Source organism: Elephas maximus, chromosome 22 (assembly GCF_024166365.1).
Source record: "Elephas maximus indicus isolate mEleMax1 chromosome 22, mEleMax1 primary haplotype, whole genome shotgun sequence".
NCBI lineage: Eukaryota > Metazoa > Chordata > Mammalia > Proboscidea > Elephantidae > Elephas > Elephas maximus.
Window position 1 is genome coordinate 19414526 of NC_064840.1, and position 121896 is coordinate 19536421.

At 44.1% G+C, this 121896-nt stretch overlaps 2 protein-coding genes across 2 annotated transcripts in view; one reads left to right on the plus strand and one right to left on the minus strand.

Moving 5' to 3' along the window:
* DAO (D-amino acid oxidase) overlaps nt 1–17819 on the plus strand; it is a 25349-nt gene extending 7530 nt beyond the window's left edge. The window contains exons 3-10 of the mRNA XM_049866999.1: nt 9897–9973; nt 10932–10997; nt 12419–12473; nt 13132–13236; nt 14279–14361; nt 15344–15461; nt 16145–16243; nt 17688–17819. Coding sequence (XP_049722956.1) covers nt 9897–9973; nt 10932–10997; nt 12419–12473; nt 13132–13236; nt 14279–14361; nt 15344–15461; nt 16145–16243; nt 17688–17819 — 735 coding nt within the window. The remainder of the gene's footprint in view (nt 1–9896; nt 9974–10931; nt 10998–12418; nt 12474–13131; nt 13237–14278; nt 14362–15343; nt 15462–16144; nt 16244–17687) is intronic.
* An 8230-nt stretch (nt 17820–26049) lies between these two features.
* SVOP (SV2 related protein) lies at nt 26050–107086 on the minus strand. Its single transcript, XM_049865908.1, has 16 exons — nt 106953–107086; nt 88387–88547; nt 85155–85240; nt 83942–84040; nt 83306–83377; nt 67922–68046; nt 54809–54872; nt 48997–49122; nt 46811–46939; nt 43381–43454; nt 42503–42579; nt 39086–39193; nt 33169–33280; nt 32105–32186; nt 30792–30881; nt 26050–27361 (listed from the first exon to the last, which is right to left on the minus strand). The coding sequence occupies exons 1-16, from the start codon at nt 106985–106987 to the stop codon at nt 27155–27157; spliced, it is 1647 nt and encodes a 548-aa protein (XP_049721865.1). The 5' UTR covers nt 106988–107086; the 3' UTR covers nt 26050–27154.
* Between the last annotated feature and the right edge of the window lie 14810 nt (nt 107087–121896).

Consider the following 121896-nt stretch of genomic DNA (forward strand, 5'->3'; position numbering starts at 1 on the left):
GAGTGGCTGTTCATTGGGGAAAAGGAAATAATCAGTCTTTTCAGGGGTTACTGGATACTGACTCTGAGCTGACACTAATTCCAGGAGATCCAAAACATCACAGTGGCCCACCGGTCAGAGTGGAGACCTATGGAGGTCATGTTATTAATGGAATCTTAGCTCATGTCTGTCTCACAGTAGGTCCAGTGGGTCCCTGAACCTATCCTTTTGTGATTTTCCCAGTTCCAGAAGGCATAATTGTAATAGATATACTCAGCATCTGGCAGATCCCCCACATTTAGATTCCTGACAAGTGCAGTAAGGGCTGTTATGGTAGGAAAATCCAAGTGGAAGCCATTTGGACTGCCCCTACCTAGGAAAATAGTAAACCAAAAGCAATGCCGCATTCCTGGAGGGATTGCAGAGATTCATGCCCCCCATCAAGGACTTGAAGGATGCAGGGATGATGATTCCCACCACGTTCCCATTCAACTCGACGGTTTGGCCTGTGCAAAAAGCAGATGGATCTTGGAGAACGACAGTGGATTATCAAAAACCTAATCAGGTGGTAACTCCAATTGCAGCTTCTGTTCCAGATGTAGTTTCATTGCTTGAGCAAATTAATACATCTCCTGGCACCTGGTATGCAGCTATTGATCTGGCTAATGTCTTTTTCTCCATACCTGTTTTGAAGGCCCACCAGAAGCAGTTTGCCTTCAGCTGGCAAGGCCAGCAATACACCTTCAGTGTCCTACCTCACAGTATATCGACTCTCCAGCTCTATGTCATAATGTAGTCCACAGGGAACTTGATTGCCTTTCCCTTCCACAAGACATCACACTGTTCCATTACATTGGTGACATTATACTGATTGGATCTAGTGAGGAAGAAGTGTCAATGACGCTGGACTTATCGGTAAAACATTTGTATGCTAAAAAATGCTAGAGGGTGGGAAATTAATCTGACAAAAATTCAGGCACCTTCTACCTCAGTGAAATTTCTAGGGGTCCAGTGGTGTGGGGCATCTGGCCCCTTCAACAACTAAAAAGGAGTCACATTGCCTAGTGGGCCTCTTTAGGGATTTTGGAGGCAACATATTCCTCATATGGGTGTGCTACTCCAAATGTATTTGGGTGTTCAACTCCCATGCATCATTTTGTTGTACTGTGGGAGCTTGTGTGTTGCTGTGATGCTGGAAGCTGTTCCACTAGTATTAACATATCAGCAGGGTCACCCATGATGGACAGGTTTCAGCTGAGTTTCCAGACTCAGACAGACTAGAAAGAAGGACCTGGTGGTCTACTTCTGAAAATAATTAGACAGTGAAAGCCTTATGAATAGCATCAGAACTTTGTCTGACATAGTGCCAGAAGATGAGCCCCTCAGCTTGGAAGGCACTGAAAATATGACTGGGGAAGAGCTGTCTCCTCAAAGTAGATTTGACCTTAATGATGTGAATGGAGTTAAGCTTTCAGGACCTTCATTTGGTGATGTGGCACGACTCAAAATGAGAAGAAACAGCTGCAAACATCCATTACTAATCGAAACAAAGAATGTATGAAGTATGAATCTAGGAAAACTAGAAATTGTCAAAAAATGAAATGGAATGCAAAAACATCAATAGCCTAGGCATTAGTGAGCTGAAATGGACTGGGTATTGGCCATTTTGAATCAGACGATCATATGGCCTACTACATCAGTAATTACAACTTGAAGAGAAATAGTGTTGCATTCATCGTCAAAAAAAAGATCATTTCAAGATATGTGCTGAAATATAACACTGTCAGTGACAGTATAATATCCATATGCCTGCAAGGAAGATCAGTTAATATGACTATTATTCAAATTTTCACATCAACCACTAAGGCCAAAGATGAAGAAATTGAAGATTTTTACCAACTTCTGCAGTCTGAAATTGATCGAACATGCAATCAGGTTGCATTGATAATTACTGGTGATTGGAATGAGAAAATTGGAGACGAAGGGTTGGTAGTTGGAAAACATGGCCTTGGTGATAGAAACAATGCCAGAGATCACATGATAGAATTTTGCAAGACCAACGACTTCTTCATGGCAAATACCTTTTCTCACCAACATAAATGGCGACTATACATGTGGACCTCACCAGATGGAATACACAGGAATCAGAACAACTACATCTGTGGAAGGAGGCAATGGAAAAGCTCAATATCATTAGTCAGAATTAGGCCAGGGGCCGACTGTGGAACAGATCGTCAATTGTTCATATGCAAGTTCAAGTTGAAACTGAAGAAAATTAAATCAAGTCCACGAGAGCCGAAGTATGACCTTGAGCATATCCCACCTGAATTTAGAGACCATCTCAAGAATAGATTTGACCCTTTGAATACTAATGACTGAAGACGAGATGAGTTGTGGGATGACATCAAGGACATCATACATCAAGAAAGCAAGAGGTTATTAAAAAGACAGGAAAGAAAGAAAAGACCAAAATGGATGTCAGAAGCAGCTCTGAAATTTGCTCTTGAACATTGAGTAGCTAAAGCGAAAGGAAGAAATGAGGAAGTAAAAGAGCTGAACAGAAGATTTCAAAGGGCAGCTAGAGAAGACAAAGTAAAGTATTATGATGACATGTGCAAAGACCTGGAGATAGAAAACCAAAAGGGAAGGACACACTCGACATTTCTCAAGCCGAAAGAACTGAAGAAAAAATTCAAGCCTCGAGTTGCAATAGTGAAGGATTCTACAGGGAAAATACTGAATGACGAAGGAAGGATCAAAACAAGATGGAAAGATACACAGAGTTACTATACCAAAAAGAATTGGTCAACGTTCAACCATTTCAGGAGGTAGCACAAGAACAGGAACCAATGATACTGAAGCAAGAGGTCCAAGCTGCACTGAAAGGATTGGGAAAAAACAAGACTCCAGGAATTGATGGGATACCAACTGAGATGTTTCAACAAATGGATGCAGCACTGGAAGTGCTCACTCATCTATGCCAAGAAATTTGAAAGACAGCTACCTGGCCAACTGACTGGAAGAGATCTATATTTACGCCTCTTCCCAAGAAAGGTGATCCAACTGAATTGGAAATTATCGTACAATATCATTAATATCACATGCAAGTAAAATTTTTCTGATGATCATTAAAAAATGGCTGCCGCAGTATATCCACAGGGAACCGTGAGAAATTCAAGCCAGATTCAGAAGAGGATATGGAACGAGGGATATCATTGCTGATGTCAGATGGGTCCTGGCTGAGAGCAGAGAAGACCAGAAGCACGTTTACCTGTGTTTTATTGACTATGCAAAGGCATTCGATTGTGTGGATCATAATAAATTATGGATAACACTGCGAAGAATGGGAATTCCAGAACACTTAATTGTGCTCATGAGGAACCTGTAAATAGATCAAGAGACAGTCATTCAAACAGAACAAGTGAATACTGTGTGGTTTAAAGTCAGGAAAGGTGTGAGTCAGGGTTGTATTGTTTCACCATACCTATTCCATCTGCATGCTGAGCAAATAATGTGAGAAGCTGGACTACATGAAGAACGGGGCATCAGGATTGGAGGAAGACTCATTAACGTCCTGCGTTATGCAGATGACACAACCTTGCTTGCTGAAAATGAAGAGGACTTGAAGCACTTACCAAGACCACATTCTTCAGTATGGATTACACCTCAACATAAAGAAAACAAAAATCCTCACAATAGGACTAATAAGCAAACATTATGATAAATGGAGAAAAGATTGAAATTCTCAAGGATTTCATTCACTTCAACCCACAATCAACACCTGTGGAAGCAGCAGTAAAGAAATCCAAAGATGCATTGCATTGGGTACATCTGATGCAAAAGACCTCTTTAAAGTGTTGAAAAGCAAGGATGTCACCTTGAAGACTGAGGTGCACCTGACCCAAGCCAAGGTGTTTTCAATTGCCTCATATACAGTTGAAAGCTGGACAATGAATAAGGAAGACTGAAGAAAAATTGATGCCTTTGAATTGTGGTGTTGGTGAAGAATATTGAATATACCATGGACTGCCAAAAGAACAAACAAATCCATCATGGAAGAAGTACAATTAGAATGCTCCTTAGAAGCAAGGATAGCGAGCTTTCATCTCTCATGCTTTGGATATGTTTTCAAAAGGGATCAGTCCCTGGAGAAGGACATCATGCTTGATAAAGTAGAGAGTCAGCGAAAAAAGAGGAAGACCCTCAATGAGATGGATTGACACAGTGGTTACAACAATGGGCTCAAGCATAAGAATGATTGTAAGGATGGCACAGGACCTGGCAGTGTTTTGTTCTGTTGTACATAGGGTCACTATAGGTTGGAACTGACTCGATAGCACCTAACAACAACACTCCAGACTATTTATCAAGTGACTTAAAAAGCTGCTAGTTTTGAGTGGGGCCCAGAAGAAGAGAAGGCTCTGTAAAACATTCATGCTGCCATGCAAGCTGCTCTGCCACTTGGGCCACATGATCCAGCTGATCCAATGGCGCTTGAAGTGTCAGTGCAGATAGAGATGCTGTTTGGAGTCTTTGGAAGGCCCTTCTTGGTGAATCACAGTGCAGACCCTTAGGATTTTGAAGCAAAGCCCTGCCATACTCTGCAGATAACTACTCTCCTTTTGAGAAAGAGCTTTTGGCTTGTTACTGGGCCTTATTAGAGACTGTATGCATAACCATGGGACACCAAGTCACCATGCAGCCTGAGCTGCCCATCATGATCTGAGTATTCTCTGACCCACAGAGCCATAAAGTTGGACACGCGTAGCAGCACTCCATTATTAAATGGAAGTGGTATATACAAGATTGGGCCCAAGCAGGACCCGAAGGAACCAGTAAGTTACATGAGGAAGTGGCCCAAATGCCCGTGTCATGTTACCTTCCATCTCTGGATATGGATTTGCCGTCCCTGCATGCAGTGCTTCTGCCAAAACCACCATTTGTGGACTTATCCACCTTTGTGGTATCCTATACAACAAAGTCTTGGATCAAGGGACTCACTTCACAGCAGATGAAGTACAGCAATGGGCCCATGATCATGGAATTCATTGATCTTACCATGTCCCCCATCATCCTGATGCAGCTGACTTGATAGAACAATGCAATGGCCTTCTAAAGACACAAATACGGAGCCAGCTAGGGGGCAATACCTTGCAGGGTTGGGCAATGTTCTCCAGGAAGGTGTATATGCTCTAAATCAGCGTCCAATATACGGTGCTATTTCTCCCATAGCCAGGATCCACGGGTCCAGGAATCAAGGTGTGGAAATGAGAGTGCCACCACTCATTGTTACCCCTAGTGATCTACTCCCAAAATTTTTGCTTCCTCTCCCCATGACCTTATTTTCTGCACATCTCAGTTCCAAAGGGAGAAATGCTCCCACCTGGAGACACATCACTGATTCCATTGAACTGGAAGTTAAGAATGCTCCCTGGCTACTTTGGGCTCTTTATGCCTTGGGATCAACAGGCAAAGAAGGGATTTACCACATTGGCTGGTGTGATCGATCCTGATTATTAAGAGGAAATCAGATTGATATTACATAATGGAGGTAAAGATGAGTATGTCTGGAATGCAGGAGAGTCCTTGGATACCTCTTAGTACTACCATGTCCTGTCATTAAAGCTAATGGAAAACCACAGTAGCCCAATTCCAACATGACCACTAATGACCCAGACCATTTACGAATGAGGGTTTGGGTCACCCCACCAGGCGAAGAACCATAACCAGCTGAGGTGCTTGCTGAGGGCAAAGGAAATACAGAATGGGTGGTAGGAGAAAGTAGTTCTAAATACCAGTTATGACCAAACCACATGCAGAAATAAGGGCTGCAATTGTTATGAGTACTTCTGCCTTATATGTGTGGATCAGATATTTTTGTCTTCTTCACTTATAAAATGTAAGATGTAAACAGGGCTAGTGCGTATTCAGTTGTATGTGTGCTGTATCATTTTAGGCACAAGTATGACTTTATAATTGTCTTTATTCAGAGATTATGTATGGTTTAAGGAATTTGTCAGCCCCTGCAGCTATGTAAGCCAGGAGAAGCCTCCAGCCTGATGCCTGATGCCTGATCTGCAAACGTGGGACTTGCCAGCCTCTACAACCACTTGAACCATTTCCTTGATATCTCTCTCTCTCTCTCTATATATATACGCACATCACTGGTTTTGCTTCTCTGGAGAACTGAACCTAAAAAAACCTAAGGCAGACGTAAAAGACTTACACAAAGAAAAGAACAAAATGCTACTGCAAGAAACCAAAAGAGACCTACATAAATGGAAGAACATACCATGCTCATGAACAGAAAGAATTAACATTGTAAAAATACCAATACTACCCAAAGCAATCTACAGATATAATGCAACCCCAATCCAGATCCCATCAACATTCGCTAAAGAGATGGAAAAACTAATAACCAACTTTATACGGAAAGGAAAGAGACCCCAGATAAGCAAAGAACTACTTCCCAATCTCAGGACCCACTATGCAGCCACGGTAGTCAAAACAGCCTGATACTGGTACAATGACAGACACATAGACCAATGCAACAGAATTGAGAACCCAGAAGTAAATTCATCTAACTATGGACAGCTAATCTTCAACAAAGGGCTGAAGCCCATTAAATGGGGAAGAGAGTCTTTTTAACAAATGGTGCTGGCAAAACGGGGTATCCATTTGCAGGAAAATGAAACAGGATCCACACCTCATACCATATACAAAAACTAACTCAAGATGGATCAAAGACCTAAATATAAAACCTGGAACTATAAAGATCATGAAAGAAAAAATAGGGTCAAACCTTTGGGCCCTAATTTATGGCATAGACTATCAAACATAACTAAAAATGCATAAACAGCATAAGATAAACTAGATGACTGGAACCTCCTAAAAACTAAACACTTAAGTTCATCAAAAGACTTCTTGAAAAGAGTAAAAAAGAGAACCTACAGACTGAGAAAAAATTTTGGCTACAACGTATGCAACAAGGGTCTAATCTCTAGAATCTACAGGATAGTTCAATACCTCAACAACAAAAAGACAAACAATCCAATTAAAAAATGTGCAAAGGACATGAACAGACACTTCACCAAAGAAGACATTCAGGTGGCCAACAAACATGTGAAGAGATGCTCATGATCATTAACCACTAGAGAGATGCAAATCAAAACTATAATGAGGTATCACTTCAAGCCAGCAATAATGGCAACGACCAAAAAAAAAAAAAAAGAAGAAACGATAAATGCTGACGAGGGTGTGGGGAAATTGGAACTCTCATGCACTGCTGGAATGATTGTAAAATGGTACAGCCACTCTGGAAATAGTATGGCACTTCCTTAAAAAGTTAGAAATAGGGATATCATATGATCCAGCAATCTCACTACTAGATGTATATCTGAGAGAAATAAGAGCCATGACACACCTAGATATATGTGCACCCATGCTTACCTTAGCATTATTCAGGATAGCAAAAAGATGGAAACAACCTAAATGCCCATCAGTGGGTGAATGGATAAACACACTATGGTACATATACACGATGGAATACTATGCAACGTTAAAGAATAACGATGAACCTGTGAAACATATTACAACATGGATGAGCCTGGAGGACTTAAAAAGAAAAAAAAAAAAAAAACAGAAACCTGTAATGCTATCGAGTCAATTCTGACTCATAGAGACCCTATAGGACAGAGTAGAACTACCCATGCTTAGTGAAATAAGTCAATCACAAAATGACAATATTGCATGAGACCACTATTACAAAAAGTCAAAAAATGGTTTACACACAGAAAGAAATATTCTTCGATGGTTACCAGGGATGGGAGGGGGAAGGAGGGAAAATCACTAACTAGATGGTGGACACATATTAACTTGGGTGAAGGGAAAGGCAATGAACAATAAGGGAGACGTGAGCACAACATGACCAAGGCAAAGGAAGGCACTAGGAGGTAGGCAAGATTAAAAGGTAACAACAGTAAAAACTATGACATACATAATCCTGCAATAACCGTAATAGCAAATGATAATTTATGAGTGGATACATATGTAAGCTGAACAGGTGTGGGATGGCGTATGGGAGTACATCCACGAACATACTGAGGTTTGGCAGATATGTCTACATATATATGTATTTGTATGCGTTACAAGATTTTCACATGTGTAGTAGAGCACACAGGGGGCAAATTATGAAAACTTTTTAGCCATAATCAAACACCTTGAGGGACTGAGTTACTGGGCTTGAGGGCTTAGGACCATAGTCTTGGAAGACATCTAGGTCAATCGGCATAAAATAGTCTATAAAGACAATGTTCTACATCCTACTTTGGTGAGTAGCGATTGGGGTCTTTAAAGCTTGCAAGCAGCCACCTAAGATACAATTATTGGTCTCTTCCCATCTTTTATTTTTTTCCGATCTGGAGCAAAGAAGAGTGAAGAAAATCAAAGACTTAAGGGAACAATCAGTCCAAAATACTAATGGACCACACTAACCACAGCCTCCGCTAGCCTGAGACCAGAACTAGATGGTGCCCGGCTGCCTCTACTGACTGCCCTGATTGGGATCACAGTAAAAGGTCCTAGACAGAGTGAGAGAAAAATTAGAACAAAATTCAAACTCATAAAAAAGACCAGACTTGCTAGTCTGATAGAGACTGGTGGAAACTCCGAGACTATGGCCCTTAGACGCCCTTCAAACCTGGAACTGAACCTACTCCCAGAGATAACCTTTAAGCCAAACAGTAGACAGGCCTACAAAGTGAACAATAACACCCGTGAGGGACGGGATCCTCAGAACAATCAATCATATGAGACCAAAAGGGCAGCATTTCCCCAAAAAGTTCAGAAGGCAGGAAGGGACAGGAAAAATGGGTGAATGGCAACGAGGAGCCCAGGGAGGAAGTGGGCAGAGTGCTGTCACATTGAGGGGATTGCAACTAATGTCACGAAACGTCATGTGTATAAATTGTTGAATGAGAAATTAATTTGCTTTGTAAACTTTCACCCAAACCGCGATAAAGTGTTCAGAAAAAAAAGAACACCGTTCTGCTCGGACACATACAGGATTGCCATGAGTCGAATCAACTCTGTGGCAACTGTTTGTGTGTGTTTAAGTGTTAACATTATCCTTATTTTACAGATGAGAAAACTGAAGTTCAGTGAAATTAAGTAACTTGTTCAAGGTCACAAAGCCAGTAAGTGACAGAGCTGAGGTGTGAACACAGGCAGTCGGTGACCACATGGTGCCCAATATGTTAAGAAGAACGTCGTAGGCTTGAAGAAATGTACTCATGCCACTTGGTGAGGGTGGTCCGCCTTGCTGCCCAGACCCTCTCCACCAACTCTCCATGTTTTATTCAATGTTTAGCAGGTACCGCGTACAAAGCTAAGGGCTTTGCCCTCATTATCTCAGTTATTTCACAGCACCAACTCCATGACACAGACAAGAAAAATGACTCTCAGAGACTTCAGTGAATCTGTCCAAGATAGTAAGTGGTGAAGCTGATATTTCCACTCAGGTTGTCTGACCCTACACTCTTTCATCTCCTACTCTCACCCCTTGGTGACCTTCGCTGTTGTCTCTTTCTTCTCCCCCATTTCCGACTTCCACCCTATCACCCATCCTCCCTCTTACTCTTATCCTTATTATAGTGTAGAAGTTAAGACATGGACTCTGGAGCCAAAGCGTGTGGGTTCAAATCTCAGCTCCACCACTGATTAGCTGTGTGACCTTAAACAAGTTACTTAACCTCACTCAGATTCAATTTGTCCATCTGTAAAATGGAACTTAAGAATAGTATCTGCCTCAATGGGTTGATATAAGTAAATGCTTATAACAGTGCCTGACCACAGTACCCTCTATATGAGTTGTTGTTATTGATTTCCATCCATCCCTGTACACTTTCCTTCCTCTGCAGGACCCTTCCTGGAAGGATATAGTTCTGGGATTTCGAAAGTTGACTCCTAGGGAGTTGGACATGTTTCCTGATTACAGGTAAGGTTATTATCATGGGCAAAGGGGCTGAGGCCCCGCAATCCAGATAGACCTGTCCAGATGGTAGCAGCGGATGGAGACACAGACTTTCCTATCCCATCCCAAGCCATCTGGTACCTCTAGTCTCCTGGTGCTCTATCCAACTCCTTCAGAGAGGATGCCCACTCAGACTGGGGAGGGAGTGGGGTTGTTGTTGTTGTTAGGTGCCATCAAGTCTATTTCAAGTCATAGCAACTCCATGTGACAGTGTAGAACTGCCCAGAGGGCTTTCTAGGCTGTAATCTTTATGGAGCCACTGAGTGAGTTCAAACCACCAACCTTTCAGTTAGCAGCTGAGCACTTAACCATTGTGCCATCAGGGCTCTGAGGGGGTGGGGAGAGGATATGAAATTGCAGAATCTCATTTCCTGAAGAGGTCTAAAAGTCACCCAATGATAATTATAACAATAAAAAAGTAATTATAACAATAGTTGCCATTTATTCATTCTCTTCTGTGGGCAACCACTTTGTTTCTGATTCCCAAGCCCAGCAAGGTCCATGCCTCTATCCTATTTTGTAAATGAGGAAACCAAGCTTCAGAGAGATTAAGTGACTTCCAAGTGCCCAAGCTGAGATTCTAACCCAGTCTGTATGACCCCAACCCTCTCTTTTCTTTTCTCTACAGGCTGATGCCTCTCTGGCTCTCTCCTCACTTCATACTTCACCTGAATCCCCTCTACAAGTGCATGTCTGATTTCCACTGCATATCACAGTGTCAGGGATGGCTTTGTCTGAAACAAATTTTTCTTTGCATTGAGCTGAAAACCTTCCTCTTCATCCCCTTGAACTTCACCAAGTAGTCCTGGTTGTACCCCTTGGAGCCCACAGAACAAGACTGCTCCCACCTCCATTTAGCAAACTTCAAATATAGTTCTGATTCTGACACTTTATTTTCACCTTTTGCTTGCTGTGACTCTAGCTATGGCTGGTTCAACACAAGCCTGATTTTGGAGGGGAAGAGCTATCTGCAGTGGCTGACTGAAAGGTGAGCTTTTGAGCTTCAGCTTGAGGAAAGTATCTCCCAGGGACCAAGGTTGTAGCAAAAGATTAGTTTATTGGGATAATTCTCTGTATTGACCAACCCCAAAAATCCTGATGAAAACCCTTAGGTTAGGTGGAGCTATCCTTGGTTCTGAACACCAGTGTGCACTAAGATGATGGTTGGCCCACCTGGCTGGGTATCAGAATCACCTGGGCAGCTTTTCACATGTGATATTGATTAACAAGCTCACAAAAATCCTTTCATGTTTGTCTAATAGCTTTAAATGGATTCCTAAGTTTTTTCAGATACAATTACATTATCTGTAAAATATAAGTTGCATTTTATTTTTAGACCTGTTTTTTTTTTTTCTTGTCTAATTGCTTTGGCCAGTAGCTCCAGACCAATGTTAATTAATACAGGTGATAGTGAAGGTCCCTGTCTTGTTCCTGAATTTAGTAGGAATCTTGTAGTTTTCCACATTAAGCAAACACTAGCTTTAGAAATACATTTATATTCATATTAAGGAAGATTCTATATATTTCTTATTAAACTTTTAGAAAATCTGGACTGGTGGCTTTTATCTAAAATACATATCTCAGACCCTACTTTATGTCTACCAAATCAGAAACTCTGGGGTGGGGCTCAGTTTCTTATAATTTGTATTATAAGAAACTCCCTGGGTTATTCTAATTAATAGCTAGGTTTGGAAGCTGTTGTACTAAGGCATGGTTATTTCTCCTAACCTTGGGATACTTATGACTTCTATCTAGCCTCTTCCAGGGAAGAATTCTCTCAGTTTTTCTTGTCTAGAAGAAATTCTGTACATGAAATGGTCCTGAGATTATGCTTCAGGGTTTATAAGATTTACTCACTGTTCTTTTGATGTTTCCACTATATTTCAAATAGTGACAGGTACTTTTCCTCTGGGGTATTTCGAGGGAGGGGAGGATATCCATAGCCCACCTCCCTCCTCATGCCCTGCTTCTGACAAAGGACAGTCAGCATTAGTCCAACCCTGCCCCTCCTCTTTTCCACATCTCATCTTCTTTGATGTTACAAGGCAATATGGTGGCAGTAGGAACTGTTATGAGCTAAGAGACCTGGGTTCAAGTCCCAATCCCATCACTGACTTGCTATATAACCTTGAGCAAGTTCCTTCTCCCTTGAGCCTCTCCCCCATTCCCATCTTTCTGGTGAAGGTCTTGGACTATCTGGGGTTTCCCAAGGGACGTTTTACGGGTCACTCTTCCAGCAAGATGCTTGTGAACTGATTTGACCACGCAGCCGTTTTCTCAAGGGGTGTCCTGTGGGAATAGTGTCCGCAGAAGGTTCTTTGGGAAATGCTTCCTATGCCATTCCCTTGGAGGGAGAAAGTCAGGCAGGGAACTGAATACCAGACTTTTTGATGTGTCTGATTGTTCCAGGTTAACTGAGAGGGGAGTGAAATTTTTCCTGCGGAAGGTGGAATCTTTTGAGGAGGTGAGCTTCAGGGATGAAAGGGGATGGATGTGGGAGAGAGAAGACAAGGGGAGGTCTCTACTTCTTTAAAGGCCCCTTTAGGCCTGTTACAAACTCTGGACCTTTTCTCAGTCTTAGGAGGATTCAGGAGGCTTCTGCTTTGGTGTTGGTGATGGGAGTGAAGTGACAGTGGGATCATGATGGCCATTTGGGGTTAATTTATATCTGAGCTTGGGTGAGTTTTAAGGCTAGAGAACTGGCTTCCTTTTCCCACTGGCAGCTGCACACCTACCCTCGTGTTCCAGACACTTGCTTACTGCTGACATCTGAGTTGAAGCTTCTGCACACATTGTGGACAGGTTTCAGCAGAGCTTCCAGACTAAACAGACTAGAAAGAAACGCCCAGTGATCTACTTCTGAAAATTAGCCAGTGAAAACTTTATGAACAGGCATTACCTGCCCATTTGAGAGCTGAGACAGCTGAGGCTCAGGGAATTGAAGGGATTTTCTGAGGTCTCATAGCAGGTAAACAGTGAAGCGTACATTTGGAGTCAGGCCCAAATGATTCCTCATTGAGGGAACAGAGAGCCACAGGGTGGGAGAGGGGTTGAGGGAGGGGGACCCCTCCACCAGGGTCTTCACCCCTTCTACTCCTGCCTGGTTTGTTGATTGCTGCTAGGTGGCAAAAGGAGGTGCGGACGTGATTATCAACTGCACTGGGGTGTGGGCTGGGGCGCTGCAGCCAGACCCCCTCCTGCAGCCAGGCCGGGGGCAGATCATTAAGGTGAGTCTGAGGATGGGAAATGAGACCACCAGGCTTTGTTGATAGGAACATCGTTGCTGCGTGCTTATGTCATCTCCAAAGATGGCAACTGAGTTAGGAACATCCATTAGAGGACTCCCCGAGCCTTTTGGGAGTTGACATGTTAATGAAACAGAAGTACCAACACAACAGCCCCAAACTTCCTCTCCCAGGGTTCTTCTTAATTGCAAAGCATGAGTGTCTATGTTTGTATATATGCGGGAGCTGCACATGGTGGTATTATAATAAAAGTAGCAAACATTTATGTACTTTATTGTGTTAATTAATATAATCCCTTCTCCAATCCTTTGAGATGGGTGCTTTCATTATCACCACTGCCATCTCACAGATGAGGAAGCTGGGGCACAGAAGAGTTAAGTAACTTGCACAAGTTCACACAGTAGTAAGTGGTATAATTGGGATTAGAGCTCAGGCAATCTGGCTTAAGAGCCTGTGTGTGTACCCATCGTTACACGGAGCTTCTCATTGCTTGCGTGCACGTGTGTGTGAGTGTATGCTTGTTTGTGAGCATGTGTGTGTGTCCGCACATATGGGAGTGTGTGTATGTGCATTCATGGGTGTGCATGTATGTGCACATGTGTATAGGAGTGTACATGTGTGCATTTATAGGTGTGCGTGTGTATATGTGAGGGTACATATGTACATTCACGGGTGTGCATGCATGTTCATGTGCGTACGTGAGTGTATGTGCATTCTAGGTGTGTGTGTGTGTGTGTGCGTGTGTGCGTGTGTGTCGGTGGGCAACTTTGTTCTTGACGTGGGCAAAAGTGTGTATGTACGTATGCGTGCTGCTTCAGGAAGCAGCGGTGTTTCTCAATCGGGGTGGCCCTTTCTTCAAGAGGCGAGCAATCAAGTGCAGACTTGGGGCAGAGGGGCCCTGGGAGGACTAAAGAATCTGGCCTTGCCACTCTTCTCAGAACATCTAGGTCACTGAAGGAAGCAAGGGCAGGAGGAGCCCACTGATCCAACTCCTCTGATGAGACTTCTCTGCCTGAATCAACAGGTCGATGCGCCTTGGATGAAGCACTTCATTATCACCCATGACCCAGACAGTGGCATCTACAAGTCCCCGTACATCATCCCAGGGTAAAAGGCTGTTGTAGAGCAGAAGAGGAGACATCTTCATGCTCTCTTTATGATCGTACTGCGCTCCCCAGAACCCTTGCCCAGTCCCTTCAGTTTTTTTCCTCCAATGTTTTTGAGTGAGTTTGAGCCATTAAATCCCAAGGAAGGCAGAAATGAGCCTTGATCAGGCTCAACCTTAAACATGATTTTGGACACCAGTAGTGGCAATGTTGTGATGTGATGGCAATGACACTGGAAGTCAGGTGCATATCAACAACGGGAGTGGTGGTGGGAATGGTGATTGCGGTTGACAGTGATGATATTAATAATGGAGGTGGTGATGTTACTTAAGATGTTGGTGATGTTGATGGGATTACAATATTATTGATAGTGGAATGGTAGCAGTAGAGATAGAATTGTTATTGATAAAGAAGACAGCGTTGATGAAGGGATGATGATTGGGGTAAGGATAGTAGAGGGGTGATGTTAGTGGTGGTGGTGAGTTGGTACAGTTGTTGATAAGGAGATCAATGTTGATGATGGCGATGATTGGCAGTGGGGATGGTAGTTGGTGTTGATGGAGATGACGCTATCAATTGTGATGTTAATAGCATAGCAGATATGACAGTCTTGAAAGCAATGTTAAGAATGTGGCAGAGATGACACTACTGACGGCAATGTTAATGGTGGTGGTGGAAATGGTGACTGGGGTTGACGAAGATGACATGCTAATGATGGTAGTGAAGACAGTGGTGAAGATGATGTTGTTAATGGAGATGACAATATTGATAGTGATGTTAATAGTGGTGGTAGAGATGGTGGTTGTTGATGGTGATGACAATGGCAATTGCAGTGGCACTGATGGTGCTGTTGCAGAGATGACAACGTTGATGGTAGTGGTGTTTTGGGTAGAGATGGTAGTAAAGATGAACGTGGTGATGGCCCTTATTTATTTCAAAGGCTTTGTTTTCCTTCATCATCAACCCTCCTCACTTTTACCTAGGTCCCAGGCAGTGACTCTCGGAGGTGTCTTCCAGTTGGGGAACTGGAGTGAGATAAGCAATATGCAGGACCACAAAAACATTTGGGAAGGCTGCTGCAGACTGGAGCCTACTCTGAAGGTACAATGGGGAGGGGTATCAGTGCCCTAGACCAGGGGCCCAGCAGGTTGGTTATGGGGACACCCGAGAATGGGGAGATGCCACTCTGGGATAATTCAGCAAATTAATTCCAGCAAGGGACTGGAAAATACCAGAATTTGACAATGTACAAGGAAGCCCCCTGCTGTGGGCTAAGGAAACCTACATGCCCATAGCTAAGAGTGCTCTTTCCCGAGATGACATCCCAGAAGCACCTTTAGGGTGTCTTCACAAGGAGAAGATGTATTTGTTGCAGAAACCACAGTTTTCACATTAGCCTGTTAGTAGTGATGACAATAGTGATAGTGACGAGGGTGGGGGTGGAAGTGGTGATTTATGTTGATGGTGATGAAAATGTTTGAGGGTGGAGATGATGATGGCAATGGGGTGGTGATATTACGGGTGGTGGCTGATGGTGGTGGTGGTTGATGAAGATGGGACATTGATAGAATTGGTGGAGGTGGTAATAATGATGGTAATGATGCTAATGATTGATAAAAGTGCTGAGGACAGTAGTAGTAATCAGTAAAGACGACTGTGATGGTGTTGGTGTTGATGATGATGGTAAAGGGGTTCCAAAACTAATTCCCTATTGTATACAACTGGCAGCAGCAGCAAAAACAAAAGACTCCAGAGATGGATTGCTAACACTTATTTTTCCCCAGAATGCAAAAATTGTTGGTGAGTGTACTGGCTTTCGGCCAGTACGCCCCCAGATTCGGCTAGAAAGAGAACAGCTTCGCTTTGGACCTTCAAACACAGAGGTATGTTCTACTGGCAAGGAAGACAATGCCCCCCACCCGCAACAAGACAGTTCTGAGATTTCCAGGGAACAGTCACACCTGACCTGAGGCTTCACACAGCCTCCCTGGCAGTCTGGGAAGTGATGGCTAGTAACCCCTCCTCAATAAGTGGGGAAAATGAGGCTCAACGATGGTAAAAGACATGCTGAGGGTCACATAGGGGGCAATGCTTTGGTTTGTTAAAGCCTGTGGTTGAGTAGAAGGAAAATGAGTACTTATTGAGTGTTTACTTTGTGCCAGATGTTCTGGCAAGCAAGCCAAGGTCATGAATGACAATACTGAATCTCCCCTACAGCTCTTTGGGGTAGGAGCTATTCTCCCCATGCTTCCGATGAGAAAGCTGGGCCTCCAAGGGATGAAGTCACTAGCCTAAGTCAGACCACCAGTGAAGGGCAGGGCTGGGATATGATTTGAACCTTGCTCTAGCTGACTCCAGAGCCATTTCCTGGATGTCTGTATTGAGTCTGCCCATCATCTCTCTGGGGTTCCCTCTCAAGTTCCCCTCATGGGATAGGAACTGGGCTCATTGAAACCATGGGTGTTACACTAGGCTGAAGGAACTAACCTAAGTAGGTGGTGGCTGAGTTTCTACCAGGAAAGCAATCCTGCCTACCTAGGTCACCCTCCCTCCCTGATCCCAGGCGTATGGCGTGTGTGTGTGTGCGTGTGCGTGAGTGCATGTGTGCATGTGTGTGTAGAGGGGATCTCATGTGTGTGTATGTGTGTGGATGGAGGGATTGTGTGTGTGTGCGTGTGTGTAGAAGGATTTTGTGTATGTGTAATATATGTATAGAGGGGTCTCCTGTATGTATATAAAGTGGTTGTGTGTGTGTATGTGTAGAGGGTTGAGTAATGGAAAGTCACATATGGACTTGAACTCCCTGCTAATGATTTTAGCTTTGAACAAGGCCCCAGGGATCTTGCCTCTGCCCCTAGAAAGAATTAACACATAAACCAGAGTCCACACATATGGTCCCCCTGCTTCTCCTTCCTCCCAAGTAGGTAAAAGAGTCTATTAATATGGAAGGTTCATTAGTCCAGAGCAGGATGGGAGCAAGGAAGGTGATTTTGGGAGGCTTACAACAATGCAAAGGGGGGAATCTCTGACCTCAAGTTCTAGATGTGATTCTACTCTTCCTGGGCTACATGTACTCAAACAGGTCTCTCTCCTAAGCAAAAGGGAAGAGTCTAGGGTGTTGTCTTCCAGCTCCCCAAACAATCCCCCTTCCTCCTGTTTCAGGGGCTCCCACTATCTCACCAGGCTACTGAGAAAAGCTCAGGGTGGTATCTGGCTTTGCCCAGAACCCTTCAGGAAGCTCCTGAGTCTCCCAGAGCAGAAAAGCTTCCTCTACTCCTTTCCACTATCCCTCAGTCACCCAGCCACCTTCTCTCTTGCCTCTTCCAGGTCATCCACAACTATGGCCATGGAGGCTATGGGCTCACCATCCACTGGGGCTGTGCCCTGGAGGTGGCCAAGCTCTTTGGGAAAATCCTGGAAGAAAGAAATTTGTCCAGGAGGCCACCATCCCACCTATGAAGACTTCAGTGACCGCCACTTCCACAGAAGGATTCCTGGCTCCCCTCAAGACTAATCAAGTGCTCCTCTATAATCTGTCACTTACCTCCCACCCCACCCTTGACTTCTTTAAACAAGAAATATGAGATGAGAGGAAACCACGAGATCAATTCACAGAGAGTCCAGCCTGACCTGGGGACTCCTCTGGTCTCTGCAGCATCTCCACTCTCTCTAGAATATTCCACACCCCACCCCAGCCCTGATATGATGAAGAACATCTGGGGTTGTTATTCCATGAGACTTTAGAAGGAAGGAGAGCTCAGAAAATCAAAGAGGCAAGCTGCCCAGAGCCACGGAACATTGAGAATAGTTGAGGTTAAGTCACTTGATTCCAAGTCACGCTAATACATTAAAGGTTCTGGGAAGTTCTGCAGCAAAGACACCTATCCAATATTGTTTAACCCAGTGGTTCTTAAACCAATCTTGCCACCAAGACCTTTTTCCAAGAGCCTTAATGAATGCCACAGAACACACTTTAGGAAAGGCCGTAGCAGATTATGTTGTAGGAAGCTACACATAGAACTGGAATGTGGAGGAGGCTGAAGAGGCTGTGAACTAGCAACATATGATGCCTATTCCATGTCCAGGATTCCAGCTGTCTTCAGCTGTTCACTGAATGGCCCCATTGACAACACATAACCCTTGAGGAGGGGCCATTGGAGGGATAATCCCACAAGGAACTCCTTCATAAAGAATGAATTTCACCAAGCATACTCCCCTTTGTGGGGCCAGATTAATGTCTCTCTTATCTTCCAGCTGTCACTCTCTGAAAGGACAGACTCCCAGGTGGTTTTGAAGGCCTTAATGAGCCTAGAAGACACATTCCCATTTCTATCTCTCATCACCTGCCTCAGCCTCTGAAGCTAAATTTTCATCTGCCAGGATTTTTGTGACAGGAGTCCTGCTGGCACAGTGGTTAAATACTTGAATGCTAACCAAAAGTCCGGTGATTTGAACCCAACAGCCGCTCTGAGGGAGAAAGATGTGGCAGTCTGGTTCTGTAAAGATTACAGCCTTGGAAACCCTATGGGGCAGTTCTACTTTGTCCCATAGGTTCTCTATGAATCAGAATCAACTCGGTGGCAACGGGTTTGGTTTTTTTTTTTGGAGGGGCGGCTAGAAGTTTCCATGCATCTTTAGCCAGTGGCATCCTATGAGCTGTGAAGGGTTCTCAATTGGTTTTGTCCATTCCATTACTATCTCTTCTTTCCCATATATTTCAGCATGAAGATGAGTTCTGCCACAATTCTGGTTGGCCCTAAGCTAAGTAGAGTGAGAGAGCCAAGATCTAGTTAGAGTGCCTGTCCTAATAATAATACACCCACTCCTCACTTATCAACATGGTTAGGTCCCAAAGACCAGGTTGCTATGTGAAAATCGAGGATAACCACATCAGATCACAAAATGGAGGATGACTACATCATTACATAACTGCCAGGTACATCATTATGTAACTGCCAAGCCACTGAGAATCATGGCCCAGCCAGGTTGACACATAACCTTAACCATCACAACCAGCATTACTCTGGCCTCACACCTCAGTGTTCTTTACTGCCAGACATACATCTTAATGTGCAAAATAGTCAGATAGTAGGTTTTTTACTATTGTCATAGATGCAAAATGTCAGATAATGAGATAGTCAATAAGTAAGTGTAATAACAACAACATTTATTGCATTCTTACTGGGTACCAAGCTCTGTACTCAGCTCTTGCAGACATGACTCATTTAATCCTCACAAAAGCTCTATGTGGTAGCTAGTATCCCCATTTTACAAGTGAGGAGACTGAGAAACAGCCCGAGGTCAATAGCTAGGGAGGGGTAGAATGGAGATGCACAGCCAGGAAATATATGATCTCAGCGCCTCACTTTCATCCACTGCACCACACTGAGTCCCAAGTTGGGGGACAAATATACAGTTATAAGAATCCATTGGACCTCTTTCTTAACTTCCCTGCAGACACTTTGAGAAGGAATTCATTCTCCCCTCCTCATAGTCACGTGGGGCCAAGACTAGGAGACTTTTAAAAGGTTCCCAGAGAGGGGAACATCCTGCTGCTTGGAGTGAAGCACAGCATTTACTTTTTGACCAAAATATTTCTTTACACACCCTAAACTTCTCCAGGGAGAGTGACCCCTACTGGTTCAGGCAAGTTGTCCATGGGAACCCTTTAGCCCTCACTACACAGCGAACTCACAAAAATGTATGGGGTTGAAGAAGTCCTCATTCAAACCCAAGGTAACCTTCCTGTTCTTTTTGTAAACAGTAAGGACCTCTTTGAAATGTAGCTTCCTCTTGATTCTGTCCTAAAATTCAGAATTGAAGGGATGTGGAGAAATTCTGCCACCCATATGGCTCTGTAGAAGATTTTGCAACGGTTGATTCCTTCACTTTCCCTTCGCCTAACATTCCTGCTTTTTCCCTGAAGGTGGTCTGCGATCATAGTTTCAATGAATTCTTGGCAGCTTGTTGAATTTAGAAAACACTATCCTTTCCCCCACTGAATTGTCTTGGTCCCTTTGTCAAAAATCAATTAACCATATTTCATAGGACATCCCAGTTAATTGGCTGAATAATATATTTAGTGCTTTCGTTTTACCTCCTAGTTTCTTTCATAGTGCCTGAGGTCTTAAAAGCTTATGAGCATCCAACCAAAGTACAACAATTGGTCTCTATTTGCCAGGAGCAATAAAGGCAAAAGGAGAGTCTGGAATAGAAGGAGGATATGGAATGTGTCTCCATGAACAACTGCCCCCTTTGCCATGAGACCAGAAGAACTACCATTACTGAACATTTTGATGAGAGATTCTATAGAAGAATCCTGATCAAAGGTGGGAAATGTAGAAGAATTTCAAAATCTCATGGACTCCTGACTTCCTGGGGCCATGAAAGTTGGATGAACCCTTGAAAATATTGCCCTGAAATAATCTTTAAACCTTAAAACAAAAATATCCTCTGAAGTCTTCTTAAAACCAAATACTAGTTTAGCTTAACAAGTAAAAAATGTCTGCCTTGAGCATTATGCTCTTTTAAGAACTATGTATATGGGATCAAACTGACAACAGCAACTCGAAAGATAAGAACCTTAGGGGGCAGTTAATTTATGCTAATGGAGGAGGAATAACTCAGAAAAAGAGGGTGAGAATGTCACTAAATAGTTCATGTAGAAACTGTTGAATTGGTGTATGTTCTGCTGCATATATTCTCAACAACAAAATAAATAAAATTAAAAAAAAATCAATTGACCATAAATGTATGGGTTTATCTCTAGACTCTCAATTCTGATCCATTGATCTCTGTGTTTACCCTTATGCCAGTACTACACTGTCTTGATTACTAGAGCTTTGTAGTAAGTTTTAAAATTGGGAGGTGTAAGTCTTCCAACTTTGTTCTTCTTTTGCAAGATTGTTTTGGTTATTCTGGGTTCTTTGCAATCCCATATGAGTTTTAGGATCTACTTGCCAATTTCTGCAAAAAAGTCAGCTTGGATTTTGATGGGGATTATGTTAAATCTATAGACCAATTTGAGGAATATTAAAAGCTTAACAATTTTAAGTCTTCTGATCCATAAACAGGAAACCCTAGTGGCGTAGTGGTTAAGTGCTACGACTGCTAATCAAAAGGTCAGCAGTTTGAATCCTCCAGGTGCTCCTTAGAAACCCTGTGGGGCAGTTCTACTGTGTCCTATACAATCGCTATGAGTCGGAATTGACTCTGCGGCAATGGATTTGGTTTTTGGGCTTGATCCATAAACATGGAGTGTCTCTCCATTTATTTAGACCTTTTAAGATTTCTCTCAGCAATGTTTCGTTGTTTTCAGTGCGTAAGTCTTGCACTTCTTTTAAGTTTGTTCCTACCTATGTGTTTTATTCAGTTTGATGCTATTGCGAATGGAATTGGTTTCTTATTGATGAGCTTAGAATGTGTTCTGTTCTCTGGCATGCTGGGGGGAGAGGTATTTGAAATGGTTCATCAAACAGTCTTGGCTAATTGAGAATGATCCTATGTGATATATATGAATGCTCAAATGTCAAAGTACAGTAAAGTACCACCAATGCCCAAAGCCTTACCAAAACCATTGAGTCTTCAAGGAGTCAGAAGGTGCTGCAGAATGTCCCAGAGAGTCAGAGTTGCCACGCTTAGCATCTCCACACTACTGTCTGCATGCCTCCGTCAACAGTCATGTCACATTGCAGCACAGTGATCTGCCTATGCCTATCCCTTCCTGCCCTGTGAGTGCATGAGTATAAGGACCACGACTTACTATTTTTGCATCCTCAGTGTGGAATATCATGCCCAACACATGGTGGACAGTCCATACAAGGTTACCACATGCCATGACATGTTATGACAAACAGACTTGAGACTTATGACAAACAGACTCAACAGTTTACATGGCCGTTACTGTGGGCTCCACATACCAGTAATTGTCTGTGCCACCTGCTGGAAGGGCAGGTTTAAATTGCCTTGTTTGTTCTTATTGACCTCAACCCTCCCTGACCCAACTTAATTGGACCAGGACTGGAACCAGCACTAAACAGGGCTATCAGAGTCCTCTTGTGAGACTCTGGAAGTGGGACACTGAAAGGCTGAGTCAGGTCTGTTTGCAGAGCTAAGTTACAAGGCTATGGAGCCATGGAGAGCCAAAGCCATCTGCATGATTGTGAGACAGCAGCAGCCACGAGGAGGCAGACGAAAGCCAGTCTGCAGAGAGGAGCAGGAATGAGGGTCATAGAGTAGAGAGGCAGCTGCCTCATGCCCTGCTGGCTCTGTAGTTTCCTGTTCCACTGTGAGAGGCCAGGCTAGACTTTATTTCCAAGAGGGCTCTAATCTTTCAGAGGCTGCCCACTGCTGGCAGTCCACCCACCAAACCTGGCCTGCAGATGTATTTTAATTGGCTCACACACCATTTAAATACGTTTGATCCAACACACTAAAAATTGGAGATTTCACATGCAAATCCAGATTTCTTCCTTGAAAATGGGAAGGTCTGGGCATGCTGGACCCACAATGCAATAAAATCACTTGGAACTGAGTAGTGGTCGCCCCTTTTGGACAGGGCCGGTGTGCCCCTTCACCACAGTCCTCATCTCTTCCTGTTGCTTCTTACTTCTCCACTGCACTCATATACATCCCCTGGCTGTCCTCTGTAGGAAATTAACTGCTGATCCCAATTTTATAATGAGCCCCTTCTTAATTTGAGTTAGCCTGAGTAAAATTTCTGTTCCTTGCAACTAAAATAGCTTTGACTAGAACTCTGTGGCCTACACATCCATGGCAATACAGAATTTTATTTCTGGACTCTCAATTCTATTCCATAGGCCTATATGTTTCATAGATCATAGATCTCAACCACTGCCCATCCAACAGCCAACACCTTCTTTCTTTTGTGCCAACAGGGTCCCAATTTATGTCAAGAGGCTGGTGGATATCTCTTGGTCCTATGGCAGGTAGGCCCTTCCCCAGCCCTAGGGGAAGTCCCGTGTTTGGTCTAAACCAGTCTGGTGATACCTTACCTTCTGCCAATGATTGGTCCAAAGTGGGCATGTGATCCAGGTATGACCAATGAGAAGCAATGATGAATTTACTGGAAGACTTCCCTTTCCAACCAAAAACAACAGAACCTTGTGAAAGAAAACCTTTCGTGACTGCTCCTTTTCTATTTACTTCATTTGTAAATGAATATGGTGCCTGGCACTTCAGCAGCCATCTTGTGACCATGAGGTTCCAAGTATAGGGTCAAATGACTAACATGCAGAGGATAGAGAAGGAAGACGAAAAGATGCTTGGTCCTTGATTATAACACTGAGCTCCTGAACCTTCCTGGAACTTCATGATTCTGGGCTTGTTGTTAACAATAATTATTCTAATGGTATAAGCCACTGTTGATTGGGTTTATTGCTATTTGCAGTTGAAGGTATCTTAGTCCTTTGATATTTGTTAATATAACCAGGGGGGTCTCTTGCTCTCATCATTCAAGACTTTCTGTTGTTTAACATTATTAAAAATTAATGATTAACCACATTCATTTTAAAGTCAATTCCTAAGATTCTCTTTCATCTCTTTGCTAGTACCACCAGGGGCATGTATGTATTCTTGAGAGAATACTTGAAGTAAGGAAAACAAAGAAACCATATAACCCTGGTTACATTGAACATCTCACCAGTTTTTAAAATCTTTCCCAACACTGAGAGAGATAGATGACGTTTCCTTTAATGAAAATAGGAGCTTTTGGATAGTTCAAAATTAGCTACAAAGCATCTTCAGCTAAAGGCCCCACTATTTCAGAGGCTTGGACAACTTTTGTAGCAGCTCTTGTATCATTCAGTAACGTGGATTTTTTTTTTTTTTTTTTTAAAGGGCAGGCTATTTAGAAGGTAAAGAGTTTTCAACTTTCATTTTCTCAAGAAGAGCACCACACTACCATTAAACCAAATCCATTGCTGTCGAGTTGATTCCAACTCATAGCGACCCCATAGGACACAGTAGAACCGCCCCATAGAGTTTCCAAGGAGCGCCTGGTGGATTCGAACTAGCTGCCCTTTTGATTAGCAGCCATAGCTCTTAATCACTACACTACCAGGGTTTCCACACTACCATTACTGTTCGTTTTAATCTAAGATTCTATAGAAGAATCCTGCTCAAAAGGGGGAAAATGCAAAAGACAATTTCAAATTCTCATGGACTCCAGACTTGCAAGAGCCATTGAGCTGGATGAACCCCTGAAACTACTGCCCTGAGATAATCTTTAAACCTTAAACCAAAAATATCTCCTGAAGTCTTCATCAAACCAAACAATACTCATTACTGTAGAGTTGTTTCTGACTCATAGCGACCCTACAGGATATAGTAGAATTGCCCCACAGGGTTTCCAAGGAGCAGCTGGCAGATTCAAACTTCTGATCTTTCAGTTAGCAGCCGAGCTCTTAACCACTGTGCCACCAGTGCTCCAAACCAAATGATAGGTTAGCTTAACTAGTAACAAATGTCTGCACTGAGAATCTTGCTTTTTTAAAGAACTATCTATATGGGGTCAAACTGACAACAGCAACTTAAAAGATCAGATAGGAAACTTAGAGGACGGTGAGTTTATGTTAATGGGGGAGGAAAAATTTGGAAAAGGAAAATGAGAATGGTTATACAACTCGAGGAATGTAATCAATATCACTGAATTGTACATATACAAATGATCGAAGTGGTGTATGTTCTGCTGTGTATATTTTCAACAACAATAACAAAAAATAAAAAAAAAAGAACGCCACAGCCCTCAATTGCAAGTCCCTGTACCCCCACCCCTGGAAAACATTCCTACCCCCAAACAAAACCTCTCATCCCCTGCCTCCGGCTCCACTGGGTTATTTGAGGGCAAAGGGAGCTGACATGAACATCCTGCAAAGTCTGGCCAGCTGGAAGGCCAAAAAAGACAAGGAAAGGCTTTGTGTTACCCAAGAGAGCTCAGCAGCCCAGAAATAATGAGCCACAGACACTCATGGTACAAGGACATGTGGGTGTCAGAGAGAGGTAATTCTGCTAAGCTGCATCCTCTCTGACACCATGGGTTGAGGGTGCTGCATCTGTGGTCCCGTAGTTCAGGGACATGGGATTGTTTGCAGTCGACCTAGGACTTGAGCCTGAAGAAGTCGACCCATTAGAAGACAGCGTCATCTCCAACAGACGCAAAGTCATAATGTTGGCACTCAAACGTGTAATTTTCTCCACTTATTGGAACAGAGATGACTATATTAAAGCCAAGTGACCAAGAACAAGATGACCTCGGATGGACAAAGCTTCCAAGACCATTATGCCAAACAAACTGTCACTAGAATATTATGACAACTAACAAACTTGGACCCTTGACATGTCCATCACCAACATGTTTTAATAAGAGATGAACGTACACATTTGGCTTCCTTGCAATGTTTACTTCAAGCAGATATCTCCAAGCCGAGGGTCAGTCTTCTCTGGATTCTGATGGGATCTGGCAGCCTTCTCCCTCCTTCTCTAGGTCCCCCACCTTCATGATGGGGGAAAGGTTTATGTAAACCGAACCCCGGAGGTGGACGCTAAGACAGAGCTCCAGTCTTTCCTTCTAAACCAAAAACCAATTGACTTCCCTCTCTTCCTTTGAAAATGTACAAATGTCACACATCTAGGCACTCCCTCCCCTCCCCGCCCCATGGCATCCCTGCCATGAGGTCTATCACTGGAACCCCAAGAGCTGCCTCTATATGATGGCCAAGCCTGGGCAGCCTAGCAACAAGGGAGGAAAGAAGAGCTTTCCTTCAGGAATCTGGGTTTCCTGACCCTACGGGAGTGTGTGGTTGGTGTAGCATCCTTTCTGCTTCTCCGCCCTTTCAGCCATCCACCCATGCTCATAATCCACAGCGCTGGTGCTTCACAGAGAGAAAGAGGAAACCTGAGTAAACTGTTTTCTTCCCCCAAGAGTCGCCATCAGTCTGGCCAAGGAGGGAACCAGAAAAGATGCCCGAAACGGCCTCTACTGCTTCCAAAGGGGAGGCCCCTGCTTTGCCTTTGGACTTGAGTCTCACCTCTCTTCGGCCTCAGACACCCAGCTCCTGGGGTAACAACTTTCTGAGGTTGTCATCTGGTATAAGCCCAGCCGTTCCCATGGACATATCTGGATCCCCTGAAGCCAGAGACAGCAACTCCAGAGGAGGGTGGGGGGCACATGGCTCAAGTTCAAATGCATGTCCATCTGCCAGAGTCATCGCTAGTCAGGCCCTGGGGAGGCAGACAGAAGGGCCACTTTTGGACATTTCTCAGACCCTAGGAAATGTTGCTCAGGCCACACCCAGTTACCTGCAATTTCAAAGAAGAAAGCCTTGGGACCAGGGATATAGGAGAACTGACTGAACAAGTTGGGTTGGGAAATGGCAGGTGTCAACTCACCTGGATGGGCAGGTGTCACATGGGTCTGGGCCTGGTCTCTGTCTACAGAGATCAGATCATTTGTTGTTGTTCACTCAAGATGTGACCAGCTGATTCTGGATGGCGTCACCGAACACTTCCAAGGTGGCACTTTCCCCATGCGGAGCCACAAGTTAGTAATGTACCTCCCCTGACACATACAGAGAACCCCCCAGAGCCAACATCTTTCCATCCCTGGGTGGATCTTGATGAATATGAGCAAATGGAGTCAAGACACAAAGCCCTGTTGGTCCAGGTCATACTGTCAGGTTCTTGGTGGTGGCAGTGACAGTCAGGTCCCCCAGCTGGGCTCCACCAGCTCTCTGCAAGCTATAGCCTCAGAGATCAGCTCAGCCCCCCAGCAGTCACTACTCTTGTGAGCCAGAGTTCGACCTGGGGACACCAGTGCCATGCGTCCCGCATCCGACCATCTCCTGGCCCCACTCCCGGTGGCTGGATTCCTGTAGTCCACGGCCTTTGGTCTCGATGGGCAGAAAGCAAGAGGCCAGGGCGGCCAGGAGGCAGCAGCCGCTGTAAACCACCAGTGTCAGGTACACAGAGGATTCCAGCATCACCTGGGAAAGGAGATGTACACAGGTGAGAATATCCCTTCTGAACCGGAGGCACCATCAACTGTCAGTAATCTTAGCAGGCCAGGCTCTGTTGGAGTGCTCCATGCGATGGTCTTATTTAGTCCTCTGAGAGCTGGGTAAGGTAGGGACTTTATCCCCATTATTCCCATTTTATACAGGAGGAAACTGACGCTCAATAAGGGTAAGTAGCATACCTGTGATGATTCATTTTATGTGTCAACTTAGCTAGGCTATGATCCTCAGTGGTTTGGCCAGACACTGGACTGATCACTGTTCCACGATATGATGTGACGTGACGTGACGTGACGTGACGTGACGTCACGTAATGTAACGAACTTCCATGATGTGATCTGATGTAATTAACCAATGAGTTGAAAGGGGAGTTGCCCTGGGGGTGTGGTCTGGCTCTAGAATGTAAATGGATATTATGGCAGAGGTCACTCTTGCAAACTTGCCTTCTCCGTGTCTCTCCCTCTCTCTCTTGATTTTGCACTTTCCTTGTCACCTGACCTAAAGGATTTTAGGATCTTAGGATGTAAGCCTGCAGAAGTTTCCAATCTGCCACCTAACCTGCAGATTTGGGACTCACCAGCCCCTACAGCTGCATGAGCCATTTTCTTGAAGTGAGTCTCTCTCTCTCATTACACACACACACACACATACACACACACACACACAAAATGAAATAAACCAAACCCATTGCTGTCAAGTTGATTCCAACTCATAGCAACTCTATAGGACAGAGTAGAACTACCCCATAAGGTTTCTAAGGCTGTAATATTTATGGAAACAGATTGCCACATCTTTCTCCCTTGGAGCAGCTGATGGGTTCGAACTGTCAACTTTTTATTAGCAGCTGAGTGCTTAACCACTGTGCCACCAGGGCTCCATACATATATTTGTGTGTGTGTGTGCGTGTGTGTGTATATATATATATATACATAGACTGTATTTTTACACAAATAACACATGTCTTCTATGTCTGTTTGCCAACCATGCCCTCCCATTGCAAGATATTTTTGTAAGAAAAGTGCTATGCTAATATTTTTACAACGTGTAAAAAAAGTTTGGCATAGCAGTACTATATATATATATATATATCGACTCGACGGCAATGGGTTGTTGGTTTATATATATATACACATACATATATATACAAACACATCTCACTAGTTCTGTTTCTCCAGAGAACCCTGACTTAGACAATATCCAAGTTCATAGAGATGATAAGGATGGGACTGAGATCTGAACCCAGGCCCGCCAGGTTTAAGAGTGTGTACTTTCCCAGGGCGGTGTCTCTGCCAAATACCCCAAATCACACAGCAGAGCTGAGTCGCATTTCCTCATCTGCCAAATGGGCACAAGGGCAGTAACTAATTGCCATCAAGTTGACTCTGTCTCATGGTGACCCCACGTGTATCAGAGTAGAACTGTTCTCTACAGGGTTTTCAGTGGCTGATTTTTTAAGATATAGATTACTGGGCCTTTCTTCTGAGGCACCTCTGAACTGCCAGCTTTTCCATTAGCAGCTGAGTGTGTTAACCATTTGCTCCTCCCAGGGACTCCAGGAGGCTGGTAGCCACCTCCTGATGAGAGGATACCTGGGCAGCACCTGACACCATGCAGACACACGGGAAGTTCTCAATCGTTATTAGTCAGTAATGACACACAATGGCCCAAAACAACAAAGCAGAATAGAAATACTTGGCTACAAACAAACTGGATATAAAAAGCAAAATGATTTTAAAATAACATCTCTAAAAACGGACAGAGACCCATCAACAGAGGGATGGAGAAAGAAAATGTGGCATGTACGTACAATGGGAGATTATTTAACCATAAGGAGAAATGAAGTCCTGATACAGTAAAACCTGTGAAAGCTGGAACCTGTATAAGGCAAAAACCTGCCAGAGAAGGAAAGCTCAAATAGTGTCCATGAAAACAAGCGATAGAAAAGTGGTAAGACTGTACCCTGTCAAAGGCGGAAAACTCGCGAGACCTGGAAAAACAAGGCAGTCCTGCTGAGTTCTGGTTCTCACAGGTTTCACCATATGTGCTGTGATATAGATTAGCCTCAAAAACATTATGTTGGGTGGAATAAGTCAGATACAAATGGACAAATATTGCATGATCCCAGTTGTATGAAGTAATCCAGAACAGGCAAGTGCATACAGACAATAGGTTATTAATGATTACCAGGGGCTGAAAGAGGGGAGAATGAGAAGTTACTGCTGAAGGGGTACCGAGTGCCTGTTTAGGGTGATGACAAACGTTCGGAAATAGACGGTGGTGATGGTAGAACAACATGGTGAGTGTAATTAATGTCACTGAACTCTGCACTCAAAAATGGGTGAAATGCGATGACTGCCCTGACAGGGAACTCAACAGAGAATCCCCGATGGTCTGACTGAGACTAGAAGGACCCCGAAGGTCATGGTCCCTGGACCTTCTGTTAGCCCAAGACAGGAACCATTCCCAAAGCCAAGTCTTCAGACAGGGATTGGACTGGATTATAGGATAGAAAATAATACTGGTGAGGAGTGAGCTTCTTGGATCAAGTAGACACATGAGACTGTGTGGGCAGCTCCTGTCTGGAAGGGAAATGGGAAGGCCAAGGGGGACAGAAGCTGGCTGAATGGACGTGGAAATAGAGGGTGGAGAGAAGGAGAGTGGTGTCTCATTAGGGGGAGAGCAACTAGGAGTACACAGCAAGGTGTATATAAATGTTTGTATGAGAGACTGACTTGATTTGTAAACTTTCACTTAAAGCACAATAAAAAAATAAAAATAAATCTCTGTTCATAGACAGATACTACTATATAAAATAGAAGTACCTCTTCTAATTGTTTATAATGTAGGTGTGGGAAGTATATTTAATAAAACTTTTATGACAAAAAAAATTTTTATTTTTTTTTATGATTAAAAAATGGTTTAAATGGCAAATTTTTTGTTATATAAATTTCACCACAAAAAATGTTTTTAAAAAGGATAGAAATGCTTCAAGGCACACACACATAGAGGTGTAAAATCTGCAATAACACCTAACTGTCCAACACTCAGAAGCAGGGACTGGGGCATTTGTTTTCCACTAAATCATGTTGGCTTTCGCCCACATTGTTTTTGGCCAAGTCATCTGGAGCTCCCAGGGCTTTCTGCATAGGAAAGTCCTGGCTTTGATTCCCAGCTTCCTCCTACTTCCCATGTGTGTGGTCATGGGCAAGTTCAAGTGCCTTTCTTCTTCTGAGCCTATTTGCTCATCTGCAAGCAATACTTCTTCTCCGTAGGGTAGGCTGTTAGGATACAACAAGGGGATGCACCCAGAGAGTTCTGTAGAAGGTTCAGCACATAGTGGCTGCTGGTAACACACTGGCTTTGTGACTGCCCCCCTCCCCGTATTTGGGGTGACACCTACCTGAGCAATGAACGGAGTGATGAGAGCACCCACTCTTGCCATGCCACTGCAGGAGCCCAGGCCCAGTGCCCTCGTTGCAGTGGGGTAGACCTGAAACACAGCAGCCAGGTAGGGACTTCTGAAAATGCAGGTCCCTCCCTCCTCCCCAGCTGAGGCCTGACAGGAGAGTCCCCCGCGGGCAGGCCTCAAGTTAGGGTGACCCCACTAAGGGATGGGAGACTGGAAAGGAGGTAAGAATTCAACTGAAAAAGAGGGCAAAGGGCTGAGCTGTGGGAGGGAACCCAGTATGGGGGTCCTCCTTGCCCTCGGTGGTGGGTGGTCCCCATAGACCCCTCCCTCCAGGAACTGCACAATCAGGATCCAGGTCCTGCTCCACCTGCCACTTTTCATTAGTGGCATCACCTTGAAGCACTACCCTGGACTTTTAAGTACTTTCATAGATACAGTGATTTAAACGCCCACACAGTTTCCCTCAAAATTTGCACTCGATTGTAGAAACATGACTAATCTCCCCCGTTGCAAAGTAAGAAGGGACTGGGTATCCTCCAACCACAACTGGTTGCCATTGAGTCAGCTCCAACTCATGGCGACCCATGTGTGTCAGAGTAGAACTGTGCTCTGGCCTTCTGGGTTACAGTTGGGTTCAGCCAATGGGAAGCACCACTGGAGGATGGGAAGGGGGGAGGAGAGAAGGGCTGGGGTATTTATTCCTCTGCTCCCTCCCTCCCAGGTTGCCTCAGGCCTGCTGTGTCACTCAACTAGATGTCAGCTTCTCTCAAAGCCACCCTCTCCACACAACTCTCTCTTGGGACCCAGAAGGAGCTCCCTTCCCTCACCTCATTAACCTAGGGTGGTTACAGCTGCCCCAGCCACCCCCGCCCCACTGCTTTATCACTTGTTGGTTTCCCTCAGCCCTGCCCCCACGCCACTGTAACTAGCCCCTTTATTAAACTCCTCTTAACTACCTAGTTACCCAGTTTGACTGATGCATGCTGTGACATATATTGGAATCGGCAGGGAAAAATTTGGAAGAATATACACTGAACTATTCAAGAAAGTTGTCTCTTGGACAAAGGGGATGTGGGGAACTTCCATTTTTGGTTCTTGATAGTTGTGTAACATTTGGATTTTTACACTGAGAATACATTTTTCTAAGCAGGAGAAAAAGACTGAAAAATGAGTTAAAATAGTGAAAAGCTCCACAGTCCCCACGCAGAGCCAAGAGCAAATTTTCTTTCCGAGGAACCCAGGCGGAGTATTTCTGGAGAGCTCCCACCCTTCCAGCCCCAGCTGCTCCCAGACACCTCTCCTACCTCAGGTGTGTAAACATAGGCTGCTTGGAAGCCTCCAGAAATAAACGCTCTTGCAATGAAGAGTAACATGGTGAGCACATTTCTAGGGAGGAGGGAGAAAAAAGCAGATGAGCAGCTATTATTTCTGTGAGCTTGTTTCAGCAAAGTCCTATCTGCCCAGGCAGAATGGGCACCCCAGTAATTGACAAAGGCCACCCCCCCAACACACACTCATGCAGGCACGCAAGCTCGTGTGTGTGCACACATGCCCACTACATACATTCCAGTGGCCATCTCCATAGGCCTGTTTTTATAAGTGTATCATTCTCTAAAGCACCAGGCTGAGAAACAGAAATATTTGAGGTACCCAGGTTGAAGGTAAGGTTGGAGAGAAGTGATAGAACCAAGTGAAAGCTCAGACAGGAAATTCTGGGGCAGGAATTGAGCCAGGAGCCAGCTGAGCTAGGGAAAGCAAACATCTATCCAGTACTTTTAGGATAGTCCTCAGCCCCAAACCTCCGTTCAACTGTTCCGATAGGTGTCCCAGAACGCCAACATTTTCAGGTCTAGGTTACGTCTCCCAACCTTCCTCAGGCCAGGATGTGGCCCCCTGGTTCCTGATCAGGTTTGGTCTGGAGCCCCTCAGAGTTCAAGAGAAGGACAGGCCACTTGCATATTTTGAGGATGGAAAAATGGAGAAACCCCAAAACAGAATTAGAAAACAGGGTCTATTTTAAATATTTCCATTTGGCAGATTAATGCTTTAACACACATATAAATCAAACAGCTATATGCCTGGTCTTATTAGGAAATGGTGTCAAAAGTCTAAATTTGATGTAGTTGGGGTGAGACCTTGGTCAAAATGCCCTCTTGTCCACACCCCCGTCAGAACCCTCGACCCTGAACCTGATCTTTTGGTCAGTTGTGAGGCTGTCACGAACCCCAGTTCTAGCAAGTGGCTAGTAGGGAACAGGCGAGACCCCTCAGATAACCCCAAGGAGGTGTAATCCGCAGCCTGCAGGCCCAAAGAACCACTGACCACAGATATAAACCTCGGGGCCAAAGAGAGCTGGTCTACCACCCACCTTCCAACACAGATAAATAGCAGGAGGCTGCAGAGGAAGAAGATGGCGAAGCACAGGGCCATGGTCTTCTTGCGGCCCAGGCGGTCGATAATCCACAGAGTCACAAGGACACCTGGAAGGGGAGCAGGGGCTCTGTGAAAGGCAGCTTCTGACGTGGCCACCAATTACTCCACTTCCTGGTCTTCACACCCCGTGCAATTCCCTCTCTTCGAGTGGGGGCTGGACCCAGCAGCTCACTTCTAATGGCTAGAATATGGCCAAAAGGATGGGATGCCATTTCTGAGATGAAGTTATAAAAGATCTGACTTTGTCTTGCTGGTGGCCTCTCTCTCTGGCTCTCCTCATGGGTTTGCTCTGACGGAGGGGGCCACCTGGCAAGGAACTAAGGGTGGCCTCTAGCCAACAACTCTATGGGGCAGTTCTACTGTGTCCTATAGGGCCACTGTGATTTGGAATCGACTCGACAGCAACACGTTTGGTTTTCTGGTTTCTGGCAAATAGCCAATGAGGAGCTGAAGCCCTCTGCCCCACAACCTTCAAGGAATGTGAGTGACTGTGGAAGTGGGTCTCACCCTAGTCGAGCCTTCACATGAGATCACAGACCCTGGGCCAGTACCTCAAAAGTAGCCTCATGACAGATACTGAAGCAAAGGACCCAGGTAAGCAACTACCAGATTCCTGACCCACAGAAACTGCGAGATAATAAACATGTATTGCTTTAAGCAGCTAAATTTTGGGTTAATTTGTTATGCAGTAATGGATAACCTAACAGGTACCCAAGGAGTCTGAATAACGGCATTCACTGAATCCAGGTGAGATGCGTAAGTTGGAAGTCAGAAACAACTGGGTTCTAAGGTTTTGCCTGGCTTCTAACTTGCTGTGTGGTCTTAGGCTAGTTCCTTGCCTTCTCTGAGCCTCAGTTTCTTCATATGTAAAATGGGAATAAATAACTCTCTACCTCAGTAGAGGCAGTATAGCAAACATAGCGCTTAGTAGTAATCATAATTAAAATTTAGGCTAAGCACTTTTACATCTAGTATCTTGTGTAATCTTCAGAAATACCCTCCAAGTTCCAGACAGAGCAATTAGGCAAGAAAAAGAAATAAAGGGCATCCAAATTGGTAAGGGAGAAGTAAAAGTATCCCTATCTGCAAATGATATGATCTTATACACAGAACACCCCAAAGAATCCACAAAGGAACTACTGGAACTAATAGAAGATTTCAGCAAAGTATCAGGATACAAGAGAAACATACAAAAATCAGTTGAATTCCTCTACACCAACAAAGAGAACTTCAAAGAGGAAATTACCAAATCAATACCATTTACAACAACCCCCAAGAAGATAAAATACTTAGGAATAAATCCAACCAGAGATGTAAAAGATCTATACAAAGAAAACTACAAGACACTACTGCAAGAAACCAAAAAAGACCTACATAACTGAAAAACATACCTTGCTCATGGAAAGGAAGACTCAATATTGTGAAAATGTCACTTCTACCCAAAGCGATCTATAGATACAATGCAATCCCAATCCAAATTCCAATAACATTTTTTAATGAGGTAGAAAAACAAATCACCACTTCGTATGGAAAGGGAAGAGGCCCCGGATAAGTAAACATTACTGAAAAAGAAGAACAAAGTGGGAGGCCTCACTCTACCTGATTTTAGAACCTATTATACCGCCACAGTAGTCAAAACAGCCCGGTACAGGTACAAAAACAGATACACAGACCAATGGAACAGAACTGAGAACCCAGACATAAATTCATCCACCAATGAGCAGCTGATATTTGACAAAGGTACTAAGTCAATTAAATAGGGGAAAAAACAGTCTCTTTAACAAATGGTGCTAGCATAACTGGATATTCATCTGCAAAAAAATGAAACAAGACCCATACCTCACACCATGAACAAAAAACTAACTGAAAATGGATCAAAGACCTAAATAAAAAATCTAAGACAATAAAGATCATGGAAGAAAAAATAAGAAGCCCTAATACACAGCATAAACAGAACACAAAACATAACTAACAATGTACTAACACCAGAAGAGAAACTAGATAACTGGGAGCTCCTAAAAATCAAACACTTATGCTCATCAAAAGATTTCACCAAAAGAGTAAAAAGATGACCTACAGACAGGGAAAAAAATTTGGGGCTGCAACATAACCGATCAGGCTCTAATCCATAAAATCTACAAGATATTGCAAAACCTCAACAACAAAAAGACAAATAACCCAGTTAAAAACTGGGCAAAAGATATGAACAGGCACTTCACCAAAGAAGACATTCAGTCGGCTAACAGATACAAGAGGAAATGCTCACGATCACTAACCATTAGAGAAATGCAAATCAAAACTACAGTGAGATACCATCTCACACTGACAAAAAGGCTAGCATTAATCCAAAAACACGAAGTAATAAATGTTGGAGAGGTTGTGGAAAGACTGGAACACTTATACACAGCTGGTGGGAATGTAAAATGGTACAACGACTTTGGAAATCCATTCAGTACTTCCTGTAAAAGCTAGAAATAGAAGTCCATACAATCCAGCAATCCCACTCCTTGGAATATATCCTAGAGAAATGAGAGCCCTCACACGAATAGATATATGCACACCTGTGTTCACTGCAGCACTGTTTACAATAGCAAATAGATGGAAACAACCTAGGTGCCCATTAACAGATGAATAGATAAACAAATTATGGTGTATTCACACAATGGAATACTATGGAATGATAAAGAACAATGATGAACTCAATAGGGGGAGAGCAAGTGGGAGAAGGGAGTAAGATGTATGTAAACCTACATGTGACAGACTGATTGGAATGGTAAATGTTCACTTGAAGCTTAATAAAAAAAAAAAAAAAAGACCAATGATGAATCCGTGAAACATCTCACAACATGGATGAATCTGGAAGGTATTATGCTGAGTGAAGTTAGTCAGTCAAAAAAGGACAAATATTTTATAAGACCACTATCAGAAGAACTCAAGAAAAGGTTTAAACAGAGAAGAAATCATTATTTGATGGTTACGAGGGTGGGGCGGGAGGGAGAGGGGAATTCTCTAGATAGCAGACAAGAAGTATCTTAGGTGAAGGGAAGGACAACACATAATACAGGGGAAGTCAGCACGACTGGACCAAAGCAAAAGCTAAGAAGTTTCCTGAACACAACCAAACACTTCGAGGGACAGAGCAGCAGGGGCGGAGGTCTGGGGACCATGGTTTCTGGGGACATCTAGGTCAAGTGGCATAACAAAGTTTATTAAGAAAATGTTCTGCATCCCACTTTGGTGAGTAGAGTCTGGGGTTTAAAGCTAGTGAGCAGCCACCTAAGATGCATCAATTGACCCCAACCTACCCGGAGCAAAGAAGAATGAAGAACACAAACTACACAAGGAAAGTATTAGCCTAAGAGACAAAAAGGGCCACATAAACCAGAGACTCCATTAGCCTGAGACCAGAAGAACTAGATGGTGCCTGGCTACCACCAATGACTGCTCTGACAGGGAACACAACAGAGAGTCCCTGATGGAGCAGGAGAAAAGTGGGGTGCAGGATTCAAATTCTAATAAAAAGACCGGGCTTAACAGTCTGACTGAGACTAGAGGAACCCCAGGAGCCATGGCCCCCAGACTCTCTGTTAACCCAGGACTAAAACCATTCCCAATGCCAACTCTTCAGACAAAGATTAGACTGGCCTATAAAACATAAAATGATACCGTGAAGAGTGTGCTAAATAGTTCAAGTAGATACACAAGACTAAATGGGCAGCTCCTGTCCAGGGGCAAGATGAGAAGGCAGAAAGGGATAGGAGCTGGCTGAGTGGACACAGAAAATCTGGGGTGGAAAAGGGGAGTATGCTGTCATGTTATAGGAATAGCGACTAGGGTCACATAACAATATGCATATAAATTTTTGTATGAAAAACTAACTTGAGCTGTAAACTTTCACCTAAAGCACAATAAAAAATTTTTTAAAAAAGTAACAAGGAAAAAAAAATACCCTCCAAGATAAATGCTACTAATAGTCGCATTTTAAATACAGGTAGTCCCTGAATTATGAATGAGTTCCATTCCTAAATCTGTCTTTAAATCAAATTTGTACCTAAGTCAGAAAACAGTTAGGTACAATTTGTATCTAATATCAGTTAGTCAAATGCTTGTCTTCATATATAGTATATACTGTACCTTTCTATGCATAAAAACATTAAAGAAACACTTCCAGATACATTAAAAACATTTTTAACATAATACAGTAATAATAATAATAACGTTTTGATATGCATCACACCGTTTGTTATTAAAAACTATTGTATATACCTCAAATTTTTAATATAATAATAGGCTTTATGGGATCATTTCGTAACTATGAGTTGCATGTGTAAGTTGGATGTTCGTAACCTGGGACTGCCTGTACTTATTCAATCAATAAATTAAGTGCCTACTATATGCCCGAGCCCTGGTGGCACAGTGGTTAAGAGCTCGGATGCTAACCAAAAGATCAGCAGCTCAAATCTACCAGCCTTGGAAACCCTACGGGGCAGTTGTACTCTGTCCTATAGCATCGCAATGAGTTGAAATCGATTTGCTGGTAACAGATTTGGTTTGGTTTTTGGGTACTACGTGCCAGGAATTCTTCTAGAAGCATGGATGTGTCAGTGAACAAAGAAAAACAGCAAAACAATAACCATAATAAATAAGAAAAGAAGAGCCTGAATTTCCGAGAAGTAAAGGGAATTGGTGAGTGGCAATGCTGAGTTTAAGTCTTAAGACTTTCATCTTACCCACTAAGCTACAGGAAAGGGCTTTAGAAGAAAGATAGACAGTGTAATACAGGATTGAAGACTCTGGGGTGGGACCAGAGCTTTTGTTTCAGCTCTCCTGGCTGTTGAACCTTCAGTCTTAGTTAAGTTTCCCAAGAAGCAGACTCTGGGCAAGGAGGCAAGTGAAAGGTATCTACTTGGGAGGTACAGTTCCTGTTCTGCTGGACAAGTTATTTGACCTTTCTGAGCCTCAGTTTCTTCAGTTGTAAAATGGGAATAATTATACTACCTCACAAGATTAAATGAAAAGCAATTAGCACAGTGCCTGGTATAGAGTAAAAAAAAAAAAAATTTTTTTTTTTACTCAATCAATACTAGATGTTATTACTGTTATAATTATTATCACTCCTTTCAAAGGAAAAGATAGCTCACCTTCGCATTATGTGTAGGCTTGGATTTTCTACAGCTCACTGACCTTTCCCAGTGTGACTGGTTTGTGAAGCAATTCTTCATGGGTCTCTCGTATTTCTGCACATGTCGTGAGCCAAGGCACTAGCTGCCCTTTCATTCAGACTCTCATTTCAAGGATGTTTGTATAACAAGCAGCCTTGAAGGATAGAATTAGTGTCTTCCTCTGGAGCAAAGGGCAGATTTGTTTACTGTCCAGTAATAATGGTGTCTCGCTGTGGGGCAAAATTTGGACAAGTTTCTGGCAGTCCATTACAAAATGTTTGAATTCTCTAAGCTTGGGGTTCCTCAGCTGTATTGCAAATCCATTTCATGGGTAGCATCTACCTGGGCTCTTTGCTTCACAATATACTACTCATGCTGATATCCTATTCATGCTGCTTGCTGTGCCATGAGTAATAATGTCTTTAGTCTCTGACCCAGGAGTCTCATATCTTCTACCAGCATGCATGTAACTGGGTTGGTAAATTTGTTAATAGTATTCAAGTGGGGTAAAATCTCAGCCCCTTCACAGTTCTGGAAAACTTATAACTAAAGTTTAAGGAAGAAAAAAAAATCCCCTGCTCACCTAGAAATGGGATTTGCTTCTAAGTAGCACCAGATTGTGCCACCAGCCCAGCAGCTCCACGTTCTCAGGCTTCCCTGGCCCAGACCCACCTCATGCAGGTGTTTTACCTGGGAACTCAGAGAGGGTAGTCCACAGCAGGTCCATGTAATCATCTTCATTCAGGTACTCACAGGCCAGGCTGCATTTGGCCTCTACCGTCTTCTTCTGGCTGGAGACTGGGGGGCAGAAGGGAGGCAGAGAGAGAGAAAGAGCTGTATACCAGGCCTTGAATCACGTCTTCTTGCTCCCCACACCTCCTTCTCTGGATATGAGATAGCTGGGGTTTCCATCTCTAAGTATGGAAAGAGCCCAGGTTCAGAGTCAGACAGACTTCACCGTGAATCTCAAGCAGCAGTGCTACAGTTTCATCTTTCTGAACCTCAGTTTCCTCGTAAAACTGGGCCTAATGAAACCACTGTGCAAGGTAGTCGAGAGAATGAAAATAGGTTGTGTATGTGAACATGCTTAGCCCAGAACTGGCACATAGCAGGTGCTTTTGTGGAGCTCTGCTGACGCAGTGGTTAAGAGCTCGGCTGCTAATCAAAAGGCCAGCGTTCAAATCCACCAGCCATTCCTTGGAAACCCTATGGGGTGATTTTACTCTGTCCTATAGGGTCGCTATGAGTTGGAATTGACTTGACAGTAATGGGTTTAGGTGCTTTTGTGGCAGACGGACTCTAGGGGGAGGCCTCCATGATCCCTGCCGTTATGGGTTGAATTGTATCCCCCAAAGAGACATGTTAAAGTCCTAACCCTGGTATCTGTGAATGTGACCCTGTTTGGAAGTAAGGTTTTTCTTTTGTTATGTTAATGAGGTCAAACCAGAGTGGAGTACAATGGGTCCTAAACCTAATTACATCTGAGTGGTGTTTTACAAGGGGAGTACAGAAACAGACATACTGATACACACAGGGAACATATCATGTGAGGTTCATCTATAAGTCAAGGATCATCAAGAAATGCCTGGGGCTACAGGAGCTGAAAGAGACAAGGATTTTCCCAGACGGCTGTCAAAAAGTGAGGGACAGCCTAGCCCTGCCAACACCCTGAATTTGGACATTCAGCCTCCAAGACTGTGAAACAATAAATTCCTGTTCTTGAAAGCCACCCACTTGCGGTATTTTTGTTACAGCAGCACTAGGAAACTAAAACATCTGCCTCCTGGTGTTCACATCTTTCTGGGATTGTGGGTGGGAACTGTGACTGGGACTTGCTTCTAACCAATGAGATACAGCAAAGGTGACAGTGAGCACATGATCATGTGTATGTGATCCTGTTACATAAGATTGTAATGCCTGTCTTGCTAGGACCTTGTCCCGCTGTCTCCCTTGATGACCATGAGAAGGCAAATGGCCATGCTGGTAGCGCCCGTGGCAAGGAACCAAGGGCTTTTAGTCCTACGACCACAAGGAACTTCATACTGCCAGAAACCACAGGAGCAGGGCATTGGATTCTTCCCCAGCTGAGTCTCTAAATGAGAGCCCAGTCTTGGTTGACCCCTTGATCGAAGCCTAGCAGAGGACTCATCTAAGCTGTGCTCAGACTCCTGACCCACAGAAACCGTGAGACAATAAATGTGTGTTGTTTTAAGCTACTACATTTTGAGGAAGAGTTTTTTAATTCTCATGGAATCCAGATTTCTGGGCTTCGTGGAAGTTGAGGTGACCTACCCATGTCGTTGCCCTGAGATGATCTTTGAACCTTAACTTGGGTAAAGTGGTTTCTGAAAAGTCACCTTTAAGTAATTATCTATTACAGCCGGTTTCAACAAACAGCAATTCCAAAGGTCAGACTAGAAGCTATGATTTAAGGTCGATCAGTAATTATTTTAATTGTTATTCAAGAAAATGCTGCATGAAATCCTGCAGGACCACAAATTGTTTTATCATCTCTATTCTGGCCCTGTTTCCATGGCAATGTGTAATTACCAGCAATAAATGGGACCATAAGAATCTGTAAAAGAATTTCTTCTCTGGAACATTTTTGACTCTCTAGTTGGAAATGTTGCCCTGACTTGAAAATCATGACTTCCATTGATTTCTATTATTGGCTTAATATTATTTTTGTTTTAACAGTTTGTAGTAATATTGTTATTCAGCAATAGGTAACTAATGCATGCTCATTTCTGCTCATCTCCATCACCCTTCACCCTTTATTGAAAGTAAATCAGAGTGGAACCTGGTGGCCAAATACATGATGGCAATAAGACTCTCACTCTTGGTCCAGGATGAATTAATTGTGAAGGGTGAACTCTACATTGCTGTATTCCAGCCCTTCCTTTACCCGCAAAACACTGGACTGGTCTCCTAAAGATAAAGGGGTAACACCTATCTGAGTCAGTCATTTAATAAGTGAAACTCAAAGAAGGTGAGTGTCCCCCAAACATCAAAAGTGCTTCCCACAGCTTCCCCGTCTCAGATGGTGGCATCTCCACGCTTCTAGTTGCTCAGGTAAAAAGCCCTGAAGGTATCCTTGACTCAGCTCTTTGTTATATTCCATAGTCAATCCATCAGTAAATCCTGTTGGCTCAACCTTCAAAATCTATTAGAACAGGATCAGCTGCTTTTCAGCACTTTCACTGCAGCCATATTGGTCTGAGCCATCCTCATCTCTCACCTGAATCACTGCAATAGACTCCCAGCTAGCCTACCTGCTTCTATACTTGCACCCCCCTCCTGCCTTTAGTCTATTGCTAACACTGCAGCCAGAGAGGTCCTCTTAAAACCTAAGTCAGATACATATTTAAAGTGCTGAAAGAAAACAACTGTTCACCAAGAATTCTATACCTGGAAAAACTTTTCAGAATGAGGGCAAAATTAAGTCACCCCCGGAAAAACAAAAGCTGAAGGAGTCTGTGATGACTAGACCTGCCCTACAAAAATGCTAATGGAATTCTTCAGCTAGAACTGAGAGAATAAAACATGTCCTGCCTACTGCACCCTTGAAGAAGACCTGGTGGTGCAATGGTTAAGCACTCAGTGGCTAACCTAAAGGTCTGCGATTTGAATCCACCCAGCGGCTTCATAGGAGAAAGATCTAGTGATCTGCTTCCCTAAAGATTACAGCCAAGAAAACCCTATGGGACACTTCTGTCAACACAGTGTATCCTTACGGGTTGTCTCCGTCTGTCATTGTCTTTCAGCTATTTTGTTGTTGTTAGGTGCTGTCCGTGGATTGATTTTCAACTCATGGCGACTCCATGTGACAGAGTAGAACTGTCCCATAAGGCTTTCTAGGCTGTAATCTTTACAGGAGCAGATCACTAGGTCTTTCTCCTGAAGAGTTGCTGGGTAGGTTCAAACCACCAACCTTTCGGTTAGCAGCCAAGGGCTTAACCGTTGCACCACCAGGGCTCCTTTGAGCTATTTTACAATTCTGCAAATCAAAGAATTCTGACAGTAATGCAAATTATCCCTGTCCATAGAAATGCAAAAAGCATCTGGGGGTGGGGTGGTTCGCTGATAAAGACAGGTTGCAATACTCACTGCTGCAAATGTCTCCTGCTTGAAAAATTTCTGTGGTGAGCAACACTAATCCATAATAAGAAAACGCATTGGAAAACCTGCCAGGAAGTAAGCAAGAAAGGTAAGGAAATGAATGAACATAGAAACGCAAATCTCCTTTTCCCCTTCCCCTTGGGAGGCACTTCTGTGTGCCAGTCTTTGGCCCTGGGCCACACTGGGCCTATGGGAGCCTTACTGGGGTTCTCGAAGCAAGTAGGCAGACTGCAAGTATGAAGCATGTCGTTGTTGCTGTCGTGTGCCATCGAGTCAATTCCGACTCATAGACACCCTACGGGACAGAATAGAACTGTCCCCATAGGGTTTCCAAGGCTGTAAATCTTTACAGAAGCGGACTGCCACATCTTCCTCCCGAGGAGCCTCTGGTGGCTTTGAACCACCAACCTTCTGGTTACCAAGTGAGCGCTTTAACCGCTTCTACTAGGGCTCTTTCCCGTAAAGATTACAGCCTCCGAAACCCTATGGGGCAGTTCTTCTCTGTCCTATAGGGCTGCTATGAGTTGGGACTGACTCCATGGCACACAACGACAACATCTTTAAGAGCCTCTTTGTAACCTGCAATTTAGGTTTTTCCTTTAAAATACAGATATAAAGTTTCCTTTAAAACTATATTTATCTGCGTAAAATGTGAGTCAAATTAAAGAAAGAGATTTTTAAAATAGTAGTACAGGGATACCTGGATAAGGCAGAAATCAGGACAGTGAAGCCCAAACTAATGCATTTTTTTTTTGCAAACGCACACAAATAAAAGAGCCAAGGGTTCTCTGTGTTTCACATTAAAACAAAACCCCAAACAGCGGTACCATGGAAGTGGGTAAAAGTGATCAACAAGTAGCTCTTACCATATAAACCACAGCAACAAAGTTGTCCATCTAAACTGGGGTGTGAAAAGGTCCCTTATTTTGCCTCGGTCTTCCTGTTTCAAGACAAAGACAGGTTTACTCTGCTCACCTGTAGGAGCCAGGGACAGCCAGCTGGTGGCCTGAGATTGGCAGCAGCCGCTGCTGAGAGGGAGGTTTCTTGTGGGTGGGACATGTGGGGCTCTGGAACCCAGGACTCAAATCCACAGCAGTGCAGCTGAGGAGCCTGACTCCCAAAGGATGGACCCAATGTCCCCCTCTGCTCTGGACCTGGAGCTGGGAAGCAGACTCCTCAGGCCTGAATCCCTCTGGCTTCAGACTCAGGGGCCAGTCCAGCGGTGTCCAACCATTTCACACACACACACACACACACACAATTAATTATTTACACACACAATTAATTATTAACAATTAATGTGCTGAAAATCGATTCACCAATTTGCCAAAAGGTTGATTAACTAAGTAACTAATGTATTTTTTCACAAAAGGAGCCCTGTTAGTGCAACAGTGAAGTGCTTGGCTGCTAACTGAAAAGTTAGTAGTTCAAACCCACCCAGTGGGAGAAAGGCCTGGAAATCTGTTTCTGTAAAGATTACACCCTAGAAAACCCTATAGGGCAGTTCAGTTCTGTCTCATGGGTTGGAATTGATTTGATGGCACCTAACGACAACTTATTTACCATATCTTTTGCTTTACAATGTCTTTTAAAAAATATGCTTAGTAAATATGAGTATCTTCTTAGATATATTTAAGGAACATATCTCTTAGCAGCATTTTGAGGAAGGCTCATTTATTTAAAAATGAAGGGAGCCTAGTTGTGCAGTGGTTAAGTGTTCAGCCGCTAACCAAAAGGTCAGCGATTTGAACCCGCCAGCTATTCCACTGGAGAAAGATGTGGCGGTCTGCTTCCTTAAAGATGTTGTGTGCCTCGGAGTTGATCCCAACTCATAGCGACCCTACAGGACAGAGAAGAACTGCCCCAAAAGGTTTCTGAGGCTGTAATCTTTACAGGAAAGAGCACTAGTAGAAGCGGTTAAAGCTCTCACTTGCTAATTGAAAGGTCGGTGGTTCAAAGCCACCAGAGGCTCCTCGGGAGAAAGATGCGGTAGTCCGGTTCTGTAAAGATTTACAGCCTTGGAAACCCTACGAGACAGTTCTGCTCTGTCCTATAAGGTCACTACGAGTCAGAATCGACTCCACAGCAATGGGTTTGGCTTTTGGTTTTACAGGTGAAAAAAAATTACTGGTCATAAGGTGGTTTAGTCTACCTGTGAGTATGAATAGGTAGACTATGAAGGCTATGAATGGTCTGCGTGAATTCAAGTGTTTTTGTAATATATTATTGAAAAGAAGACAATATTCATTAAATATGCTTATGGAATATATTTGAGAATGTCTTATTTAGTATATTTATGAATAGATTCGTTAATATATAAATAGGAAGAGATTCATTACTATATTTATAGAAAGAATGTATCAGTGATTAGATGTATTAATAAATATAAATCAATGGCCTTCCAGTTGACTCCGATTCATGGCGACCACATGTGTGTCAGAGTAGAACTGTGGTCCATAGGGTTTTCAGCGGCTGATTTTTCAGAAGTAGATAGCCAGGCCTTTCTTCCGAGGTGCTTCTGGGTAGACCTGAACCTCCTGCATTTTGCTTAGCAGCTGAGTGTGTTAACCATTTGCACCACTCCAGGACTTCAGTATATACATAGAAAGAATATGTTCATATTTTCTAAATATATTTAAAAAGAATATTTTTTAAAACACATTTTTGGTAAATTGTTCCATTTGGCACATTAAGTCAGGGAAATTGGCTTTTGGAGAATTGGTCTGCTTCTGGAAAGCTCTTCTCTCCTCTTTTGCTTGTCTCAGGATTCACCACCTGCTTGGCACCTTCCTGGACCATCCTAAGAGAAGTGAGCTCTCTGCGTTTGTGAGTCTCGGTGCCCCGGGTGCCCTCGCTGGTTTTCCCTGCTGCCACGGAGCAATCATGACCCACCATCGAGTAAATTGAACCCCATTGCCAGTTACCCTGGAACACCCAGAGATGGCCCAGGGCAGCAGCTCCACCCAAAGTGACGCCTACAACCAGAGCGTTCACTCTGGCAACTTTGGGACACGCTTTTGAAACTGCTGTGTGCTTTCTCCACCTAGTACATCTTCAGAAACAGATCTCTCCTGCACCCCCAAATGTTTGCGATGGTCCACTGTACTGCGCCAGCCATTTCCAAGTGTATTCAGGGTATGTTTTGTGGCCTGTACATTTGTCAGACCATGCCAAACAACTTCTCCTAGCCTGATGAAAATCCATCCAGTTCTTTTTGCATAAAATGGAAACGACCAGATATACAGTTTTATTTTTAAAACATAAGTTCCTTGTAAAGTCTGTTGTCTGCTTAAGGGTATTTGTCATGTTTCTCTTATCTGCTTGGATAATCTCTGAGGACAGGGACTGAAGCCTAAATCTGTACGCCTTCTCCCAACACACATACACACATATTCACTTATGCACGCGCACACACACGTACACTCATGTGCACGCACACACATATTTTCACAATAGTGGATCCCCTGATTGCGCTGCAAGGAGAGCAGTGCCCCATCCATTAATGAGACACAGCGTGCAGTCGGCCCCCTGGATCGGAAGCTCTCATGATGTTTTTAATGTAGTTTTATCGCACCGCCGTTGCCAATCAGTCACAGAAGCCATTCAGACGGCACTGGAGCTGAAAGGTGAAGCCAAAACAGCCCATGCTCGCGAGAGTGGTTCCAGGATTGATTAGCGGACTTGACATTTCTCCATTCAGGGGCTTTTAGGACTTGGCAGTGAGCACACACAGATTGGGGTGTCCAAATTCCTCACGCAGGTCCTGACCAACTGGTCCCCACCCATCCCATGTACACACACACCTATGCCACAGACACACACATCCCACCCCATGTGCACATGCTCACCCACGTGTGTGCTCACAGATGTACACACCCCATCTCACGCACATATGTTCAGCTACACATGTGCTCACAGATGCATATCCTCCACCCTGTGTGCACACGCTCACCATGTGTATGCTCACAGACCTGTACATCCTACTCCATGTAAACATGCTCACCTATGCACACATGGACACACAACCCACCCTGTGTACACATGTCACCCACATGTGTGTTCACACGCATGCGCACACTCCATCCTGTGTATACACACTCACCACGTGTGTGCTCACAGACACACATGCCCCATCCCATGTGCACATGCTTACTCATGTGTGTGCTCACAAACATGCATACTCTACCCCGTGTGCATGTGCTCACCTGACACACATCGACACACATGCCCGATGCTGCGTGCACACACTCACCCACACACACGGACACGCATGCCCAAATCAGCCCTGGCACTGACCTGTCTGGAGATGATGAGCTTTCCCAGTGGCATGGGGGCTCCGTTTTCTGTCGCTATCCTCTTCAAGGTCGTGATGGCCTTTTCCTGGTTCCCGGACAGCACGTCATACCTTGCACTCTCAGGCAGCCACTGTGGGGACAGGAGACCCAGGAGTGCCCAGTGAGGGTGGAACAGAACACGGGTTCCAGCCACAAACTCTCGTCTGTATGTGTTGACAAGACTGGGGGCTCTGGAGCCAGGGGCCTGACTTCGAATCCCAGCTCTACCATCTATTGTATCAGGTGTGTGACCTAATGGTGGCTCAGTGGTTAAGAGCTCAGCTGCTAACCAAAAGGTTGGCAGTTTGAATCTACCAGCCGCTCCTTGGAAACCCTACGGGACAGTCCTACTCTGTCCTATAGGGTCGGTACGAGTTGGAGTCGACTCGATGGCAACGGGTTTTTTTTTTTTTTTTGGGGGGGGGGTGTGACCTTGAGTAATTACTTGACCTCTCTGTGCCTCCATTTCCCCAACCATAAAATGGGGATAATAATAGATTCTACTTCTAAGGTTGCTGAGAGGATTAAATGAGACAATCCAGGCAAGGTGTTTAGCACAGTATCTGGCACGGGTTAGATGGTAGCTCATAACAATAACACTTTGTCACTGCTATTTTTTTTTTATTATTACTACTGCTTGGAGCCACTTTCAGAGTCCCAGGAAGGGAGGAATTAAATTAAGACTGCCACTCCCACCATCATCAGAAACCTCACCCTCATCTTTCAGGAAACTATCCCCCACCTGTGTGTCTTGCATCATCTTGCAAACTCAGCCCAAGAAAACAGGCCTAATGGAGCCCCAACCCTAAGTGAGCAGAAAAATACATTTCTGTAAAAACGAAGCACCAGCTATCTGTGAAACTGTAGGCTTAGTGGAGTAGTAGAAAGAACATCTGATTCAAATTATAGTTCTGGCTCTAATTTGCTGTGTGCCCTTGGGCAAATCAATCCATCTCTCTGGGCCTCTGTTTTCTCATCAGTAAAACAAGGAGGTAGCACAGATTGTGAACGTCCACTAAAATTCTTGCTTCCCCTTTCATAGTTTAGAGTTGTCCTGGGAAATGGCTGCCCAAGGAAGGACTACATTTCCCGGTCTTCCTTGCAGAAGATGAGGCCACGCGATTTGTTCTCACCAACGGCATATGAGCAGAACATTCCTGGCTAAGGTATTTAAGAGACGAGTATGCCGTTACCACCTGCCCTTCCTCAGTCTGATGTTTGCATGCAGAAGACTCCAAAGACCTAGAGAATGGCAGAGTCACAAGCTGGAAGGAACCTGGGCCAAGAATCACACCTGCCAGCCAGCAGCACCCATCTGGACTATTATGTGTGTGAGAAATAAACTCCTACTGTGTTAAGTTACTGGATTTGTAGGCTTTATTTGTTATAGCTGGTGTCATCCTAATACTATTTTAAGCATCCTAGGGTTAATCACAGTCCTACCTCATATGGTGATTAGGAATATATATGAGAATGCATGTAAAGAGCCTAGCACAGAGCCTGCTACGTAGCTAGGGTCAGGAATTATTATATTACTGTCATTACCAGGGATTATTGTAGTATTTACCACAGAGGAGACCCAATCACTTAAGGCTTATTTTGGAGCCCCAGTGGCTATAAAACGTTTCGGATGTGGTGTATGCATGAAATGATAACTGTGTGAGGTGATATTGTTAGGGGGTGTGTTTTGCATAGAGCTGAGATGGGGGGATCATTTGAGCTCCTGGAACCAGCCCTACCTGAAGCCAGTTTTTTGACTTTCTCTAATAGGCCTATTCCTCTCTTTTGCTCAAGCCAGTTTGAATTAGGTTTCTGTCACAACATAAGAGTCCCAACTAATCAAATACAGTCACCTTAAGTGTAGATCACGTAGAGGTAGGAGCCCAGGCATCCTCCACTCCCAGCTATCTCAGAGAACATCCAGCAGTATCAGTTAGGAGGAAACACAACACCCAACACTGAGCTTACCCCAGGTCCTGTTCCCTTGTCTCACCTGACATAAAAAAAGAATCTTCAAAGGTGGCTTTGGTACCCTCCTTCACCCCTTCGATACTATGAAAGGGGAAGCAAGAATGTTAGTGGTACCAAGAGATAGTGGAGACCAAGGGGCCAGGGAGCAAAGGCTGAGATCTCTTAAAGGATACCTACAAAACACAGGATGGCAAAGAGGAAGAGTGGAACAGCCGAGAGGATGAGCAGCCAACGCCAGCCCAGGGTGGGCATCACGAATATAGCCAGGATCACCTCGAACACTGTCCCAATGGCCCAGAAGACCTGGCATGGGAGAATCAGGGTCAGTGGCAGGGAAGCACGGTCAACACATGTGAACACAGTTACACACTTAGAGGATAACTGAAAACAAGGGCATCTGAATGCTTAGCTCTTGGGTCATTAGGATCAGGGAGGTTAGAATGGCTACCACTTTTCCTGTGGTCCACGTGGTTAGACTAAGGCCGCCATATTGTCCATCTTCTGAGGGTACTATTCATACTGTATAATATTTGTATGGTGCCCCTGGAGTTGTGCAATGTGGCAGCTCTGGTTAAGAAGATTAACATGATCAATACCGTATGAGGCCCATATGGTAGTGAACACATGGGTTTTTGTCTGTTGACATCCATCTCCTTCACCCAACAGTGCCCAGTATTCTTTATCAGAATTGCCTCTTCCCTGTGGAGATGAAAATCTCTGTTTGCCTCTCTGGAGTCACTAGCCACCCTTTTTCACCTTGCTGTCTGTGTGGATGGCATCGACAGGCTGCCTTGCCCTCTGGCTTCCCCCTGGGTCTAGGCAATGGGGAGATCTACAGGAGATGGGAGGGAGGGAAGAAGGAGAGAGAGGTTGGGGTATTTATTCCCTTGGCTTCCTCCCAGTGGGGTAGTCATGGGCTGGCTGCAGTCTTCAGCCAAAGGTCATAGCTCCTGTCAGGTGGGCTTCACCATACAACTCTCTCTTGGGCTGCTAATTACTCCCTTTTTTGCCCCTTTGGAGTCCCTGGCTGGTGCAAACAGTTAATGTGCTTAGCTAATAACTGAAAGGTTGGCTGTTTGAGTCCACCCAGAGGTGCCTTGGAAGAAAACCCCAGCAATCTACTTCTGAAGAATCACCCAATGAAAACCCTATGGAGCACAGTTCTATCCTGACACACATGGAATCACCACGAGTTAGAATCGACTCAACAACAATGGGTGGGTTTTTTTTTTGTGTGTGTGTGTGTGTGGCTTCTTCAGGCCTACCATGGTGACACCCCTGAGGGGACTTTATTAATAGTTCTTTTATTAAATCTTCCTCCTCAGTTCTGGAAGATCCCAAATCCTCTTTTGATTAAATCAACCTCCCTAAATCCCCTTTTGATTAAATTAACCACAGTCTGGTTCTGTTGCTGACAACCAGGGGCGATAGTCAAAATGTCTACCAACTGGTACAGCAAGGGCACTGACCCGTGAGAATGATGGAGGCCAGCCACAGTGTGCAAGTCTTGGAGCTGCCCCCGCTCTACCCTCATGGTGCCAAGAGTGAACTCTTTTGTTGGTGGATTATGGGGAGTTCTAGGGGATCCTAAGAGCGACAGGGTGTCAGGCAACAAGGGCAGTTAAGGTTTATGATCCGCTGGCATCGACACATTTCAATATTTAAAACAACTGATTCGTCCATCCTAGTGTGGACCAGCTGACTTTGAGCCCTAATTGGCTCAGGAGTGGATAAAGTCAGGACAGTTAACTTGGCGTGTGGGGTTAATGTGGCCAGTATTTTCAGCGTGGTCACAGTGATTGTCACTGTGGATATCAGTGTCTGTTGTTGTTAGATACTGTTCTGACTCATAGTAACACCATGTATAACAGAACAAAACATTGCCCAGACCTGTGCCATCCTTACAATCATGGCTGTGTTTGAGCCCATTGTTACAGCCACTGTGTCAATCCACCTTGCTGAGGGTCTTACTTTTTTTGAGTGACCCTCTGCTTTACCAAGCAGTGTCTAGCAAGAGTAAGTAGCTATTCTGCCACTGCCTGGTGGAGGGGGCCGTTGGGCAGCCCCCAAGATCATTCAGATCATGCTTGGAAAATGGGTCGCATGATCCTGGCAGAATGGGGGCTTGAGAGGGACTGGTTAGACCAAAAGTGTTTTAAGGCAGGACTACAGACCACTATATTGAACGATGTCAGAAGTATCAAAACAAGATGGAAGGAATACACAGAGTTGCTGTACCAAATAGAATTGGTCGATGTTCAACCATTTCAGGAGGTAGCATATGATCAGGAACTGATGGTACTGAAGGAAGAAGCCCAAGCTGCGCTGAAGGCACTGGCGAAAGACAAGGCTCCAAGAATTGACAGAACACCAACTGAGATGTTTCAACAAACGGATACAGCACGAGAAGCGCTCACTCGTCTCTGCCAAGAAATTTGGAAGCCAGCTACCTGGCCCACAGACTGGAAGAGATCCCCATTTGGGCCCATTTCAAAGAAAGGTGATCCAACAGAATATGGAAATTATTGAACAATATCATTAATATCACATGCAAGGAAAATTTTGCTGACGATAACTCAAAAGCAGTTGTACAGCCTCCGTGTACAACTATACAGAGCAGACCATGTCCCATCTGCCTCAAGCCCAGAACACAGCTGTGCCCAGTCACCTCAACGTCACTTCTGTTGATCCCTATGGCAGACACCTATTGCTGAACTCGGGCTCTGCTGTCACCTGAGCTGCTATGGCTTCTTCTACAGCTGCCACTTCCGCTGCTGTGGAAGGGTCAGGAGCCCCCTGTGCTGCGCTGCAGCTTGGCTCCCACAGTTGAAGAGGGCTACAGTTAGGGGCCAGAGAGTGAGCTGTCTCACCAGCAGCTGCACAGAACTCTCTATGCGTGACATGGCCTAGTATGAGCAGGAAGGGGAGCGGTATGTGTGGTACTCAGCCTTTTAAAGACTGGAGATGATAGCGGGGTGGGTGTGGTTAAGATTCTATTTCCTTCTCTGGAAAGAGACCCATGCTTCACAGAGGAGGCTAGAGCCATCTGTTGGTTGTCCAGACAGTCTCCAAAAGGCGTAGTTATAGTCTTAAATATTTCTTCAGCTTAAGCCAGCAGTTCATTTGACCTGTTGAGTTCTTTGTGTGTGACTCCAACCAACTTGTTCCTTCTGGGAGAATAATAACATACTTAGTTTGTTAGTGAGAATATCGTTCTTTAATGGGGTGTGAGCAGATCTGGGTTTCAGACCAGTAGATAAGGGAGCTGACATTTGTTGAGTGCCCTCTGTACAGGAAACCTTGGTGGTGTGGTGCTTAAAATCTACAGCTGCTGCCCAAAAGGTCGGCAGTTCGAATCTACCAGGCAGTCCTTGGAAACCCTATGGGGCAGCTCTACTCTGTGCTATAACCAAAGTAACCACTGCTGTTGAGTCGATTCTGACTCATAGCGACCCTATAGGACAGAGTGGAAACCCTGGTGGCATAGTGCTTAAGCACTACGGTTGCTAACCAAGAGGTCAGCAGTTCAAATCTGCCAGGCATTGCTTGGAAACTCTATGGGGCAGTTCTACTCTGTCCCACAGGGTCACTATAAGTCGGAATTGACTCAACGGCAATGCGTTTGGTTTTCTCAGTGTACATTGTATCATTTAATCAACACAATAAGCCTCAAAGTGTCTTATTCCTCTCTTACAGGTGAGAGAAGTAAGGCTCCTAGATGTAAAGTATCTTGCCCAAAGTCTTCGGTAATCAAGAAGTAGAGTCAAGATTCAAACTCAGGTCTGGCTGATTCCAGAACCCGTTCTCTTCCCACTGGAAAAATCATTGTGGTTCAGGAGTCAGTACGGAAGGGAGAATTTTAACTTTAGACTTCCAGTTTGCTAATAAAATTGCTTCTTGGGTCATTAGCCTTTGTCAAAGGAAGCTATTCTTATATCATATGTCTACAAGCCAAAGAAAGTCCAATAAAATTTAGGTTGTTTAGTTCTAAGACGCTTGTTTGAAAGCTGCCTTTAGACGCCTCTGTCCCGTGGGAGTCCTTTCTTTATTGGTAATCCAGACTCCCTTGTTCCACATGTGCCTTGCTTTGTGGCCTATGATGATACCACTTAGAGCCTGGAGTTTTCCATTTCTTCCAGCAAGTTTTGTTTTGTTTTTTGTTTAAGAGAGGAGTATGTAAGGAATTACATAAACTGGTAATCTTCTGATGTGTATAAAATCCCACTTGTGGTGACCCTGAAAATTTCATTTTTCCTACTTCAGGAAATGCATACCAAAGATGTTGGAAGGTCAAGGATAATGAGGAGTATTAACCCACCCAAAAAGATTGATAAATAAATCTCTTCATCTGAGTGAAGAAAAAAAAAAATCTGTTGCAGCAGTACATTGATAAGGAACTGTTAGAAAGTCAAGCCAGATTCAGAAGAGGACCTGGAACCAGGGATATCATTGTTGATGTCAGATGGATCCTGGCTGAAAGCAGAGAATACCAGAAAGATGTTTACCTGTGTTTTATTGAGTATGCAAAGGCATTTGACTGGGTGAATTATAACAAATTATGGATAACGTTGCAAAGAATGGGAATTCCAGAACACTTAATTGTGCTCATGAGGAACCTGTACTTAGACCAAGAGGCTGTTGTTCAAACAGAACAAAGAGATACTGCGTGGTTTAAAATCAGGGAAGATGTGCATCTGGGTTGCATCCCTTCACCATACTTATTCAATCCGTATGCTGAGCAAATAATCTGAGAAGCTGGACTATATGAAGAAGAACGTCGCATCAGGATTAAAGGAAGACTCATTAACAGCTTGCAATATACAGGTGACACAACCTTCCTTGCTGAAAGTGAGGAAGACTTGAAGCACTTACTGATGATCAAAGACCACAGCCTTCAGTATGGATTGCATCTCAACATACGGATAACAAAAATCCTCACAACTGGAACAATAAGCAACGTCATGATAAAAAGAGAAAAGATTGAAGTTATCAAGGATTTCATTTTACTTGGATCCACAATCAACACCCATGGAAGCAGCAGTCAAGAAATCAAATGATGTATTGCATTGAGCAAATCTGCTGCAAAAGACCTTTTTAAAGTATTAAAAAGCAAAGATATTACTTTGACGACTAAAGGTGTGCCTGACCCAAGCCATGATATTTTCAATCACCTCATATGTATGTGAAAGCTGGACAGTGAATAAAGAAGACTGAAGAAGAATTGATGCCTTTGAATTATGGTGTTGGCAAAGAATATTGAATATACCATGGACTGCCAGAAGAATGAACAAGTCTGTCTTAGAAGTACAGCCAGAATGCTCCTTAGAATGTCTCATGTACTTTGGACATGTTATCAGGAGGAACCAGTCCCTAGAGAAGGACATCATTCTTGGTAGAAGTCGAGGCTCAGCGAAAAAAGAGGAAGACCCTCAATGAGATGATTGACACAGTAGTTGCAGCAATGGGCTCAATGCATAGCAACGATCCCGGGGATGGGGCAGGACAGGTCAGTGTTTCATTCTGTTGTACATAGGGTCACTATGAGTCGGAACTGACTCAATGGCAGCTAACTACAACACAGGCCACAGAGGTGGCCAAGAGTGGAACTCTCACACAGACAGAGACCAGTCTGGGTAGAAACGGGTGAAGAGCAATGATGTGGGCACAGACAGGGGCTTGGTACACTCAGCTACACTGGTCAGCACCAAGTCTCAGATAAAAGCCATTTCCAGTTCAAGAGGAACGTACCACCCACCTACCATTATTTTTTAAAAGGGAGATGGTAGATTGAATTTCTTTGTCAACTGAGGAATTTTTTCATATTGCAAAATAGCCATGTCAGAGTAGATACATCTGATCCACTGAAGTCTTTGCACACTGTTATATTTTCCTTAACTCCTTTTTCCTTCTCCCTAAGAACCTCCTTACTGTTGAGACTCTCCCATCAGAGACTCAGTATTCTCTAGAGATTCAGGCCCATCCTTCTTACCTCAATCAGCAAAATGCATTTCGCTCTGGCTTTCATGGGAAGGAACTCAGCATACAGCGTCACCCTGAGGAAGCAAAGAGAAAGAGCATTAAGGGCAGGACTGGATAGGAAGTTTGCTCCCATTTCCTGAATTTCTAGACCAACATTCCTCCAAGTGTGGTCTGTGGACCACTTACATCAGAATTTCCTGGGACAATGGCAGATCCCTAAGCCCCAGACAGACTCTCAGAGGTGGGGCCCTGAAATCTGCATTTTTAACTAACTCCCCAAATGATTCTCATATTTGATACCTGCTGCCATCAAGCCCTATCCACAACCCAGTAAATCCAGGGGAAAATATAGTGATTGAATCATGGGCAGCTTCCACCCAGAAAGTTCCCCAGGTTTCCCTCTCTCTCATGTCGCTAGTAATCTTAAAAGGCCATTCATTCTGTAGGATACCCCTCACCCTGAGTCCATCTGATGTTTCCTTGTCTCTAGACTCAGGTCGTGTTTTCTTGGCAGGAATATCACAGAAATGATCCCCAGTTCTTTGGTGGCACGGGATGCCACCCCTCCCATCGCCAGCAATAAGTGACTTTCATCCCCTGATCAAGTTGATGTCTGACAGATTTTTCCCCCTGAGATTATTGTATTTTCCATTTTTGATTAATGAGTATTTTACGGAGAAATATTCAGAGCTTATGCCAATATCCTGTTCTCCATAGAACGTCTGTCACCAGCTTTAGCACTCATTAACTATTTCTGCCTGAATCAACCACCAGTCCGGTGGTAATCAAATGATATTTTTTATTTCCATCATTCCTTCTACATTTATTAGCTAACATTCTACTGTAAGGAAGAACATTCCATTCTCCTATTTATTTATTCAGTATGGACTTACAGATTTTTATTTTATTTAATAGGTTGTGACTCATTACAACCAGTATTAATTGATGCTCAGACTGTACAAGATCTGGCCAGGGGGAGCCCCTTTGAGCTAATCCTTGTATCTTTTTGACATGTCCCCACCATTCTTCCAGCTCTTCCTTACCTTCTGGCACAACAAGATGTCCAGACTCATTCCTTTCTCCAAACCTGGAGCCACCCATTTTTCTAAGGAGCCCTGGTTCCTTTTGGTGGAGGATGGTATTTAGAAACCAAGATCTGGATGCTAGGTGTGCTCATTGCTACTGGGGCATCTTTGCTTCTAGGCTCTTTCAGTGGACAGACCTAAGATCTCTCTCTTTCTCTCTCTCTGTTTGAACCCCTAGCTGAGATCATACTCAATACAAAATTTTGAATCCTATTTTTCATTTCATTTATAAATAAGCATATTTCTTTTATTCTGTAGGATACCCCTCACCCTGAGTCCATCTGATGCTTCCTTGTCCCCAGACTTGGGTCATGTTTTCTTGGCAGGAATATCACGGAAATGACGTTTCTATCATATATATTCCATCGTATACATGAACCATGATTTCCTTAATGATATCCACATTTTACTGAGCATCTACTATGTGCCAAACACTGCTCTAGATATTTTACATGGATTATTTCATACATCCAAGAGAATAGCAGTTGCAAAAGATTATACTGGTTATCTTGGATAACTTCTTTGCAATTTTACCCAATTTTCCAAATGGTATGTTTATATTACTTAAAAAAAAAAACAATAATAATAACAAAATAAGAAGCGTGTTTACCTTTACCCCACTAAACTAAGGTCAAATAACTAACTGTGCAACATGCAGACTAGTATATTCTAAGGGCAAAGTTACTCTTGTTCTTAGCTGTCAAGGATTTGTTTTTTAAATAAACCTAGAGCAAGCAGAGGGAGGCTCTGTGCACAGTAGTTAAGCACTTGGCTGCTAACCAAAAAGTTGGAGGTTCAAACCCACTAGCCACTCCACGGGAGAAAGATGTGGCAATCTGCTTCCAGAAAGATTACAGTCTTGGAAACTCAGTGGGGGCAGTTCTACTCCATCCTATAGGGTCACTGGGAGCCAGAATTGACTCAACAGCAACAGGTTTGGTGTTGTGTGCATGTTTTTTTTTTAATAGCATGCGGTCTTTTTATTTTTTTCTGTCTTAGTCATTTAGTGCTGCTATAACAGAAATACCACAAGTGGGTGACTTTAACAAAGAGAAATTTATTCTCTTACAGTCTAGGAGGCTAGAAGTCGTTAGTTCAGGACGCCACCTCCAGGGGAAGGCTTTCTCTCTCTGTCGGCTCTAGGGGAAGGTCTTTGTCATCAATCTTCCCCTGGTCTAGGAGCTTCTCGGTGTAGGGACCTCAGGTCCAAAGGACAGGCTATTTTTCTGGCTCTTATTTCTTGGTGCCATGAGGTCCCCATGTCTCTCTGTTCACTTCTCTCTTTTATTCCTCAAAAGAGATTGACTTAATACGCAACTTAGTCTTGTAGGTTGAGTCCTGCCTCGTTAACATAACTGCCTCTAATCTTGCCTCATTAACATCCTAGAAGTAGGATTTATAACACATAGGATAATCACATCAGATGACAAAATGATAGACAATCATACTGGGAATTATGGCCTACGCAAGATGACAGATATTTTGGAGGGGGGCACAATTCAATCCATCGCAATTCACCCTTTGGCCCCCCAAAATTCATGTCCTCACCACATGTAAAACATTCACCCCATCATATCAGAGCAAAAGTCTTAAATCCACTCCAAGTCCAAAATCCAAAAATTCCTCTTCATCTGTGAAATCTAAAATACAAGTTACCTGCTTCTAAAGTACAAAGGCAGAACAGGCTCGAAGTAGACATTTCCATCACAAATAGGAGAAATTGGAGGGAAAGATGGGATAACAGGCACCAAGCAAGTCAGCAGAACATATTACATTAGTATTCAAGGCTTGAAAATAATCTATTCTCTGATACCATTTACATAACAGCCACGCTGTCCAAACTCTAGGTGTTGGCCACACTCTCCAGATTCTGAGTGGAGGCCCCTCAGCCCTGGGCTTCAGCTCCACCTTCCAGGCCCACTGGAATGGCAACTCTGCTCCCTCAGACTTGGACAACCCCATTCTTCTAGTCCATCTGAGTGGCAACTCCACCCTTTGAGACTGAGGCCGCTCTGCTTCCTACGTTCCTTGGCCCCTCAGTCCCTCGGGCCTCACCGACTATGTCTGCCCTGCTTGGGCAAATGTTCCAAAGCTCTTTATCTCCACTGATAAGTGCTTGGAGACACTGCACTCCACCAGTAAACTTCGGCCAGAAGGCACTCAGCTCTCTTACTCCTAGCTCCGCTGATAAGTGCCTGAAGACACCCCGCTCCGCCAGGACCCTGCTCCGCCAGGAAGCCTCCTTTGCAAAGGCACTCAGCTCTTGCTCCATCAGTGGGCTCCAGTGCTGTCTCAAGCTATTCTCCTGGCTCAGGTTTCCTGGTGGTATAAGGTGCCCCTGTCTCCCTGCTCACTTCTCCCTTTTATATCTCAACAGGGATTGGTTTAAGACACAACCTCATCTTGTAGATTGACTCCTGCCTTGTTAACATAATTGCCTCTAATCCTGCCTCATTAACATCATAGAGGTTAAGATTTTCAACACATAGGAAAATCACATCAGATGACAAAATGGTGGACAATCACACAATACTGGGAATCATGGCCTAGCCAAGTTGATAGATATTTTAGTGGGATCTCATACCATCAAGTAAGTAGTGCTAGGACCAGAGTTTGTCCCTTGGACCCAGGGACCCTGTGCTGAGAACCTCCTAGTCCAGGGGAAGATTGATGACAAGGACATTCCTCCAGAGCCATTAGAGAGAGAAAGCCTTCCCCTGGGGATGAAGCCTTGAATTTGAACTTCTAGCCTACTAGACTGTGAGAAAATAAACTTCTCTTTGTTAAAGTCACCCACTTGTGGCATTTCTGTTATGGCAGCACTAGATAACTATCTTCCCTTTTTTTTCTCACTTAGTTTTAGAAGTAGTACATCAATGTATTACATTGTAAAAAATACTTTAGCAATAAATAAATACACAGAGTATATGATGATCCTTTCTCTTTCCTATGACACCTACTTCCATTCCCCTTCCCCGAAGCTATAATTAATAGCAGTTTGCTTTGCAAACTTCCAGCCCCTTCTTTATGTATGTAAATAAGTAAGTAAATAGGTTAGTAAGTAGATAAATAAATAAATTTAGGCAACCTGAATGATTGATTGATTTCTCTTCCTTCCTTTCCTTTCCCTCCCTCTTCCCTCCCTCCCTTCCCCCTCTTCCCTCTTCCCTTTCTCCCTTCCCTCCTCCATCCCTCCCTTCCCTCTTCTCTCCCTCTCTTCTCTCTTCCCTCCCTCCCTTCCCTCTTTCCTCTGTTCTTCCCTCCCTTCCTTACTTCTTCCCTCCCTTCCTTCCTTCTTTCTCATAACACAGCAGATGCTGCCAGCGTTCCACCCACAAAAATACCCCCATTCTTACCACTTCGATGCATGCCAGCCCAACTTCCAGTTGCCAGACCTGCAACTCTTTCCCCAAGGGCTTTCTCTGGTCACCAAAGCTTGCTTTGCCAACCTTTGTGGCAGGCCAGAAGTACAAAGGATTAAAACTTCCCAGAAACAGCCCTCAACAAATGACAGTTTCCTCATCTTTTGGGTCAATTTGGAGACAGGTGCTACAGAGTCTCCCAGAGCAATCTCCTTGCTCTTGAATCTTTGTGTCAGGATCTGCTTCCAGTAAGACGGTCTGGAAAATCTTTCCATATTAGTACACATAGATCTACCACATTATTTTAACAGCCGCAGAGTCTTCCCCATTGTGGCTGTACCATCCTTTATTTACCTACCCTCTGTTGATTAATACTTAAGTTGTTTTCAATTTCTGGAGTCCTTGGGTGTTGCAAATGGTTTAACGTACTTGGCTGCTAACCAAGAGGTTGGAGGTTTGAGTCCATCCCGAGGTGTCTCCAGAAGCAAAGCCTGGAGATCTACTTCCAAAAAATTAGCCACTAAAAAGCTAACGGAGCACAGTTCTACTAACACACATGGGGTCACCATGAGTCAGAGTCAACCCGAAGGTAACTGGTTTTTTCAATTTCTTGTTTTTGCAACCCATGCCACAAGAAACACCTTTTCCTGTAATTCCTGTGCCCCATATTCAGCCATTGTTTACAGCAGTTCATTATGAAAATGAGCTTCTTGATCTTCCTCCAAAGTATTGTGATTATTACAATCACACTGAAGAATGAAAGAATGAGCAACAAAATTAGCAAGGCCGAAGAGGCAGCTGACGCTGGCATAAATAAATTCCCGCTGCAAAGAACCGCGTTTACAGCACTTGGCAATTAGAGATCTGACCTTTGGGTCACATGCTTGGAAAGAAATGACCTGGGATCTCCATTTGGCATTTCTGCTTGGTCTTTGGAGGGGCCAGCAACGCCAAGGACAGGTTTATGAGCAAGTTCACCCTAGACACAAATCTGGAGCACTTTCTGAAGCAGGTTTCAAGGCACAGCAGATGGGCAGCGACCTGAGGTATTAATCTATAAGGGCAACATAAGGTGGGTGCCAGCTAATTAAGGTTCCCAGCTCAGCTTTTTACAGGACTAAAGTACACAGAGAGCCCTGGTGGCACAGTGGTTAAGAGTTTAGGCTGCTAACTAAAAGGTCAGCAGTTCAAATCCACCAGCTGTTCCTTGGAAACCCTATGGGGCGATTTGGGTTTTTTTTTTTTTTTTTTTTTTTAGTGTTGCTACGGGTCAGAATTGACCTGACGGTGATGGGTTTGGTTTTGGTTGGTAGTACACAGCACCCTCTACTGGAAAATAAAAAATAAAAAGCACCCGCCCAGAGCCAGCTTGCATCTTGAGTATTTTCGTGATGCAATTAGAGATGACTGTCACTTTTTGTGCTTATTTGCATTTTCTAAATTTTCTAAAGTGCAAATACATTGTTTGTAATGATAAAAATAAATGTATCGTTAACTGCCTTACGTTAACTAAAGTCGGTTATTTTTTGATGCCCCTCAATAGGCATACAATTACGTGGCATCCTCCTAAACGTGGTTCCTCTTTCCTGCCTGAAAGGGAATTGAACATGTTCAGACCCACAAGCTCATATTCACCTTCCCAGAATCATCACTAAATAAGTACCAGGGACTCGGCGAGCATTCACGATTTACCAGGGCCTTATGGAGCCCCTGGGTGGTGTAAATCGTCAACGTGTTGCTTAACCAAAAGGCTGGAGGTTCAAGCCCACCCAGAGGTATCTTGGAAGAGGGCCTGGCAATCTACTTCTGAAAAAGCAGCCATGGAGCACAGCTCTACTCTGACACACGGGGGGTCATCATGAGTCAGAGTGGATTCCCCCGCAACTGGTTTCTGAATATATATGCTCAGAACCCTTTCAGCAATGTTTACTCAACATGGTAAGAACTTTGGCTTCAGATAGACCTGGATTCGAACCCAGTTTTTCCATGTGGTAGATTGGTTTGCAAAAATGGCCTCAAGTGCCCCTCCCCCCATCCACCTGCACATCTATGCTCTATTGCAATGTGACTTGAATCTAGGATGGCTTTGTGATTTGCTTGGACCAACAGAATGTAGCAGAAATGATGTGTCAGTTTCAAGCCTAGGCCTCAAGAGGCCTTGTAGCTTCTGCTTGCTCTCTTGGAGCCCTGCCCAGGTGCCATGTGAGTAAGCCCGAGCTAGCCTGCTGGAGCATAACAGGCATGTAGAGCAGAGATGAGTCAGCTGCGGCCATGCTTAACCAGCCAGCCCTCGGTTAAGTCAGCAGTTGATTGAAGCCACTTGAGTGAGCCCTGCCAAGACCAGAAGAACCACCAAACCACTACACTGCAGAACCATGAGTGAAATAAATGGTTGCTGTTTTAAGCCATAAATGTTGGCGTAGTTTGTTACAAAGCAAAAGCTAACCTACACACCACTTAGGGAGTCCCTGGGTGGCACAAACAGTTAAGTGCTCAACTACTAGTTGGAGGCTCAGACCCCTCAGAGATGTCTCGGAAGACAGCCCTGGCAATCTGCTTCCAAAAGGTCACCGTTTGAAAACCCTATGGAGCAGTTCTACTCTGCACATGTGGGGTCGCCATGAATTGGAATCGACTCAATAGCAACTAACAACAACACACACTGCTTAATAGCTGTTTGACCTCAAGCAACTCACTTTATGAGCGCAGGGCCTCAGTCTTCTCAACTGTATAACGGGCATAATAAGGTTGCTGAATGGACAAAACGAGGTATCGAGAGGAGAGCACTTACATAATGCCTAGGACTTGGTAAGCTTGGTAAGCTGATATTACTATTTTTATTATCATCCTCACTATTAATGTTATTATTGCCATTATCACCAAGGACCAATGTGAATATCTACTCTGGGGGAAGGAAGAAAGTAAAGAAGAAAGAGAGGGAGAAATGGAAGGACACAGAAAGGCACAGAGCAATTCAGAGGGCTAGGCTTCTTATTAATAATTTGTATTTATATTAAAAATCCAGAATCTACCACAAGGACTTTCGGTTGCCAAGCCTTTAAAAATTATACAGCTAAATCTTACTCATTTGGTCTCGTGAGGTTGTGCAATTGGGTAAAGCTGTGCTAAATTAATGGAAAGTCTTAATTACATTTAATTACATCAGAAAATATCTTCAACTAAATGTTTCCAAATAATGAGCTGAGGGGAGCCATTTTTGTAACTAGATAAGAACATCGTCGAAGGTATAATTATTTTTATCTAAACAGTTATAGTGCAGAGAAACTCCTGTCTCTCTTGGGTGGTTAAATATTTCTTTTGTAACTTTGTTCATAGTTTTTACTTGTCCTCTTCAGAGATAAAAGAACCATATAGTGGAGTGGTTAAAGAGAATACGTTTGGAGGATCATCATAAAAAAAACCGTTGCCATCGAGTCGATTCTGACTCATAGCAACCCTATAGGACAGAGTAGAACTGCCCCACAGAGCTTCCGAGGAGCGCCTGGTGGATTCAAACTGCTGACTTTTTGGTTAGCAGCCATAGCATTTAACCGCTATGCCACCAGGGTTTCCTTGGAGGATCAAGGCACCCTTAAATCCCAGCTCTGCCATTTATAGCTGCGTGAGCCTGAGCACGTTCCTTAACTTCTCTAAAGCCCCAGCTTTCTTACCTGTAAATGGAGATGATAATACCTGTATCTCAAGGTTTTGAGAGTTTTTAAATGGTCATATACGTAAACCACAGGGCCCAGGGCCTAGCATGCAGTAACAGCTCAAAAAAATAAATAAATAAAAACAGGAGGACTAGAGTATTATTCAATTAAAAACAAACAAATAAACAAAACCTATTACCATCGAGTCAATTCTACCTCACGGCAACCCCATGTGTTACAAAGTAGAACTGTGCTATAGAGTTTTCTTTCTTGTTGTTATTGTCAAAACGGTGTTTGCCAACTCAACACTTATCAGGTGTACTATTTCATGATATCAGTTACCTTAATCATGTTGTGTAACCATCACGCATCATCGTACAGGGTTTTTTTTTTATTGTAATCTTTACAGAAGCAGATTGGCAGGCCTTTTTTTCCGTGGTGCCGCTGGGTGGGTTCAAACCACCAACCTTTAGGTTAGTAGCCAAGAGCAAACCATTTAAAAGGAACAGCTAAGTGGAGAGACCTGACCTTTGAGGTATGTAGGTGGGGGGCAGGCACGCTTTAAGGAATGCTTTAGTCAAAGTTTAATTTTTTTTTTCCTAATTTTTCTCATTATTGGTGCTGGAGTCTCTGCTTTGCTACTCTTTCCATCCCCAAAGCCCATGCTGGGAGCCCTAAGGCAAAAATGAAAAAAAAAAAAAATCTCCTTTGTGGTCGAGTTGATTCCGACCCCGTGTATTACAGAGTAGAACTGTGCTCCGTAGCATTTTCTTGGCTGTAACCTTTATGAAAGGAAACCTTGGTGGCACAATGGTTAAGTGCTTGGCTGCTAGCTGAAAGGTCAGCGGTTCAAACCCACCAGCTGCTTCGAGGGTGAAAGATGTGACAGTCTGCTTCCCTAAAGATCACGGTCTTGGAAACCCTATGGGGCAGTTCTACTACATCCTATAGGGTCCAATTGAGTTGATGGCGATGGGTTTTGGTTTTTTAATCTTTATAGAAGCAGACTGCCAGGCCTTTCTTCCTTGACACCACCAGGTGGGTTCAAAACACCAACCTCTAGATTGATTGCCAAGGGCAAACTGCTCATGCCACCTAGGGAGCTCTATTGCTGTTGGGTAGATTCTGATTCAGGGCAGCCCTCTGTGTCCCCAAAGCCTGTGCTGAGAGCCCTAATGCAGATGCCTCATTTTAGTTTGCAGCATCTACAAACACAGGCCTGGAGAGAGGGAGAGATACGGCCTTGCCAGCTGCTCTCTATCCTATATTTTATGCCTGTGGTGTCCTGCCCTCTCACCTGCACTGCTGGCTCTGGGGTGGGCATTTCTCCCGGAGTCCATTGGGATGAAGCTCTTTCCCCTTTGCAGCCCTTTCCCTTTTGCTGTTTTAAGATGTGGTTTTCTCTACTCTAGTAACTCTGCTAGGAGTGGTGCAAATGGTTAAGTGTTGGACTACTAACCGAGAGGCACCTTGGAAGGCAGGCATGGCGATGTGCTTCCAAAAGGTCACAGCCATGACAGCCCTACGAACGCATGGCGTCTCCAGGAGTCAGAATAAACTCAAGAGCAACTCACAACAGGAGCTCTGCCATTGCAATTCCATCTGCTTATAACCTTCCAGAGGTTTCCCAACATTACTGCGGCTGCCATCCTTTCCCTGCTTTCCAACACTGTTTAAGATCTACTCTATTTCATATAATTTTATGTCATTCCCAGGAAATTTGGAGGAAGAAGAAGTAGAAAATAGTGCCTCTCAGTCTGCCATCTTGGACAAGAATGACTGTGGACAGTCTGAATGTCTAGTTCTTTTCCTTTCCGTCAGATGGGAAGAAAACCCACGTGGTTGCTTGGAGGTTGTTCCTGCCATCATCTACCTGAGAGTCCCTGAGCAGGGAATTTTATTTGTGCTTTGATGAGTGCATTCTTTCCAGCCACTCAGGGAACACTGTACCCTTGTCAATGAATGGCTCATGAATCGGGCTGTGGCTGTGTCTGCAGGAATTCCTGGAAGAACTTGGCCCAAAGCCCCTGCCAGCCCAGATTTATGGTCTTGGCTTTGGTAATGACTTCTGCATCGAGCTTCAGTGGTTTTGCAGCCCATTCCAGAGCCGGGGCAATATGTCAACTGCTTACTATGCAGAGCCCTTGGGGGCATCAATCATGAATGAGGCGGGGGGAGGACTGAGGGAAATTAAGAGCAACTCACTGTCCTTCCAGCCTCCTAGTGGCAGGAGAAGCCTGGGGATTTGTTCCCATGTGGATCCATGTGGTCACTTCGCCTTTCCTCCCCACTTGTTCTTTCCACTATGAAACACAGTCCCTTGAGCTTCTTACCCAAGGGTAGTCTGTCGGGCACTGTTATGAGCACTTTAATGTGTCGCCATTTCATATTCAGTGACTCCATGAGGTGGGTCCATTATGATCCCATTCTAGGGAAGAGGAAAACTGATGTGTAGAAACGTTAAACGACTTGCTCAAGGTCACACAGCTATTACGTGACTGAGCCAGGATTCAGACCCAGGGAGTCAGGTTTCCCAGCCCATGGTCTAGGCACATTACTTCAGAATGAGCGTTAACCTTCTAGACCATCTCTCCTAGTCATCCTCAATTGTGCCGTTCAGTAGGCTCAAGAATTCAATCACTGGACTGTCAACTCTCTGAGGGCAGGGACTGTAGTAGTGCAATGCCCAGTCCCCACTCATCAAGGCTGATCTAGCTACTTCTGCTGTCAAAGAACAAACCCACCACCAACGTTGAGCCCCCCACACGGAACCATCCCTTGTCACTTGGTGGCAGGTTATTGACATTGGATTCCTTTCATTTTAGAAGGAGCAGTGATTGATCCTGACCAGATTGGCACATGATCTGGGTATCAGTTTGTCTTTCCTCAACCGTGTTACTCAACTCTGCCATTGTAGTGCTAAAGCAGCCACAGATAATACATAAATGAATGGGTGTGGCTGTGTTCCAATAAAACTTTATTTACAAAAACAGGCAGAGGGCCAGATTTGGCCTACAGGCTATAGTTTGCCAAGCCCTACTCTAGGCCCAGGACAAATGCCACCCACTTAGGAAGTCTTTCCTAACCCCCCTTCCTACAACTCTGAATACTCTCAGTACCTGTCATGGATTGAATTCTACCCCACAAAATGTGTGTATGAACTTGGTTACGCCATGATTACCAGTATTCTGTGGTTGTCCTCCATTTTGTGATCGTAATTTTATGTTAAACAGGATTCGGGTGGGATTGTAACACCCTTACCAGATCACATCCCTGATCCAATATAAAGGGAGTTTCCCTGGGGTATGGCCTGTACCACCTTTTATCTCTCAAGAGATAAAAGGAAAGGGAAGTAAGCGGAGAGTTGGGGACCTCATACCACCAAGAAAGCAGTGCCAGGAGCAGAGCTCATCCTTTGGGACCTGAGGTTCCTGCGCTGAGATGCTCCCAGACCAAGGGAAGACTGATACATCATAAGGACCTTTCTTCAGAGCCAACGGAGAAGGACAGCCTTACCCTGGAGCCAGCGCCCTGAATTTGGACTTCTAGCCTCCTGGACTGTATACAATTCTCTTTGTTAAAGCCATTCACTTGTGGTATTTCTGATATAGCAGCACTAGATGACTAAGACAGTACCTTTAAAAAAAAACACCCTCTTATGGCTATGCTGTGTTTAGGTTAGGAGGGTGTGAGAGGCAGCATTCATGATGGTTAAGAGCACGGATGTCATAGGCAAACTCCTGGTCCCACTTACACACTGTGTGACTTTGGCAAATGATTTTGCTGCTGAGAGTCAGTTTTCCCAACTGTAAAATTCGTATTGTAACAATATAATAACACATACCTTCTGGGGCTGCTCTGAGGTGTAAAGGCGAAATGTCTGACCAGTGCTATTATTTTTCTCATTATTTCACTTTTACAACCTTCCAGTTCTTGAGTGGTTCTACTGTTGGTGTTAACTATTACAATACTGATAATGAAAATATTCTCTGTACGAGACTGAACGAACAAAGGGACAATGGCCAGACCACGTACAAAAAGACAACGCAGACCCACTATCTGCAGCATCCAGCCTGGAAGACAAACCACTATCTGCAGCTACCAGGCCAGAAGACAAGGCAATAATCCCTCTAACAATGAGCCTCAAACGGCCAGGACTTGATCAGTAACTGACAGCTTCCTTCGTTTTTGTCCCCACTTCCAACGTAGGACCAACCGGAGATGACTAAATAAGTTCTCCTAACCAAGCACATAGAAGTCACACCCTGGGTGATGCAAATGATTAAGCATTTGACTACTAGCCAAAAGGTTGGCAGTTTGAACCCACCACGGAGAGATGCCTCGGAAGACAGGTCTGGCCATCTGCTTCCGAAAGGTCACAGCCTTGAAAACTCCACGGAGCAGTTCTACTCTGTACAAGTTGGGTAACCATGAGTCGGAATCAACTCAACGACGACTAACGATAACAATGATCACCAGTCCCATTAAATGCCCCATTCGTAGTTAGCCCGCCCCCAACTTCCCCATGCCAACAGCCTCCCATCAGGACGCACCTGAAGTCAGGCCTTTTTCCATCGTAAAACTTTCCTGCTCTCCTGCCTGCCTTTGAGTCTTAGCCAAATGCAAGTGAAGGTGGCTGACTCCCTTGCTATAGCCTTCGTTTGTTCTTATTTGGGTGTTCTTTGTCTAGTTCTAGGAGTCCTGCTGGTACCATGGTTAAGTACTCAGCTGCTAAACCAAAAGGTTGGCAGTTTGAACCCAACAGCCCCTCCGCAGAAGAAAGACGTGGCAGTCTGCTTCGGTAAAGATGACAGCCTTGGAAACCATATGGGCAGTTCTAAACTGCCCTATAGGGTCGCTATGAGTTGGAATCCACTTGATAGCAATGGGTTTGGTGTGACAACATTACAGTCCCTTGATGCTTCTCAGAAGCCACAGTGTAGCCACTTTTGCACCCCCTGAAGCCATGAACACACATATCTGACTGGCAGCCTATTCGGAGGGCCGCTGGGTGTTTACTTACGACTGGGGGATCCCTCCGATCCCGAAGCCCACCAGGCCCCGGAGCACCAGGATCCAGGTGTACACAGGTGCGAACGCACTCAGGATGCCGTAGTACAGGGTCCAGAGCACGCTGACCTTCAGCCCCTGCGGAGAAGGGAGACACCAGGTCACAAGGGCTTCTCCAGCACCTGCAGGTGGGGTGGTCTCTGTAACCACTTAAATGTACCCATCAGTGGGCGGGAGTGGGCAACAAGTTTCCTAGGTGGTACAAATGGTTTGTGCTCAGTTGCTAAGCTAAAGGTTGGCAGTTTGAACCCACCCAGGACTACCAGTACTGCAGAAGAAAGACCTGGTGATGTGCTCCTGTAAAGATTATAGCCAAGAAAACCCAGTGGTGCAGTTCTACTCTGTAACACATGGAGTCCCCATAAGTAGGAATCAACTCAATGGCATCTAACAATAACAACGGGACCACGTCCAAGGGTAACCCACGCAGTCAAGGGGGTGCAGGGGAAAATCGTGGGGTATTTTTGGTTGTCCTGATGATTGGCACTTAGTGGACAGGGGTCAGAGGTGTTAGACGTCTCCTAATGCACGAGACACAAAAAAAATTCAGCCTACGTCCAGCACCATCTCAAATGCCCCTCCCACACAGTCCTACAGCTGAAAACTCTGTTTATAATTATCTGCACTAAGACCTTCACTCTGTTTTGCATATAAACAGGATTTTGTGTGTATGTGTGTAGTCTGAATAGACGGTATATTTCCCAGGAACGTAACTCCCATGTAATTCAAAGGAAGACTGTACTTTGTTGGATCCGGAATTTTGCAAAATTGTTCACCATTTCAGAAAACCATGTTGCCAATGCCAACACTGTTAGGGATTGAATTGTGTCCCCCCAAAATGTGTGTCAACTTGGCTAGGCCATGATTCCCAGTATTGTATGGTTGTCCACCAATTTGTGATCTGATATGATTACGTATGTGTTGTAAATCCTAACCTCTGTGATGTTAATGAGGCAGGATTAGAGGCAGTTATGTTAATAAGGCAGGATTCAATCTATAGGATTAATTAGGTTGTATCTTGAGTCAATCTCTTTTGAGATATAAAAGAGAATCAAACAGAGTAGGGGGACCTCATGCCACCAAGAAAGAAGCACCAGGAACAGAGCACATCCTTTGGATCCAGGGACCCTGCGCTGAGAAGCTCCTAGACGAGGGTAAGATTGATGACAAGCACCTTCCCCCAGAACCAAAAAAGAGAGAAAGTCTTCCCCTGGAGCTGGCACCCTGACTTCTAGCATCCTAGACTGTGAGAGAATAAATTTCTGTTTGTCAAAGCCATCCACTTGTGGTATTTCTGTTAGAGCAGCCCTAGATAATTATACAAACATTGTTTGTGGTACTTGAGTCATTGATGGAACGCACCAGTCTGGATTCACTGGGATTCGACGTGTATATATAAACATACCTGTTTAAAACATGGAGCTCTGGGGCACAGTGGTTAAGAGCATGGCTGCTAACCAAAAGGTCGGCAGTTTGAATCCACCAGCTACTCCTTGGAAACCCGACAGGTGTAGTTCTACTCTGTCCTATGGGGTTGCTATGAGCCGGAATCGACTCGACGGGAACAGGTTTGTTTTTTGGTTTTTGGTATTTGCACCTTATTTCAAAATATCAGATATAAAGAAAAGGCATTAATTAAATTGCTGAAATCCAAACTTCTTTGGAGTCAGAGGCAAATATTGACGACTTCCGTTTATCATCTAGGCATAGTTGTGTAGGAACACTTGGCATATCAAAAAGAAATCTTATTCTATTAATTACGTTCCATTTTTCTTTCTTCCTCATGTCATAGTCAGGGCATGATCATTGATTTCCTTATTTAAATTATGTGACTTTATTTCTTTCCGGATATTAAAGGAGTTAAGGAAACACGACTAAATTATTTTATAACATATATAAAAAGGACCTAAGTTTAGACTCACTGAGGGACACAACCCTACAAGAGAAACCTGGGGCGTATTCCTGGAGCGTTAATTCCACTTAAAGATCTGAGAAAATACTAAGCACGAATGTAATCTAAACTATCACTTTCTATCACAACCAACACCAAACATGTTATAGAGTAGAATGCTAGTTTTACATGGATTTTAAACACGCACCATGAGGTCTGGGGAAGGCCTCACTCTGCAGGTGTCTGTCACACCTCTGAGGCTGAGTCCACCTGCCTTCCCCCCCCGCCCCCCGCCCAGGGACACTTCAGGGGAAAAGACTGAAACATTGATGTGAGCTTTATAACCTTAAAATGTCACACCCACTCCCAAACCAAAAACCAAACCTGTTGCCATTGGGTCAATTCTGACTCATGGCAACCTCGTGTGTTATAGTTTAGAACTGAGCTCCATAGGGTTTTCTTGGCTGTAATCTTTACAGAAAACCCCTGGTGGCACAGGGGTTAAGTGCAAGCTGCTAACTGAAAGGTCGGCAGTTCAAACTCACCAGGTGCTCCATGAGAGAAAGATGTGGCAATCTGCTTCCATAAAGATTAAACCAAAAACAAACAAACAAAAAACCTCATTGTCATCAAGTTGATTCTGACTCATAGGGACCCTATAGAACAGAGTAGAACTGCCACATAGTGTTTCCAAGGCTGTGTAATCTTTTTTTTTTTTTTTAATGAGTCTGTGTACTCCTTGGCTGAAGGGTGAGCCACAAGGGTGACTACTTCATTACTGAGCTAAAAGGGTGACTGGAGGCCATACTCTCAGGGTGTCTCTAGTCTCTGTCAGACTAGTAAATCCCGTCTTTTGTGTGTGTGTGAGTTAGAATTTTGTTCTTCGTTTTTCTCCAGCCCTGTCCAGGACCCTCTATTGTGATCCCTGCTGGAGCAGTCAATGGTGGTAGCTGGGCACCATCTAGTTGTGCTGGACTCAGTGCGGTAGAGGCTGTGTTATTTGTGGTCCTTTAGTCATTTAGACTAATCTTTCCCTTGTGTCTTTGGTTTTCTTCATCTTCATTTGCTCCAGACAGGATGGGACCAATAGATGTATCTTAGATGGCCATTCACAAGCTTTTAAGGCCCCAGATGTTACTCAGCAAAGTAGGATGTAGAACATTCTCTTTATAAACTATGTTATGCCAGTTGAGCTAGGTGTTCCCCGAGTGGCTGCAACCTTTACAGGAGCAGATTGCCAGGTCTTTGTCCCACAGAGCCACTAAATGGGTTTGAACCACCAACTTTTTGGTTAGAAACCAGATGCTTAAGCACTGTGCCACCAAGGCTCCTTTGGTGAATTGTTCCTGTTGTTATCGTTAGGTGCCTCGAGTCAGGTTCAACTCATAGCAACCCTGTATACAACAGAACAAAACACTGTCCAGTCCTGCGCCACCCTCATGATCGTTGTTATGCTTGAGCCCACCTCCGAGTGGGTTTGAACCCCTGAGGGAGCAGGAGATCAGTGGGATGCAGACCCCAAATTCTCATAAACAGACCAGACTTAATGGTCTGACTGAGACTGGAGGAATCCCGGCGGTCATGGTCCCCAAACCTTCTGTTGGCCCAGGATAGGAACCATTCCCGAAGACAACTCATCAGACATGGAAGGGACTGGACAATGGGTAGGAGAGAGATGCTGATGAAGAGTGAGCTACTTGTATCAGGTGGACACTTGAGACTGTGTTGGCATCTCCTGTCTGGAGGGGAGATGGGAGGGTAGAGAGGGTTAGAAACAGGCAAAATTGTCACGAAAGGAGAGACTGGAAGGGCTGACTCATTAGGGGGAGAGTAAGTGGGAGTATGGAGTAAGGTGTATATAAGCTTATATGTGTCAGACTGACTTGATTTGTAAACGTTCACTTAAAGCTCAATAAAAATTATTAAAAAGAAAACAAAACAAACTAAATGAGACTAAAGGGGCACAGCTACCCTGAGGCAAGGACCAGAAGGCAGGAGGGGACAGGAAAGCTGGTAATAGGGAACCCAAGTTGAAAAGGGAGAGTGTTGACATATCGTGGGGTTGTTAACCAATGTCTTAAAACAATATGTGTACTAACTGTTTAATGAGAAACTAGTTTGTTCTGTAAACCTTTATCTGAAGTACAGTTAAAAAAAAAAAAAATTCTAGCTCAAAAGGAAAGACCAGACTTGCTGGCCTGACAGAGACTGGAGAAACCCTGAGAGTATGGCCCCCGGACACACTTGCAGCTCAGTAATGAAGTCACTCCTGAGGTTCACTCTTCAGCCAAAGATTAGACAGGCCCATAAAACAAAACAAGACTAAAGGGGCACACCAGCCCCGAGGCAAGGACTAGAAGGCAGGAGGGAACAGGAAAGCTTGTAATAGGGAACCTAAGGTTGAGAAGGGAGAGTGTTGACATGTTGTGGGGTTGTTAACCAATGTCATAAAACAATATGTGTACTAACTGTTTAATGAGAAATTAGTTTGTTCTGTAAACCTTCATCTAAAGCACACAAAAAAAAGATGCACTTAAATTTTTTTAAAGCAAGGTGATATTAAAAAAATATTAAGTATAATATATAACATAAGAGAACAGGTAAGAAAGGAATCACTGATCTTTCAGAAACCCTGGATTTAGTCCAATAATAATAAAGCAACATTTCTGTATCCCTAAGCCTTCGACCGTGAAATTGGTACCTGCCACACATACACTTAATTCCCTCCTTTTGGTTGAAGCTAGCTTGATAGGAATTTTCTTCCTCTCAACCCACGGAATCTTGAATCAGACTCAAGATATAATTAGCAGCAGGGAAAATAAAAGGAAAGAAGAAAAACAGCAGGAGAAGAGGAAAGGAAGAGAGAAGAGAGGACCCAGACTGGTGCATGGAGGCTAAGTCCCCCTCAAGGGGCTGCCCAGGGCCTGTGTTATCCCTGTGAGGTTACTGGGTGACCTGTACTGCCAAGTCACAGCAGATCACAGCTGGCTGTGGTTATGTCTGCTGCCCAGAAAACAAGGCCTCAGCACCCATGGGTAAATACCGCCATGGCCATTATGAAGGCCAGGCACAGGCAGCGAACCCATCCAAATGCTGCCCTAGAACCTGCAGAAATGCCCCCAGGCCTCTGGGCTCCTCATTAACTAGAGGCCTTATCCTGCCTCACATCTGCCCTGCCCTTTATGGATTGTTAGCTCGTTCTTTCATTCCTCCATCCATTCATTCGACATATGTTTATTGAGTACCCCGTGTGCCGGACACTGGAAATGGTGCTATACATTATTCACTCATTCATTTGCTCATTCAATTATTCATTTAATATGCATGTATTGAGGACCTGCTGTGTGCCAGGCACTAGAGGCATTGATATACATTATTCATTCATTTGTTTATTCAATATGTATGTGTTGTGTTTATGGCAGGCTCCAGAAATACTGATAGATATTATTCATTAATTCATTTATCCATTCACTTATTTAATATACATGTATTGAGCACTTGCTGTGTACCAGACACTAGAGGTATTGATATACATTATTTATTCATTCATTCAATGTGCATGTATTGAGCTCCTCCTGTATGCTAGGCATTGGGCTTTGGGCCTGGGGCTACAGCAGGAAACATGACAGCCAGGGTCTCTGACTTTCATTTCCATCTTAAAAGCCACTTTCACATCCTTACACTTGATGAGGATTCCGTGGGAGTTCCAAAAGCAATCCTGTAGGAAGAGATTGTTATTTTCATTTTCACTTCATAAATGAGCAAAGCCAGGGTAAACGAATACTTCCTTTTATAAGGATCAGCACAAAGCTGGTTCCTATGAGGGGGAGGTTAAAGAGGTCCCAAGTGTCTAATAACCTTTCCAAGCTGCTGTACCACTGCATGGAAACCCTGGTGGTGTAGTGGTTAAGTGCTACAGCTGCTAAACAAGAGGTCAGCAGTTCAAATCCACCAGGTACTTCTTGGAAACTCTTTGGGGCAGTTCTGCTCTGTCCTATAGGGTCACTATGAGTTGGAATTGACTCAATGGCAACAGGTTTGGTTTTTTTGGTACCACTCCATCCATCATCTCTGATATCAGCTTACTCCCTCTCACCTCAGTACTCTCCCTCCTGTATTTGGGTTACCTAATTTCTTGCAACATCTTACAAAACTTATGAACCACATAAAGGAAATGGCTCATGAGGTTTTGGAAGCTGACAAGTCCCAAATTCATGGGTCAGGCAGAGACTTCTCCCTGGCCCTCAGTCTCTGCCCAAAGGCACTCAGCTTTCTTGCTCCGTGGGCCGGAAAGCCCACTGTACTGTCTCCTGTGGGTCGCTGATGGTTGCTGCTGCAGGTGTCTCCTTCTTTGGTGGTGATGGGCTCTTCTCTTTGTTCTGGAATTGGCTTTCTTCTAAGGCAAAACTGACAAGTCCCCTTGGTAGGCCACAATTACTCTATACACAATCACCCAGGTGGGGGTTGCAAGACCACGGCTATAAAGGCCACACAAAAAGGTAATTAATTCACCACAAAGGGTCAAAGGGGTTAAGTGAATTGCTCAAGATCAGCAAGGCACAGAGCCAAGACTAGATAGAATCAGGACTTCCAACCCCAAATGCTGTTCTTTGACAAGCCACTCTCTTGCTCTAGAGTCTTTGATGGCTCCCCATTACCCCTGACAGAGAACATAAACGCAGGATGCGGGTTTAATCTAGCAAGGACAGGTGGGCCTGGGTACATGAGAGAGAATGTGTCCTGGCTGTCAGCCTCTACTCAGCTCTACTCAAAAGTTGCCATGACAGAATGTAGGTCCTACACTGGCAGATTACCCAATTTTCAAGAAATGCCCTGAATCCATTTATTTTTTGTGAAAAAATGTATCATTTTTGAAATGACGGCAACTGATTCAAAATCCTGTAAAACACTGTGTGGGATAAAGAAAACGCATCTCAGGGCTATATTTGTCTCATGGGCCACTAGTTTGCGACACGCAGCCTAGAAAAGCCAAGCTCATCCTGGCATTTGAAGCTCCTGCTCTAAGACACTGGGTCTCACTGCTACTCAGGTGCCAGACCTGCAACCCCCAAAAGGAACACACCAATGTCACACAGCCTTGGCACGGCATTGTCTGGTCACCCCCACACTCTCTGATCTCGTATTATCCAATCATGCTCATTTACAATGAAAACACAGGGTGAGGAGACAGAGTCCCAGCACCGACCAGCCCCCTCCTTTTCCTCCTTTGTCTTAGTCATCTAGTGCTGCTATAACAGAAATACCACAAGTGGATGGCTTATAACAAAGAGAAATTTATTTCTTCACAGTAAAGTAGCCTAAAAGGCCAAATTCAGGGCGTCAGCTCCAGGGGAAGGCTTTCTCTCTCTGTCGGCCTTCTCATCAGTCTTCCCCCGGACTAGAAGTTTCTCCTCACAGGGACCCCAGGTCCAACAGACGCACTCTGCTCCCGGCACTGCTTTCTTGATGATATGAGGTCCCCTCTCTCTGCTTGCTTTCCTTTCCTTGTTATCTCTTGAGAGATAAAAGGTGGTGCAGGCCACACCCCAGTGAAACTCCCTTTACATTGGATCGGGGCTGTGAGCTTAGTAAGGGTGTTACAAATCCACCCTAATCCTCTTTAACATAACATGATGATCACAAAATGGAGGACAACCACACAATACTGGGAATCATCACCCAACCAAAATAATACACACATTTTGGCGGGGGACATAATTCAATCCATGACATCCTTCTTAGACACAACACAGACCTAGTAGCCTTTGAATTCGATAGTGACCTGATCACATTCTGAAATTTTTTTTTACGAGACCCAAGCAATAATGGCTACCAGGAGCCCTGGTGGAGCAGTGGTTAAGCACTCAGCTGCTAACTGAAATGTCTGTGATTCAAATCCACCAGCCACTCCATGGGAGAAAGATGCAGCAGTTTGCTTCCCTAAAGATTACAGCCTTGGAAACCCTATGGGGCAGTTCTACTTTCCTACAGGATTGCTATGAATTGAAATTAACTTGTCAGCAATGAGTCAGCAAACAGTGTTCTAAATGGTTCACATACATTTTCTCATGTAATCCTCCTAACAACCCTTTGAGCTCCTATTGTTATCAACCCTATTTTACAGATGGGGAAACTGAGGCTCAGAGAGGAGATGTGATATAGGAAATAATACTGGAGTCATTATTCCCTGTCCTTGAGTATAGAGAATGTGACCCAGCTGGATGGAGCTGGGCTCACGGGGACTCCCAAGGACGCATCAACTGGGCCCTGAGCTATAAATATAACAGCTGTGATAATCTTGGAAAATATCTTTTAGGGAACCTTTCACATAAGCCAAAGCACAAAAGACTTTCCACTCTTACCTTTTTCTATTAACATTTAGTGAATAGAAAATGTGTTGGACCAATGAAGATCCTCCTGACTGTCAGTTACTGAAACCTGCACCAATGATCGTTAGGAAAGACAACTCAAAGTGTAAGATCACAGTTTCTAGCCAACCTGTGAACAGCGGAAGCTTTCAATGGTTTTGCCCATTTGTAACGTTAATATATCCTGATGACTGTAACCTTCTTTGGACTCGGGCAGACATGGCTGTGGCAGCATATTTGTCTGTTTTCCCATTCTTTCTTATCCTGTAATATTTCCTTGCACTCACCAGACACAGGTCTAGCAACATGTTTGGGGCACTGGAATATCAACCTGGATTCGTTTATCTCTGTGCCTTCAAGGCCACACACCAGCCACAAGCCTCCAGGAGGCAGAAACTTCTGAAGTGGCCCCCTGAGTCCTAACCCAATATGTGATTTCCCTGCAAAGTCACGCAGCAAGCAGACACCCTCACAGGAAGCTCCCAGCTGGGCCGAGGCAGATCAAGAAGCTAAGAGGAGACTGTCCACACTCCAGAGGCTCGCCAGCTGTTTGGCTCGCCCCCTATTCCTGGAGGAGTGCCAGGGAAGCTTTATAATTAGAACCTGCTCCATCCTCTCTGAGGTTGGGCCAGAATTCCAAGCAGGGGAGAAAGAGGCTCTGCAACCTGGGGGACACATTCTCTCCTCTCTGATTTCTCACCAGCTTCCTGTTGGGTGTGAAATTTAACAGGACCATCAGTAGACCTGGAAGGGGACCTTATAGGCAGCTCCCCATCTATTTGGGATGATGAATGTTTCACTGCCTAACTTAACTCTGGGAAATAACTCAGTAATGTCTTAGAGCAGCCAAGGTCAGGGTTAAGGATATGGACTCTGGAGCCAGAAACACCTGCAATTTAACAACAGCGTTCCTATTTATTTGCACCATGAGCGTGGCAAATTGTAGGAGTAATAATAGGCATTTCTGAAATGCTTCCTCTGTACCGAGCGCTTTATGTACAATGTACCATTGACTCCTCACAGCAGCCCTATGGGAAAGACAATTATTATCTCATTTACAGATGGGGAAACTAAGACACAGAGAGGTTAAGCTACTTGCCCAAGGTCACGCAGCCTGTAAGTGGAGATCTGAATCCAAGCAGTCTGGCTTCAGAGCCGGTACTTTTCACAAGGATGCTATATTATCTCTGAAGCCAAAATGAGCCCTTTAGGCAAATATTAAAATTAGGGCTAAGCATTCTCGAGTGATGGAGGAAGACATTGAAAAATTTACTCTGCACAACACTACAACTTGGCATCGTCGGCATATTGACTCTAGAGCCAGGTTTCTCAGCCTTGGCACTATTAACGTTTACTTCCACCATTGAGTCGATTCTGACTCACAGCAACCCTACAGGACAGAATAGAACTGCTGTTTCCAAGGCTGAAAATCTTTACAGAAGGAGGCTGCCACATCTTTCTCCCACAGAGTGGCTGATAACTTTGAACTCCCGACCTTTTGCTTAGCAACTGTTTAACCACGGTACCACCAGGGCTCCCGGGTAATTCTTTGTTGTGGGGGTTGTTCTGTACGCTGTGGGATACTTAGGGGCATCCCTGGCCTTTATCCACTAGATGCCACAAATACTCCAAGCTAGTTGTGACAAACACAAATGTCTCCAGACATTGCCAAATGTCCGCTGGGGCCAAGATCACTCCCTGTTGAGAACCACTATTCTAAAGGGCAACCAAAATGTGGCTTCTTGTTTTTAGTTGCCATCAAGTGGGTTCTGACTCACAGCCACGCTATGTACAACAGAACAAAACACTGCCCGGTCCTGAGCCATCCTCACCATCGTTGCTGTGCTTGATCCCATCGTTGCAGCCACTGTGTCAATTCATCTCACTGAGTCTTCCTCTTTTTTCACTGACTCTCTACTTTAACAAGCATGATGCCCTTCTCCAGGGGCTGGTCCCTCCTGATAACATGTCCAAAGTATGTGAGAAAAAAAGTCTTGCCGTTTTTATTTCTAAGGAGCACTCTGGCTATACTTCTTCCAACACTGATTTGTTTGTTCTTCTGGCAGTCCATGGTATATTCAATATTCTTCACCAATAAAAAAAAATAATTCAAAGCCATCAATCCTTCTTTGGTATTCATTGTCCAGCTTTCACATGCATATGAAGTGACTGAAAACACTACCGGCTTGGGTCAGGCGCACCTTAGCCCTTAAAGTGACATCTTTGCTTTTTAACACTTTAGAGAGGTCTTTTGCAGATTTGCCCAATGCAAAGGTCCTTTGATTTCTTGACTGCTGCTTCCACAGGCGTTGATTGTGGATCCAAGTAAAATGAAATCCTTGACAACCTCAATCTTTTCTCCATTTATCATGGTGTTGCTCATTGGTCCAGTTGTGAGGATTTCCGTTTTATGTTGAGGTATAATCCATACTGAAGCCTCTAGTCTTTGATCTTTATCAGTAAGTGCTTTGAGTCCTCTTCACTTTCAGCAAGCAGGGTTGTGTCATCTGCATATCGCAGGTTGTGAGTCTTCCTTCAATCCCGATACTGTGTTCTTCTTCACTTAGTCCAGCTTCTCAGGTTATTTGCTCAGTATACAGACTGAATAAGTATGGTGAAAGGATACAACCCTGACACACAAACTTCTCTGATTTTAAACCACTCAATATCCCCTTGTTCTGTTCAAATGACTGCCTCTTGGTCTAAATGTGGCTACAATTCACAAAACTCAGTAAAATCCACCTACGAATCCTTATAAAATCCAAGTCTACAACCCTCTCCCCTAAGGCCCACCATAAACACGAAGATGTCTATATTCTACAGAGCTGCCGCCTGGGAACACCATATGAACTATTGCCCTTAAAACCAAAAACCAAACCCATTGCCAAAGAGTCAATTCCAACTCGTGTGGCAGAATAAACATGCTCTTCCAAGAGAGTCAGGATCCTAAGCCAATAACCCTCATAATTTCCTGGAAAATGAAGAATGTTCATCAGTAAAGTCAGTTGCTGGAGAGAACAAGAAAGTGGAGATCTCATTCATCCCAGCTTAGTCACTCAACAAATATTTACTGTATGTCTACTACGACCCAGGTATGGTGTCAGGTACTGGGGACACATCAGTGAACAAAACAGGCATAGTCCCTTTCCTCATGGAATTTACTGAATCCACCTGGCAATCCTCTGATCCTATGCCCATGGCAGACATCACCAATCAATTACAGCATTCTCGTACTGAGCCTTCTGAATCCTCAAACCCATGTTCCTGGCAGCCCCTTCTAAATTATTAGCCCAGACACAAGGGACAAAAACTCGTTTGCTCTTTAATTTTGGACACTCAAACAATAGCTATTCCTAATCCAGCCTCTTCCTGATATAAAAGAGGAAACTGAGGCTCAAGAGGGAGAAGCAACTTGCTTTAGTCATACCAGTGGCAGATCCTGGCCCCAAATTAAGGTATTTTAACTTTTTCTTTTCCCCTTGTATTCCTCACTGTTTCATGATTCAGCCTTTGGATAACAGAATTCAGGATATATCAAAGTTTTTTATTATGGGTTTCTGCATTTTTTGTGTGTGCGTGTTTGCCTCAGGAACAAGTAAAAAAAAAAATATATATATATATATATATATACTTTTAGCCAGAGAGGAATGAGTTGTCTACCCCCACAACAAGTCTGTTCAGGAAGAAGCCACATTAAGACCTCAGCAGAGCGTTTTTCTGAGATTATTTTAAAGGCCCAAAAACTAATGTTAGGTTCAGCCTGAAAGCAGCCACAGTTTCACAATTTCATTAACTGCTGCTCAGCTCCACAAAGGAAATGGCTCTATTTTTATAAGAGGTGCTTCTCTTCCTTTCCTTTCATTCCTTTTTTCTTCCGTTCTTTCCTCCCTCCCTCCCTTCTTCCCACCTTTCTTCCTTCCCACACTCTCTCCTTCCTTCTCTCCAACCAACGGGAAAATCACTCGTACCCTCCTGAAATAGGAAGTGAGTGGGAAGGTAGACGGGGGCAGAGTCTACAGAGCTCCGAGCTAAAGACCAGAGTAATCGCCTCGCCTCTCAGGTTAACAGGAAGGAGGAAACAATTTTGATCCTCTTTGGGAGGCTGGAAAGGTCTTTCCAACTGACTTCTCCAATCCCTTAACCCACCAAGATTCTCCAGGGTTTGATGGCTGCAGTTAGTTTCCAACCTTGCTGACTCTGGCCCTGTCGCATCCAGTTCTTGGTAGATATCAGTCAACATCTCCCAGGTGTCTGCTGCTGGCCCGTGTGTTTCCCCTTCAGTAACAGTAGGAGAGGCTGTAGTGACAGTCTACTTCCCATACAGCACTGTTCAAACACTCATTCATTCCTTGAGTCAACATATATTTATTGAGCACATGTAGATTTAAGCCACTAGCATCACGGTTAAGGCAAGTGTCTTAGGCTGGGTTCTCTAGAGAAGCAAAACCAGTAAAGTGCATGTATATTATATCAAGGAAATGGCTCACATGGCTGTAGAGGCTGCAATGTCCCAAGTCTGTAGGTCAGGCTGGAGGTTCCTCCTGATTCACACATAGCCACAGGGGCTGGAGAACCCAAGATTGGCAGGTCTGAGAGCAGGGCTCTTGCAAACACTGGCTAATCCCAAGATCGGCAGGCAAGACTGCAGGTAAGCTGCTGGCTCAAGTCCCAGGAACTGGAAGTCAGGCGAACAGGGGCCAGCTGCAGGAGCCCAAACCCAGTGCGAGAAAAAGCCCCCAAGCCTCACAAGAAAGCCCACTTATATTCGATGCAGGCCACACCCCCAAAAAGCTTCCTTTCAACTGATTGGCTACTCACAGCAGATCCCCTCATGGAGGTAATCACATCATACAAATCTCATCATGGGGATCATCACATCATCATACAACTGCCAAACCACTGAGAATCATGGCCCAGCCAAGCTGACATACAACTTTAATGTTCACAGCAAGGTTTCTAGACTTAGAGCTGGGGGCAAGACCTGGCTCTATGACATCCAAATTGTGTGACCTTGGACAAGTTGCCCACTCTCTGTCCCTCAATTTCCTCATCTGTAAAATCAGAGTGATAACAGTTCCTGTTTGGTTGGTTTTTATGGGGATTGAACAAGTGTGCCTTGAGTTTGGTGTAGTGCCTACCACACAAGGCACTACTTTATTTTCAGTCCGTGACATGCCAGTTGTAGGGGACCATGCCTGTTACCTACCCGGTATCTATATCCTCCTTCTTCGTTCCCAGCAGAAATCTAAGTTTGTTTAGTATCCACCCACTCCCAGCTCCAGGAGTCAATTTTGATCAGTCTAAACCAATAGTTCTCAAAGTGTTGTCCCGGGACCAGCAGCACCAGTATCACTTGGGAGCTTGTTAGAAATGCTATAATTGCAATGCAGCTAACATGGATCACATGCCTGTGATATACCCAGCATTATCTCAAATATACAAAGCAATTCACACTCGTGATCTCAATTAGCCTTCAGATATATAGGTTCTGTTATTTTCTTATTTACACATATGAGGAAATTGATTTTCAGAGAGGTCAATTCACTTGCCCAAGGTCACACAGCCAGGACTGGCAGAGTTGGGACTGAACCCAGGTCCACCTGACTCCAGAGCCCAAGCATTTAATCACTACATAAGTCTGCCGCTGGAGAAACTGCCGGCTGATGGAGGAAAGTCCATGAAAGAGCTCAATAAAGCAGTCAGAAAGGGTAGTAGTTTAGAATGAGCACGACTGGAGTGGTGGCTATTCCCTCAGCAGGGCTTTTAACCAAGTAAACCTTGGCAGGATTTATAGAGGTTGAGTCAGAGTTGACTGGAAGGCAATGGGAACTGGAACTGGAATTTCTCTTCTGAGGTCCAAGTTTACAGTTTGGAGGACCGTGGCTTCACAGGAAAAGAATGAAAGAGCTCAAGCACAGTCTAGCAAAAACAAGAGTGACATAAAATAGAAGCGGGACCATCCAAAGCCAAGCAGGTAACAAAGAAGAAAAACAGTAAGAGCTCACTGCAATTCCAGGCCACATAAATTCTCTTCTTGTTTGCAAATCCGTTTCAGGTTATGTTTGAGCCTGGGCTCCCCTAGAGGCAGACCCGGAGACAAGGATTCCAGTTCAAATAGTTTATTTAGGTGGTGATCCCAGGAAGCACCAATAGATTGTTCCCTATTGGGAGATAGATGGGGAAGGAAGGCAGACAATTCAGAACGCGCTCACGAGCAGGTCCCCACTGTGGGCTGCGATTGAGAGATGACCCACTTTAGAGCAAGGGGCTGGGGTCTTCAGCTACCAACTTTTGCCTGGCATTTGTTGAGGCTGCCCCCAGTGGTGTTATGGTGAAAGGAAATGGAAAGTGCCAGGGGATATGGGTGGGCACCAATAGCATCTTCTACAGATTGTATTCTGAAATATACACAGCTTGGCACCATTAAAACAAACAAAAAAATAAGACCAAAGGGGCACAGCAGCCCAGGGGCAAGAATTAGAAGGCAGGAGGGAACAGGAAAGTTGGTAATAGGCAACCCAAGGTTGAGAAGGGAGAGTGTTGACATGTCTTGGGGTTGATAACCAATGTCATAAAACAATATATGTACTAACTGTTTAAAGAGAAACTGGTTTGCTCTGTAAACCTTCAGCTAAAGTACAAAAAAAAAAAAAAAAAATGATTACAGCCTTGACAGAAAGCCCCAAGACTATGGCCCTCAGACACCCTTTTAACTCAGAACTAAAGCCTGAAGGGTGAACCTCAGGAGTGACTTCATTACTGAGCTGAAAGTGTGTCCGGGGCCATATACTCCCAGGGTTTCTCCAGTCTCTGTCAGGCCAGCAAATCTGGTCTTTCTTTTTGAGTTAAGGCTGTAATCTTTATGGGAGCAGACTGCCACATCTTTCTCCCACAAAGCACTTAGTGGGTTCACACAGCCAGCATTTCGGCTAGCAGCCAAGCGCTTAACCATTGTACCACCAAAGCTCCTTTGGCCCCTAATTAGGCTCCCAATTGCTAAAGCAGCCAGGTTTTGCTGCTTGTCAATATCATCATGGCGTGAACCCAAAGGGCATGAGCTTAGAAGAAGTTGCCTTACGGTTTTCCTGCCGTACTGGTCTGAGATGTTTCCCCAGAGCGTGGAGCTGGACATCATGCCTACAAAGACCACCTGTGGGTGGAAAGACAGCTTCCATTAGATGGTGGCAGGAAGCATCACAGAGCAAGGGAACGATGCAGCAAACCCGTGACATCACTCCCGGGTAACTGTAATAATGAATCAACATTTACTGAGTTCTTGGTAAGGGGCAAACACTATCTTAAGTGCTTCATGTTATCATATAAGTTTCAATTGTCTGCTACCAGGAATTATCATGATAACTCAGTGCAGGAGGAAAACCTTTACTCTTAGAGCCTCATGAGCTCAGAAAAGTAAAACAACAATAATTTAAAATTTATATACTTTGTCAGTTTAAGGGACATGCACAAGTGGGTTCCATATTCCCAGCAATTCAGCAGGATGTCTGCGACCCCTGAGTGGCTGGTGACCTGGGATGGGGTTGGTGGTAAGTCTGCCAGGATGGTGGGGTAAAGGAAGCTGAGGCCACAGTGTTTCCATCCAGGGGCTAAGTTCTCTTCTGCTGAGCCCTTGGCAGCAAGAGGAAGGGGACACCCCACAGGACACCCCAGGGGACAAGAACTGAATGCAACAGGAGAGAAACTCTGGGCTTCCTACCGAGGTCAGCAAGGCCACCTGCCAGCTGGGCAGCTGCCATTCGCAATGCAGCTGTGGAGCAAGGATGCTCAGAATCATCATCTCCATGGCGTCGGCCATCTGCAGAGAGGAAGGAAGCATTGTCAGGCCAGAAAGGCTGAGAGAGGAAGACTCAGCCTTCCGAACGGAGGGCTGGCCTCTTGTCAGGTTCGTGACCCTAGAGAGTGTAGGAGACCCCCTCTTCTACTGCCTGCTGAGTGCCCCATCACACATCAAAACATACCGAAAAGCTCTAGGAATTAAAACAGTGTGGCATCATGTAGGAATTGACAAATAAACTTAACATTCTCATTTTGTGCATGTTTTTTCACATTTAATAAAATATGGGCACTCCCTAAATGAAGTAGGAAGATATCATGTTTCTAAAATCTGAGAAAAACATTTTTATAGAAGTAGAGAGACAAGGATCTTTTCTCTTCAACTCACCTCAAGACTAGTTTGTCTTTGGTTTATAGGTCATTGTTCATGTAGAATTATCAGTGTGTTTAACAAGTGCAACCTTTTAAAACATACTAGAAAGCCCCGGTAATGAAATACTGTGGTACCATTACAGGCGTAGACAGACAGACAACGGGACAGAAATGAGAGTCCAGAAGCAGGCCCATATGGCCATGAGAATAAGGTATACAGTAAAGGTGGCTTTTCAAATTAGTGAGGAAAATGATGTGGGAAAATTGATGATCCATTAGGAGAAATAAGTAGTTAGATGACTGTCTCATACTATTCACAAACATTTCAGTTGTATTATTAAAAGTCTAAATGTTGTTAGCCGCAGATAGATTGGAGATTTTAATAAGGGGTATCATGAGACCCTCGAGGCAAAAGACAAGTTTTTGTCTCTGCCCATTTTTCCAGGGAGAGCTCTACAGCTAACATCAGAATCTCATAATACTCCTGAACCTGAACCCCAAAGGGCTGGGAACCACTTAATTAGCTAGAAGCCTCGATTCCTCCTTGAGGGCAATGGCCAACCACACCAAACTCCCCTGACGCACAGAGTTACATTATCGCCACTGTCACTCAGATAAACTCTGTGGATTGGAGTTTGAGCAAAGGCCCAGTGTGGAGGGAACTGTGGCCTTCCTTGTAGACTACAGAAACCCAGTCAAATAGCATGGGGGTTCCTTGGAGACTGAATGTGAAGTCAGCTCTCCCTCCCCCCAGAAATACTTGCCCAAGCCAAGCCAGTGAGGACAGACAGCTTCCATTGGAATTTCCCAAACCCAATGGCTTCCACCGCATCTTCCACCATGAAAGTATCTGGGAAGGAGAGAGAAGAGGGGAAGAAGGGGTCAGTGTACCCCAAGTTGGAGTTAGTGTGGAGGTGTCTGTGGTGGTCCCCAAAGAAGCTAATTAAAGACAGCAGATGTTGCTTCTAGAATTTATCCTAGAAAAATATACCAGCAAGTGTGAAGCTCACTGAAACATTGTTTACAACAGAGGAAGCTGGAAATCCCAGGTGTCTATCACTATAAGTCAGAATTGACTCAATGGCAATGGGTTTTATCAATAGGAATTGGCTAAATAAATTATTATACATTCATATTATGGAATATGACCCAATTGTTTAAAAGAACACAAAGGCACGGGAATATGCACATAATATATTGTTAATTATTTTTTTTAAAGTAGACTACAAAATATTGGAAACGTATATATATGCCGGAAAGCCTGGTGGCGTAGTGGTTAAGAGCTATGGCTGCTAACCAAAAGGTCGGCAGTTCAAATCCACCAGGCGCTCCTTGGAAACCCTACGGGGGCAGTTCTACTCTGTCCTATAGGGTTGCTATGAGTCGGAATTGACAGCAACGGGTTTGATTTTTGGTTTATATATATATAGACCAGTTGCCATCAAGTTGATTCCAACCCATGGTGACCCCACGTGTTTCAGAGTAGGACTGCACTCCATAGGGTTTTTTCTGTGGCTACTATTGTTCAGAAGTAGATGGCCAGGCCTTTCTTCCAAGATGCCTCTGGGTGAATTTGAACAGCCAATCTTAACCATTTGTGCCACCCAGGGACTCCTGTGCTCATCACCACCACCACCATCATCACCACCACCACCACCACCACCACCATCACTATCACCATCATCACCATCACCACCACCATCACTATCACCATCATCACTGTCACCACCACCATCATCACCATCACCACCACCATCATCACTATCACCATCATCACCATCACCACCACCATCATCACCATCACCACCACCATCATCACCGTCACCACCACCATCATCACTATCACCAGCATCACCACCATCATCACCATCACCACCACCATCATCACTATCACCATCACCACCACCACCATCACTATCACCATCATCACCATCACCACCACCATCACTATCACCATCACCACCACCATCATCACTATCACCATCACCACCACCATCACTATCACCATCATCACCATCACCACCACCATCATGACTATCACCATCATCACTATCACCATCATCACCATCACCACCACCATCACTATCACCATCACCACCACCATCATGACTATCACCATCATCACTATCACCATCATCACCATCACCACCACCATCATGACTATCACCATCATCACTATCACCATCATCACTGTCACCACCACCATCATCACCATCACCACCACCATCATCACTATCACCAGCATCACCACCACCATCACTATCACCACCACCATCATCACTATCACCAGCATCACCACCACCATCACTATCACCATCATCACCATCACCACCACCACCATCACTATCACCAGCATCACCACCATCATCACCATCACCACCACCATCATCACTATCACCAGCATCACCACCACCATCACTATCACCATCATCACCATCACCACCACCACCATCACTATCACCAGCATCACCACCATCATCACCATCACCACCACCATCATCACTATCACCATCACCACCACCATCACTATCACCATCATCACCATCACCACCACCATCATGACTATCACCATCATCACTATCACCATCATCACCATCACCACCACCATCACTATCAGCATCATCACCATCACCACCACCATCATCACCATCACCACCACCATCATCACTATCACCATCATCACCATCACCACCATCACCATCACCACCACCATCATCACCATCACCACCACCATCATCACTATCGACATCATCACCATCACCACCACCATCATCACTATCACCATCATCATCACCACCACCATCATCACCATCACCACCATCATCACTATTACCATCATCACCATCACCACCATCATCACTATCACCATCACCACCACCATCACTATCACCATCATCACCATCACCACCACCATCATGACTATCACCATCATCACTATCACCATCATCACCATCACCACCACCATCACTATCACCATCACCACCACCATCATCACCATCACCACCACCATCATCACTATCACCATCATCACCATCACCACCACCATCATCACCATCACCACCACCATCATCACTATCACCATCATCACCATCACCACCATCACCATCACCACCACCATCATCACCATCACCACCACCACCATCACTATCACCAGCATCACCACCATCATCACCATCACCACCACCATCATCACTATCACCAGCATCACCACCACCATCACTATCACCATCATCACCATCACCACCACCACCATCACTATCACCAGCATCACCACCATCATCACCATCACCACCACCATCATCACTATCACCATCACCACCACCATCATCACTATCACCATCATCACCATCACCACCACCATCATCACCATCACCACCACCATCATCACTATCACCATCATCACCATCACCACCATCACCATCACCACCACCATCATCACCATCACCACCACCATCATCACTATCGACATCATCACCATCACCACCACCATCATCACTATCACCATCATCATCACCACCACCATCATCACCATCACCACCATCATCACTATTACCATCATCACCATCACCACCATCATCACTATCACCATCACCACCACCATCATAACCATCACCACCACCATCATCACCATCACCACCAGCATCATCACCATCACCACCACCATCATCACCACCACCACCACCATCACCATCACCATCATTGTGGTAAACATACTCATTACCATCACCTTTGTCATCATCCTCAGCATTGTGGCCACCATCCTCAGCCAAGTATTGTGTAATGATGCCGACTGGTAGGGATTGTGATGTAACCGTGCCTGCTGAAGCAAGCCATATGGGCCCAGCCTACATGTCCAGTGTCACCCTGGGCCCCCTGGGCCCTCCCCCTGCCCCTTCACCAGACCCTTCTGAGAGTGCCACCTGGGGAGGCAACATTGGCACCTCAGAGCCCCTGATCACTACCCGGGCTGATGCCCCAACTGCAGGGTGCCCTCACCATCAGTGGGATTGGCAAACTCCTTGGGCACAGCTGCCCCATCGTCCAGCTCGACAGCCTCTAGGCCCGTGCGGACCCCTTCGATCTGGACTTCATGCTCTCCGGAAGCCGTGTCATCCTCTGACCTTGCACTCTCGCCTGTGCGACGGAATTTCACCACACTGGAAGACAGAGACAATCTCGTCAGCATGGCTAGGACTCCCCCTCGATGGCCTTGCTGCTCAGCTTTTGTGCCCAAGACAGGTGAAAGGCTTTTTTCATGGTCCAGAGAGTTGAATGAGTGGAAGATGACATTTCTGTTGAGTGGGACTGCTGGGGGAAGGAAGAGACAATTTCAAGAGTTACCTTGAGGGGCTGCCATGTACAGTTGGGTAGGTTGGGCACTGTACAACTCCAGGGGCCCCATGCATATGGTAGGCAATGTGAATAAGGATATCTTTGTTCTAGACCTGAATACTGTTTGGAAGCAAGTGTGTTTCAGAGTTTAGTTCTTCATCTGCCTGTATGTAAACCAAAAACCAAACCCGTTGCTGTCGAGTTGATTCTGACTCATGGCAGCCCCATACGTTAGAGCAGATCCGCCCCATAGGGTCTTCTTGGCTGTAATCTATATGGGATCAGATCGCCAGGCCTTTCTTCTGCAGCACTGCTGGGTAGTTTTGAACTGCCAGCCTTTAGATTAAGTGCTATGGCTGCTAACCAAAAGCTCAGCAGTTCGAATCTGCCAGGTGCTCCTTGGAAACCCTGTGGGGCGGTTCTACCCTGTCCTGTAGGGTCGCTATGAGTCAGAATTGACTCGACGGCAGTGGTTTTTTTTGGTTTGGGGACTCACCTGTCCGCAAATAACAGAGGTAATAATTTGGTCACCTACGAAGAGTTGTCCACACAGCATTTTTTTTCTAAGTGAGTGCCAAAATTTAAAAATTGGAAAAATTCATATAAAATACCAGATTCTTGATTTCTCCTGAAAATTTGATTATCTGGCCATCTGGGGCCTGCATTCCTAGAGAACTATGCTCCACAGAATTTTCAGTCGCTGATTTTTTAGAAGTAGATCACCAGGCCTTTTTTCTGAGGCACCTCTAGGAAGACTCAAACCTCCAACCTTCTGCTTTGCAGTTGATCACTTTAGCTGTTTGCACCCCCCGCCCCAGGCACTCTATGAATTTAAAAAAGAAAAAATAAACAACCCATTGCCATGTAGTCAGTTCCAACTCACAGTAACCCTATAGGAGAGAGTAGAACTGCCCCATAGGGTTTCCAAGGAGAGGCTGGCGGATTCGAACCGCCGACCTTTTGGTTAGCAGGCAATCACTTAACCACTGTACCATCAGGGCTCCCCTCTATGAATTAAAAAACCAAACCTGTTGCCGTCAGGTCGATTCCAACTCATAGCAACCCTATAGAACAGAGTAGAACTGCGCCATAGAATTTCCAAGGAGCACCTGGAGGATTTGAACTGCTGATCTTTTGGTTAGTAGCTTTAGCTTTTAACCACTAGGCCACCAGGGCTTCTCATACAGGTTGCCACTGAGTGGACTCTGACTCAGCGATGATATAGGACAGAGTAGGACTGCCCCATAGGGTTCCGGAGGAGGCAGTTCCAGATTCGAACTGCCAGTCTTTTGGATGCCAACCGAGCTCTTAACCACTGTGCCACCAAGGCTCCCCTCTATAAACTAGGTACTGTTATTCCCATTTTAAAGATGAGAAAACATGCTCAGAGAGGTTAAGACTGTTACCTAAGATGACACAGCTTGAAGCAGCTGAGGCTCAGGCCTGGGTCTCTTCGGTACTGGATAGAGCCCTCGGCCCTGATCACTAGGCACCAGTGTCTCTCCCAAGCGCTCACACGCGTCTGGGGAATGAACGAGAGGCCTGAACAGAGCTGGCCCTCGAGGACAGGTTTGCAAGGCACTGGGCAACAGCATGTTTGGAGCGAGAATCAAAAGGCAGAGCTCAATTCCAGCCTGGCTGACAGCTCTTCAGGGCGGGAGTCCTGGAACCCAGGGAGACTCAGAACCCTGCAGGGCTGGTCACAGCACAGACGGCCCAGTCCCACTCCGAAGAGTGTCTCACTCAGAAAGTCTCAGCCGAGGACAAATTTGCATTTCTAGTAAGTTCCCAGGAGGTGCTGACATGGGTGATCTGGGGACCATACTTTGAGGGGCACTGCTGTAGTGCATCCAAGTCAGATGAACGGTTCTGCCGCCCCCCCACCCAGCTCCCTCAGCCCACACCCCAGCATGAAGCAGTCATGTGGGAGCAGCTGAGCACCCGCAGCTCACACTCCTCACTCAAGAGGCCCAGAATTCCTGTAACACAGGACTCAAAGAGACAAATGTCCCTGACGTCTGGAGCTGGGCACTCTTCCCAGCTGGAAGGCAGGCGTCATTTGGGAGCATAGGCTTGGAAACAGCCGCCTTCAGCTGGAAGTCTGGCTAGAAGGTGGGACAGGGGCCGCTTTTAAGCTACCCTCTCTCAGCAAGGACTCCATTTTATTCAGGTTATGTGTTTACGTAGCTTTAGGGGATGCTCTAAAACCAGCAGTGTGTGCCTGCAACACAGCCCTCAAAACACAAAAGCCACAACCAAAAACATGCTGATTTGTAGCGTTTGCCAATAGCCGTGGGGTAAACACTCCCACATGGACAATTTCAAGCTACCAACAGGTTAAATAACAGGCTTGCAAAATTCCTGAGTATTCAACAATCAGTCAGCTCCCCACAGTTGGTATGAGCAGGCTCTGTTGTTGTTAGCTGCCAGAGTCACCACCAGCTCATGGTGACCCCAAGCACAGCCAAAAGAAATGCTGACCAGTCCTGTGCCATCCCCATGAGCGCTTGTAGATTGGGCCATTGTGATCCACAGGGTTTTCTCTGGCTGTAATCTTTACCGAAGCAGATTGCCAGGTCTCTCTCCTGAAGAGCCGCTGGGTGGGTTCGAACCTCCAAACTTCTGGTTAGCAGCTTAACCATTGCCCCACCAGGCTCCTAGTTGTTGTTGTTGTGTGCTATGGAGTCAATTCCGAAACTACTGTTGCATATTACGACACGAATGAACCTCCAGAAACATTCTGCTGAGTGAAAGAAGCCAGACAGAAAAGGCCACATATTGTAGGATTCCATTTATATGAAAAATCCGGAGTGAGCAAATACAGAGAGACAGAAAGCAGATTGGTAGTTGCAGGGCCTGGGGGATGAGAGGATGGGAGTGACTGCTCAGGGGCCCGGGCTTCCCATGGGGGATGAAAGTACTTTGGATCTAGATGGAGGTGGCGGGTACACAACGTTGTGAATGCATAAAATGCCACCGAATTGGTTAAAATGGTCAACTTTATGTTATGTAAATTTTGCCACAATAAAAAAAGAAATCTCTCATCCCTTAACACTGTCACTGATGTTCCCGGAATCCAGTTGTCCATTTATTAAACAAATAGTTATTGAACACTGACCTTGTGCCAGGCCCAAAGGTGCTGCTAGGGTAACACAGGTGAACCAAACAGACTCAGACTCCTTCCTACAGTGCTCACAGTCTACGAGAAGGGGGAACAGGCATTAAATATATATATATATATATATATATATATATATATATATTTTGTTTTACTAAATATGTGGCACAAAGAGTTAAGCGTTCGCTTACTAACCAAAAGGTTGGTCATTTGAGCTCACCTAGAGGTACCTTGAAAGAAAGATCTGGCAATCTGCTTCCAGAAAGTCACAGCCTTGAAAATTCTATAACTGACCAACTTGTGTAGAAATTGTTGAATGGGAACCTGAACTGCTGTGTAAACCTTCACCGAAAACACAATAAAAAATTATCAGAAAAAGAAAACCCTTTGAAATGCAGTTCTACCCCGCAACACGCGGTGTTGTCATGAGTCGGAATCAACTTGATGAAAACTAATTTGGTTATAGATATATGTGCATGTGTGTGTGTGTGTTTAGAGAGAGGTATACAGATAAAGATATATAGATTGGAGTCCCTGGGTGGTACAAATGGTTAACACACTCTGCTGCTAACTGAAAGGTTGGAGGTTTGAGTCCATCCAGAGATGCCTCAGAAGAGAGGCCTGGTGATCTACTTCCAAAAAATCAGCTATGAAAAACCCTGTGGAGCACAGTTCTACTCTGATACATGAGTCACCATGAGTCGGGGTTATCTACATGGCAACTGGGTTTTATAGATACAGATACAGCTGTATCGCTATCGGAAACCCTGGTGGCAAGGTGGTTAAGAGCTATGGCTGCTAACCAAAAGGTTGGCAGTTTGAATCTACCAGGTGCTCCTTGGAAACCCTATGGGGCAGTTCTACTCTGTCCTATGGGTCACTATGAGTCAGAATTGACTTGACAGCAGTGGGTTTGGCTTGGTTTGGTTTGGTATAGGTCTCTTGCACATCGTGAGAAATGCTGTGAATAAAATGAACTGGTACGGTGACAGAGGGTAGTGGACTGAGGGAGCAGGGAAGTCTGGCCAGGAAGGTGACATGTCAGTTCTCGAACCCGCTGAGTAAGGGGTGGTGTGAAATGGGTTCCAGGAAGAGAACCACAAATGAGGAGAGCTCTCTGTCCCCAGGAAGCAACACCCAAATCAAAAATATAAACAGTCCCTCAGAGTATTCCTGGAAGATGGAAATATAATTTTGAGCCCCACTACTAACCTAAAAGTTAGCAGTTTGAACCCACCCAGCAGCACCTTGAAGAAAGGCCTGGTGACCTGCTTCTGTAAAGATTACAGCCAAGAAAACCCTATGCAAAGGAAAGGAAGGAAATAGATATTTATGTGCGCTACCGATTCATTTTCAGGAATGAAGGGAAGGTCAATGGCTTGCCCTTGACCCTGAGGATGACATCACAGAAGGAAATAGCTGTGGGGCCTGGTGCTCTTCCTTGAGTCTTGCTGAGAAGGCGGCTCACATCCTCCCCTCAAGGACTGTCCAGGGATCCCTACTTCCTACTGTGAGTAGTTGCCACCACTGTGACCTTTTTGGAAGGCAATATGTGATATCTTTCAAAATTCTAGATGCCCTGTGCCTCCACTCAGAATTTCTCTGCTAGGCATTTGTCACAGGGATAGGTCTCAAGAATCAACAGTTTATGGTACTAATAATGACATCTGTGGATTACTAGCTTGCCAGTGTACAGTGCTTTACATGGATTATTTTAGTTAATCTCCGCTATAACTATTCCTAAGGCCCCGGGTGGTACCGACCATTCAAGCCCCACTACTAACCTAACGATTGGCAGTTTAAACCCACCCAGCAGTGCTGTGGAAGAAAGGCCTGGTGATCTGCTTCTGTGAAGGTCACAGGCAAGAAAATCCTATGGAGCTCAGTTCTACTCTGTAACGCATGGGGTCGCCATGAGTCAGAATCGATCTGAGGGCAACAGGTTGGGTTAATCACTATCCCCATTTTACAGACATGGAAACTGAAGTACAAAAAAAAAAAAGGGGGGGCTGAAAACTTGCCCTATGTCACGCAGGAAGCAGCTTTGGTAAAAGCCATCTAACCTCAGAGTCCCCCTGCCCAGCCCCTCTGCTTAATTGTCTTCTAGCGCTAGCACGCTGTTGGCAGCTTTGTTTGTGATAATAATAAACTTGAAACAAACTGTCATCAGGAGGGGGGCGATTCAATAGATTATGGCATATCCCTTTAACGAAATACTAAAAAAAAGAATTGATGCTGATCTCTAAGGACCAACGGGGAAAGATTGTTTTTTTATTATTGTGGTAAACTCTACATAACAAAATTTTGTCATTTTAACCATTGATAAGTGTACAATTCAGTGACATTAATTACATCCATCCTATTGCGTAACCACCCCCGCTATCCATTTTCAAACGGTTTTCATCACCTTAAATAGAAACTCAGTACCCGTTCAGCAGGAGCTCCCTCTTGCTCACTCCCATCCACCCGCCCCTGCTGACCTCTGATAAACTTAGGTCTGTATGTACTGGGGAGCCCTGGTGGTGCAGTGGTTGAGGGCTCACCTGCTAACCAGAAGGTCGGCAGTACGAATCCACCAGGCGCTCCTCGGAAACCCTAGGGAACAGTTCTACTCTGTCCTATAGTGTCACTGAGTCAGAATCGACTTGACAGCAGCAGGTTTTGGTCTGGTAAGTCTTTGCCTATTCTAGATATTTCGTACAAGTGGGATCATACAATATTCATCCTTTTGTGTCTGACTTATTTTGCTCAGCATACGAGGTTCATTATTAAATGTGCTATAATCCGGTCCCTGTGGTCTAGGCCCTTACTACTCAAGGCCTGGACCAGGACTCCCAGCATCCCCTAGGAGCTTGTTAGGAATGCTGAGTATTAGGCCCCTACCCGGACCTACAGCACTAACATCTGCATTTTAACCAGGTCGCGGGCAGTCTGTGTGCTGGTCTAGGCTATCTGTGCTCATATAATCATAAACATTTCTAGAAGGATACATGAGAAGCCAAAGGCTAGCTGCTCGTAACAAGGAAGACTGGATGGGAATGGGGGGTCTTAAGGGAAGGAAGATTTTTTTCACTTTTCATTTTGGACCCTTCTGTAATGTCTGAAATTTTTAACCTGTCATCTATTACTTTTATAATAAATATCAATAACCATACCTGTACCCATTGCCATCAGTCAATTCCAACTCATAGCGGCCCTACAGGACAGAGTAGAACTGCCCCGTAGGGTATCCTAGGTGTCTTAGGCTGGATTCTCTAGAGAAACAAAATAATGAAGCGCATATATGTGTGTGTTGGAGCATATATACATATACGTGTGTGTATATGTCTCTGTGTGTGTGTATAAAGAGAGATTTAACTCAAGGAAATGGCTCACACTGTTATAGAGGCTGGTGAGTCCCAAATCTGTGGGTCAGGCGTCCGGCAGGAAGCTTCTTCTGACTCACGTGGCTGCAGGGGCTGATGAACCCACAAGTGGGAGGTCAGATGACAGGCTGTTGGCTCATGGGGCTGTGGAAGCTGGCGAATTCCCAAATCACTAGGTCAGATGTCGGGCTCCTGGCTCCCAGCTCTCCAGGAGCAGATGAGTCCCAGAATCAGCAGGTCAGACGACAGGCTGCTAGCTCAGGTCCCAAGAACTGGAGGTCAGATGATGACGAGCCAGATGCAGGATCCACAGCTCGAGAGAGCTTTGCCAAGGCATCCGTAAGTACATTGGATGCAGGCCGCACCCTCAAGGAAACTCCCCTTACATCAGATAAGGTGGTAACTTAAGGGTGTAGCTTGAGTAAAGGTGGTGACTTGAGTCACACACTTCGTTACTCAAGATACACTCCACACTAATTCTACCTCATTAGCATATAGAAGTTTAGGATTTACAACACATAAGATGGAGGATAATTATACAATACCACATAATAGAGGACAATTACATCAGATTACAAAACAGAGGACAGTTACACAATACCGGAAATCATGGCCTAGCCAAGTTGACATGTTACATTAACCAGTGCCAACCCAAAAACCAAACTGACTGCTGCTGAGTCCATTCCAACTCATAGCGACCCTATAGGACAGAGTAGAACTGCCTCATAGGGTTTCCAAGGCTGTAAATCTCTATGGAAACAGACTGTCACATCTTTCTTCCATGGAGCAGCTGGTGGGTTCAAACCATTGACCTTTTGGTTAGCAGCTGAGTGCTTAACCACTGCACCATGAGGGCCCCTCCTAAGTAACCATAGTGACTAACTACGGAACTCTTATTTATCACGTGGCATGCTGCTAAGCACATTACAGATGTTTTCATCTGGGAAATGGGGACAACAGAACATTCAGGACCAGTGTGAGGATTAACCGAGTTTGACGAGCAGGAAGGTTGTGGGCATTTAGTAAATACTGGCTTCCATACGGAGCCCTGGAGGTGCGGTGGTTAAGAGCTCAGCTGCTAACCAAAAGGTCGGCAGTTCAAATCCACCCGCCACTCCTTGGAAACTCTATGGGGCAGTTCTACTCTGTCCCGTAGGGTTGCTAGAGTCAGAATCGACTCGACCGCAACAGGGTTGGTTTTGGTTTGGTTTCCTTATGACTCCAAACCAAAACACCAAACCCCTTGCTGTTGAGTCAGTTCCAACTCATGGCGACCCCCTATGTTACAGAATAGAACTGTTCCATGGGGTTTTCTTGGCTGTAATCTTTATGGAATCAGATCGCCAGGCCTTTCTTCTGTGGTGTCACTGGCTGGGTACGACATACCAACCTTTTTGTTACTAGTTGAGCGCAAACTGCTTGCACCCTCCAGGGACCTTTTGCCTTACAACTCCAGCCTCCTTCAATTCACCTTTCTACCTTGAACGTGGAGTATGTTGACCTTTGTCAAATGAGGCTTGGAGAAAATGGCTTAGCTACCTGCAATTTTCAACCAGGATCAGTTCACATTTCTTCAGTGGCAAACCACTAGGGCACCTTTATTTATGAAAACTTGCTTTAAAACAGACCTTTGACATTAAATTATACTCAGAAATCCGGACTACATTTTAAATCAGTTATGTTCCTAAAAGTATTTATTAACCACGTAAGCCAAGATTTCCCAAGGGAAAAAAAATTTAATATGAAAGAAGAAGAAAATAGCAGTGGCATATGTTAACTATATGGGAGTTTTGAAGCAGGCTGGCTCACAGTTTCTTGGCATTTGTTGTGTATATATAGCATATAATTTACCAAAATATCAGGGAATGTTTATTTTATATAATGTTGCTATTAAAGAAGAAGAAGAAGAACTTGAGGAAATAGCTGTCAACTTAAAGGCCTTGTTTGTACCACCATGTAATTCCCTTTAGTACCTTAATTTAGAGCCTATGACCTTGATTGGGTCTTCCGAAAAAGGAAGTTTTTTCTCGCTTTTCATCTGCACTTCTGGACTTTTATACCCTGTGTTCATGAATCTATCAGACTGAAAAGGAAGCTTAAACCTAAGATTATTCCTGGGTAGAATTCAGAGTCTTCACAAATACAGCAGTCATCTGCCATAAAGAAGAAGAAAGCCCAGGTCTGGGAAGTCAACTGACCTGGGTTTGAATCCCTCCTTTGCCATTTGGTAGCTGTGTGACCTTGGGTAGGTTACTTCACCTCTCTAAACCTCAGTTTCCTTCCCCATAAAATGAAGATGAGATAGTTCTTACCTCACAAGGTTGCCATGGAGATTAAAGAAGTCCACAGAGACAGAACACCTTGCAGCACCTGGCACCATCATTCAGTCTTTCAACAAGCGTTTATTGAGTGCTGACTATGTTGTGAGTGCTGGGGACATAAAGGGGGACAAAATAGATGTGGTTCCTTGGCCTCATGAAATGGGTGATCTAGTGGAGTAGTCCACTGATATACAAGTAAACCAAAAAGTTGTTGTTGTTGTTGTTAGGTGTCGTCGAGTCAGTTCTGACTCATAGCAGCCCTGTGTACAACAGAACAAAATGTAGCCTGGTCTTGTGCCATCCTTACGATCTTTGCTATATTTGAGCCTATCATTGCAGCCACCGTGTCAATCCATCTCCATGAAGGTCTTCCTCTCTTTCCCTTGCGCTCTACCAAGCGTGATGTCCTTTTCCATCACTGGTCCCTCTTGATAACATGTCCAAAGTTCGTGAGATGAAGTCTCGCCATTCTTGCTTCCAAGGAGCATTATGGTGTGCTTCTTCCGAGACAGATTTGTTCGTTCTTCTGGTAGGCCATGGTTATATTCAATGTTCTTCGTCAATGCCATAATTCAGATGCATGAATTCTTCAGTCTTCCTTATACATTGTCCAGCTTTCACATGCCTATGAGGCGATTGAAAAGACCACAGCTTGGGTCAGGTGCACCTTAGTCCTCAAAGTGACATCTTTGCTTTTTAATATTTCAAAGAGGTCTTTTGTAGCAGATTTGCCCAATTCAATATGTCTTCGTTTGATTTCTTGACAAGTCATTACACATTTGCAAATGGATGTATCTTGAGAAGAAAGCGAACAGGGTGCTGAGATAAAGGACAACTGGGAGGGAGGAGTGGTCAGCGAAGATCTTTCTGAGGTGGCTGAATCCAAGAGGACAAGGAGAAGACAGTCATGCACACATGAAGGGCCAGATAGAGAGACCAGCTGGTGCAAAGGCTAGGTGGTGGGGCCAAGGAGATGAGATCAGAGAGACAGGCTGGATCATGCAGCCTGAGATGGAGACCACAGTGAGGAGTGTTAGTGTTTACCTGGGACCAGTGGGAAGCCACTGAAGAGTTTCAAGAAAGGCAAGAGTGTGCAGCATGGTCAGAGTTGAGTTTTTGAGAAGATCACTGAGGCATAGTCCCCCACAAGACAAAGAATGGATTGTGGAAAGGCAAGAGAGGAAATGGAGAGGGGGGAGGAGGACACCTGCTCAGTCAAGCAAGTTTGACTAAGGGGTTGATTTAAGAGAGTTACTGGGGATGGGGGTTGACTTAGGGTAGTTACAGGGGTTGGAGGATGGACTAAGAGAATTGCAGTGGGTAGGGGGCTGGAGAGTTCACCAAATATTAGTCTCCCTCTCCCCCACCTCATTCTTCCAATCAGTACACGAAGACATGTTCCTATAGGGAAGTCCGTCTGTAAGGCTCACCAGCCCATGATAGGACAACAAAGAACCACATTGTAACAAGGGTCCAGCATATTTGGTGAGCTCAGTCAACATCCACTGACAATCAGCATCGCTCAGCTTTGTCCCAGGTACCTTAGCTATGTCATATTAGGGCATCTTTGGAGTCTTACACATATTGACAAATGTGGGTGGCTGTTGTTATTAGGTGTCGTCAAGTCAGCTTGTACTCATGGCCACCTCACGTGCAACAGAAGGAAATTTTATCCCGGTCTGCTCCATCTTCACAATTGTTAGTGTGTTCAAGTCCATTGTTGTGGCACTGTATATTTTGAGTGCCTTCTAACGTAGGGGCTCATCTTCTAGCAGTACATCAGACAATATTCTGTTGTGACCCATTTTCTAATTTTCAAAAGTAGATCATCAGGCCTTTCTTCCTAGTCTGTCTTAATCTAGAAGCTCTGCTGAAACCTGTCCACCATGGGCGACCCTGCTGGTATTTGAAATACTGGTGGCCTAGCTTCCAGATCATAGCAACATACAAGCCACCAGAAGATGACAAATTGACAGACGGTTGTCAGAAATATGGGTTAGAAGATGTGGACCTAGAACAGCAGAAACTGCCAAGCTTACTAAAAAATGGACTTGCTTTGTCTCCTTTAAGACAAGACCTGAGGCTCTTCTTGATCTGTATGATTTGAGAAGAGACTTCTCAGGGTCTGGACCTCTATCTCCAAGTATTTGAGGTCCTGGTATGTGAAAATGGCAGAGGTTTGCTCAACTGGGACCCAGAGAACAGACCTTAAACTTCTGGGTGTAAGGAAGAGGGAAACAGATTTCAACTCAATATGAGGCGGAGCCTTCTCAAGGCAGAGAAGTCCAGAGATGAAAGGACCACTTTAGAAGGCGGTGAGTTGGAGCTAACAAAACTATTTCCTGATTCACTGGGTGGTAAGTGTCTTTGCTATTAAAATTTAGTTCTTCTCTTGCTGGAAAACAACAAAAGCAACAACAACCATGTGATCGGTAAGTCAAACTGCCATTCTCCCTACCTCCCTGATCTAGGGTTGAAAATGCGAAGAGAGTAGGGAGCAGAAAGGTAAACGGAATGAAACAAGGCTGTGCCTTATCTTTCAGGTAGCCAAGCTGTTCAGTGGCTTAGGCTTAATTAATAATGGTAGTCCCAACTGTCAGGGAAAAATAATTCAGCTGATGGACAGATTTTCTGCATTTTGTATTTTCCATTCATACAGTTTTTATTTTTTAATCCTTTGATCTGCGTAATACTGGTCCACACGGGAATCTAGTATTAGATTGAATCTACGGTGCGCTAGATGTCCCTATATAGTGCTAACAACTAACGTGCTCAGCTGCTAACCAAAAGATTGAAGGTTTGAATCCACTCAGAGGCACCTTGGAGGAAAGGCCTGGCAATCTATTTCTAAAAAATAAGTCTCTGGAAACCCTATACACATAGGACGGCCATGAGGCAGAATAAACTCAACAGCTAACAAAAAAAACACGGCATGCCAGGCAACACCTGCCCTCACGTGGCTTTCATTCTAGTGAAGGAAGACAGCCACTAAACAATAAATGAGTGAATTATATACTCTGTTAGAAGGTGATAAGTGACGTGAAAAAAAAGAAAAAGTAGAACAGGTGCTGGAGGGTGAGGGCAGAGGGCTGCATCTTTAAAAAAGGGTGATCAGCATAGGCTTTGGTGAGAAGGTGTTCATTTGAGACTTGACAAAGGAGAAGCAGATACCTTGGAGAAAAGCTTTTTAAGGTCCTGAGGCTGGAGCCTACTTGGCTTACTTAAAGAATAGCAAGGAGGCCAGTGTGGCTGAAGTAGCATGAACGATGGGGAGAGTGGAGGAAATGAGACGAGACGGGAAACAGGGTCTCAGATCCTGTAAGGCCTCATGGCCATTGCAAAGACTTGGCTTTTCTCCAAGTGAGTTGGGAGCCATGAGAGGATTTTGAGCAGAGGCAAGAAGTGATCTGACTTTTAAAGGCTTCCTCTGGATGCTGCACTGAGAATAGACTGTAGGGAGGCAAGAGCATGTGCAAGAAAACCAAACCATCAAGGGGACCATTTCAAGCAACCCAGGTGACAGATGACAGGGGCTTGAGCCTGGGGGGGAGGAGGATAGCCATAGAGGTCGAGAAAAGAGGTTGGAGTATGGATGTAGCTTAAAGGCAACATCCAGGATTCCCTGATGGATTGAAAGTTAAATATGAGAGAGAGGAGTTAAAACTGACTCCAGTTTTTGGCCTGAACAACAGGATGGATGGAGTCACCAACAACTGGCATGGGTGAGGCTGAGAGGAGTATGGCAGAGGAAGATCAGGGGCTTAAGTTTGGACATAAGCTTTCTCATGGAATTAGTCTTCTGAAAGGAGACCATGAGTTCCAGGTGCCTTGGTACCCGAACAAGTTGGGGAATAAGGGAAGCAGGGATCCAGAGTGAAGAAGGAAAAATAACACCAGCATCATTAATTGGGTCTGTACCTGGAACCGGACACTGTGCTGAGAACTTGCCAAGGATTACCCCCCTGATCCTTACAAGAGCCCTACCACGTGGACACCATCATTATCCCCATTGTACAGATGAGCACCGAGCCTTGGGGAAACGAAGTCACTGGCCTGAGGTCTCCCAGAGTCAGGGTTTGAACCCAGATCTATTGGACTCAGAGCTCAGACTTTTACCCTTGTTGCCGATTAAGGCCAGGAGAAGCCAGGGGAAGATTCATTGAGGTGATAAGCTTAAGCTCAATTCTGGAAAATAGGATTTATAGGAAAGGAGAGAGGATGGATTGAGCAAACACAGGATGAAATTCCAGCCCCTTGTCACGTAACTACAAGGTCCTGAGTGGCCCCGGCTGTTCTTTACAGCCTTCCTCATGCTACTTACTCATTCTATTCCACTGGTCTGATTTTGAGGACTCTAAGATTGGTGCGAGTGGCTATGTGCTTGACTACTAACCAAAAAGCTGGAGGTTCGAATCCACCCAGAGGTACCTCAGAGGAAAGGCCTGGTGATCTGCTTGTGATAGGTCACAGCCTTGAAAACCCAGTTCTATTCTGCAACGTATGGGGTCACCATCAGTCGGAGCAGATTCAACGGCAACTAGTTGGTTGGTTGGCCTGAATCTGAGACACATCAAACTTTTTCCCACCTCAGGTCTTTTACCCACACAGTTCCCTCTGCCTGGAATGGTCCTCATTGTATCTCTTCACCTGGATGACTCCTACTCATTTCTGAGGGCTTTGCTCAAACACCATTCCCTCAAGAAAGCTTTCCCTGATCCTCCCTCCTCTCGTGTAGAGCTAGTCTCACCTCACCCTGCACTTCTCCTTTATAGCCCAGTTAAGACGATTGTCGTAACTATTTGCACAATTACATGTCCAGTGTCTGCCTCTCCCAAGAGGCCAGGGCTATCCAAGAGAGCTTCCTGCAATGAGAAATGTTCTAGACTTGGGCTGTCCGATGTGGCCAACGACTAGCCACCTGTAGCTATTGGGCACTTGAAACGTGATTAATGCAACTGAAGAACAAATTTTTTAATTTTATGTCATTTAAATTTAAATAGCCACATGTGGCTAGTGGCTACCGTATTGGACCTCGCAGTTCTAGACTGTGGACCAAGGGCATGGACCATATCTACTACATTCATTTATAGAATCCCTTGTATCTATGATGGTGTCCAAGTAAATTGTTGAATGAATGAAATCTGCAAACCTTGCTTTCAAGAAATCATCCTAGAAAGGAGAGACCCAGAAAAGTCTGATTTGCCCAAGGTCAAAAAAAAAAAAAAAAATTATGCCATGAGGCAGAACTAGATGTAAACTCTCTGCCTTCTGAATTTCCCATACGTGATACCATCCCTGACTAGATAGCAAGTGAAAGGCAGGGGTTATTTGTGGTCTCTAAGGAACCATCCCAGAGCTGTGTGAAGGTGCCCCCAAGTCCAAATAAGGACTGTTTTCATTAGGTGCCTTCATTCCCTTCCCCCTCCCCCGACTCTGTAAACTACTTAGTGACTTATAATCTATTAACACTTGGCCTCCCAGGGGACTGAGCCTGTTCTGAAGTCCACTCTTGCCAGTCTTCTGCAAGGTAGGATTTTTTTTTTTTAAACCGTATTAGTCTCAGGAAATCTGCTGCTTGCAATTATGCGTAATATAGGCAGGGTGTGGTTTAAAAACATCTGAGTCGTGATTTTTAACCCACTCAGATTCATGTGACTTTCCTTTTTAGGTTTACTCTTTTTTATACATTGAGGTCAATAAATTTCAGGGCTAATTTTGACTTCATTCAAATGTAGTCTGGGATTTGCAGATCTGCATTTTTTGAGAGTCTAGCAGAGTGTTTTTAGAAATGATTTTTCAGATGTAATAATAATTAATATGTATTTAGTGTTTTGTGTCTTCCAGGCTTTTATATATATATGTATGTATATATGTATGTATGTACATATACATACATACGCACATATAAATATACACATACATATGGTTATGTTTTTGGCAAGAGTTTACACAGGAAACTAGGTTCTCATTTAACAATTTCTATTCACGGTATTCAGTGACATATCAGCATCTCAGTGTTCCCATTCTGGTTGTTCTGTTTTCCCTAATCTAGCTTCCCTGTGCCCCCTTACGGTCTCATCTTTGATGTAGGGTAAATGCTTACTGTTTGGTTTCATTTAGATAATTATTTGGAGGAGCAGTGTACTCACAAGTGATGTTATTTATTTTATGGGCCAGTCTGTCATTTGTCTGCCAGGCTTTTAGCACACATTATCTCATTTAATTTTCACAGTAACTCTATGAATCAAGTCCTATAAAGGTTTCTGTTTTATGGCTAGGGGAACTGAGTCCCAAGAGTTTAAATCACTTGCTCAAAGTCACACAATCAGGAAGTGACAGTCAATATTTGAACCCAAGTCTGTCTAGCTCAAGAGCCAATGCTTTCAACCAGCACACAATTTGGCCTTCCTAATAGGTATTTTTTTTTTAATAGGTATAAATGAAACCCTGGTGGTGTAGTGGTTAAGTGTTATGGCTGCTAACCAAGAGGTCAGCAGTTCGAAACGGCCAGGTGCTCCTTGGAAACTCTATGGGGCAGTTTTACTCTGTTCTATAGGTCGCTATGAGTTGTAATCGACTCGGCAGCAGTGGGTTTGGTTGGTTTTAATAGGTATTATGGAAACCCTGGTGGGGTAGTGGTTAAGTGCGATGGCTGCCACCCAAAAGGCTAGCAGTTCTAATCCACTAGGCGCTCCCTGGAAACTCTACAAGGCAATTCTACTCTGTCCTATAGGTTCGTTATGAGTCAGAATTGACTCGACGGCAATGGGTTTAGTTTTTTTTTGTTGTTGTTGTTAAATAGGTATTATAAGGAGCTGTGGTGGCACAGTGGTTAAGCACTCAGCTGCTAACCAAAAGGTCAGTGGTTCAAACTCACCAGCTGCTCCACAGAAGAAAGGTGTGGCAGTCTGCTTCCACGAGGATTACAGCCTTGGAAACCTTATGGGGCAGTTCTACTCTGTCTTATAGGGTCACTGTGAATTGAAATTGACTCGATAGCAATGGGGAATAGGTATTATATATATGCATTTATGTATGTAAAATATCAGGAAGAATAATTAAGAAACTTAACTCCAGGGACTGGAACTTGGAGTTGGAAAGGAGACTTACTTTTTATTTTTGTGCTTCTCTTTGAACTTTATCATATGTATACATAATTTTTATGACTGAAACCTAATTAATTTTAAAATTTAAATAAGTAAAACCCTTTTCCTATTTTTACTTTTTTAAATTAAGGAAGAATTTGTCATAATAGTACCATGTCTATGTATTAGTAGATTAAATAGACATGAATCTTTGCATGTTTTGCAAAGTTCACCTAGTCTGACATTATTTGAAAATGTATCACAGTAAATCTGCTGTTCCCACATGTACTATATCCTTATTCTGAGTAGAAGATTTCATATTTCAGTTTCTGAATTATTTTTTAGTTGAGAGCGACGGGTCTATTTTTGGATATATTTCCTTTCATTAAAAGCAGTATGTTTTCCTGGAGTTTTAAACATTAGCAAGTGGCCATCTAAGATGCATCAGTTGGTCTCAACCCACCTGTAGCAAAGAAGAATGAAGAACACCAAAGACACAAGGTGAGCCCAAGACACAGAAAGGGCCACATAAACCAGAGACTACATCAGCCTGAGACCAGAAGAACTGGATGGTGCCCAGCTACAACCTATGACTGCCCTGACAGGGAACACAACAGAGAATCCTGATGGAGCAGGAAAGCAGTGGGATGCAGACCTCAAATTCTTGTAAAAAGACCAGACTTAATGGTCTGACTGAGGCTGGAGGGACCCTGACGGTCATAGTCCCCAGACCCTTTGTTAGCCCAAGATTGAAACCATTCCCAAAGCCAATTCTTCAGACAGGGATTGGACTGGACTATAAGATAGAAAGTGATACTGGTAAGGGGTGAACTTCTTGGCTCAAGTAGACACATGAGACTATGTGGGCAGCTCCTGTCTGGAGGGCAGAATAGAAGGCAGGGGGGACAGGAGCTGGCTGAATGGACATGGGGAATACAGGGTGGAGAGGCAGAGTGTGCTGTCTCATTAGGGGGAGAGCAACTAGGAGTACCTAGCAAGGTGTATGTAAATTTTTATATGAGAGGCTGACTTGATTTGTCAACTTTCACTTAAAGCACAATAAATAAAACGTAGTATATTTTTCTTGAGAGACTTATACTCATTTACATTTTCCGTACTCATACATCAGCCTCTGGATATTATAACTGAGCATCCTTTAGCATTTAGGAAATAATGCCGTTACATAATAAGATATATTATTTGGTGATCAATTAATAAAAGCTTAAAATTAAAGTTTTAATTAATCAAAGTTTTAAAAATTAAAATTAATTTTACCCTGAGCAGTAAACATTACAATTGCCTTCAGTATTCAGAGCCTCAGAGAGCTATATCGGTCACACTAAAAGTCACTTGAGAGAATTCCTCAGTGGCTTAGTGGAAAATTTTTTTCTTTAAGAAAATGCAACCCTGCTAAGCAATAATGTATTCTTTCCAGCAATCCCAAATGAAGTCTACTTTTGCCATCCAAATGGCTAGTGCTTCTAAAAACTAAAACAGAAACCCCCAGAAATGTTCTTTTTAATGCCCTATTGCATACTCTTGGAATTTGTTTAATGAATCACCATCTGCTGGTGGTAGGAAAAATCTGTAAGAAGCCCCTCTACAAGGTCCTTGCCTTTTCCATTGCTGGGTTGTGTCCACCCAAGACTTCCAGAGGAATTTTTGTATCCCTTAAAAATCCCCATTTTCTAAGCAGTGTATTCTGATGTTCCCAAAGACAGCCTTTGAAGGAAAGTCCCACTCCAGCTAGCTGTTACAAAAACCTTTCATTCAGAAGAAGGCAAGAGGTTCCAGCCACAGTGCACAGCCCTCTCATTCACACACACTTTATAAACAACAGGACTTTGCCCAAGCCTCTCCTCTAGGAAGGGATCCCAGCTTTTCAGAAACCAGCTTGCAACATCAGTATCATTCCCTCCCAAAAGACCCTGCAGAAAAATCAGGAATTTCACAGCATAGGACAAGGGCTGGAAAGGACCGATGTCATTGCGTGGGCTCATGAATTCAGTCCACATTTCAAAACAGCAGCTAATGCTTCCTTAAAACCCAGACCTCAAGATTCCTTTGGAATGGAGAGCAATTAACAGAGAAATCATCGCACCGTGGCTCTCCATAAGATCCTGATGGATCTGAAAAATTGAACTGAGTCAGAGATACACAGGCTGGGGCTGCTGGGGTAGGAAAATGGCTTGTCTCCTGAAGGCCTAATTCCTTCCTCTGAGACAAAAAAACAGTTCCCTTTAAATTCAAGAAGCCACGCAGAGATGTTCCCCCTTCCCCGAGGGCTTTCATTTTTTAAAAGAAAGCCTGTCAGCATTTCGGTCGCCCCAATGATACTCACGGCAGCTGCCGTAGCTGGAATAAGTCCTCCTCCATCTCCGCGCTGCGCGAGGACGACCCCTTTTCATGGCCCTTACATGGTGGTGGTGGACGAGAGCCTTGGAGTTTCAGCACCGGGAGGCTGGACAGCTCCCGCACCGCTTCCTCGCTCCTCCGGCAGCAGCTGTTTGGGGGAGGGAGCCCGCCGGGAACCAGCCCACGAGACAAAGCCGCCGCCGCCAGGAGACCGCGGCGAGAGTGGGCGGAGTGGAGGCGACGAAGGGCAGAGCCAGCTGCGCGGAGAGAGGGGGCGGGGAGAGCCCTTCTGGTTAGAGAAATTTACAGGCTCGCTGTGCCTTATGGTGTTTTATTGGGGTGCCCATGGGGCACACTAGCCTGTGAAATGGCTGTCGAGGAACCAATGCGGACCTTGGGCAGACGACACCTCTCTAAATGTTTGCTTGTAGGGATGTCACTGTTGTTTTCAGCATAATATTCTTGAAACCCAGGCTATTATAACAAATACAGGAATGTTAAAAAAAAAAAAAAATGTGTTTAGGAATTAAGCTGCTGTTTTTTTGTTGTTTTTTTTTTTTATTGAACAACTGGGCATACAACAGAGAAAAAGTTAGACATTCCATTGTCATCATGAAGCTGAAGGTCTAGTGAAATGAATCAAAAATATAAATTAAGTATGAGAAAGACTGAAGATCGTTCATCTACTAAACAAGCATTGAGTTGTTTCTACAGCCCTGACTCTGGGGAATCAAAGGTTATAACAAAGTCCCTGCCTTCAGGGTCCTTCAGTGGTGGCCCTGCCCCCCGTCATTAGAATGTCAGCCCTCCTTTAGAACAGAGGTTCTGTGAGGGTTTGTTATGGATCGAGTTGTGTCCCCAAAAAATGTGTATCAACTTGGCTAGGCCATGATTTCCAGTATTGTGCGGTTGTCTGCCATTTTGTGATTTGATATGATTATCCTGTGTGTTGTAAATCCTAACCTTTATGATGTTAATGAAGAGCCCTGGTGGCACAGTGGTTAAGAACTCCACTGCTAACCAAAAGGCTGGTAGTTCAGATCCACCAGCCACTCATTGGAAACCCTATGGGGCAGTTTTACCATGTCTTACAGGGTTTCTATGAGTCCGCTGGAGCAGGCACCCTGAATTTGGACTTCTAATCTCTTAAACTGTGAGAGAACAACTTCGCGTTTATTAAAACCATCTACTTATAGTATTTCTGTTACAGCAGCACTAAATAACTAAGACAGGGCTCACTACTATATCCAAAATACCTAGAACAATGTGTGGCACATAGAAGGTGCCCAATAAATATTTGCTGAATGAATGATTCTCAATTCAGGCTGTACATAAAAGTCAACTGGCTCCACCCCAGACCAACTGAACCCACCTGTCTGGAGGTGGAGCTCAAAGCAACACATTGCTGTGTACAGTAGATTCTGACTCATAGTGACCCCATGTGTTACAGAATAGAACTGCTTTATCAGGTTTTCTTGGCTGTAATCTTTCCAGGAGCAGATTGCCAGGCCTTTCTTCTGTGGTGCTGTTGGGTGGATTTGAACCACCAACCTTTAGGTTGGTAGCTGACAGCAAACCATTTGCCCCACCCAGGGACCTACTAGAGGTGAGGCCCAGGCCTGGGGAGGTTTTTTTTTTTCTCCATACATCCTTTGTGTCCTAGTGTTTATTTACTTTTTTTTTTAATTTTTTTATTGTACTTTAGATGAAGGTTTACAAAGCAAACTAGTTTCTCATTAAACAAGACACATATTCTTTTGCGACATTGGTTGCCAACATCACGACATGTCAACACTCTCCCTTTCTCGATCTTGGGTTGCCCATTAAGAGCCCTCCAGTCCCCTCCTGCCTTCTCATCCTTGCCCCTGGGCTGGTGTGCCCATTTAGTCTCATTTGGTATCATGGGCTTGTCTAAGCTTTGGCCGAAAGCTGAACCTCAGGAGTGACTTCATTACTGAGCTATCAGGGTGTCTGGGGGCCATACTCTCAAGGTTTCTCCAGTCTCTGTCAGACCCATAAGTCTGGTCTTTTTTTGTGCGTTAGAATTTTGTCCTACTTTTGTCTCCAGCTCTGTCCGGGACCCTTATTGTGATCCCTGCAAGAGCAGTTGGTGGTAATAGCTGGGTACCACCTAGTTGTGCTGGACTCAATCTGGTGGAGGCTGTGGTAGTTGTGCTCATTTAGTCCTTTGGACTAATCTTTCCTTTGTGTCTTTGGTTTTCTTCATTCTGCTTGGGTAGTTTTTAAAAGCTCCCCAGCAGCCAGGGCTGAGAACCTCTGGTCTAGTATGAACGCACGAAGACTAGAGAAATTATACCACAAGAGAGAGAACTACAGAGAAGACCCGTGATGGCAGCTCACAGGAAGTATGAGAATGACGGTTGAATGGAGGTCCACACAGAATGAGAGGAAGAGGAAAAACTTTTCTTTTTTTCTGTAATTGTTGATAAAAGAGAGAGTTAGTAGGTGATGCAAGGACACCAACTAAAAAAAAAAAAATTGGGAACAGTTTCACATCACACACACAGTGGGTTAATAAGCCCTGAATGGCTACCAAAAAAGGACTTGTTGAAAAGACAGAGTTGAGTGTGTGCCAGGCACCCTAGTTATACGCATCACACATATTGCCCTTCTTGATCTTTACAACAATCCTGTGACGCAGATATGATTATTACCCCCATTTTATAGATGAGGAAGCAAGAATCAGAAGGGTAAGTAACATGCCCACGCTCACTCAGACAGGAGGGAGTTAATCTGGAATTCAAACCCGGGCAGTCTGCCCCCAGAGCCTACACCCTTAAGTGATAGGCTTTCTTTGAGAGTCTCAAAAGAAAGCACCCATTGTGGGTATTACCAGTTGCCTCAAAATCGCTTCTGACTCAGAGCGATCTAACATATGTCAGAGTAGAACCGTGCTCCATGGGATTTTAGATGCCTGATTTTCTGCGAGTCGAGTGTCAGGCCTTTATTCTGAGATGCCTCTGGTTGGACTCAAACTTCCAACCTTTCAGTCAGCAGCTGAGTATGTTAACTGTTAGCACCACTCAGGGACTCCTTGTGGATGTAGTAGGAGAAGTTTGAATTATTGAAACATCACATAATTGTAAATGAATTGAATGTTGAGAAAATGAATTGATTATACAGTGATACTAAAACTTCAACTCATTATTCATCCAACAATACTTGACTGAGCAACAAATACTGTTTTTTATTCAATGGCTTATTCATTAACTTATTCAATGGCTGCTTCTGACCTCATGTTAGACAGCCAATCACAGCTTGAATCTACAGATTCATTTCTAAAGGAATCTGCCCCACCCCTGCTGTGTAAACACCGCCTTTGGAATCACATGACTCCCAGCCACAACCCATTGCCTCAGGAGGTGGATACTGTTCCAAAACTATCCAATCCAAACATTGGTCCATAGCCTGTGGTTACATGGTTGGAAAAGGGGAGTGTGCAGTCTGGTTCCGTTTCAATGGTGGTACTCAGGTATCTCTGTGGGATCTTGCTCTACCTGTCTCTCCTTTTTTCTCAGTCCTTCTAGCCAGGTCAAGTCCTCCAGGCTCTGTGAATATTCTAAGGGCTTACCCTACTTAGTCCCCTTACTGTACCAATTCAGGTTCTGTTCATTTCCTGTGCCTGAATCAGAATTTTTGGAGTTTCAACAGAAACCAACTCATATTACTTCAGAGAAAAAGGTAGTTTATTGTGGCCTGGAAGTGGAGAGTTGTCAGACCAGGACATGCCATAGGGACTCTCTTCCAAGCCCTACCTCTTACTGGCTGGGTGGCCCTGAGCAGTTTACTTAACTTTCTGTGCCTGAGTTTCCTATCAACAATACAGGAGTTAATAAAAGATTCTGTAGAAGAATCCTAATCAAAAGAGTGAAAAGTGCAGAAGAGAATCTCAAATTTTCATGGAATCCAGACTTTCTGGAGCCAACGAGGCTGGATGAGTCCCCGAAACTATTGCCCTGAGATAATCTTTAAAACTTTAACCAAATAATATCCCTTGAAGTCTTCTTTAAACCAAATATTTACCTTAATTAGTAAAGAATGTCTGTCTTGAGCATTGTGCTCTTTTAAAGAACGATCCATGTGGGATCAAATTGACAACAGCAACTCAAAAGATTAGATAGTGTCAGGGATTGAATTGTGTCCCCCAAAAATGTCTGTCAACTTGGCTAGGACATGATTCCCAGTATTGTGTGATTGTCCACCATTTTGCCATCTGATGTGATTTTTCTATGTGTCGTAAATCTTATCTATGTGACGTCGATGAGGTGGGAATAACGGTAGTTATGTTAATGAGGCAGGACTCAATCTACAAGATCAGGTTATGTTTTAAGCCAGGCTCTTTTGAGATATAAAAGAGGGAAGCTAGCAGAGAGACATGGGGACCTCATACCACCAAGAAAGCAGCACCAGAAGCAGAGTACTTTCTTTGGACCTGGGGTCCCTGCGCCTGAGAAGCTCCTAGTCCAGAGGAACATTGATGACAAGGACCTTCCTCCAAAGCCAACAGATAGAAAGTCTTCCTCTGGAGCTGACACCCCAATCTGGACTTCTAGCCTCCTAGACTGTGAGAGAATAAACTTCTGTTTGTTGAAGTCATCCACTTGTGGTATTTCTGTTACAGCAGCACTAGGTAACTAAGACAGATAGGAAACTTAGGCGGCAGTGAGTTTATGTTAATGGGGGAGGAACAATTCAGAAAAGGAGGGTGAGAATAGTTGCACAAGTTGAAGAATGTAATCAATGTCACTGAATTGGACATGTAGAAACTGTTGAACTGGTGTATGTTCTAAGGTGTACATAAATTATTAAAAAATAGAGGGATAAATAATCATACCTGCTTCATAGGGTGGTGATGAGAATCAAGAATACAATGTAGGTAAAGTATGTAGTAAAGTCCTTTACACAGTGCCTGGCACACGGAAAAGGCATAATACGTATTAGCTGTTGGTCATGGGTTGAATTATGTCCCCCCCCCCCAAATTTGTATTATCAATTTGACTGGGCCATGATTCCCAATATTGTGTGATTTTCCTATATGTTGTAAATCCTGCTTATGTGATGTTAATGAGGGAGAATGGGTGGCAGTTGTGTTAGTGAGGCAGGACTCAATCTACAAGATTGGATTGTGTCTTGAGGCCATCTCTTGAGATATGAAAGAGAGAAGCCAGCAGAGAGACAGGGGGCCTTATAGCACCGAGAAAGCAGTGCCAGAAGCAGAGCACGTCCTTTGGAGCAAGGGTTCCTGCGCTGAGAAGCTCCTAGCCCGGGGGAACATTGATGAGAAGGCAGACAAAGAGAGAAAGACTTCCCCTGGAGCTGACGCCCTGAATTTGGACTTTTAGCCTACTTTACTGTGAGGAAATAAACCTCTCTTTGTTAAAGCCATCCACTTGTGGTATTTCTGTTATAGCAGCCCTAGGTGACTAAGACGCTATTACTATTATTGTTCTCTCTACCCGCTGATTTCCTTATTCCCCTTTTACTCATTATCTTTTCTGCTCCCAGCTTGTTCAGGTAGCTGGCTTTTGGAGGATAGGAAGGGAAGGTGGTATAGGGGATGCAAGAAAACTAAATTCTTATCCAGCTTCATTGGAAACCCACAGAAAATGTCTGAACTGAGAAAACAAAAACTAGCCATATAAACATCTTATTCAGAAAAATGGTTGTAGTTACTAGAAGCAGCAGCTAAAAGACTGAGGGTGGAGTGGGAAGAAGAGGAACAGTGATATTTTAAAAAATTATAAATTTTTAGTACTGTTTTATTTTTTAAAAACCATGCATATGTATTGTCTTGATTTTTTAAAAATATTTTTGTTCAGATGTGTCACATAACATAAAATTCACTATTTAAGAGTATACACACCTGGTTTTTAGTATATTTGCTATGTTGGGCAACCATCACCACTATCTAATTCCAGGACAATTGTATTACCCAAAAACCCTGTACCTAGTAGTAGTTAGTACCTAGTCACCTTTCCCCACCCTCCAGCAAAACCAATCTTTCTCTCTCTGTGGATTTACCTATTCTAGACATTTTATATAAATGAAACGTATAATATGTGCCCTTTTGTGTCTGGCTTATTTCACTTAAAGTAATGTTTTCAAAGTTCATCCATGTTGTAGTATGTATCAGTACTTCATTCCTTTTTCATGGCTGAATAATATTCCATTGTAGAAATATGGCACAATTTGTTTATCCATTTATCAGTTCATGGACGTTTGACTTTTTTCTACCTTTTAGCTATTGTGAATAGTGATGCTGTCAATATTTGTGTACAAGTTTTTGTGTGGGTATATGTTCTCATATCTCTTGGATATACACCTAACAGTGGAATTTCTGGGTCATATAGTAATTTTATGTTTACCGTTTTGAGGAACTGTGAAGCTGTTTTCCACAGTGGCTGCACCGCTTTACATGCCTGTAAAGTGTGTATGGGGTTCCAGTTTCTCTACATCCTCGCTGACACTTGTTGCTATCCTTTTTTTTTTTTTTTTAAATAGTAGTCATCCTAGTAAATGTGAAGTGATTTCTCTGTGGTTTTGATTTGTATTTCCCTAACGATTAATGATGTCAAATATCTTTTTATTAGCTTACTGACCATTTGTGTATTTTTTTTTTTTGAATAAATGTCTATTCAGATCCTTCGCCCATTTTTCAATTGGATTATTTGTCTTTTTATTGATCAGTTGTAAGAGTTCTGTATATATTCTGCATACTAGACCCTTATCAAATCAATGATTTGCAAATATTTTCTTCCTTTCTGTGGATCCTCTTTTCACTTTGTAGATAGTCTCTTTTAACACACAAAAGTTTTGCATTTTTATAAAGTCCAATTTAACTATTTTTTCTTTGATTACTTACACTTTTAGTGTCATTATCTTGACTTCTAACACTAGGTATTAGTTCTACCGATCAAAATACTTTTGTGTAAATGCCAGCATACGATACATTCTCTTTTTTACATGGCTTCTTTCCTGCAATACTGTGTTTGTATTCATGCTTGTGCGTCATTGTAGATTGTTTATTCTCACTGGTCTATGGTATTCCATTGTGTGGCTATCGGGTGATTTATATATCCATTTCGCTATTGATGGGCATTTGAGTAGTTCCCAGTTTGGGGTTATTACAAGCAGTACAAGCACTGAACACCCTTGTACCGGAAAGCATTTCTGTTGAGTAACATACCGAGGAGTACAGTTGCTGGGTCATCATTATTACGCATCTGTTCAGCTTGAGTGGATACTGCCAATGGGTTTCCAAAGTAGTTGTACCAGTTTGCATTTCTGGCTGAAGTGAGGGTTCCAGTTGCCTCATCTCCTTTTAATCAAAACTAACTTAGGTGTCTGAGTCCATTGGTGGTATACTGGTAGAATACTTACCTTCCATGCAGCAGACCTGGGTTCAATTCCCAGCCAATGCACCTCATGCGGAGCCATCACCCTTTTGTCAATGGAGGCTTGCATGTTGCTAGGTGGTATCAGTCTGGTGACCAAAGAAAGAAAGTCATGTTTTAAGATGCCATTTGCTTAGAGGGTATGAGTCCCAAAGAGGGAGCCCCATTCTATCCACCCCTTGATTAGCCCAGTTTTACCCTCAGAGCAGAGGTTCTCAAGCTTCATGCGCATAAAAAGCACCTGAGGAGTTTGCAGTATTAACGTTGCAGATTCCTGGGCTCCCACCACCAGAGATTCCAGTTCTATAGGATTAGGATGAAGCCCCAAGTCCTTCAGATACAGGAGTGCCTAGAAATGATGTACTACACTGCAGAGGTGCCCGGGATGAATTCCTAGCCTAAGAAAGAGCATCACCCACTTACCTTTTAAAAGTTAATTTGAAAAATAATATATGCCTGAATGCAAGGTGGCTTCCTGTGTTGGATCCTGGAACAGAAAGAGGGCTCTAATGGAAAGGCTGGTGAAATCCAAATAAGGTCTGGCATTTAGCTCATTATGATGTACCAGTGTTTATCTACCAGTTTTGGCAAATGTACTATTGTTAGGTAAGACATCAACATTAGGGGACTGGGTGAAGGGGATTTGGTAACTCTCTGCGCCGTCTTTGCAACTGTTCTGTAAATCTAAAATTATCCCAAAATAAAAAAGCTCATTAAAAATAATAATAGATGCTCATTATAGTTATTTGAGAAAATGTCATATACATAGAAAATGACAATCTGAACTTTGCTTTAAAGAACTTCAGCAACAAAGGAGAATATAGATGAAGCAAATGACATAAAGCCTTAATAATGGTTTCATCTGGAAGATGGCAATACCGGACTTGTCTTGGATTGAATTGTGTGCTCCCAAAACATGAGTCAACTTGGCTAGGCTATGATTCCCAGTATAGTGTGGTTGTCCTCCATTTTGTGATCTGGTTATCCTCCGTTTGGTAATATGTTGTAAATCCTAGCTTCTATGCCTATGGTTATGGTCCCATTTGGGTGTGAGCTGTCTGTTATGTTAATGAGGTATGATTAAAAAATGTTAAAGAGGATTAGGTTATGTTTGCTACGTTAATGAGGCAGGATTAGGGTGGGATAGAACACCCTTACTCGGGTCATAGTCCTGATCCTATGTAAGGGCTGCTGTCTTTATCACCTTTTATCATCACCTTTTATCTTACAAGAGATAAAAGGAGAGACAAGTGAGCAGAGAGGGAGGGACCTATTACCATGAAGAAAGAAGAGCCATGCATGGAGTGCATTCTTTGGACCCAGGGTCCCTGTGCTAAGAACGTCCTAGACCCAGGGGAAGATTGATGCTAAAACACATGGAGATTTCCAAGGAAAGTCAGACCCACAGATGTTAAAGGGAGACAAGGACCTTCCCCTAGAGCCAAGAAAGAGAGAAAGCCTCCCCCTGTTTGTTAAGCCTTCTGTTTGTTAAAGCCACCTACTTGCTGTATTTCTGTTATAGCAGCACCAGAAAACCAAGATGGGAGACTCATTATCATAGTTTCTCTGTCATTGTGTATGTTTGAAATTTTTCATAACAAAACATTTAAAAATAATAATACATGTTCTTTTAAGAACATTTATTATTTCATTGGATGGATGTACTATTTTTTACCCTGTAATACAGAAACCTCCATAGTGGGGTGTTGGTCCTTCAGGAGATGTGCAAAGTGACTTGTTGGGGAGAAAAATGTTAGATCATCTATTTGTATGAACTTTTTTCTCTCATAGCCCTTATTTTTTTAGAGCAATTTCAGGTTTATGGGAAAAATGTGCAGAAAGTACACAGAGTTCCCATATACCCCTTCTCCCTGTGAACACTGTCTTCAATTATTAACATCTTGCATGCTTGTGGTACTTGGGTTACAAATGATGAACCAATACTGATACAATATTATTAACTAAAGTTCATCATTTACATTAGGGTTCACAATTGGTGTTTTACGGTCCAATGGGTTTTGACAAATGCATAAATTCGTGTGTCCACCATTATGGCATCACACAGAATAGTCCCACCGCCCTTTGTCATAATTTTTTTCTCATCCTTTTCATGTCTATGTTTGTTTTTCATAATTACACATACTTTATTAATACAGAACTACATGCATATATTTATGAATAAATTTGAAAACCAGTTGCCATGGATTCAACTCTGATTCATGGTGACCTCCTGCGTGTCAGAGTAGAACTGTGCTCCACAAAGCTTTTCAATGGCTGATTTTTCAGAAGTAGATCACCAGGCCTTTCTTCCAACGCACCTCTGGGTAGACTTGAACTTCCAAACTTTCAATTAGCAGCTGAGTAGGTTAATCATTTGCACCACCCAGGGACTCAGTGTAGAAGGAGAACCAAGGTATCTTGGTCACCTAGTGCTGCTATAACAGAAATACCACAAGTGGATGGCTTCACCAAAGAGAAGTTTTTTCTTTCACAGTCCAGTAGGCTACAAGTTCAAATTCAGGTCATCAGCTCCAGGGGAAAGCTTTCCCTGCCAGCTCTGGAGGAAGGTCCTTGTCATCAATCTTCTTCTGGTCTAGGAGCTTCTCCATGCTGGAACCTAAGGTCCAAAGGATGTGCTCTGCTCCCGGCACTGCTTTCTTGGTGGTATGAGGTCCCCCTGTCTCTCTGCTGGCTTCTCTCTTTTATATCTCAAAAGAGATTGGCTGAAGACACTGTCTAATCTTGTAGACCTCATCAATATAACTGCCACTAATCCATCTCATTAACGTCATAGTGATAGGATTTACAACACATAGGGAAATCACATCAGATGACGAAATGGTAGGCAATCATACAATACGGGGAATCATGACCTAGCCAAGTTGACAGATACTTATGGGGGACACAATTCAATCCATGACACAAGGTATTCTTGATTGCAGCCAGGTGACTAGGGTGGCCACATATCTGGTGACAGTCTCGGTTTACACCTGTCCCCACGTAATTATCAACAACAACACCTTTTACTCTCCAAAGAGTTTGGTTTGAACAATAAAGATGGTCACTTCTGGGCTGAGGAAGTCCTTCTCGCCTCCACTCAACATTTAGAAATCTAAGAGATGATACTTGTGCTCTTCCCCTCATCCATTCCTGCCCCTGGAGTCAAACCACAAACTTGTTTGGAGAAAGAGAGTGAACCAGCTACAAGAATGTGTTGATCATATAATTAAGGCAGCTGTGTGGTCAGAGGACCCACAAGAAAGGTCAACAGCGACAACAGGGGAGCCACTAGAGGGTTGTGATGTGTTACGTGAAGTGGAATTAAACTGGTTTTATTTTTGAGCCATTTTGCTGTAATTGCTATGGTTTTGGACATCAAAACAACTACGTAAGGAAAAACAACAAAAATCCTGCCAGTGTTTGAATTCTCTCCTGTTTTTATTCCCTCTGCCTGGGAACAAAAGCAAATACTTGGTACTTACAAAAGGATCTTTTTTTATTTTTTAATTTTATTGTGTTTTAGGTGAAAGCTTACAGCCCGAATTAGTTTCTCGTTCAAAAATTTATACACAAATTGCTTTGTCACATTGGCTGCGGTTCCCGTAATGGGTCAGCACTCTTCCCTTTTCCCTTTCTACCCCAAGGTCCCTGTATCCATTCATCCAGTTTTCCTGTCCCTTTCTGCCTTCTCATTTTTGCTTTTGGGCAGATGTTGCCCATTTGGTCTCTTATACTTGATTGAACTAAGAAGCACATTCCTCAGGTGTGTTATTGTTTGTTTTATAGGCCCGTCTCATCTTTGGCAGAAAGGTGGACTTCAGGTGCCTGGGGGCATAGTCTCGGGCATTCCTCCAGTCTCTGTCAGATCAATAAGTCTGTTTTTTGTTTGTCTTTTTGGTGAATTTGAATTTTGTTCTACGTTTTTCTTCCACCCTATCTGGGACCCTCTATTGTGATCCCCGTCAAAGCGATTGGTGGTGGTGGCAGGGCACCATCTAGTTTTTCTGGGCTCAGGCTGTTGGAGGCTGTGGTTCATGTGGTCCGTTAGTCCTCTGGACTAATATTTTCCTTGTGTCTTTGGTTTTCTTCATTCTCCTTTGCTCCAGACAGGACGAGACCAATAGATGTATCTTAGATGGCCCCTCGCAAGCTTTCAAGACCCCAGATGCTACTCACCAAAGAAGGATGTAGAACATTTTCTTCATGGACTATGTTATGCCGATTGACCTCGATGTCCCCCGAGACCATGGTTCCCAGCTCTCAGCCCCAGTAACTCAGTCCCTCAGGGTGTTTGGATGTGTCTAGGAAGCTTCTATGACTTTGCCTTGGTCAAGTTGTGATGGCTTCCCCTATATTGTGTGTTGTCTTTCCCTTTGCCAAATTTAACACTTGTCTACTATCTAGTTAGTGATTTCCCCTCTCCTCCCTGGTAACCATCAAAGATTGTTTTTTTCTGTGTGCAAACATTCTCTTGAGTTTTTATAATAGCAGTCTTGTACAACATTTGTCCTTTTGTGTTTGACTTATTTCACTCAGGATAATTCCCTCCAGGTTTATGTACAAAGGTCTTATTCTTTTTCCAGAGCAGACACTAAGGCTCAAAGCTGAGGACAAAGGGCACTGAGTGCTATAAATTCTAAATTGAGAGAGGTGGCAGCTAGAGCCTATCTTTGAGGCCACTCTTCTCTCGGGGCTTACTGAGAAGGGCAATGTCATGGATTGAGTTATGTTCCCCCAAAAATGTGTGTATCAACTTGGTTAGGCCATGATTCCCAGTATTGTGTGGTTGTCCTCCATTTTTATGATTGTTAATTTTATGTTGAGAGGATTAGGGTGAGATTGTAACACCACCCTTACTCAGATCCAATGTAAAGGGAGTTTCCCTGGGGTGTGGCCTGCACCGCCTTTTATCTCTCAAGAGATAAAAGGAAAGGAAAGCAAGCAGAGAATTGGGGACCTCATACCACCAAGAAAGCAGCACCAGGAGCAGAGCATGTCCTTTGGACCTGGAGTCCCTGTGCCTGAGAAGCTCCTCGACCAGGGGAAGATTGGTGACAAGGAACCTTCCTCCAGAGCCAACAAAGAGAGAAAGCCTTCCCCTGGAGCCGACGCCCTGAATTTGGACTTGTAACCTACTAGACTGTGAGAGAATAAACTTCTCTTTTTTAAAGCCATCCACTTGTGGTATTTGTTATGGCAGCACTAGATGACTAAGACAAGCAAGAACGAGGCTGAGCCCACTTTCCCCTAGTCAATTAAAGGGGAGATCTGTGGGTTGGAAAATGCCTTTGGGTGAGTGTGGTGTTTGAGAATAGGGGTGCCCCAGTTTCCACTAATGATTCACCTGAATCTCCCCAAAGAAAGGGAGAAAATAGCCTCTCCTTCGAAGTCTACGCCTAGTTCTAAAGACTTCCCAGATAATGGAAAGCAATGTTCCTATCTGGTAGGACAATATGGGAGAATAATAACTATTTTTAGTATTAAAAAGACACCTAAGGGGATCATTCTTGTGGCTTTGTCTGACATTGTGATCACAATCTCTGAGATCTTTCTTCTGAGACATGGGAGAGCCTAACCAAAAAAACCAAACCCATTGCCATCAAGTCAATTCCAACTCACAGCAACCCTACAGGACAGAGTAGAACTGCCCGATAGGGTTTCCAAGGAGTGCCTGGTGGATTCAAACTGCTGGCCTTTTGGTTAGCAGCCGTAGCTCTTAACCACTATGCCACCAGGGTTTCCAAGAGGCCAGAAAAGAAAGCGGATGGAGAAGGTATGGAGAGCTAGCCTCGCTTCTGCCTCCAGGCCACGCTCTTCTCTTGGTCAGGGTGGAGAAAACTTTTGAATTGGGTTTGAGGTTTAAATTTTGAAATAAAAACGACAAACAGATAGTGGCGACGGTTGTATAACACGGTAAAGGTAATTTTGTGAATTGTGCATGTAAAAATGGCAAATGTTACATACTCTACCACAATAATCAGACAGTAATTTAAATACCAAAATGAGATAGCTCTCTAAAAGTAGTTGCAAAGGAGGAGTTCCAGCTGAATCCAGATAGGGGCAGCTGAAGAATGCTACTTCAGGTTTTTATCCCAAGGACTTGAGCCTCTGGATAAACCCTTTGCCGGCAGGATAATCACAACAGCCAAGAGATTTCGGTTGTTGTTGTTAGGTTCCAATTCATAGTGACCCTATGTACAACAGAAGGAGACAGTGCCCGGTCCTGCACAATCGTTGTTATGCTTGAGCCCACTGCCGTAGCCACTGTGTCAGTACATCTCGTTGGGTGTCTTCCTCTTTTTCGCTGACGCTTTTCTTTACCACGCATGATGTCCCTCTCCAGGGACTGATCCCTAGTGACCCTGTTATCTCCCAAGATGCCACAGATCCTGGATCTGCCTGATGGATGTCAGAGTGGGCCCTGCTGGTTACTTGCTGTGGCATTATTGTCATAAATTAGTAATACGCCCCCTATTTATAAGAACATCTATTAGTCAACGACAGCAGCACCTCCCTTGTTAGAAGAGGAGTAAGAGCCAGGCGGCAGGGACATTGTTAGCTTTGTGAGATGTGGAGTGCTGTTACTACTCACACGGTCATTGCAAGAATAAACGAGATACAGCATGTAAAGTGCTCAAAAACATCTGTGAATTGATTGACTACGGATGCTCTACAAATGCCAATTATTTAAAAGAGCCTGGAACTTAGAGGTCTGAGCAGATTTGCTGATGGGTGGCAGGTTATTCCCAGGTCAGGCTAAAGCAGTGGTTCTCAAAGTGGGGTTTGCAGCCACACCTAAGACTTTTTCAGGGGGCCTTTGAGGTTAAAACTGTTTTCATAATAATACTGAGACATTATTTTGCCTTTCCCACTCTCATTCTCTTGTGAGCATACACCGGAGTTTTCCAGAAGCTATGCAATGTGTGACAACATTGTTGCTCTGATAACTAATGGAATGTATGTTTAGGTATTCTTGGGTTTTAAATATTTTAGTTTTGATCAGTGGTTGCCAGAGACTGGGACTGGGTGGAAAGGTTAACTACAAAGGGACAGGAAGTCATTTTTGTGGGTTGATGATTCTATCTTGATTGTGGTGGTGGTTTCATGACTGTGTACATTTGTCAAAACTCATAGAACTCTAAAGTAAAAATGAGTGTATTTTACTGTGTAAATTGTACCTCAATTAAAAAGCCAAAAATTAGTTCTCAATTTTAATTTCTAGTAGAATAAATATAAATATAACCCAATAAACAAAAGCTCTCAATAATTTTTAAGCATACAAAAATTGTTTCTCAATTTTAATTTCTAGTGGAATATAATCTAATAAGTAAAGCTCTCAATAATTTTTAAGCATACATAGTAGTCCTGAGACCAAAAATTTTGAACTGAAGGATTCTTTTTTCACTAAAGCAGTTAAAATTACTGATTCTGGAATTGGGAAACTGATCTAAAAGGAGGGTAAATTCTCTCTGGCCCTAATGCTTCAAAAGTATGGTGTCCACTGGCTACTAGTAT

Bases quoted from the DNA above. Each gene is read 5' to 3' on its own strand.
- SVOP (XM_049865908.1), bottom strand. From the start codon at position 106,987: ATGGAGGAGGACTTATTCCAGCTACGGCAGCTGCC. The intron at 84,041-85,154 runs GCAAGTATTTCT...TCCTCTCTGCAG, and splicing joins TCCTCACTGGCTTGGCTTGG to ATGGCCGACGCCATGGAGAT. The intron at 54,873-67,921 runs GTAAGTAAACAC...TTGCTTCCTCAG, and splicing joins ATCGGAGGGATCCCCCAGTC to GGTGACGCTGTATGCTGAGT.